The sequence below is a fragment of the Pinus tabuliformis genome, chromosome 9, assembly GCF_031772625.1.
Source record: "Pinus tabuliformis cultivar Carrire ecotype Pingquan chromosome 9, CPIR1, whole genome shotgun sequence".
Classification (NCBI taxonomy): Eukaryota; Viridiplantae; Streptophyta; class Pinopsida; order Pinales; family Pinaceae; genus Pinus; species Pinus tabuliformis.
The window spans coordinates 31,839,222-31,971,465 of record NC_142307.1 but is presented as its reverse complement, the minus strand read 5'-3'; the positions used below and the strand labels follow the sequence as shown (position 1 = coordinate 31,971,465).

The following is a 132,244-nucleotide window of genomic DNA, read 5'->3' as shown; positions in this document are numbered from 1 at the left end:
CTGCCAATATCCTGCAAAAACCTTGGCCCCTAACAATCTTTGCTGGCTTAATTTCTAAGTCATATTCTTGAAGTGCTGTGACCCAATTTTCCCTTTTTTCACCCAGTTCTTTTTGGATTAATAGTTGCCTAACTGCAGGGAAAGGAACTATAACTTTTGTGTGGGTTTTCAAAAGGAAGGGTCTATAATGTTTGACTGCTTTAAATACAACAAAGGCTTGTTTTTCTACTTCGGAGTAATTCAATTCAGCACCCTGAAGATTTGAGCTAAAAAATGAAATGGGTGCTTCGAGATTGTGATCATTTAGTTGCGTGAGTACTGCAGCATAAGACAAGTTGGATGCGATGGTATACAATGTAAAATGATTAGAAAAATTTGGAGTATTTAAGGCTGGTGCATTGATTATTGATTGCTTGATTAGATCAAAAGCTTCTTTTTCTGCCGATCCCCACTTAAAGATTGAATTTTTCTTAATCATTGTTTGAAGTGGAAAAATAATTTGAGAAAAATCTGGAACAAATCTTTTAACAAAATTGATCTGGCCTAAAAATGACTGCATCGATTTTTTATTGTGTGGGAAAGGGATTTCAGAGATTTCTTTGATCCGATCGGGGTCAATATAAATGCCATCTTTGGACACAATAAAACCCAAGAGCCTCCCTTGATCAAGAGCAAAGAAAGACTTTTTAGGGTTAAGAGAAATACCATATCTTTTGCAACGCTGAAAAATTTGATTTAGATCATGCAAATGATTGTACCTCTCCTTAGAGAATACAGTAATATCGTCTAGATAGACGACTACTGTTCTATTAATCAACCCTTTAAAAGCTATACCCATAGCTCTTTGGAATGTCGCTCCTGCATTTATAAGTCCGAAAGGCATTTTCTGATATGCATATGTTCCCCATTTTGTTCTGAATGTGGTTTTAAGCTGGTCATCAGGATGAACCAGGACTTGGTTATATCCTGAGAAACCATCTAGAAAGGACATCAATTCAGAGCCTGCTACTGATTGAAGTATTTGCTCCATAGTAGGTAATGGGAAATTATCTTTCAAGCTCGCTTTATTCAAATTTCTGAAATCAATACAAATTCGAATGTCGCCATTTTTCTTTCTGACTGGCACCATATTTGAGACCCAGTTTGAGTGTCGGAGAGGAAAAATAATCTTGGCTTTCAAGAGTTTGTTAAGTTCTGATTTTATCTGGCTCTCTAAGTTTGGATGTATTTTTCTTAACTTCTGCTGAATCGGTTTCTGATCGGGAAGCATTGGAATGGTATGCTGGATAATGGATGTATCATATGTCTTCAGATCATCGTATTTCCAAGCAAAGACCTGTTTATTTTTCCTTAACAGTCTAATGAATGCCTCCTTCTCTTCCAAGGAAAGTCCTAGCCCTAAGTTAATGTTTTGAGGAGTTTGCTCGGTGCCAAGATTTATCAATTCAAACCTAAGGGTAGAACTTTGGAGCTTTGCATTAGTTACAGGTTTAAACCTGTCTTTTATATCATAAAGATCCTCGAGCTTTACCACTGGCTTAGGGATTGAATTTTCCTGAGGTGTTTCTTTCATTTGTAGATCATGGTCATTTTCCTCAATAATTTGATCGTCATAGGACTTTTCAGAAGCTAGAAATTGTAAAATATCCTCATCGTGGTTGAATACTCTCCAATTAGTGACATTGTCAGGAATTGAGGGTCTAAAAAGCAATTCTATGGAAAATCTATCTGGGTTGTAGTCTTCAGAAGGTAGGAGCTTGGAAGCTACATTGGCTAGGAGATCGACTGCCGAGTTTTGAGACCTAGGGATGGAGACAATGTTGAATGTGGAAAAGTGCGAGGTAAGTTCTTGTACGAGCGATTGATAATGCTTGAGGTGATTTGAAAGACAATGGATTGCATTCCTCACCTGTTTAACAATAATTTCAGAATCGCCGAATACTTTTAGATATTGCACTTTAAGGCCAATTGCTTTATATAGTCCTTGGACTAAGGCTTCATATTCAGCTGTATTGTTAGTGCATTCAAATTCTAGTCTACAGGATAGCATTGTCTTTTCTCCTTGTGGACTAATCAAAATACATCCTGCTCCTGAGCCCTCACTAGATTTGGACCCATCGAAATATAAAGACCAAAATAAAGAAGTATTAACAATTGTATTTACAGACTTCTCAGTATCATTGAAACATCTTGATTGATCTGTTTGTGAAAAAATTTCGATCTGAGATGTAGAATGGTTTACTGAGAACGGAGAGGGTTGGGCAACGAAGTTGCCAAAGAATGACTCTGATGAATAATTCCCCAAAATGTTGTTGTTGAATGCTACCGGCTGGTTTTCTTGTTCGAATTCTGTAACTGTATGGGTCATATGTTTTTCCCGATCGATCCTTATTTGATTTGGCTTACCCTTGTAGGGAAGCCACATATGTGACCAATCAGTGGAAATATACCCATGCAATTTCTCAGACCAATCCCTACTCAAAATTAAACCGTAAAATTCAGGTATATCGGCTATTAGAATATCAATTCTCTGTACTATTCTGGGATCAGCAGATAACCTAATAGTTACGGAATTAATTTCTCCTAAAACCTGTACTTTGGTCCTGTCCAACTGTACAATATGAATAGCAGACTTCTGGGGTTCAATGTTCAGTTTAGAACAAACTGAAGCTGGCATTATGTTAGATGATGCCCCTGAGTCAATTAAACAGTTGTGCAGGTTTTTGTTGTAAATCTCATAGGTCAATAGGAAAGGTGGGGTATGAGAATTTGATCTATCGCCAATCAAAACTGAATCGGTAGCTTCAACCATACCGGGAGGGGGTTGGCCTGAATCATTAGCAGCTTTTGCACTGGGAAGAGGTGTAGAAGGAACAACATTCAGTTCTTTGAGGAGCAATTTCTTTGATGTTTTAATTTACTAAGTTCAAACATAGTAATGCTTGCCTTAGTTTTCTTCATGTCATCAACAATGTTGTATTCCATTGAATCTGATACCACTAATGTTTTGGATATTGAAGGAATATTAGAAGTTGAAAGTTGGTTTTGGGAAACTGCTGCAGGTGATTTCTTTGCAGGTATTTTTTCTTTGGTCGTAGCAGCACCTGCACTCATTTTCTTTGACGTTGCCCGAATAGGTTCGGAAGCACTTTTACTCCTAGCAGTGACCGGGAACGCTTCCTCTTCATTATCGGAATCGGAGTTGGGGAGTATAAAATCCCACATTCCATGACATTTTACTTCTTCTTTTTCATCGCTAGTTGGTGAAATCGTTTCCTCTTCCTCTTCTTCTTGCTCTGAATAAGCATTAGATATGACATTTGGTGGCTTTGATTCATTTTTCTTATAAGTGCTAAAGGGTCTTTTGGTTGAGGTCTCGGCTACTTGTTTCTTTATTTCAACCATTTCATTTGATAAAGTTTTTAGGACTTTTTGCAAACCCTCCATGTCATAGGGGTCTTTTGAGATTTTCTTTCTTGAGTCATCTTTAAAAGAGACTTTTTTGGCTTTTCTGTCTTCCAGGGCAGCTTTCTTTTCTAGATCGTTGATACGTTTCTCCACAGCAAGCGCTTCTTTCATGTTTTCGGCTAAGGTAGGTTTCCCAGCTCTATCTACAAAAATGGCTATATTGGCAGGCAGGGTTGTTATATACCATTCGCTTCGAATTTGTTCACTTGGTTTGGAGGCTGTCGGGATTTTATTTAGGAGTTTATTGAATTGAGCATTAAATTCCTTAATTGGTTCCCTATGCTCTATCCTAAGATTTGAGAGGTCGTTTATTAGGGTAGCCAGAGACCTATCATCTCCATATTTGGTAAGAAACTGTTCTTGGCAAGTGTTCCAACTGGTAATGGAACCAGATGGTAGAGAAAAATACCAGGATCCTGCTGATCCCTGCAAGGTGTAAGGAAAAAGTCTAACAACAACATCTTGTTCTGTTACTCCTTTCAAGTTGACTGCCAACATGAAATTGTTAATGTGTTCCTCAGCCTGGGTCCCATCATCTGGATTAAACTTGGGTAGCTATTTTTCAGGAGCATCTGGTAATGGATGCAATGGTGCAGGCATATTGACTGCACCAGGTCTGGTCCATGGATCTGCCATTATAATAGCAGTAGTAGTTGGTACTACTGTTGGGACTCCAGATGTCTGGGAAGGAAATAATGTTGAGGAGTGAGCAGGTTGGGATGTTGAAGCTCCTAATCCCTGGTGAACAACAATATGTAATGGGGAAGTGGATGGTTGACTTTGCAGAGGGGAAGATGCAATGGAGGATGTGGATGAAAGCTCTTCACTGTCAGATCCTTCAGTATATTTCTTCACCTTTTTCCTTTTGGGTAAAGGGAACTCAGTGGGTTCAATTCCGAGCTTTTCGCTCTGAAGTCTGGTGAGAGGGTGAGGTAAATTGAACTGCGAAGTCGCACTGCTTTGTGATACCTCAGATTTCTGTGGTGAAATCGAGAAGCTCTGAAGTTTGTGGATAAGAGACTGGACTTCAGGTGATTCAAGACTTAATTGTTCTGGAGTATGATGGGTTTGAGCAGTGGTAGTTGATTCCTCTTCTTCTTGTTTGGATACTGGAGAACCAGCATGCGAATGAGAAGCTTGAGGGGATTTGGAGGGAGAATTACTCTTAGAATGTCTTATAGATTTTGGTTTATGTGCCATTCACAGTCAGGCCCTCCTTCTAGCGCCAAAAATGTTGATGCCTCGAAAATCGCTGCAACAACATCGGGGATAACCACCCGGTCCGGACCTTAGTACAGCTCCTTTTCCGTTTGGAATAGTGGCTCCGACTGGGGATAATGGGACCAGTTTCCCAAAAGTAGATAAACGGGATGAGTGAATGATTTATAAACTAAGCTAGCGATGAGCGAATAACTAAAACTATTAACAAGAATACAGGAACTATGACCTATCCCGGGAACTTATTGAAATTTAAAGTGCAGCGCTTGTTGATCTGTGTCTATAAACAGGCATATAGATGACTCCATTTAACAGACATGGACATTATTTCATTCATGATTACTATGCTTAAATAGTTAAGCAAAGTGATTAAAGCGATATTACCACACTTATCATTTATATCATTGACATATACATGATTAAAAGAAAGGCACATCATAAAACATCCAATAGTGGAAGGAATATAGATCTGCTGTTACAGCGCATGCATATAATCAGTAATAGCAAAGATAATCACATAACAATTCATATGAAAGGAATGAATTCAGACATAGATAGAAATACCATATGAGCTGCTTGACACTCCCAATATCAATCGCTACTTGTAATTCTTCCTTCAACGCAGAAACATTTTCAACAAAGACAATAGTGCACAATTGCATAAAAAGCTTCCTTGTCGAATTAAGAACAACTGGTCCAGTTTCATAAAATAATATTGACTGAAGCACAGTAGTGCAAAATTCAGTCTTTAAGTCTGGTACAAAACTTTACGACCCTTTCCAAAACAATGAAAGGGTCTATAAATACTTAACTAATCTATCTATCTATAAAACAGAAATCCTATTTAATTGGTATCAATCGATCTTGATCTGATTTTCTTTAGCAATCTGGCAGTCGGCGGCATGATTCATCAAGTAGGCTGCTTGCCTTTATATCTGAGCTGACTTATCGCAAGCATTGGCTCTACTTCAGGTGGTTTGTTGAGGCGCGAGCTGAGCTGGGCGGCATAGGTGGCATCCTCAATATCGGGAATAATATACTCGATTGCATCTCTTAGGCACTTAAGGGCGGCTCTCTGTGTATGTGACTTGACCAGGAAGAACCAATACGTGTCCCAGGTTAAACTGTTAATCCCAACGATTAATCTCCCCTTCTCTTCTAAATCTGGATAACATGAATGCTCCAATGTTTTCATAGTGGTCAACTTTCCTGGTGTACATTGGGAAATCATATTTGATAAGTAGAGAGTGTTATTAACTAGTTCAACTAAATTGCTAGAAGTTGATTTACATCTTGAAGCCACCCTCTCTACTTTCATTAACTGGGACTGCCATTCTGTGAAGAGTATATCTTTATGTGGTTCCAGGATCCTGGGCAAATTTGTCGCTTGTCCTTGATCAGAATCCTGCCAATCAAGAAATGCAGCTATGGTTTCTTCGGCTTGATCCAATTCAGTTCTGGCTTGCTCTACTTGCTTATTTATGGATGCCGTTAATTCACACAGTGGCTCTGCCTGGGCGATTTGTTGACACAGAAGCTTAATTTGGGATATTAATGCAGTGTTTATTTGCAATTCTTTGCTCTAAATTCAGCCACTTGTGGAACGCCCTTTATTTTTTCGAGCTGTGATGACAATTGAGCAATTTGCTCATCTTTTGTTTTCATCATTTGCTCATTTGCTGCCTTCAATTGCGCCAATGCCTCTGATAATTCCTTCTGTTTCTGGATCGCGCTTTGGTCGATCCTTTGCTTTTCTGCCTGCAATTGTTGAGTTAGTTGACCATTTAATTGTTGTTGCATCAACAATTGCTGCTCTGCTTGCTCTGCCTTCTGCTTTGTCTTAGCTAACTCTGCCTGTAATGAGAAAATCTCTTGATCCTTGGTTTTCAGTAGAAGACTTACCTCCGATGCCTTATCAATTGTCGCTGCCGAATAGGCTCCCGCATACTGCGACAGCTTTGTCAGGTCATCGGAGGGGTCAAATTCCTCCTTCCAAACCACATTGCCCGTAACAGTTTGCTCTGGGAAAAGGGAAGGTTGATCAGTCCTTCTTTTCCTTTGTCGTTTAACCACTGCTTTATGCCTTGGGCTGTAGAAGACATCCAAGGGAGGAATATCTTCTACCTGCAAAATGATTTGGTCGGAGGGGTATTTTGGTATTATCTCAACCTCTTTGGAAATGGGTGGGCCGCTGGTTCCACTCTGAACCTGTGATGAAGTGATGTCCTGTGTATCCGTTGTCTTGGAAGTGTCTATGTCCTTTGAACATTCCAACCCACTGATGATAGAATCAAATTGCTTCCATTCCTGGAGCAATTTAGGGTCAATATGAGTATCTATATTGACATAAATGGTGGTTTGTTTTTTCTTTTCAGCTTGGGACTCCTTCCGCACCTTTTCCAGCTCTCTCTTCTGCTTTTCCTCTTGCTCTTTCTTTTGCCTTTCCTCCTGCTCTTTCTTTTGCTGTTCCTCTTTCTCTCTTCTCTGTTTTTCTTCCTGCGCTCTCTTCTGGCTCTCTTCTTTTTCTTTTCTCTGCTTTTCTTCCTGTTCTCTCTTCTACTTTTCCTCCTGTGTTATAACCGGAGGTTCCTTTGACTGTTGTCGATCAGGCTCACTTGATGATGTCGCTGGGGTTGTGGCTAGTAAATCTAGAGGCAGAGTTTGCAACCTCTACTCTCTAAGTTTATTAAATTCAGTCAGCCCTTCATCGTTATATTTCACTTTGGCGAATGCTTTAACCTGATTTATTGTCTCAGCTGAAGAGAACAGGTCGTCAAACATATCTTCTTTATGATCAAATTTTGTCAATTTGGCCTGTTCTAGTGCAGTATAGGCAACTTTGTTTGGATCAAACTGCCTATTTGGGAGAGTCGCCAAAGTCAATGATTTAATATTCGTGGCTTCCTTTTCTGCATGTTTGAGATCATGCAGAGTATAGACACCACATCTCAAGGGAAAAGAGGGCCAGCCCTGCTTCTTATTTTTCTTGAGAGTCTGTGTAACACTCTCAGCCATAATCTGGTAAGAGATTTCTCTTGCCAACAGTTTATCCGGTATGTATAAAGGGAGGACATGAGGTTCGGCTTGACTACCAAAAATTCTTATATAAGTGAAGTTTTCCTCCCCGAACCATCTTCCTATTGAGGTTAAGTCAATTCTGGCTTGATAAGAAATCTTGGGAGCAGGTTTATCAAAAATAGAATAATGAACAGGTAAAATAAAACCATTGCAGACTTGATACAAATGGTGTTTATAAGAGGACTTCCATAATTTCTGATGGTATATGTGAATAGGCATGGGGTCTTGTGGTTTCCACCTCCAGCCGAGCATAGGAAATTCAGAATTAAAACACAAGGTATCTAAGACAAAGGCACTGTAATAGAATGGGGGAATTATCCTTTCAGAAACGCGGGTCTTACTCCTAAATTCAAGAAGAGCTGAGGCTAGTTTATCTGAGAGAATAGTGGCCCAATCCATAATTACACTGTTGCATGCTGCTTCCATTAGGGGAACCATTTCTATGGTAAAATTAGCATAGTCATGCAATCCCCATAATCTACACATCATTATTCCATCATAGCAATAAGGAGAAGCGAGGGAATCAACTGAGTACTTACCAGAAGACTCATGTTTGTACTTTGCCGGATTTTGTCTCCAATCCTAGATGGGTTCGGATTCAACTTCATTTTCGTTTGCAAATTTCTCCAGGAATGCCTTATTGTATATCTTCTCTGGCTCAAGCAAATGATACATTTGCCTTAGATCATCCGCCCTGAATGACCCGAAAATTCTCCCGTCTCTGGTGCTGAAGGTTCTATCCAGGACTGGGATTTCCTCAATTGCCCACCGCACTACATCAGTATATGGGAGAATTTGTTCTCTCGCTGCTATCCGGTGAAGGAAGGAGTCAGCTAAGTCCTTGAGAGTACCCTCAGATTTCCGATTAGAATCTGCAGTAGCTTCTACTGTTGTCACTATTGGTTCTTCGGCTTCAATCAGGTTGTAGGTACCTTGCCAAGTAGTTCTGACGAGACCCGAACATGTAGTATCAGATATCAATCCCTTCTTTTTGTCAGTGGCAGCTTGTCCTACAGCTGGCGCAGCGGAAGTGCCTGTGGTCTTCTTGGACTTCTTCCCCATTTTTCTTGAGCTTTCTCCTTGAGATGAATTCTGCACAGAGGCGAAAATAAACGTAACACGGAGAATTGCAATGAAATCTTCAAAGTAATGAGCTATGGTGATTGATGCATAATAAGGAATTAGCTTTTAAAATGGGCGCAGATACAATCCATGGGAGGATTTTAGGACTTACGATCACATTAAATGGCCGTTTAAAACCTGCCAATCTTAAATGCCCATTATATCATTATTCGGCCGAATGACCCGCTTAAGCGTGCTATGGATATTTTGGCGGTTGGGCGCAGGTGCATCATTGCTTAACAGATTAAGCTTTAAATATGATTCGATCATAATATCCCTCCATAATATTTTCATTTGGTTATCGGACCTTTTTGAACAATACAATATTGATACCAATTAACTTCTAAAGGGACCCATTTCATATAAAAATGATATGAAATGGGGGGGTTGTTGTAGAGCACAACACTAAGTCATTGGCCCTACCATTGTTTCGTCTAAGGACATGATAATAAGATATCTCTCCTAAATTCTTCATTTGTTGTTGAATTTGGGAAACAATTTTCCTAACTTCGACGTTGTTTGGGGTCGATCTTTTGACCATCTAATGAATGAGGATGGTTGAGTCACTGAACATGATCGGATTCATGAGATTTCAATCACATAGAACCTGTGCACCCAATAGAAAATCGTAGACCTCAACTCTTTTATTGGATTCACTACCCAATCCCCACTCGAAAGAAATGGAGACTGATCCCATATGATAAAAAAATGACACCTCCAGCACCAGAAAGAGAGGGATTTGATTTGGATGCTCCATCAAAGAATATATAGAGTTTCTAATATTTACAAAGTAAAAAACTGTCACCCAATATATAAAAGATTCAACATTATAATAAATCACTATAAAACACAAACATCACAATAAAATATAAATTTAACATTATAATAAATCATTATAAAAACCCAAACATCACAATAAAATATAGATTCAACATTATAATAAATCACTATAAAAAACCAACCATCACAATAAAATATGGATTATAAAAAATCCAAACATCACGATAAAATATGGATTATAGTAACAAAGGGTGTGAAATCCTGACACCAAAAAGATAGTCGTCCATATCAAGTTCAGCATATGTCGTCTCAAACATTCAAGTGAAAACTCCAAAAATAACCCATCAAAGACGAGAGGGCGTGAAATTCAAACGCCAAAGAGACAGCCTTTCATACAAAAGTTCAACATATCTGGTCTCAATTGAAGTCCAGGATTTTCACAGAGATTGGAAGCAGTTTTTGGCTTATGAAAATCTTTTTCATAAAGCCTTAAAGAGAAAAAGAATGTTCTTTTCCTTTGTCTGGGATTAGTTGTAATGCCTCCTTCCCTCTCTCAAGTGGGTTTAGGCATAATGCCTCCCTCTTGTCCCATGTCATTTTGTAAATCCTTTGTCCTATCCCAAGTTGTTTTTAAGGGGGGATATTAGGATATTAGACCTTAGGAGTTGCTTAAGACCAACTTGGTCTAATGTACTATAGTCATGTGTGCTTTGGTTATCCAATGGTCACCATTCTATCTCATGCATAGATGCTCCGATGGTGCTCATGTTCTAGGTATTTATGACAACTGATCTATGTTTTATCACCTAATTGGTCCATGATCTCTATTTAAAGATCATGGATGGTCACTTGTCTTGCATGATGAAGAGTAGAGTATAGTACTGGATATAGCCATTTATTTCTTGAGCAGTAGTACAGCTTTTCTATTGCTACAAGGATGTCTCATTTTGAGGGTTTTACCATGTAAATCTCAGTGTCTTAGTTTATGTTCAACATGAGTTATTCCTAAGTGGTATCCATCCTTGTGAGTAACCCACTGGTGATTTCCCAATATGGTATCAAAGTGCTTGTGAGGTTCACTCCTCGTTCAAAGATCGAGCTAGTTATGTTGGGTATTTGAAGAGCTTCAGATCCCTTCTTTTGGTTTTGATGTCAGACCTGTGGAGCTCATATTATTATGTCTTGAAGAACTAGGGTGGTTGTTCTATTTCAACAAAACCTGTGTATTTTTGGGAGAGCTGACTACTCCATGTATTACAGTCAAATTTCAATGCTTGGTATTTTGCTTATGTTGGGGCCCTCACTTGCATTTTAGGTTCTTGGGAGTCATGCCACTTCATAAGGGCACAACCCTAGATTTGTAGATAGTTGCAAGTGGACCCAAGGTTTGCCTAAGGGTTGGGTCCACCTTAGTTGCACAAAGCTAGTATCTATAAATGTAAGGCTTTTGGCCTAGTTTTGGAATATAATCTAGATAAACAGATGCAAAACAGAGTATATTTCTTTGTGTCCATATTTCATTTCATGAGCAATGACACAACTTTTATGTTGCTTCGTGGGTGTTTCTCTCTTTGAGCGTTTTACCACATAAATTTGGTGTCTCAATTTTTGTCAATATGATTTATTCCTCTGTGGCGTTCATCTTGTGAATAGCCCACCTGTGATTTCCGATTATGGTATCAGAGTGCTCATGTGGTTAACTCCTTTTTTATTCAAAGATTGAGGTAGTTATCTTGAGTATTTGAAGAGTTGCAGATCCTTTGTTCTGGTTTTGAGCTCAAAATTATGGAACTCTCCTTATTAGCTCTTGAAGATCTGGAGCAGAGTTATGGGGGAGCGGCTCCCTTCAGGAGTGACCTTGGGAGTGCGCTCCCGAAATCGCTTCCGTAGGGAGCGAATTTCCGGAGCGACCCAGGGAGCGAAATTTTCGCTCCCTAGCCTTTTTTGCAATTTTTTTTTTTCAATAACATTTCAAATGCAATTTTTTTCAAAGAAACAAATATTTTTTGAGTGGGGCAGCCTAATGATCAAACCTATGGCTCTAGTATTGATATGTGATTCATGTTAATGTTAAATTCTTAAAGTAAAAGTGAATTATTTAAATTTTTAACATTACCATGAAATGACTCAGGATGTTTGAGAGTGGTTCGAACCTCATTGGATTTCATATGGAGAAAGTAGAAGTTCAGATCTCATTCAAAATCCAGCAGACTTATCAGTTTTTCAGGATTGGGGGGATTGCAATGTTTCCATTGGATTTTGTCATGTATTAGGGTATGGAACTTGTATTTAATGAAGAGCACCAATCCCTCTGTGTACCTTGATGTTAGTGACATTGGTTGTCGAACTCCACTATCATGACCCTACTAAAAATGTACCCATCACTCAAACAAAATCTTGACTTGACATGCTACGGTTTTTCTATATTATGTTAATGCTTAGAGGGTGATATTAATGACAAAGATCCCTATACAAATTCAAAGGTAATGACAAAGATATCTCTGCATATTAATGCTTAGAGAGTGATACTAATGACAAAGATCTTGATTTTCCAACAAGATTATAAAATTAGACATTTCTCATGGCAGCAAGAGGCCCAAGCATTAGCAATAGATAATAGATTTACTTGTCTTTTCTAGTTTCTAGTGCTTTTTATAACTGTTGACTCTTTCATATTTATTATGATATTTTTTCTTAACAATATATGACAATTTAAGTTTGAAGTTTGAAGTTGGCAATTATAACTCATTGGTAATGAATTATGAATAGAATGCTTCGTGAAAGTTGAAAGTTGTTTCATTTCATTTCATTTTATAACATTTTATTTCATGTTAGATATTCTTTGTTGTAATGGTTACACTTAGCTTACAAGTACAACTTTGGTCATCAATGATGATAAATGTTATATATTGAATTTTGAAAGCTTGAAACTTCAAGATTGATGAAGCATGAGACTCAATATGTTGTATGTTACTTGTTGAAATTTCTAAGTCTAACACGTTAGAAATTCTTCCTGCATTATCTGGTTTATTTCTCCTACTTGTTTATTACTCAACAAGTTATTTAACCATATAAATACTGAAAATAAACACTAATGCGGTCTCAACCATCTACAAATCAACAACTGAAAATAATAGACAAATACACAAGAGACACTGTTATTTTTAGACAATCGTCCCCGGAAAAACCCAACTTGGGCAAACTGGTGCAGTAGTTCTAAGGGTTTTATTATTACGCAGCTTTTCTTGAGTAGACTGGGTGCCAAACTGGCTCACCTGATAAAGATAAAAAATCTGGCAATAATAACTCTCTTTAGAAGCAGATATCCTGAAAGTCTGCCCCACGAAACCCTCTCCAACACAATCTGAAGCACTGCGTTAGCCCTCCTGGCCTCTGCATCAGCCTAAAACCCTCTACTTCAGCCCTCTGAGGCTCTGTGCAACCTCTTTGTCTCTTTGCGTCACTCCTGAAGCCTCTGCGTGGATGACGCAGGCCCTTCTGGCCTCTACATAGTCACTACTAGCCTTTGTGTGGCTTCCTCTAGCTCTGCGTCTACCTCTCTGCTTTTGCGCTAGTCTTCCGACACTATCTCTTTCTCTCTGCCTCGTACTCACTACCCCTCGCTGCAACTCTAATCACTAGTTCAATTTCTCTTAGCAAACCCTACTGTAGAAAATCAAACTGACTGATCAATCTAGTGTTTTTCCAACTGACCCTCAAGCCTCTTATATTTTTTCTGTTGAGTCTTCAACGGCCAAGATACATCTCTAATCAACGGCTAAGATTAAATTTGGCTTGATCCATGTCATTTAGAACCTTCTATCCCAGTTTTATATTGATACCCATTAATATTTTTATTTTCCTTAGTTTAGACTTAGGAACCCATTAAAAATATTAATTGTTTTAATATCTCCTTCACAGGGAAAAATTTCCCCAAACCATTTCTGGGTCTTGGAGATCTCATGTGCTTTAGCCTCTCCACCAATATTCATGGCTAAAGCACATCTGATGCTACCCCAAATCAACACTCCCTCTTAGCGAGGAATATGCTCTACTAATACTCCACCACTGAGCATCACCCTGATTATCCAGCATCGGTACCTGTGCTGATGCTTGGCCTCCCTACCCAAAATCCTCTGCATTGTTGCATCCTATACTACTACCCATGGCCCTACCACTGCCACTGCTACATCTGTACAATAGCTCCCTTTGCATCTACGCTGCTGCTGGTCCTTTCTCCCAACACTGCATCTGCACTGCAGTTCTCTCTCATCATGCTGCATTGTGTTGCCCATAGTACTACCACTGCTATTGCTGCACTACAACTCAGTTACAGAGAAGTAAGTAACTGATCCACCTAACTACTGACATCCTTGTCAGGCCGGAAACCCTCCTGATGCTGAAACTCTCTCTGCCGCTATATTGTGCTCCCTCTGCTGCCTCTGCACTGCTGCAACAAATTTGTGCCTCTCGCACAGCTGCAAACCTCGATGTGCCATCCTGCACTGCTGCAACCTCCTTTGTGCCTCTCGCACTACTGCAACCCTCTCTGCGCTGCCTGGGACTACTGCACTCTAGCACTCTCTGTTTCTTCATCCGCATCCGCTTCTACCGACATCCACCATCCTGCTACTGTCACTTTGGGGCTCCTATAGTCATATATGATCCAAGAGTTTGGGTACCTCAAGGATCCTGCCCCTCATCACCTGTAGTCCTCCTGACTACAGCGTGATGTCGCCCCACCTCTTCTTTATAGGTACATGAGCACTCATGGCACAATCGTCCATCCTCTACCTCCTTATCTGCCTTCGTTGGTGTTGCCTTGGAGTCAGACACCTCTCCCTTATTCTTCTTCCTCGAACACTAGTTTACATAATGGCCCAACTCCCCACAGTTGAAGCACTTTATCTTGGAGATGTCCTTTTTCTTCCTCTTCCCCTGCTCTGCCGCAGATGCCAGGGTTGCATCCTCTTCCTCCTCTTTCTTGACCCAGGCTCCTTTGCTACTACTTCCCGTCTTGGTCAGCCATCTGATCTCTTCTTGGCGAAAAGCTACCACAATTATTCCCAATCTGGAAGATTCGCTCTGCCCAAAATGCTCTGGAAAAATGTCTCCCACTCCTCAGAGACTGGGTTTAGGGCGGTCCTCACCATTAACTCCTGATCCGGCGTGGCCCATATGGAAGTTAGTTGGTCCCGGATCTCCTGCAACCTGCTGAGGAAGTGATCTACCTGCTCCCCCTTATGCATCTAGTACGACCGCAACTAATTCTCCAGTAGCATCTTCCTTTACACGGAAGTGCCTTGATACAATGTCTTCAAGGTATCCCACATTTCCTTTGCCATCTCCTTCTCAGTAATATGCTGGACCACATGATCCTTGACCCCATCAAGGATTATGCATTTCACCTTGGCCATCACATCCTCATACTTTTCGTTATTAGCTGGGTCGAATGGGATAGCCACAGTTCTCAAGGTGAAGGCCTTGATGCGATGTCTATCTAGAACAGATAGGATCCTGGCCTTCCAGATGACAAATTTGGACGCCCCGTCTAGCCTGTCCTAAACCATCAGTCCATTCATGGCCATCTCTTTGCTCTTCCTTTTGACTCCTCTGAGTCTCTACTTCCCTCCTGGAAGTTCTTTCTTCGACTCCCTTCGAGTCTCTACTTCCCTCCTGGAAGTTCTCTGTTAGACTCCCTCTGAGTCTAGATTTCCCTCCTGGAAATCCTCCTACCAATCGTCGAGTCGCACCTCTCCGATCTCCTATGCTCCTGCAACACTGATATGGATTTCTTGGCTAGAAATCCACCTAGGTAGCCACTCCCTCTAACTTGGTTCTGTCTCGTTAGGTACTATTCTGCCTCAACAACAACAACACCCCACCAGCTTCACTCTGTACAATCTGTCCACAGCTTCCTATGCCCCAGCAATTGAAGAACTGAGCCTCTAGACTCTGCGCAATCCCGGGAAGGCTGATTTGCTCCCTTGGCCAACTGCATCAGCCCTCCTGGTCTCTGCGTGGCTCTTTGTGAGCCTCTTCTGCCTTCTTCTGCCTCTGGAGCTGCATAACCATATGTCCCCATGAACCGTGTCGAAACATGAGTTTCATCTCCCTACGGTCCATCCTTTGCAAGTCCAAAATCAGATAGCTTAGCTATATAATCCGAATCCAATAAAATGTTGGATGTTATGAAATCTCTATAGATAACTTGTTTCTCTGCTCCATGAAGAAAAGCAAGTCCTTTGGCAGCCCCAAGTGCAAACATCATCCTTGTAGACCAAGGCAAAGGAATAGATGCCTTCCAAAATAGATGATTCTCGAGACTACTAAGAAACATGAACTCGTAAACCAACAATATATGGTCGTCCATGCAACAGTAACCTATTAGTTTAACCAAATGGGGATGACTCAGTTGTCCCAGAAAAATAAATTCTGTCAGCCATTCCCTGTGGCCTTGAAACCATTTTTGTTGACAACCTTCACTACAATAGGTAGAGGGTTGAGTCCTGCTCCGACATTCTCATCTACATAACCTTTATATATAGTTCCAAAGCCTCCTTCCACCAAAATATATTCAAAACGGAAAATTTTGGTGATGACCTCCAGTTCAAACAATGTGAAAACCAGCACGTTGGATCCAGAGTCCTGTCTCAGGTCTTCTACAGCCCTGGTAGTTGATGGATTGCTCAGATCTGTTGAAGACAAGGATAGTCTCTTAACCGAGGTGGGATTTATGCCTATTGCAGGAGATGTGTCTTGTTTTTCTTTCTTGCGTTGATGTTCTTGTTGTGCTAATAGTACTGGCTATGTCTGGAACGTGCTTGGTTTGGCTATGGGAACAATATTGGTGACATCAAACTCCTCTCGTGTACCACAGTTTCCCATGATCAATTTCAACCCAAATGCATCCTCCCTTGTTCATACCTCCAAGCTCCACTGTTGCACCAACCACACAATAGCACACTATTGCAGTCACTGCAAAAGTGGGTCTAGCATATAAGGAAATGGGCTCTCAAAATATGTGTTTACACTTGTAGATGAACGGTAATGCGGTTACATGCTCACAACAGAGTTCCATGATTTTCTCTTGGAAAAGCTTACAACACCACCCAATAAGCTCCTTCTCTAAGCAAATTTAGGTAGGCATATAGACACAAGCTGATGAATGACAGTAAGTAAGGATGACAGCAAATACTAAATGAACATCTAAATGAGACTAGCAGCTGTAAACTTTTCACCAACAATATCCCTGTCAACGATGTACAATGTCATCTGCATAGGATATCTCTTTCAATCAAAGCAGAGAAACAAGCTCGCCATATGTTGAGATGAGGATTAGCAACACGACAAAATACCTCAAATGCTATGTTCTCTTCTTTTCTATCACAGTCTAGTCACAAAACCAGACACTAATATTTCCTAGCTTCCTCTGGATATTTCAATACCTGAACTGCTACACGGGAGGGTCTTTGAGCCATCACTCATTTGGTCATATCTTTTGATCTGGGAGCCGGTGTTTGGAGTGTAATATACTGTTGGAAAGCTCTTTCCAAGCTGCTCCTAATGAATAGACTTATGACATGTTTTGTGATGATTATCATGTGCAAAACATCTAACCAAACCAAACATAGTAAGAGTTCATGTTGATCCCTGGTGACAGGCTACCAAGATGGACTCTAACATTGGCTCCATTGGGGATGGGAACTCCTTGGAGGTGTCAAGAACACTATAGACCAAGTGCCTCATCCATTGGGCAATACGTCAACCAGTTGCAAACTCAAAACAACTCATACCAATCCAAACATACACATACTGCAAACTGTACATAAAAATACCGGAGACTGAAATGCTGCCTTTGGAAGCTTATTTATGCACAGTCCTACCCTACTTTGCAACCAAATCAATAGATCAAGTGATATTGTAATGCTAGACTAACTAGTCAAGTAACTATGACAAAGATGCATTTGTTTGATAGTGTTTGAACCAGAACATAGTTGGAAATCCTACCAGCAACATATACCCATAGTACCTCTGGTTTTGTAATAGGCAACATGTTTTTTCTTTCAACTTAAAAATATATTCCATATATGTAGCTATAGGATCATAGAAACCAGATTCTATCTGCTGCCCCAGCTCATTAACATATGCTATTCGTTGGTGATTGTCGCATCCTCGCTATAAATCATAACATCCTTCCATCCAACCATCTAAAGGTAGCCTTATCTTTTCTTCTTTGGGAGGAGGGAAAATTTCCAAGAATTGTTTAGGGTCTTGGAATTCATGTGATTTAATTTGGACATCCAATAGTTCAATTTCATTTTCTAATCTTTCAACCACTAAGCCAAGAAAACAATATTTATTCTCAGGTGTGAGTCAACTAGATTTCAAGCTAAGAAGCAATGATGTTTAAAAAATCTGATCAATTTGAAATTTTGCTATCTCATCCCTTAAAATAAATAAAATTTCACTAGATAATGGATTTTCCACATACCCTGTCATCGGTGATTACCATCAATGTTCTGAAAATTGGATTCTTTTGCAGTGAAGTTGAAGCTAAGGATCTTGAACATTGGAGTCATCAGGTAGATGATTTCAGCCTTCATATGTGTCTGACTGTTGTCCACCATCAGCGATCAAATCTGCAACTTGAATGATCTTTCCTGGAGAAGATCTGTCACCTCTTCCCCAGTATGGTCGCCACTATGTTAGTGCCTGGATCTACTCCTTTAAGTGTGGAACCATATTCCACAAAATCTGCCCTTTTACTGTTGTTTCAATCTTTGACTACTGATATTAAGCCCTGAAATGCTCAACAATCGCTGAATTTGTGCAACTGGATCAATAGAATGTGAAGCAAGTTTGCATCCTTCTGTGTCAGAATGTTTTTACTGCCCATCTTTTCAGAAAACCATTACACTCCTGCTTTTTCAATAGCATCTGAAACTTATCAAGCCTCTGTTTAGAAGAATCTCTATCAAAGAAGTGACCACATGTCTGAAGACAAGTTATCACCATCCAAATGCGAAAACAGTCCTCTGGTGGATCTAGTGTGTCAAGCTCTATAGTATCATGTCCAAAGAAAAGAACCAAATAAAGAGTATAAAAAAATCACAGATGAAGCAACAAGTCGATAATTGTATAGCTCTCCTAGAAGGCGCATGTGTGCTATACATTTTTGCTGCATTCCATAGTCATTTAGCTTGAGACCTAGCCTGATATCTCCAAAACCTCATTAACAACAGCAACAACAATGCTTCTTGGTGACGACTTAAGCTTGCCATAAGAGATGCAATAAGGTGTACTTTCACTATACTTTCCCTTGTGAACCTTCATAAAACACTTCAAGACATATGGTTCGTATTCACTCCAAGGTAGTTTGCGATGTTGAAGGAGAACATGCTCTATAGTCTGAAAAAGAAGTTTTTGCACATACTGATGCAAAGGAGGCCGAACTTTAGAAACCTTGGCAGATTTTTCAGGAGGCTTACAAAGATAATAAGCATTCTCAACGAATGTACTGTGTGGAGCATCAAGATTTTTCACATTTTTCAATCGCATCATTATTTCTAACAATGTTTTCCATGCGTATGGTTGTTTCAGGTGAACGATACAAGAAACACCCACAGGTTTTGAGCAAATTGCATGCAACATCAATATTGTGATGAGTGAAGTCATCCAAGCAGGACTTCATTTCAAAGATAATGACTAGCTGGACCACCATCATTATATGCTTCCCAAAATTTATTATACGGGCCATGGTTTTTTTTGTTTTGTTTTTTTACACCTTTCCTCAAATTTCCAAATGCCAGCTGCCTTGTTTAAGCCCGTCCTTCAATATGCACAGTGAGAAACGATGCAATAAATTCTGCAGTCTCAAATCTAGCCTGTTCAATAGGAATATTTGCATCAATGGCACCTCTTGATTTGTTAGGGACGATGTGGCTAAATTGTGCATGGTTCATTTCGGGAATGATAATAACAGTTTTGACAACATGTGTATTTAAATTCCCCATTTCAGGTTCTATTCTATATATTTCAGCTGCAAGCTTTGCTATGGCAGCCACTTTGAGTTGGCCATCAAACCCGTCAGCAAGGCTCAACACTAGTTTTGGATACTGAGCCAAATTGTTAGAGTTAGTGCCAAAGAAAGAACCCATCTCAATGAAATCCTCTGCTCACTTCTTTTCAATACTTCTAGCACACCATGCACCAATACTGTGACCTACAATAATTTTTTTACTGATAGACAGTTCTCCAAGTATAAATCCCTGTTCTTTCACCCTTGTGATCATCCCTATGTTGTGCTTCAATAATTGATGAACTTAAGCTCCTTTCACCAGGATCAAGAATTGCTGCCCACAAATGGAAGGCAGAAATCTTTTATACAAGTTTGAGATAAAAATCAGACTTGAATTAAAAAGAAGGAGTTACAGCTCACAGGTGAGTACTGCACCTGGATACTGCACTCAAACAAAGAGACTCTCTCCGTTCACTCTACTTGCATCAAATGAGCAATTACATCATTAAGTACTTTACTAGATATCATGAAGTTGCAACCACACTCCTACACTCTAGGAACAAATCCTAAACTAAGGAGATACGTTACAACTTGTGTAACCATTTCTCCATTAATACAAAATAATATTAATTATTTTCAACTCCCCCCCTTAATGGAGAAAGGATTATCCTGAACTCCTAGCATCCCTCTAAACAATTCAAACTTTACACGCCCAAGAGGCTTAGTAAACATATCAGCCATGTTATCACAACTTTTACAATATTCAACACATATCTCTTTTGACAGTAGTTTCTCTCGATGAAGCAGAGCTACCGTGCTTTGCTTTTTGTTGCTCCATGCTATGACCCTGGATCCAATGTTGAACAAAAAATGAGTCAGTTTTCTCATACCACGACCTGGGTGCCTGTTTTAAACCATAAAGTACCTTTTTCAATTTACACACAAGATGTTCCTGCTCCTTTTTCACAAAACCTTCAGGTTGTACTAAATAAATTTCTTCCTTCAAGTCACCATTCAGAAATGCAGACTTAACATCTAGCTGGTGTAGCTACCATTTGTGTTTTGTTGCTAAGGAAATTAGCATTGTAATGGTGTTTAATTTGGCTACAGGAGCAAAGGTGTCATCGAAGTCTCTTCCCTCTTTCTGTGAGTAACCCTTTGCTACCAATCTAGCTTTAAGTTTCTCTATACTCCCATCTGCATTTATTTTTGGTTTATACAGCCATTTGCATCCTATGGGGGTTTTACCTTCAGGCAATTCAACCAAATCCCAAGTATGGTTTCTGTTTATTGATTCTATTTCCTCATACATTGCAACCCTCCATGCATCAGATTTACTTGCTTCCTCATAATTTGCAGGTTCTACAATGTTTAAAAACTTTTAAATTAATGCATAGTCTTTTAGTTTAGAAGATAATCGAGTATTCCTACTTGATCTCCTTGGTAGGGGACTTACCTCAAATCTGTCTATTTCAGACTTTTCTGGGCTTGCATTATTGATTACATTTCCTGTTACTTCTTCTTCTTGTTTCTGCTCCTGCTCTTCATCTTCCTCACTGTTTTCTTCCATTAGCAATGGAATGTGCCAATCACTATTAGAGTCATCCTTTCCTTCTTCAATCTGTTCTAGTTCTAACATTGTAAATTCCCCAGGATTCCCAAGATTGAAAGGACCAACATGTTCGCCCTCCATAAGTCGCATAAGGCCTTCAACCAGATCAGAAACGAACTGGAAGCTCCATGTCTGTTCCCCATTTCCATTGACTGTCAAAGGCTCCTTGCACAAAGCCTGAGCAACAAAATTACTTGCAACCCGACCATCATCACGGCACATTTGCGGACCGTATGTATCGAAAATTCGAGCAATCCGAACCTCAACATTTTCTCCCATAGTCAGAGTTTCGGTTGTTCTCTTACCCTCATCATAGCAACTGTGGACTCTGATGGGATTAACATTGCCAAAATGATGCAAAACATTCTCCTTCCTTCCTGTGAAGCAATTGTCGACAACAATAACACTGTCACCTCTTGTCATGAGCTTGTCACCTCCACAAGTCACGACAACTCGTAGGGACTTTCTCTTCAAACCTAGGAGCACTTTAGCCCTCGAATTCACCATCGAACCCGAATGATACTGAGCACACCGAGAAACAAGCATCTCATAAACAACCCGATGAGGTTTGTTGGGCACAAACCTTCCATTTTCATTAACATTAGAAGCCAAAAAACCACGCTGAAGGATAAAGAAAGTCGATGCGATGGCGATTCCTATCAAAATAAATAGCAGCCACTGCTCCCTGAGAAAATAATCTATTGGCCTGATAATAGACCATGTCTTTTCTGGCTTAAGAGAGTATTCATCACTGTTATTCATATTGGAATGATAAATTTCTGATCCTCTGATGAATCAGTCTTCAATGAGCCACCACCGGGCAAGTTCAATCTGCTGCCACCAAACAGATCAGGAACTCCAATGCGCCACCACCGGGCAAGTCCGATCTGCTGCCACCGAACAGATCAGGAACTCCAATGCACCACCACCGGGCAAGTTCGATCCATTACCATCGAACAGATTAGGAACTCCAATACGCCTCCACCGGGCAAGTCCGATCTGCTGCCACCAAACAGATCAGGAACTCCAATATGCCACCACCGGGCAAATCCGATCTGCTACCACCAAATAGATCAGGAACTCCAATACGCCACCACTAGGCAAGTTTGATCTGCTGCCATCGAGTAGATCAGGAACTTCAATGTGCCACCACTGGGCTACTCCGATCTGCTACCACCAAAAAGATCCAGAAATTCAAAGTGCCACCACTGGGCAAGGTCGATCTGCAAGAATTGCAGATTTTCCAAAGAGAAAGAGGTTGGCGCTCCGCGACAGCGAAATACTCGCGCCAGAAACAAAATCGATGCGTCTTACAAAATTAGTGCGCTTAATCCTTGATTTTCCGCGTCAGTAGGACTTTCTGGTGTGCTGGCACGCTTATCCCCCTCAAAACCGCACCAAGTGGTGCATCTGTTCCTTAAAAAACCGCGCCATCTCTTCCTTTCGCTCAAAAATGGTGCGACTGTTCGCGACGAAACTGCGCCAACACTTTCTTGCACTTATAGATGATCAGTTATCTGAGATATGTGCTCCAGGTGTTACTGCAGTCCACCTAATCCTACGAATGCTTCTGTACACTCCACCGCCACTACAGTTCTGTAATCAATGATGCATCCTAAAAAAAACTAAGGCTATCCCTACTCTGCGCTCTGATACCAAGATAAAAATCAGACTTGAATTAAAAAGAAGGAGTTACAACTCACAGTTGAGTACTGCACCTGGAGACTGCATTCAAACAAAGAGACTCTCTCCATTCACTCTACTTGCATCAAATGAGCAATTACATCATTAAGTACTTTACTAGATATCAGGAAGTTGCAACCACACTCCTACACTCTAGGAACAAATCCTAAACTAAGGAGATACGTTACAACTTGTGTAACCATTTCTCCATTAATACAAAATAATATTAATTATTTTCAATTGTTTGATTAGAGGAAAATATACTTGAGGTGATGTAAATGCTCCAAGAAAAAAAAAAGTAAGAGTACATCTATCCCATTATTCAAAGTATACATTAAGGAAACATTTGCCATATCCTTCCTATTTTGTAGAGGTTCCAATGTTTCAACAACATCACTCATGAGAGGCCTTGCCTTACGATTTTGGTTAAGGTAGTGACAGGCCAAGCTACAAGCTTTTTGGGCACCTTTCATGAAACACTGTTCTTACAACCTAGGATCAATAATCTGTAGTAACCTTCGCTTATCATTAAAAGTGGATGAGCCCAATCTACCAGGTTGTGTTCTCTGTTTGGTCTAGTCTTATCCACAGACCGTCTTCCAGTAAACAGCTCAAGGAGCACTACACCAAAGCTGTAGACATCACTTCTAGCCATCAAATGCCTAGTCATAACATATTTAGGAGCCGCATAACCATATGTCCCCATGACCCGTGTCGAAACATGAGTTTCATCTCCCTGCGATCCATATTTTGCAAGTCCAAAATTAGATATCTTAGCTGTATAGTCCAAATCCAATAAAATGTTGGATTTTCTGAAATCTCTATAGATAACTGGTTTCTATGCTCCATGAAGAAAATCAAGCCCTTTGGCAACCCCAAGTGCAATCATCATCCTTGTAGACCAAGGAAAAGGAACAGATGCCTTCCGAAATAGATGATTCTCGAGACTGCCACGAAACATGAACTCGTAAACCAGCAATCTATGGTCATCCTCGCAACAATAACCTATCAGTTTAACCAAATGGGGATGACTCAGCTGTCCCAGAAAAATAACTTCCGTCAGCCATTCCCTGTGGCCTTGAAAACCATTTTTGTTGAGAACCTTCACTGCAACAGGCAGAGGTTTGAGGCCTTCTCTGACATTCTCATCTACATAACCTTTATATACAGTTCCAAAGCCTCCTTCCCCCAAAATATAATCGGAACGGAAACTTTTGGTGATGACCTCTAGTTCAAACAATGTGAAAACTAGCACGTTGGATCCAGAGTCTTGTATCAGGTCTTCTACAGCCCTAGGAGTTAATGGATTGCCTAGATATGTTGAAGACAAGGATAGTCTCTTAACCTGAGTGGGCTTTCTACCTATTGCAGGAGATGTGTCTTGTTGTTCTTTCTTGCGTTGATGTTCTTGTTGTGCTAATAGTACCAGCTGTGTCTGGAACGTGCCTAGTTTGGCTATGGGAACAATACTGGTGACAACAAAATCCTCTCATGTACTACAGTTTCCCATGATCAATTTCAACCCAAATGCATCCTTCCCTATTCATACCTCCATGCTCCACTATTGCACCAACCACACAACAACACACTATTGCAGTCACTGCAAAAGTGAGTCTAGCATATAAGAAAATGGGCTCTCAAAATCTGTGTTTACACTTGTAGATGAACAGTAATGCGGTGACATGCTCACAACATAGTTCCATGATTTTCTCTTGGAAAAGCTTACAACACTGCCCAATAAGCTCCTTCTCTAAGCGAATTTAGGTAGGCATATAGACACAAGTTGATGAATGACAGTAAGTAAGGATGACAACAAATACTAAATGAGCCCAGAAGCTGTAAACTTTTCACCAACAATATCCATATCAACGATGTACAACGTCGTCTGCACAGGATATCTCTTTCAATCAAAGCAGAGAAACGAGCTCGCCATATGTTGAGATGAGGATTAACAGCATGACAAAAGACCTCAAATGCTACGTTCTCTTATTTTCTATCACAATCTAGTGACAAAACCAAACACTGACATTTCCTAGCTTCCTCTGGATATTTCAATACCTGAACTGCTGCACGGGAGGGTCTTTGAGCCAATCACTCATTCGGTCATATCTTTTGATCTGGGAGCTAGTTTTTGGAGTGTAATATACCATTGGAAAGCTCTTTTCGAGCTGCTCCTGATGAACAGACTTATGACATGTTTTGTGCTGATTATCATGTGCAAAACATCTAACCAAACCAAACATAGTAAGAGCTCATGTTGATCCCTAGTGACAGGCTATGAAGACTGACTCTAACATTGGCTCCATTGGGGATGGCAGCTCCTTGGAGGTGTCAAGAACACTGTAGACCAAGTGCCTCATCCATTGGGAAATACGGTCAACTAGCTGCAAACTCAAAACAACTCATACCAATCCAAACATACACATACTGTAAACTGTAAATAAAAAATACTGGAGACTGAAATGCTGCCTTTGGCATCTTATTTATGCACAGTCCTACCCTACTTTGCAACCAAATCAATAGATCAAGTGATATTGTAATGCCAGACTAACCAGTCAAGTAACTATGACAAAGATGTGGTTGTTTGATAGTGTTTGAACCAGAACATAGTTGGAAATCCTACCAGCAATATATACCCATAGTACCTATGGCTTTGTAACAGGCAACTTGGTTTTTCTTTCAACTTAAAAATATATTCCATACATGCAGCTATAGGATCATAGAAACCAAATTCTATCTGCTGCCCCAACTCATTAACATATGCTCTTGGCTGGAGATTGTCACATCCTCACTGTAAATCACAACATCCTTCCATCCAACCGTCTAAAGGCAGCCTTATCTTTTCTTCTTTGGGAGGAGGGAGAATTTCCAAGAACTGTTTAGGGTATTGGAATTCAAGTGATTTAATTTGGACATCCAATAGTTCAATTTCATTTTCTAATCTTTCAACCACTAAGCCAAGAAAACAATATTTATTCTCAGGTGTGAGTCGACTAGATTTCAAGCTAAGAAGCAATGATGTTAAAAAACTTTGATCAATCTGAAATTTTGCTATCTCATCCCTTAAAATAAATAACATTTCACTAGATAACGGATTTGCCACATACCCTGTCATTAGTGATTACCATCAATGTTCTGAAAACTGGATTCTTTAGCAGTGAAGTCAAAGCTCAGGATCTTGAACAATGGAGTCATCAGGTAGATGATTTCAGCCTTCATATGTGACTGGCTGTTGTCCACCATCAGCGATCATATCTACAAATTGAATGATCTTTCCCAGAGAAGATTTGTCACCTCTTCCCCAGTATGGTCGCCACTATGTTAGTGCCTGGATCTACTTCTTTAAGTGTGGAACCATATTCCACAAAATCTGCCCTTTTACTGCTATTTCAATCTTTGACTGCAGATATTAAACCCTGAAATTCTCAACCACCTCTGAATTTGTGCAACTGGATCAACAGAATGTGAAGCAGGTTTGCATCCTTCTATGTCAGAATGTTTTTACTGCCCATCTTTTTAGAAAACCATTACGCTCCTACTCTTTCAACAACATCTAAAACTTATCAAGCCTCCGTTTAGAAGAACCTCTATCAAAGAAGTGATCGCATGTCTGAAGACAAGTTATCACCATCCGAATGAGAAAACAGTGCTCTGGTGGATCCAGTGTGTCAAGCTCTGCAGTATCATGTCCAAAGAAAAGAACCAAATAAAGAGTATCAAAAAATCACAGATGAAGCAACAAGACGATAATTGTATAGCTCTCCTAGAAGGCGCATGTGTGCTATACATCGTTGCTGCATTCCATAGTCATTTAGCTTGAGACCTAGCCTGATTTCTCCAAAACCTCATTAACAATAGCAACAACAACGCTTCTTGGTGACGACTTAAGCTTGACGTAAGAGATGCAATAAGGTGTACTTTGACCATACTTTCCCTTGTGAACCTTCATAAAACACTTCAAGACATATGGTTCGTATTCACTCTAGGGTAGTTTGCGAAGTTGAAGGAGAACATGCTCTATAGTCTGAAAAAGAAGTTTCCGCACATACTGATGCAAAGGAGGCCAAACTTTAGAAACCCTGGAAGATTTTTCAGGAGGCTTACAAAGATAATAAGCATTCTCAATGAATGTACTGTGTGGAGCATCAAGATTTTTCACATTTTTCAATTGCATCATTATTTCTAACAATGTTTGCCATGTGTATGGTTGTTTTAGGTGAACGATACAAGAAACGCCCACAGGTTTTGAGAAAATTTCATGAAACATCAATATTGTGATGAGTGAAGTCATCCAAGCAGGACTTCATTTCAATGATAATGACTAGTTGGACCACCAGCATTATATGCTTCCCAAAATGTATTATATAGGCCATGGGTTTTTTGTTTTTTGTTTTTTTACACCTTTCCTCAAATTTTCAAATGCCAGCTGCCTTGTTTCAGCCCATCCTTCAATACGCACAATGAGAAAAGATGCAATAAATTCTGCAGTCTCAGATCTAGCCTGTTCAATTGGAATATTTTCATCAAGGGCACCTCTTGATTTTCTGGGGATGCTGTGGCTAAATTTTGCATGGTTCATTTCGAGAATGATAATAACAGTTTTGACAGCATGTGTATTGAAATTCCCCATTTCAGGTTCTATTCTATATATTTCACCTGCAAGCTTTGCCATGGCAGCCACTTTGAGTTGGCCATCAAACCTGTTAGCAAGGCTCAACACTGGTTTTGGATACTGAGCCAAATTGTTAGAGTTATTGTCAAAGAAAGAACCCATCTCAATGAAACCCTCTGCTCGCTTCTTTGCAATACTTCTAGCACACCATGCACCAATACTATGACCTACAATAAAAATTTTACTCATAGATAGTTCTCCAAGTATAAATCCCTGTTCTTTCACCCTTGTGATCATCCCATCTATGATGGGCTTCAATCATTGATGTACTTAAGCTCCTTTCACCAGGATCAAGAATTGTTGCCCACAGACGGAAGGAAAAAATGTTTTATACAAGTTTTATTAGAGGAAAATATGCTTGAGGTGATGTAAATGCTCTAAGAAAAAAAAAGAGGTAAGAGTACATCTATCCCATTATTCAAAGTATACATTAAGGAAACATTTGCCATATCCTTCCTATTTTGTAGAGGTTCCAATGTTTCAACAACATCACTCATGAGAGGCCTTGACTTAGGATTTTTGTTAAGGCAGTGATAGTGTTGGCATTATGATTCAGGTTTGGCGCTATGGCACAGGTGTTGTACTTGATGGCAACTCACTCAAGTGGAAAATCTTTGTTCAGGCTCTCAAAATGATAGAAAATAAGGGGTTCGCGGGTACTTCGTTCAAAAGGTGCGGACCTGCAGGCACACCATTCACAAAGTGCGGTCATGTCCGCAAGTTATCCGAACAGAAGGTGCAGACCCCAGTACACGCACTTTAATGCAGAGAAAAGCACTTGCATGTGGGAAATCCTATGGTAGTCCATGGTATTTAGTTCGACGTATATGTTCATATGGTTTTGGTCCGTGGTATAGCATCTAAATTATTGAACCCTGGTTTTGGGTCCCTTGTATTGGTTTTCTATGGTTTTGATCCATGGTTTGAGTAAGGGCTTGCCTATAAAAAGGAAATGAGATCATTTGGCTAGTCACTTGTGAAATTTGAATATCTTAAGATCTGAAATTTTGGGTGATCGGTTTGAAAAGCTAGAACTAAATCAAGGTGAAATCTATAAATTGTAAGGTGAATCTATTGATAGGTCATGATCTCTCTAGCGCATGATCATATCTGTGGATCTGACTGTCTGTGGCACATTGGAGGACTGTTAATTTGGCTCTATTCGGAGGTCCGTAGGCGATCCACAGCGCAGGTGCGGGGGTCCGCAGCGCAGCAGAAGGCGCAGGTGCGGGGGTCCGCAGTGCAGCAGAAGGCGCAGGTGCGGGGGTTCGCAGCGTAGCAGAAGGCGCAGGTGCGGAGGTACGCAGCGTAGCAGAAGGAGTGGGTGCGGGGGTCCGCAACACAGCAGAATGCGCAGGTGCGGAGGTATGCAGAGCAGCAGAAGGCGCAGGTGCGGAGGTACACTTTCGGGTAGACAGTGCGGGTGCAGAGCTATGCAGTCCAAACACAGAAGAACTGCGGATATTCGCAGGTTTCTATTGGTGAAGTTACGGACTTTTCTTAAAATATTTGTTGGCTGCCTTTTATCTATTGTTGCAGAGTTCTGGGTTTAGATTACTGGTATTGCTTTTCTGGTTACTGCATTCTGAGAAATTATTGGTTGATTCATTCGGTGATTGTAAAAGGAGATTGGTTGATTCACATGTACTTGATGATTATTTGATGTTCATGGATCCAATTGTTGAATTGAGGCTTCTGTGATCCATATCAAGTTTAAGAGAAGATCGTCGGCGAAAATCACAAGATAAATGTTGGGTTGTGTTATATTCTTTCCACATAGTTAATAGGAGGTTTGAAGGGCACCCGTAACCCCACTTTATGGGGTCCGGGGCAGCGCCCCGGAAAATTTTGGTTTTGGACCATATGTTAGGTTGGGCAGACCCACCTATGGTTTTGTGCATGATTTTTGCACATGTTTTTTGGACGCGATGGTTTTCGGTCCATGGTATTGGATGCTTCAGCATGTATAAATATGTATTGTAACATTGAAAGGAACATAATGAAAAATCAAGCTGGTAGTCCCGGTTTTGGGATCCAGGGAAAAATCTCTGTGCATATGTGTTTTATGGGTTATGCTCTCGCATTGTTTATTTTCTTTGTTTAAGAATTCGTATGCAGGTAATTTCTGTACAGGGTTAAAACCTAGATTTGGTATTGGAGTTGTTTTGTCTTCAAGGGGACGCCTTTGTTGCTGAGGGGTTTCGCTCGGGCCTGTGGTAGACCCTGTTCAGTGGGAGATCTGCGAGATCGATTCTGGTGGTGAAAGAAGATGGCGAGCAGTGGAAAGATAGAGATTGAGAAGTTCAATGGTCAGAATTTTGAGTTGTGGAAACTCAAGATGGAGGATTTGTTGGTGGATAAAGATCAATGGATCGCGGTAGATCCAGGTACTAAACCATCGGGAGTGACCGATGAAGAATGGAAGAAGTTGGATCAGAAGGCAAAGAGCACAATACGATTGTGTGTCTCAGATTCAGTATTGTTGAATGTATCAGGGGAAGCTACGGCAAAGGCTTTGTGGGTCAAGTTAGGGACTTTGTACCAATCTCAGTCTCTGGTGAATAAACTATTCCTGCGGAAAACGTTGTATAACCTGAGGACGAAAGATGGAGACTCGGTGACAGAGCATCTGGATGCATTTAATACTATGGTAAGTCAGTTATTATTTGTTGATATTAAAATTTCAGATGAAGATAAGTGCATCAGTCTATTGTGTTCTCTACCAAATTCATGGGATAGTCTGGTTATTGCATAGGTAGCAATGCAACTGCTTTGCAGTTTGATGAAATAGTCTCAGCCTTGCTGATGGAGGAGATGAGACGGAAAAATATGGACAACCAGAATGGTGATGCCTTGTCTGTACGAGGACGGTCCCAGAACATAAACAAAAATAAGTCATCGAGTGGGAGATCTAAATCTAGAGGCAGATCTAAATCTCCAGGAAAACCTACAAAGGTGGTGTGCTGGAAATGCGGAAAGGAAGGGCACTTCAGAAGGGATTGTAAATCTAAAGCTCCTAATAAAGGAAAGGGATCTGATGATGCTCCTTCTGCAGAGGTGAAAACCACCTCAGATGAAGGTGGGGATGTGTACTTGGCTTCTTCAAGTACACATGTAGATCATGAGGCATGGTTGATTGACTCAGGTGCATCCTTTCACTTCACTCCCCATAGAGAGTGGTTCTGTGAGTATGAGAAATACGATGGTGGTGATGTCTTCTTAGGAGATGATAGGAAGGCTAGAATCATTGGTCGGGGAAAAGTAAAGTTGAAGTTGCAAGGTGGAAGGGTTAGAACACTTCCGGGTGTTCTACATATTCTTGCATTGGCCAAAAATCTGATTTATGTAAGCAAGTTGGATGATGTAGGTGTAAAGACGGTGTTCGAGAAAGATACCTGCAATATGGTTCGAGGAGCACTGATATTGATGCGGGGAGTTCGGATTGGAACTCTGTACAAGCTGCAAGGTAGCACTGTTGTTGATGGGTGCAATAGTTCTATGGTTCCTGAAAATGGAGTAGAAAATCTAGTGGTCTCTGGAGAGAAGACCATGTTGTGGCATCAAAGGCTTGGACATATTGGAGAGAAGGGCCTTCGAATACTTCATGGTAAAGGTATGGTAGAAGGTATGAATGATAGCTCTCTGGATTTTGATTTCTGTGAAAATTGTGTGTATGGGAAGAAAAATTGGGTGAGTTTCCCCTCTGGTGGTAAGAGGACGAAACAGATATTAGAGCTTGTGCACAGTGATGTGTTTAGACCTGTGAAGGTTCCATCACTAGGTAAGTCTGTGTACTATGTATCATTTATAGATGACTTCTCAAGGAATACATGGATATATTTCCTTAAGAAGAAATATGAAGTCTTTGACAGGTTTAAAGAATTTAAGGCTCTGGTGGAAAATCAGACAGAGAAGAAGATAAAGGTGTTGAGGACAGATAATGGTGGAGAATTTTGCAGCAAGGAATTTGAAGAATTCTGTAAGAAGCATGGTATAGCACGACAGAAGACTACTCCATATACACCTCAGCAAAATGGAGTCGCAGAAAGAATGAACAAGACGTTGATGGAAAGGGCAAGAAGCATGCTCAGTGGTGCTGGGTTAGGACAGGAATTCTGGGCAGAGGCGGTGGATACTGCATGTTACCTAGTCAACAGGTCACCTTCATCAGCGTTGGAGGATAAGACTCCACAAGAAGGATGGACTAGTAAGAAACCCTCTCTTTCACATCTGAGGGTATTTGGATGTGATGCATATGTACATGTTCCAAAGGAGAAACGAACCAAGTTGGATAGTAAATCTGAAAAGTGCATCTTTATTGGGTATAAGGATGGTTTAAAGGGTTATAAGCTTTGGAACCCAGTCACACGGAAGGTTGTGTACAGCCGAGATGTGGTGTTTAGAGAGGTAAAATATGTTATTCAACATGAAATCCAACCAAAGGAACCTGAGAAGATAGAGTTTGAGCCAAAGGAGGAAGAATCAGACTCTACATTAGAAGAGGAATCAGAAGATGAAGAGCCACAAACTCTGGCTGTGAGAAGATCAGTTCGAGAAAGAAGGCAACCAGAAAGGTATAGTCCATCTGCTTTTGCTTTGTTTGTTACTGATGATGATCCCAGAACTGTGAAGGAAGCAGTGGATTCAGAGGATGGAAAAGTCTGGAAAGAGGCCATGGTTGATGAAATGGCATCTTTGCACAAAAATGAGGCTTGGGATCTGGTGGAGTTACCGGCTGGAAGGAAACCTATTGGCATCAAATGGGTGTTCAAGAAGAAGACAAATGCGAAAGGAAAGGTGGAGAAATACAAAGCTCGGTTGGTAGCAAAAGGTTATTCCCAGGTGCCAGGAATTGATTTTGGTGATATTTTTTCTCCTGTTGCCAAGGTAACTTCTATTAGATTACTTTTATCTGTTGCTGCTGCTTTTGATTTTGAGGTAGAACAGATGGATGTGAAGATAGCATTTCTTCATGGGGATTTGGAAGAGGAAATCTACATGAAGCAACCTAAAGGCTTTGCGGTGAAGGGTAAGAAAGAACTGGTATGCAAGTTAAAGAAGTCTCTGTATGGGTTAAAACAGTCACCGAGGATGTGGTATCAGAAATTTGATACATTTATACGGGGACTTGGCTTCACCAGAAGCAAAGCAGATCATTGTGTGTATTTTAAATTAATTGGTGACCGTGTTATTTATCTGGTCTTGTATGTGGATGATATGTTGCTGGCTGGAAATGACAAAGAAATTATCCAGGATTTGAAGACCCAATTGTCCTCCAAATTCGACATGAAAGATCTTGGTGCTGCAAACTATATTTTGGGCATGGAAATTAAAAGAGATCGATCAAAGAGGAAGCTCTGGTTAAACCAGAGGAAGTATGCCGAGACAATATTGCAGAGGTTTAATATGCAGGATAGTAAACCAGTGAAGGTTCCTATTCCTGTAGGTGTGAGGTTATCTGCTGAACAGTGTCCCAAGACACAAGAAGAGGAAGAGGACATGTCTCGTGTTCCATATGCAAGTGCAGTGGGTAGCCTGATGTATGCAATGGTCTGTACTAGACCAGACATTGCACATGCAGTGGGAGTATTGAGCAAGTTTATGTCAAAACCTGGGAAGGAGCACTGGACAACAGTGAAGCGGGTTTTCAGGTATTTGTGTGGCACTAGTGATTATGGTTTGTGCTACCAAGGAAGACCAGGATTGGACAGAGTGTTGGATATTCATGGCTTTGTTGATGCAGACTGGGTTGGAGATCTGGATCAGATAAGATCTACAAGTGGGTATGTGTTTAACCTATTTGGAGGTGCAGTCAGTTGGATGAGTAAGAAACAATCTGTAGTGGCACTATCAACTACAGGGCAGAATACATGGCAGCCACTCATGCAAGCAAGGAAGCAGTTTGGTTGCAGAGATTGTGTTCAAGTATGGGGTTAGTACAGGGAGCTATAAGAATAGACTGTGACAGCCAAAGTGCAATTTTCTTGGCAAAGAACCGTGCTTATCATTCAAAGACAAAGCACATTGATGTTCAGTATCACTTTGTGAGGGGTATGATAGAAGACAGAAAGGTGTTGCTGGTAAAGGTGGACACTTTGAAGAATACTACAGATGCATTGACAAAATCTGTGAGCTCTGAGAATTTCTCTTGGTGTAGAGAAGCAATGGGAATCTCAGGGCTGAAAAAAAAATGACTAAGCTCTTCTGTGGTCCCCTGTGGAAAGAAAACAACAAGTGGGAGATTGTTGGGTTGTGTTATATTCTTTCCACGTAGTTAATAGGGGGTTTGAAGGGCACCCGTAACCCCACTTTATGGGGTCCGGGGTAGCGCCCCGAAAAATTTTGGTTTTGGACCATATGTTAGGTTGGGCGGACCCACCTATGGTTTTGTGCATGATTTTCCCACATGTTTTTTGGACGCGATGGTTTTCGGTCCATGGTATTGGACGCGATGGATTTCGGTCCATGGTATTGGATGCTTCGGCATGTATAAATATGTATTGTAACATTGAAAGGAACATAATGAAAAATCAAGCTGGTAGTCTCGGTTTTGGGATCCAGGGAAAAATCTCTGTGCATATGTGTTTTATGGGTTATGCTCTCGCATTGTTTATTTTCTTTGTTTAAGAATTCGTATGCAGGTAATTTCTGTACAGGGTTAAAACCTACAATAAATCATTTGTCGACGCGTTTTGAACCAACTAGTGTGGTTCATCGTCAGGACAAGTTGAAGAAACAAATCCAACTTAGCATGTTAAATAGTCTGAGCAGAGACTCCAACGGCTAAATCGACCAACGGATAATTTTGACCTACGGACCGAGGTCAAATTACTATTCATTAATTTAATATTATTATTATTTTAATATTAATACAAAAAATATTTTTAAAAAATTAATTAATTTATTAATATATATATATATATATATATATATATGAAAGTTATAATATTAGGTTATTAATAAAAGTTAGGATTCAAAATAGGTTAGTTTAAGAAGATAATTCACTTATTTATTTAAATTATTCACTAATTAATGTTAATATTATATATATATATATATATATATATATATATATCAATTAAAATCATACAGTCAAGGTTAAAAATATCAATAAAATAATTTAAATGGTTAGTTAGAAAAGGTAATTTAATTAAATTATTTGTTATTTTATATTAATAATATAAGTAATTTTTTGTTTAATTAAGTTATTTATTAAATATAATTAATATTATATTAGTAAAATAGTCTTGATATTAATATATTATTAATATTAGTAGTCAAAATATTATTATTAATTTTTTATTATTATTATTATTATTATTTATGAAAATAAGTTAAATTAGGTAAGATATATAGATAAATAAAATATTTGTCTTGTGATTTTCGCCGAAGATCTTCTCTTAAAGTTCATGGATCCAGTTTGAAAATTTATGAAAAGTGGTCCTTGGAAGAAAAGAAGTAGGTCAACACCTACGTACTAGTAGTTCAGCTAGTACAAGAGCTAAGGGGGTTGTAGCTCCCTTCTAGGAGAGACTAGAAAACGAGAGAGGGTTGTAGCTCTCAGCAGGTTGCAGCCTACGTACTGGTAAAGGACTGCACCAGTACAAAATCATTGTAAAAGAAGTTTCTAATTGAAGAAGATAGAGACATATTGCAACAGGTGGTTTTCACCCACATTGGGTTTCCACCTTATATCTGGTGTTCTTTGGTGTGACTATCTGTTTTTCTTATTCTTGCTCATTATTATATGGTACTGACATACAATTAATGATCAATATCTGAAGAATAAATTAAAGTATAAATCTGGAAGATATATTGAAAAGAATTTGATAATACTGATTCACCCCCCCTCTTAGTATTATTTCCAACAATTGGTATCAGAGCGAGGTTCTTCTGAAGAAGCTTGATCACTTGAAGGAAGATCCATCATCATGAGAAACTACGAGAGAGAAGCATCTATCAGGCCACCAATTTTTGACGGGTCAAACTTTGTATATTGGAAGGTAAGAGTTACTGCCTATCTTCAATCTCTTGGTACAGAAGTCTGGGACATCATAGATACAGGGTACACTTTTCCATCAGCAACTCCTACAGATCCGGCTGAGAAGAAGAAATATGAAACAAATGCAAAGGATGTCAATACTCTATTAGGATGTCTATCTCAATCAGAATTCGTGAAGGTTATGCAGTATGAATCCGCAAAAGAAATATGGGACAAGATTGTTCTGAGCTATGAAGGAGAAGAACAGGTAAAATGAGAAAAACTTCAAACCCTCAGAATTCAGTATGAAAATCTCAGAATGCACAATGATGAAAGTGTGGCTAACTATTTACTTCGTGTAGATGAGATTGTTAATTGTATGAAAAATTTGGGTGAATCAATAAAAGAGGTTGTTGTGGTTGAAAAGGTTCTAATATCTTTGTCCCCTAGGTCTGAATCTAAAGTTTCTGCAATAGAATAGAAAGAGAATCTACGAAACCTTACCATGTCACAGCTGCACGGAATTCTGACTGCTTATGAAATGAGGAAAGGAGGACCATCAGGCAGGAGAGAAGCTGCCTTCAAGGCTTCAGGCAAAGGAGATTACTGTGAGTCAGGATACGTGTCAGAAGAAGAAGAAGAATCAAATTTTGTCAAAAACCTTCAACGGAGTGCTGGACAATTCCGAGGTAAGTTACCTTTCAAATGATTTGCTTGTGGAAGAGTCGGTCACTATGCTGCTAAATGTCCTCATAAGGATAAGATTGACAAGGCAAAGGAACCTGTTAGATGGAACAAGAAACAGAATGCAAATAAGAAAAGCTATTACACTCATGAAGATAGTGATGGACTTTCAAATAGTGACAAAGATGAACGAGGTAATTATAAACTTTTAATGGCTTTTGAAGATGATGATTACATGGATACTATAGATGAAGAAGGTCTTTATGAAGAGATTTCTAAATTCTAAATTTGTTTAGAAGAGAAAAATGTGATTATTGATTCTCTGCAATGTCAACTGGCTGAAAGGGAAAAACATCATGAAAAATTAGAATGTGAAATTGTTGGTCTTAGAAAAGAGATTGAGAAAACAAAAGCTCTTAATCTTAAATTTGTTAAAGGATCTGAAACTATGGATGAGATTATCAATGTGCAACGTTCTCCACTAATCAAGACAGATCTTGGATATAATGGAGAAGCATCTCAAGCATCCACCTCCAAAAGCTATCTTGATGCAGCAAGAAGGAGCAAGTAAAGGTCTAATAAAAATCATGAGGGACAGTTTACCTCAAGAATGAACAAAGACTATCAAGAAAATCGGGGGCAATCTACCTTAAGGACAAACAGAAGCCAAAACCAGCCACACGTAAAAGCTTCCCAATTTGCCTCAAGAATGGATGTCAGTAGAAACTACAATAGATTGGTTGATAGATTTGAAAATCACAGGAGTTTCTTCAATGGCCAATATTTCTCTTGCCATAACTTTGGTCAAAAAGCAGCTCAATGTGTTGCCTATAAGACAATCATGACTAGAGAAGCTCAAAAACAAAGAAGTATGACTGGAATCACGAAAAGGATCTATAACAACTTTTCCGCCCTTGAAAGTGAAATTGAATGTTCTATTTGTAATAACTTCGGTCATGAAGATTTTGAATGCAGGAGCAGGTTTCGGAAGACAACTCAGAAGGAACAAACCTCAAATGCCAGAACATGGAGAATGAAGGAACCGAAACCAGAAAGATGTGGGATAGCTTTATATGCAGAAGGACATGAAAATCAATGGTACATCGATAGTGGATGTTCGAAGCATATGACAGGTGATAAAGAAAAACTTTAACCATATAGTGCTTTAGAAAAGGGAAAGAAAGTTTCTTTTGGAAATGATACCCCTGCAGTCATAAAAGGAAAAGGCATTGTTCAGTTGAAAGAAAAAGTCAAAGCTGGAAATGTTTTGTATGTTGATGGCTTGAAGCATAATCTACTGAGTGTCAGTCAGATGTGCGATCAAGGAACTGAGGTAATATTTCGATCAAATGGATGTAGTGTTCGTGATCTTGATATAGGAAAAACAGTGATCAAAGGCATAAGAACTCCAAATAATTTATACATATTTGAATAAGGACAACAACAATGCTATTTGAGCAAAAATGATGAACACTGGTTATGGCACTGGAGGTTGGGGCATCTAAGCTTTTCATAGATAAGGAAAGCATGCAAGTACCAGGAAGTTCGTGGTCTTCCAGACATCAGAATTCCAGACAACACAATATGCAAATCATGTCAATTTGGTAAGCAAACTAGAACTAACTTCCCTGAGAAGGAAGGATCAGCTAGCAGGCCACTTGAACTTGTCCATATTGATGTATGTGGCCCATCTAGGAAAATGTCACCTCGAGGAGAAGAATATTTCATACTATTCATTGATGACTTTTCCAGGATGTGTTGGATAGGACTTATGAAGCACAAAGATGAAGCCTTTGAAAAGTTCAAATCATTCAAAGCCTTGGTGGAGAACGAATCAGATCACAAAATCAAATGCCTCAGGTCTGATAGAGGTGGGGAGTTTACCTCGAAAGATTTTTTCAACTTCTGTGAAGAACATGGAATAAGAAAGGAATTCTCTACAGCTAGGACTCCTCAGCAAAATGGAGTAGTGGAAAGGATGAACAGGACGGTTCAACAAATGGCTTGTGCTATGCTTGATGAGTCTAGAACTCTCGCAATATTCTGGGGTGAAGCTGCATTTGCTGCGGTTGTTATTCTCAACAAAACAAATGTTCGAGTGAACAACACTCAAACTCCTCATGAGCTCTGGTATGGTGAGACTCCTTCGGTAAAACATTTCAAAATTTTTGGAAGCAAATGCTATATTAAGAATAATGATGAACATCTTGGAAAATTTGAACCTAGAGAAGATGAAGGCATTCTCCTTGGTTATTCTCCCCACAGCAAAGCATACAAGTGTTACAATAAAAGACTTGGAAGAATTGTTGACAGCATTGATGTAGTGGTTGATGAAGAAGGAAACATTCCTAGGGAAGTAAATTATGAAAATATCGAAGAGGATGAAGTCCATCCTTCAAATCAGACTGATGATGGAAAAGAACCTCAAGAGGCACCAGAGGAACAGATAAGGATAGAAGAGAAGAATCCATCCAGGTACGTTCAGAAGAATCATCCAGAATCTCAAATTTTGGGGCAGAAAGAGGCAGGTATACAAACAAGAAGAACAATTGCAGAAGCCTCAAGCTATTTGGCATTGCTCTCCTCCACTGAACCACAAAATGTAAAAGAGGCATTCAAGGATGAATGCTAGGTCAAGGCAATGGATGAAGAACTTGAGCATATCAAAAAGAATAACACTTGGTAGTTGGTTCCTATACCAAAAGATAAGAATGTTATAGGGACAAAATGGATCTTTAAAAACAAGTTGAATGAAAATGGGGAAGTGATTAGAAACACGGCCAGACTTGTTTGTAAAGGGTATGCTCAACAAGAAGGAATAGACTTTGAAGAAACTTTTGCTCCTGTTGCTAGACTTGAGGCCATCCAAATGTTCCTTGCTCTCTCAAGCTTTCAGAAGTTCAAAGTATTTCAAATGGACGTGAAATCAACCTTTCTGAATTGAGACTTAGAAGAAGAAGTGTACATTGAGCAACCAGATGGTTTCATTCTTGGGAATGATCCAAATCTTGTATGTAGACTAAAAAAGGCTCTCTATGGTCTTAAACAGACTCCAAGGGCTTGGTACTACTGTTTGGACAAATATCTTCATCAACAGGGTTTTTCAAAAGGATCAACAGATAGCAATATTTATATAAAAATTGAAAATGATAAATTGCTAATACTTGTTGTGTATGTAGACAATATTATCTTTGGCAACAATGAAGAAGATATGAGTCAAAGATTTGCCTTGGTGATGCAGAAAGAATTCGAAATGTCTTTGCTTGGAGAACTGACATATTTTCTTGGATTGCAAATCCAACAAAATGAAGGCGGTATCTTTTTGTCTCAAACCTAGTACCTCAAGCAGATTTTGAAGCAGTATGGCATGGAAGATTCAAAACCAGTATGTACACCTATGGTTACAGGATGCAACCTCAGTGCAAATGATGAATCTGCAGCAGTGCATCAACCAACCTATAGATCCATGATTGGAAGTTTTCTTTATTTGACAAGTACCTAACCAGATATCATGCACGCAGTGGGAATAGTTGGAAGATTTCAGGCAAATCCAAAGGAAACTCATCTTCAGGCAGTTAAGAGAATCTTCAAGTACCTTCAAGGAACTCAAAACTATGGCTTATGGTATCCTAGAGATACATATCTCACACTTCATGCTTATACAGATGCAGATTGAGCCAGAAGCGTGGATGACAGGAAAAGCACTAGTGGGGTTGCATTCTTTATGGGTTCCATATTAGTATCTTGGTTCAGCAAGAAACAAAGTTCAATTGCTTTATCTACAGCTGAAGCAGAGTATGTGGCTGCTGCATCTTGTTGCACACAACTTCTTTGGATGATGCAAACCTTGCAGGACTTTCAAATCACTTGTACTCCACCTATCTCCATCCTATGTGATAATACAAGTGCTATCAACATTTCAAAGAACCCAGTCATGCATTCAAAGACCAAGCATATACCTATCAAATATCATTTTCTTCGGGAACAAGTGCTTGAACAAAAGGTCAAGTTGGAGTATGTTCCTTCTAAGGAACAAGTTGCTGATATACTCACCAAACCACTGCCCAGGGAGACCTTTGAATACCTTAGGCAAAAGCTGGGGGTAGTTGATGCATCATATTGTTGTTGAATCTTATCTGTTTCAGAGATTGTTGGTTGTACGCGAGTTTCATATGGGGTATACGCGTACATTTGCTGGTTTATGGATTGGTCAAAGACCATCTGGCACAGGTTCAGGGGGAGCATTTATACATTATAGAAGATCTTGGAGGAGAAAGTTCAGAAGGATGTTGATATGAATGTTACTGCTAATGTTTTGTCTTTATGTCTTATATCTCTTTTGTCAAGGCCATTCATGATGTATGGTGGATTATGGTTCTTCTTGAAGAAATTTTCTTTTACAGATCTGGCCTACAGTCAGGGGGAGCATGATTAGCTCAGCAGAGTAGAGTTTTCAGCATGTTCTCAAGGGGAGCATAACCCTTTGCCCTTGATGACAAAGGGGGAGAATGACTTTGAGGATCTTGGGGTTGCCATCAAGTCCAAAGGGGGAGATTGTTGGCATTATGATTCAGGTTTGGCGCTATGGCACAGGTGTTGTACTTGATGGCAACTCACTCAAGTGGAAAATCTCTGTTCAGGCTCTCAAAATGATAGAAAATAAGGGGTTCACAGGTACTCCGTTCAAAAAGTGCAGACCCGCAAGCACGCCATTCACAAAGTGTAGTCATGTCCGCAGGTTATCCGAATAGAAGGTGCGAACCCCAGTACACGCACTTTCATGCAGAGAAAAGCGCTTGCATGTGGGAAATCATATGGTGGTCCATGGTATTTATTCTGACGTATATGATCATATGGTTTTGGTCTGTGGTATAACATCTAAATTATCGAACCCCGGTTTTGGGTCCCTTGTATTGGTTTTATATGGTTTTGATCCATGGTTTGAGTAAGGGCTTGCCTATAAAAAGGAAAGGAGATCATTTGGCTAGTCACTTGTGAAATTTGAATATCTTAAGATCTGAAATTTTGGGTGATCGGTTTGAAAAGCTAGATCTAAATCAAGGTGAAATCTATAAATTGTAAGGTGAATCTATTGATAGGTTGTGATCTCTCTAGCGCATGATCAGATCTGTGGATCTGACTGTCTGTGGCACATTGGAGGACTGTTAATTTGGCTCTATTCGAAGGTCCGCAGGTGATCCACTGCACAGCAGAAGGCGCAGGTGCGGGGGTCCGCAGTGCAGTAGAAGGCACAGGTGCGGAGGTACGCAACGTAGCAGAAGGCGCAGGTGCGGAGGTACGCAGAGCAGCAGAAGGCGCAGGTGCAGGGGTCCGCAGCGTAGCAGAAGGCATAGGTGCGGAGGTACGCAGAGAAGCAGAAGGCGCAGGTGCGGAGGTACGCTGTCGGGTAGACAGTGCGGGTGTAAAGCTATGCAGTCCAGACACAGAAGAACTGCGGATATTCGCAGGTTTCTATTGGTGAAGTTGCAGACTTTTCTTAAAATATTTGTTGGCTACCTTTTATCTATTGTTGTAGAGTTATGGGTTTAGATTACTGGTATTTCTTTTTTGGTTACTGCATTCTGAGAAATTATTGGTTGATTCATTCGGTGATTGTAAAAGGAGATTGGTTGATTCACATGTACTTGATGATTATTCGATGTTCATGGATCCAGTTTGAAAATTTATGAAAAGTGGTCCTTGGAAGAAAAGAAGTAGGTCAACTCCTACGTACTAGTAGTTCAACTAGTACAAGAGATAAGGGGGTTGTAGCTCCCTTCCAGGAGAGACTGGAAAATGAGAGAGGGTTGTAGCTCTCAGCAGGTTGCAGCCTGCGTACTGGTAAAGGACTGCGCCAGTACAAAATCATTGTAAAAGAAGTTTCTAATTGAAAGAAGATAGAGACATATTGCAGCAGGTGGTTTTCAACCACATTGGGTTTCCACCTTATATCTGGTGTTCTTTGGTGTGACTATTTGTTTTTCTTGTTCTTGCTCATTATTATATGGTATTGACATACAAATTAATGATCAATATCTGAAGAATAAATTAAAGTATAGATTTGGAAGATATATTGAAAAGAATTTGATAATACTGATTCACCCCCCCTCTCAGTATTATTTCCAACAGATAGGCCAAGCTACAAGCTTTCTGGGCACCTTTCATGGAATATTGTTCTTACAGTGTAGGATCAATAATCTGCAGCAACCTCCACTTATCATTAAAAGTGGACGAGCCCAATCTACCAGGTTGTGTTCTCTGTTTGGTCTAGTCTTATCCATAGACCGTCTTCCAGTAAATAGCTCAAGGAGCACTACACCAAAGCTGTAGACATCACTTCTAGCCGTCAAATGCCTAGTCATAACATATTCAGGAGTTGCATAACCATATGTCCCCATGACCCGTGTCGAAACATGAGTTTCATCTCCCTGCGGTCCATCTTTTGCAAGTCCAATATCAGATATCTTAGCTGTATAGTTTGAATCCAATAAAATGTTGGATGTTCTGAAATCTCTATAGATAACTGGTTTCTCTGCTCCATGAAGAAAAGCAAGCCCTTTGGCAGCCCCAAGTGCAATCATCATCCTTGTAGACCAAGGCAAAGGAACAGATGCCTTCCAAAATAGATGATTCTCGAGACTGCCACGAAACATGAACTCGTAAACAAGCAATCTATGGTCATCCTCGCAACTGTAACATATCAGTTTAACCAAATGGGGATGAATCAGCTATCCTAGAAAAATAACTTCCGTCAGCCATTCCCTGTGGCCTTGAAAACCATTTTTGTTGAGAACCTTCACTCCAACAGGCAGAGGTTTGAGGCCTGCTCTAACATTCTCATCTACATAACCTTTATATATAGCTCCAAAGCCTCCTTCCCCCAAAATATAATCGGAACAGAAACTTTTGGTGATGACCTTTAGTTCAAACAATGTGAAAACCAACACGTTGGATCCAGAGTCCTGTCTCAGGTCTTCTACAGCCCTGGGAGTTGATGGATTTCTCAGACCTGATGAAGACAAGGATAATCTCTTAACCGTGGTGGGCTTTCTGCCTATTGCAGGAGATGTGTCTTACTGTTCTTTCTTGCGTTGATGTTCTTGTTGTGCTAATAGTACCAACTGTGTCTGGAACATGCTTGGTTTGGCTATGGGAACAATACTGGTGACATCAGACTCCTCTCATGTGCCATAGTTTCCCATGATCAATTTCAACCCAAATGCATCCTCCCTTATTCATACCTCTAAGCTCCACTGTTGCACCAACCACACAACATCACACTATTACAATCACTGCAAAAGTGTGTCTATCATATAAGAAAATGGGCTCTCAAAATCTACATTTACACTTGTAGATGAACGGTAATGCAGTGACATGCTCACAACAGAGTTCCATGATTTTCTCTTGGAAAAGCTTACAACACCGCCCAATAAGCTCCTTCTCTAAGAGAATTTAGGTAGGCATATAGACACAAGCTGATGAATGACAGTAAATAAGGATGACAACAATTACTAAATGAACATCTAAATGAGACCAGCAGCTGTAAACTTTTCACCAACAATATCCCTGTCAACGATGTACAACGTCGTCTGCACAGGATATCTCTTTCAATCAAAGCAGATAAACGAGCTCGCCATATGTTGAGATGAGGATTAGCAGCATGGAAAAAGACCTAAAATTCTTTGTTCTCTTATTTTCTATCACAGTCCAGCCACAAAACCAGACACTGACATTTCCTAGCTTCCTCTGGATATTTCAATACCTGAATTGCTGCCTGGGAGGGTCTTTGAGCCAATCACTCATTCGGTCATATCTTTTGATCCGGGAGCTGGTTTTTGGAGTGTAATATACCATTGGAAATCTCTTTCCAAGCTACTCCTGATGAACAGACTTATGACGTGTTTTGTGCTGATTATCAAGTGAAAAACATATAACCAAACCAAACATAGTAAGAGCTCATGTTAATCCCTGATGACAAGCTATGAAGGCTGAATCTAATAAGAGCTAAGGATTTGTATAATTCCTATGTATTTCCACCATGTATGATAATACAATAGTGTGGGGTTTTTAGCTGAGGATTTCCCCAAAGTATTTTCATGTGTATTGTTCCATTGATTCTTCTTCTTCTGGTTATATTATTCAGCTCGATCTTTAAGCTTCCATAAATTGATAGTAGAAGTAGGCTATAGTATTCTGCTTTGATTTATATTGCATTATCGGGTTAACCTATCACAGATTTTCTACAACCATAACATCATATTTTAGCTTCGAGGAGGAAAGCATCAAAGTGCGTTGGAGGAAGAGGGGTCCCGGGCAACCATATGTGTCTCTTGATTCAGAAATATGGGTTGGTCAACATAGCAAGAGAAGTGGAATATTTAAGAAATTGATTTATTTCTGCACAGTGCGGAGAATCATGTGCAAAGTGATTCTTGTTACAAATCAAACATGGGTATCGAGGCTTCTGTTTCTCATCGGAAGACTTATTTGTCTGTTTATCCTACGGTGAGGGATATTTCTTTTTATTAACTTTTCCTTTGTTCTTTCTTATAGGTTATTGTTGAGACTTGACCTTATCAGATGAAATGACATTTATCTTGGATGCAGAAGTTGTAGGATGATGGGATTGAGTGTTTTGAGCAGGTGCAGTAATATCAATACGATATGGTTTACTCACTGCCTGCGAACTGGAAGAACCAATCATGCCATCAACGACATGAGATTCTTTACCAGGCGGAAGAGGAACAATATTCAAAGGTATCAGAGCATTTGGTATCTTATCATAGAGCATGCCAGATTGGGGGTAAACAAGGTCCAAATATTGTGCACAAGCAATAACTTGCTCTTCGGTCATGACTCCACCTTTAGCCACATCTTCTGTTATAGTGCTAAAAGAGATTTGACAAAAAATTCCGCTAACAATTAATCGGGAACATAAGTCTTGACCAACTAACAACGATGTCTCCACTCATGAATGTGATCTGAGATGTGAGTGGAATCTGATTGTTTGAATTTGGTCAAGAGTTTCGTTCCAGTTTCATATCTGATGGGCAACTGGAAATGTGTGAGGAAGGTGGTGGCTAAAGTACTAAAATCATGAAACGAAGCTCTAGGTAATTCACTATACCATTTAGTTGCAATACCTATAAGCATTTGTTGGAAAAGACGAAGTTGAATAGAATCATCATTAAGGGAGTTCGAAGAAAACCATAGATGATATGTCATAACATGCGTCGACGAGTCTTGTCTTGGATTCCCATTGAATTTTGGGATCTAAAAAGGAAATTTAGTGGGAATAATCGGCCACCATGGCCAATGAGCGATGGGGTCATTAGTGAGCTGAATTAAGTCTGGCAATTAAAGAGTGTCATAAAAGACAACTATTGGTTAAAGTCTGGAGGAGGATGACTTGGATATGAAGGAATAGCTTGAGCAATAGGAACTTGCATCCTTAGATAAGAAGGGTTCTGATAAGAAGGAACCTGGGTACTAGAAAAAGGAGGAGTATGATAACCAATATACAAGTGACCTTGTTGTACAACCCCATGATGATGATAAAGCTTCTGGAATGGTTGGGTTTGGGTTTTATGGCCTTGAAAAGGAACATGAGGAATACCTTGATATGGTCCATACTGTTTCCAAATGGGGGTTTTAATTGCCTCATGGTAAGGTGGGTTTGATTCGGATTGTACCATGCTGTGAATAATCTTACCTATCGAAACTCAAGGAGTACCTTATCTAAGTGGTTGAGAATGTAAGGTACCTTGTACAAGTTGAGTAAGAGGAACTTGGGAAGTGCCAGATACCGAGGGAAACGGTTGTGATGGATCGAAAACTTGTAAAGGTTGGCTCACATGTATTTGATGTTTTTGGGGTGTTGATTAATAGATAGGAATTTGAGATGAAGATGGTGTAGGTTGTGGATTCAACAATCGGTCCCAAAATGAACTAGATTGGATGGGAAAAGTAGGTTTCCAAACACTGGCAACCATTCTAGGATAAGGAGGACTATAATAAGGTTGATTATCAATTTGAGGTATACCAAAAACAAGTTTCCCCCCTGCCAGAGGAGGAGGGGATGATGGAGGAAACTATGATCTAGATGGAGGGTACCCAACAAAAGAAGAGTTAGGTCGTTGAAGGTAGCCTTTCCCAATGACATAAGGGAAAACTTGCTGCTCAATCATGGCTATGGATGGAGGAAGAGGAACAGAATTTGAGGCACTCATAAGAGAAGTACCATATGTCATTCCCAAATTAGAAGACATGGAAGAGGTCCAAGGACTAGAAGATGCACCAAAAAAGGTACCAAATAAATATTGATAACTAGGTGGGACAGATAGGCCACCATATAGATGATTTTCTAGTGATGTTGCAAACATAGATGAGGAAGCAACATTCAATGTCTCAACCATAGTGGCAGACATGGTTGAGAGGTCAAATCAGTTCTAGTCATGGTTAACAATCCCAATGAATATTACTGCAAGAGATCCGCGGGTAAGTCCGAAGAATTAGGTAAAGGAATTGTTGAAGCCCCGAAAATCGGGTTGACAACAAGGGGGATACCCACCCGGTCTGGACCTTGGTTGGCAGCTCCTTATTCGTTTGGTATAGCGGGTCCGACTGGGGATAATGGGACTAGTTTCCCAATCTAAGGGTGTGTGTGTGTGCAGAGTTGGATGTTGCTGATCTAAGAGTTCTAATCTAAGCTACTTTAATCTAATTCTATGATATTGTAATCTAATGAAAAAGCCAAATCTAATCTATGCTAACCCGAGATGTATTTCTTCTATTATGTGATCTAAAGAGATTTCAAATAATAACTGGTAATAAAGATCATTCAGCTATCATAAGAATGAAAATCAATTAAGATGAACTACTTTGCATAAAAAGTTAGGAAAAACAGTTGTGAACAGCATATCGCATAACAAGTTATTCATATATCAAACATAAATAAATGACTCCACCGTACAAAAGTGACAAATGGTAACTCAAACATTCATGCAATAACATATAAACAACTAAAAATTGTATATCACTTTAAGAATATAAGCAGAAATGGCCAAGAGATAAAAGTACCATTTATGACTGGTCCTACTCATAAGCTTCAAGCAACAATGATTTATCTCTAATTTTTCTAATATCTACTAAGAGTACAAAAGTGCAACATCAGTAGCAGATATCAAATGCAAACATTAATAAACCTCGATCCATTCATTCATCAAAACCTCCTCTGAGGGTGCAGAAGTGCATGTTCCGAGGACAAGTTTTTGACAAATTTCTGGACCCTTCTCTAAATGCATGAGAAGGTTTAAATACTACTTCCTAATTCTAATAATAGTTTATGTCGCATGGAATGAGTCGATCTTGCGGACAAAATAGACCTTCCTAGAATCTAAAGAAGACCTAATGACAAGCAAACCAACCAGACACTATCTTTCTCTAAATATGCTTTAATAAACAATAGCAAACAAGTGTTTTTAGGGCCTACCTTTGGTCCAACGCAAGCTTGTGGATGCCCTCGCTCCTTTGATCCAAATGAGCTCCTTTTCGCGAATCTGCAAACACAAACAAGGCAAACAAATTAAATAGCACCTGAAAAACCAATTGCATAAAACATATTTAACATGAAATTCAAGGAGTCCATGAAACAAATAACATAAGATACTTGTTGAGAAAAATGAGTTTGATTGTATTAATTCAAAAGAAGAAGAACTTTACAACCTTTGCCTTAACGCTGTACAAGCTCCTCCCAGGGTCCAACAAGAAGTCTCCTCTACTTTGACAAGTTTCACTCACTCCCCAATGAAGCCAAAAAGGTATGTGATCTCTCCTCTTAAACTCAACTAGGAAGTCTTAATTTCACCAGCATTTACCCTCAAAATGTTCAGCTTCTAACCTCTCTAGTCCTCACCCCAATGCCTGTATTTATAGTGCAATGGAGGGAAGTTACTAGGTCCTCCTTCAAAGGGATAAAGCCCTCCTTCAAAGGGATAGCTCCTTTAGTCAAGGGATTAGCTCCTTCTCTTTTGGGATGCATGAACCACCTCAGAGCGAACAATCCACGTCAAAATTCCTTCTAGAAAACTCTAGAATTAACCCAAAGTGAGTTTTGTAAGATAAAACTTGCGCCTTTTGACTTTCACAGGGGTCCGCACCTACACCGTTAGGGATAGAGCGGGTAGGTACGCAGCTTTTGTACACAAAAGGTGTGGGACTGCAGGTGACCATGAGAGAAAGTGCGGAACCAGAGTTACATTGATTTTTAATGTCTTTCTCCCATTTCCAAAGCTTGATTTGAAGAGCTGAGGTCTTAGACTTGCTTAGGAGGACAGTACAAGTGATGATAGACCCATACTGACTGTAAATAATCATAGTGATGATATTTTTGTGTAACAGATTGCCCCTTAAAGTGCGAAGTCTGTAGTAGATGAGGATTTCATTTATCATATAGGAAGAGTTAAGTACTTTATCATTTCGAGGATCATCTTGTGGAGAGCCCGGTCGGAACTTGTAAAAACATTCAATGCAAGATATATATATGAGATCATATCATCGCTGAGGTAGGCATTCCCATACTCAGATTAAAACTAACTAGAAAACTATCTACTGCTCTGATATAGGAATGATCTTGTAAAACATCACAAGTATAGACTCATGTGAACACAGTATGGACGCAACCATCTGTTTATGAATAGTCCATAATGAATACAAAATTCCTCGCAGCCTGGATGGTGGAAACTAGATCCAGGGTCTTCATTTCTACTTCCCGAAATAGTACGATTCTATCCATGCGAATAAATGTGTTGATGTCGAACATGGTAGAAACCACTTGATTACCAGTCAATGATGTAAACTGTTAACAAGTGTGAGAGAAACCATCAGTGATGTCAATGGCTCTCAAAGTACCCAGTACAATCCATGAGATGTGAATAAATGTGTTGATGTCGAACATATCACGGAATCCTTCGATCGAAATTTAATGATGTAAACTGTCGTCAAAGGCGAGAAACCTACCATTGAGGCATGCAGATCTCAAGGTACTGACGATTCCTAGATCATCTTTCTAGATAGTGAGCTGATGTCGATAGAAAGCGATCCATTGTAGGCAAGCCCACAACACGAAATCATAGATCAAGTTGAAGAAATTTAGTTGCAAGGACTGACTCAGGGATGGTCAAGATGGATGACAGATATTTTACATATGAATGGCTTATTGGCAGTGACCTCTTGAACACATAATGACACGACAGATGGCTTGGTGACAATTGACCCAAAGTTAATACCCAGAAATCGGCTGAAGACTTTCAATGTGGTTTGATCAACTGTTAGGCAAAGGATTTCCCAACCCAGGTGAATAAAAGTGTCGTGTTCAGGAGTGGTTATAAAGTATGACAAACAGAATCATTTTTCTCTCTTCTCCCCCACCATTTCTGGCAAGTACCTCTTTATTTTTGACAAGCTTGAGGAGGATAACATTTGCTTGATTATAAGCTCATCCTTCGGATGAGTCCAACTTAGTTTAAATTCGAACCCTAAGAAGGAGTGGTTCGTTCCTGTTTGTAATTGAATAGGTCCTTTACTGTGAAATTTTAACGAGTCCAGTATAGGAGAAACTCAGCGTTTTTCAATTTTAGAGAGTCTGAAAAACCTTAAGAAGACTCCAGGGTTGACCTTTTTCGTAAATTTGTGTCTCCCAAGCCCGAAAAAGTATAAAATAATACTTGAGAGAACCGCTTGATCTTTTACGACCAAGGAGTACTTTTCGTTATTAGTGCCCTTGACCCGAAAAAGTAAACAAGCGATCAATGGCACGTCATTTTATAACCAATATCAAATTCGAAACGACAAAAATCCGGCAATCTTTTCATGTTTTTATGGTCAGAAAAGAGTTGTAAGTGGATCGTCTTTTAATTCTGTTTTAACGAGTTTAAAAGAAACACTCGGCAATCTTTTCATGTTTTAGGAGTCAGAAAAGAGCTTAAAGATGACTCTACATGTTTTTCTGTCGAAAATGATAGATTTCACCTGAATAATCTTTTATTCTACACAAAAACACAAACATTACTCATACCTATTTGAAATAGATAAAAGCGTCGCAAAATACCTTTTCAAAGTGAAACATAAACAAATTTGCGATTTATTTACTCAAAAAACTTATAAAAAGGGCATTTGTCGATTCACTTTTACCGTTTGAGTTTGGGTGAGAAAATAGTGCTTTTTCTTAGAAAACTTCCCGTGAAGATTGTGGAAAATCCAACCGTCGGAATCGAGCGTCGTCTTCTCCAGGTAATCCACATCATCCTACTCTTCATTTTCAACCGTTTAGTTTTTTGATTTAGTCCTTCATTTCATTTTTTGGGAGGGTTTTTAGGTGCAAAAACCACACACGGGGGTCTGCAGGTTTACCATTGCGGACCCGCGGACCCTGCACCTTCCATGTAGACAAAGTGTGGACCCCCGCATTGTGTCTAACTCGGAGGTGCGTACCCCGCCGCAAGGGTTTTGAACCCAAAGATTCTCAAAAATGGACCAATCAAAATATTTTCTAGCAATTTAATTAATCTTTATACTTGATGCAGAGAGTACATCATGCTAGATTGGCGCGAACGAGAACATGAGGACGTGGATGCTGCCACATGGAATCATCAGCCTTCACTTGATGCTTTGAGGGCGTGCGGATTGTACAAATTCTGGACCATTCCTGGCATGAGGGATCAGGTGGATTTCTTACAATGGCTAGTTGACAGATGGAGCATACAGGACCAGTGTTTTTTCATTGGCGGCCACCAGCTCGAAATCGAGCCGGCAGACATTTATTTCTTGACTGGTTTGCCTAAGAGAGGCGAAGACTTGACTCTGCACAGGACTAGGCCAGGTGGCCAGTCTGTCGATAGCCTCCGGCTAGAGTTCTGCAACAGCCAGGCTAGAGACAAAGGGATAGACATAAAGACCATATCCCGTCTTGAGCTCATGGTGATTGCGTTTACTGTCACCAGACTTTGGGGAGCTGCCGCATTACATATTGCCACCGGATCCCAGATGCGTATGGCAGTTGATTGCTTTCGAGGCAGGGAAAATTTTAAGAACCCCCCCTAAATTTATAAATATAATAAATGGGCGAATCTCCATGGTATATAGGAAAAATGGAAGGCGATTTTATCAATAATATAATATGTATATATAATTTTTTGGCGAATCTGTCACCAGGCATGGCGAATATTTTACTCAATTATAAAATCTTGTAAGATCTTGGCGAGTCTTTCACTAAATAATAAAACTTTGTAAAGTCCTAGTGAATCTTAGCATAGGCTACATGCTGGTTTAATTCCCCCATTTAAATAGGCTACATTCCAGGTGAATACCATGGGTCAATACCATGTGCCATTTTGGTGAATACCATGGGTCAATACCATGTGCCATTTTTATTTTTATTAATTCTAATATTAGGGTTAATAATGGGTTTTTGCATGGTATTAATAACAATCTAGTCCATGGTATTTGTCCCATAGTATTTTGGCCATAGGTTTCACCTAAATATAACCCATTTTTTGAGTGTTCATAAATATAAGGTGACTTATGGAGTAAATATAAAAAAATGTTTTATTTGTTTACCATACCTCTCGTTTATTTATATTTTTATTAATTTACCATACCTCTTTTACAAATATGGTATTTGGCCCATAGGATTCACTTAAATGAAATCTCTTTCTTGAGCCTTCATAAATAGAACGAGGGTTAATATAAAAAGAGGTTTTATTTATTTACGATACGTCTAGTTTATTTATATTTTTATTTATTTACCATACCTTTTGAGTAAGTATAAAAAGACGTTTTATTTATTTACCATACCTCCACTTTACTTATATTTTTATTTGTTTACACCCTTACATGTATATAAGGTGACTTATGGAGTAAATATAAAAAATGTTCTATTTATTTACCATACCTCTCATTTATTTATATTTTTATTAATTTACCATACCTCTTTTATTTTATTTTTTATTTTAACCAAGCTAAAATGTTTAACATACATTAAATTACAACATCCATTTTTACTCTTGATCGGATCAAATATTTTTTCATTCTATGCTAGTTTGCATATCACGATATTTGATACGGGTTAGTAGATCCACAGTAAAGATGGATCTATGTTGGTTTAATTCCCCATTTAAATAGGCTACATTCCAGGTCAATACCATGGGTCAATACCATGTGCCATTTTTATTGTTATTAATACTAGGTTAATAATGTTTTTTTGCATGGTATTAATAACAATCTAGTCCATGGTATTTGTCCCATAGTATTTTTCCCATAGGTTTCACCTAAATATAACTCATTTTTTGAGTGTTCGTAAATATAAGGTGAATTATGGAGTAAATATTAAAAGAATGTTTTATTTGTTTACCATACCTCTCGTTTATTTATATTTTTATTAATTTACCATAACTCTTTTACAAATATGGTATTTTGCCCATAGGATTCACTTAAATAAAACCTCTTTCTTGAGCCTTCATAAATAGAACGAGGGTTCTGGACTAAATATAAAAAGAGGTTTTATTTATTTACCATGCGTCTAGTTTATTTATATTTTTATTTATTTACCATAGCTTTTGAGTAAGTATAAAAAGACATTTTATTTATTTACCATACCTCCACTTTACTTATATTTTTATTTGTTTACACCCTTGCATGTATATAAGGTGACTTATGGAGTAAATATAAAAAATGTTTTATTTATTTACCATACCTCTCATTTATTTATATTTTTATTAATTTACCATACCTCTTTTATAAATATGGTATTTGGGCCTTTGGCCCATAGGATTCACTTAAATAAAACCTATTCTTGAAAATGGGTGAATGGATTCACTTAAATAAAACCTATTCTTGAAAATGGGCGAATGGAAGGTTGTAAGTCCTAATTTCAAGGGCTAAATTTACCTTTTTTACCCTCTCCCTTAAAATAAGGTGGGCTATTTGAGGTGATTTGTAAAAATGTACTATGATACAAAATATTCGCCCACTAAAAATTTAAAACCCCTTAATTCCCCCAAAGGGCAAACATTCGCCCCTAAAATTATCCTTGTTTCAAGGCACCATCTTCAACTGGTGCAATGCTGTGCTGGCCAATGTGAAAGGCCAACTGACCAGGGCCAAGAGCGGACGACTAAAGACCTTTGGTTATGGGGCGTTGGTCGTGAGTTTTGGCCTGGAGAGGGTTCCTATGCTGATCCCACAGCACCTTACTGTTGGAGTTGGGCTTCCTCGAGAGCCCAAACTGATGCGATGGGTCGCAGTCATGGCCCATCACCCGGACGAGAGGACAGAAGTTGCTCGGTTCAAACCTGAGTATTTCCAATGGTTGGAAAACCAGGTCTTTTCCATTCAGGACTTCCCTTACGCTGGGATAGATTTCCGTGGTGACCCAGACATGGCTCTTCCACCAGGAGAGCAATGGGACGAGTCAGGTAAAATCCTTTTCAACTTTTCCTATTTTATTTTATTTTATTTTTTTATATTTTCCCATCGTCTCAAAACTGATAGTAAAAATTTCAAATGCAGATGTAGGTCCACAACGACCAGCCGCTCTCCGGCCTTTCGAGAGGAGGCAACCAGTTGCACCCGCGCCAACCCCACAGGACGAATCAGCAGAGGTTTTGGCCGAGTTGGAGGGTCATCTCGAGCGCTTGACAGGAGATATTCCTGAGACCACTATAGACGACATTCCTCGTCGACTTCAGCGCTACGTGATTGGAGTCCCGTGACATTTTAGGAGGTTCCTTTGCAAGGTGGCCCATGCAGTGGTTTCTTATAGAGATCATCACCAGTGATAGGATGATCACCTATTGTGGGCACATGTGACATTTTTGTTTTTTGTACTTATCATTTTTGCCAATCATAAGGTGTTTTTCAACCTATGATCGAGGACGATGTATTTTTTGACACACTCCTATATATATCACTATTACCAGCTTATCTTGTAAATCATGTTATGGAATGGTTTTAAATTTACATGTATGATTATTGCAAATGTCTATTTAACATTCGAGAAGCAATTTCATCTACTAATGTATTTAAAGACCTTGGAATATGCTTATATTCAATGTAATCAAACTCACGTTCCAAGAGACACACTCTCAAAAATAATCTTAATAAAACTGGATTTCTAATGGCATACACTCTATTAAGCTGTAATACAATGAGTTCAGAATCTAACCTCACTATCAAACTCCGAATCCCAAATGAAATAGATTCAGACAATAACTCAATCACTGCACTGTACTCTGCAATTTTGTTTGTTGTTTGACCGAGGCTTACCCCATGCATAGAAACTAACTCGTCAGAGGGCGAATAGATAACCCAAGCTGCGGAAGAGATGTTCCGTGTATTACGACAAGCACCATCAGCAAATCCAATGTATGTTTGGAGAGGTATCGACATTTGCAATATCAAGAGTAAAACCAAGATAAGCATGAATAATGACGGAAAAACACTCTCTAAGCTAAGCACACTTTTTAAACTAAAACACACCAGCTAGAAGGAAAAACTATCCTAACTAAAAATCTCCATACCCCATTCTTTTAAGCATAATACCTCTTCAAGTAAAGGCCATTTCTGGATTTACCCAAAGAGTCCCCATCAAATTCTACCAATTCATAAGCCCCTTTGGCTAGCTTTCGCTTGACAACATAGGGACCATGCCACATAGGAACGAATTTTCCAGCGTCTAATTTATCATTAGCTTGATCATAAACTAAGACTAGATCCCATTCCGAAAAATTTCGAGGAGTCACATTTCGATCATACTGAGCTTTCATTCGTTTTGCATGAGTCTTGATCGCCAATGCAGCATCACGTTGATTCTCATCTAATTGAGCCAAGTATAACAAACAATTTTCCTCTTCGGAAGTGGCTGGAAGTAACTCGATGGCCATTTGCAGTGACGAGATTTCGCATTCAATGGGTAACACGGCTTCCAAATCATAGACTAGTTGGAAAGGAGGGAACCCTGTTGATGTTTTTACTGAGGTTCGGTACGCCCAAAGCGCTGAAAATAGCATGTTGTGCCAATTCGACCGATGAATCCCAATGATTCGTCGGATCATGATAACTAAAACTTTGTTGATGGATTCAACTAGACCATTCGCTTGTGGATAATAAGGGGTTGAACTATCGTGACGTAAACCAAGCTGGCCTGTAAGTTCAGTCATCATAATGTTTCGAAAATGACGCCCATGATCGGTGATTATCGCTTGTGGGACACCAAACCTAACAATTATATGATTGAACACAAAAATTGCAGCTGTTTTGCCGTCTGCCTCGAATGTAGGCATCGCCTCGGCCCACTTAGTAAAATAATCTACCGCAAGGATGATATACGCATGCCCCCCAGCCGAGTGAGGGTTACATGTAATAAAATCGATACCTCATTTGGCAAAAGGACCAACGACAATTATAGGGTGGAGAGGAGCAGGTGGAGCACACATCTTACGATCAAAAATTTGGCAGTTGTGGCATTTTCGGACCGCGGCAATACAATCTTTAAACAAGGACGGCCAGAAATAGCCAGCGCGCAATATCTTTTGGGCTGTGGCATACCCAGACATATGACCGCCACATGCTCCAGAGTGACAGTCATTTAGAACCCTTTCAGCCTCTTCGTGAGTTAAGCAACGTCGAAAAATAGAGTCCGCCCCACGGCGATAAAGAGTATCTCCAATAATTGTTGGGACTAGAATCGAATTTTCCGACGTTCCGACCTTGAAATTTCTGGCCGAAAGGATTGGGTCTGGAGATAGACGATGATATCCCCATACCACGGATCTAAAGTTCTGATTAGAAACAAAGATTCATCCGCAATGGGCTCCTCTGCCACAGTTTCCGTGTCAGCACGCGGGAAGTCACACATTAACTCTGCAAAAACTAAAGATTTCTTAGACTTAGATTTCTCAAACTCCAAGTCGAACTCCTGCAGGATAACGATCCATTTAGAGTACTTTCCCCCTAGCAATTGTTTGTTCAAAATGTAGATCATAGGGTTGCAATCCGAAATTACCGTAGTTTTACGTAGTAAAATGTAGTGACGAAAACGTTGGACAACTTGAACGGCTGCCAATGCCAATTTCTCCACATGTGAGTATTTTAGCTCAGTTGGATTTAACGTTCGACTAAGGTAATATATCACATGTTCCGTTCCGAATTCATCTTCCTGAACTAAGACCATTCCAATGGTGGAATGGGAGGCAGCGAGATACAAGAAGTAATCCTGGTTGTAGTTGGGAGGATGCAACAACGGTGCATGGGTCAACGCATGTTTGAGTGCGTCAAAAGATTTCTGAGCTATCTCATCCCAAGAAAATTGAGTGTTTTGTTTCAACAACCGGGTAAAACCCTTTGTAACCTTGTCGTAGTTAGGAATGAATCACCGTAAAAAGTTTGCTTTCCCCTGCAAACTTTGGAGTTGGCGAAGACTCGAAGGAGGAGGCAATTTGATGATAGCTTCAACCTTTGAGGGATCAACGCGAATGCCGGCTTTCGAAACTACAAATCCCAGCAATCGACCCGTTTCTATACAGAAGACACATTTTTGTGGGTTCAACCGAATACGATAATGCCTACACCTCATAAAGATTGCTTGTAAATGGACGAGGTGATCAGCTCGATGTAATGAATGAGCAGGCAAATCATCGAGATACGGTTGCACAATGTGTTTGATGTCATGAAACGCATAAGACATCGCCCTTTTAAAAGTTTCTCCGGCATTCTTAAGCCCAAAAGGAAATTTGCAATAAGCAAATGTCCCCCATGGACAAATGAAAGCCGTTTTTGGTTGATCGGCAGGTAGAATGTTGATTTGATTGTATCCGGAAAAACCATCCATAAAGGAAAATATTTCGTTGCCGGCACAATCATCAATGATTTGATCGATATAGGGAGTTGGGTAATTGTCCTTTGGATAGGCTCGTTTAATGTCCCTATAATCGATGCATATTCTTATTGTTCCCTGTTTTTTGTTAACCGGAACAATATTCGATACCCAATCCGTTAACGGGATCAGATAAATGAAACCTGCTTTCAACAGTTTTTCAACTTCTGCTTTAATTGCAGCAGCTTTTCGTGGGTGAATCTGACGCAAACGTTGCCAGACGGGTTTAGCATCCGGGTAAGTCTTGATCTCATGAACAACAATCGCGGGATCAATTCCTGGCATTTCCTCATAGGACCAAGCAAACACGTCGCGGAATTCTTGAAATAGGGCCTTATATAATTGAATTTCGTCATCTGTACATGAGGCACCTATATGAATGTTTTCAACAATTCCGGGCTTAACCGAAATGTCAATAGGAATAGTTCGAGAGATGTTTCCCAAATTTAACTCTGAATCGGGATGTTTCATTGGATTCTGAGGTTCCTTGACATATTCAGTTGTAAAAATTGATGAGAAATCATTTTCAAAACGATCATTCTCGGGTAAAAACAAAGATCTGTGATGGAGATCTTCCCATGGTAAATCATCTACACATAGGGTTTCACGAATTTGCTCATCAGAGTGAACAAGTTCAGAAAACGTAGTTAAATCTGAGGTTGATGTGAAAAGTGATTCCTCATGGACCACATTCATTAAGTCAATTTCGGTTGAACACAGGTCGGCAAAAGACTGCACAGCTTCATAGGCAATTTCATATGGACTCAAAGGCATGGAATTACCAAATGAGTCTATCTCAGATTCAGAAAGGATGATCCAAGGATCATCATAAATAATGGTGTCTGATGTAATCATATGAATAGTTGCAAATGAAGATGATGCGTTGATTGGAGGAAAAGGAAAAGTTCCCAGTAAACCGGCATCTTTAACTAATCCTACTCCAACATCCTTATATGGGATAGTCATTTTACCAACATGCTGAATACTCTCCGAAGAGGCTGGGTCGGATGAAAAGTAAACCAGCTGGTCTATTGTTATGATCTTTCCATTATGTGGAAACTTTATTACTCGAAAGACCGGTGAAACGACCGTTGTCATAGCGTAAGACCAACTTCGACCCAAGAGAAGGTTGTAGTCTAGAGGGGCATCAACCACCTCCACATCTAGACTAACGGTTTTTCCTTCAACCCCTATAGGCAAATCCTGTAGAATGCCAAAAGGATGAAACCCACAGCCATCAAAGGCCTTAAGAATTGTTAGGGATTGATTTAGTGAAGGAGAACCAAGCGATGTCCAACACTGTATCGACATAATGCACGTTGAGGCTCCCTCATCAATTACAGTCCGATGAATAGGCTTGTTTTTTACTATCATTGGGATCTGGAAAGCCATTTGATGAGGGAGATGCGGTGTACTATTTTCTAAATCGAAAATTATTAGGTTCGGGTCCTGAACGTCAACAGCTCCTATAGCCGACAAAAGTAATTTACGCTGTGCTGGACATGATTGCAGCGCTTCCAAAGCCGAAATTGCTGAGGGTGAAACAGCCAAATCCTCAACAATGTTATAGTTCTGAGCTGCTCTCACATGTGGATTGAAATCTGACTTTCGAAGTATACCCTTAGTGAGCGGTTTGATTACCAAGTCTGGATTAGGTTTCTCGATCTGTAGTGGATCGGAACCGGGAGCTGAGCTTGATGGATTAGAATCAGAAGATTCTGCTTCTTTACCATCAACAGGACTTTTACTGCCATAATCTTGCGATCGAGTCGCAATCCTTACATGGGACATCATCAATATGGGTTCTTCATTAGCACTCGAGGAAGAACCTATCATCTTGCTGTCTTGACTTGGAAATGGATCCTTCAAAACAGCAGGAGTTTGGGAACCTTTGACGATCTTCGCAACCTCTGCACGATGAGGGCAGTCTCTTGTAAAATGTTCTTCGTCACAAATGAGACATGGATAACGAGGTTTGCGCTATTCATCATTGGATTCTGCCTTTTCATATTTATCCTTTGAACTTTTTTCCGTTTTATTCTTCTTCTTTCCTTTCTTCTTCCCACCAGATTTTGATTTAGCTGTAGTTGACTCTACAACGTGAATATCGGCGGAAATCTCTGCAGAAGAATCTCCTGTTGGGGAACCAGGCAAGGTTATAATAGGAGAAGAATTCTTGGAGGATTTCTTCTTACCTTTACTGTTAACCGTGCCAATCATACCGTCAGCGGCATGAGATCCCGAAGGAGCTGCAGCGATTTGATTTGACTTGGGAAGATCGGGGATCTTTTCGTGTAACGTACCTGACTGAGTATAAACCATGTCAAGGTACTGTGCTTGAGCAATGACTTGCTCCTCAGTAACCACTCCGGCTTTAGCAACATCTTCAGTGATCTTTGGCAACAAAGATTTTACAAACCACTCGGCCAAGATTTGATCCGGAATAAATACCTTCACTAAACGACGTCGACGTCTCCACTCATGAATATGATCTGAAATGTACGTGGATGTTGACTGTTTTAGCAAATTTAAAAATTCCGTGCCATTGTCATATCGGACTGGCAACTGGAAATGAGTTAAAAACGAGGTAGCTAACTGACTAAAATTATAAAAAGTGCCTCGCGGTAACTCAATGTACCACTTGGCCACGAGACCAATTAGAGTGCGCTGGAAAAGTCTAAGACGGATCGAATCATCTGTGATGGAGTTAGATGCACACTAGAGGTGGTAAGTCATCACATGGTTCGACGGGTCCTCTCCTGATTTACCTTCGAACTTGGGAATGTCACTGGACAACTTATTCGGCATTGGCGGCCAAAACGGAAGATAATTAATCGGATCGTTCGTTAGGCGCGACAAGTCTAGTAAGTCCAAAGTTGCGATAAATGGTAACTGCCGATTAGGATCCCTAAAACTCTGGGTCATGAGACCAGCCCCAGGAGGAGGATATCCGGGATAAATGGGAATAGGAATCGCGTTCGGGATATTGTATCCTCCCAGAAAACCAGGATTAACCGGACCGTACTGGGGTTGTTGAGGTTGTTGATAAGTGTACCCAGGATACGGTTTATACTGATAAACTGGCTGCTGGACATCAGGACCAAATTGGTACTGTCCCTGGTACGGTTGATAGGTGAATTTTGGTTGACTTGTGACAACCGTACTTAAACCAGGTTGTCCTACAAGCATTTGAACCGTAGTTTGAATCGTGGATCCAGACGGTGGTAAAGATGTCTGAGGAGTAGATATAGGAACAGTAGAAACTGGAGCTGTCGATACTCCAGAAGTAGGTGGGGTAGATTGAACAAATGTTGCGGCAGTTGCAGTAGTCGTTTGAGATGGAGTACGAGGCGCAGTAGGCCCAGACTGAGAAACTACCGAAGGTACAGAAGTTTGAATATTAGACTGGACTGATTGCTGGGGTGTACCAGAAACTAAGGGTTGTCCAGTTTGAGATGACAACTGTACACTTGGCTACAACACCTGTTGCGTTTGCGATGGATCCCACACTATGTTCATTCTGGGGTACTGACCCATAACAGGTTGAGAATATTAAGGACCATAACCAGGTTGAGGGTAGGATTGATAATTGAAAGGTACATTTCCCGTTCCTTGAACATAAGGTTGACCTTGGGGTGGTTGGAAACCTTGGTTCGAGTACTGACCTTGGGGTAGATACCCTTGAGGCACGTACTGATACTGGGGTTGACCTTGAGGTATAAATTGATACTGGGGTTGACCTTGGGGTACATATTGAGTCTGGGGTTGACCTTAAGGAATGTACTGTATCGTAGGTACGTACTGTGCTTAAGGTTGCCCCCCAGATGCAAATTGTGTACCTTGAGGTTGCCCCCCAGGCGTTAATTGAGGCTGCCCCCCAGGCGGTAACTGGCCACCTTGAGGTTGAGAATTGGGAATAGAACCTGACATCATAAGAATGTCTTCTACGCTCAACGGCTTTGTACCATTGTTTCCAGTTAATAACCCTTGCTCAATGGGTTGAGGAGACGCTCCTGAAAAAGTACCAGAAAGTGACTGATACCCAGAGGGAATAGAAGGACCGCCCTACAAAAAAGATTCAGGCGATTGAGTAAACATGGACGACTGACCTGACATATTTACGGGAGTATAAAAACCTCTAGGATGATAAGGAGCACGAGGTGGTGAAAAACTTAACCCTGGGTTTTCCAAATAATTAGTCAAAGAAAGATACCAAGTAGTACTCCTAAGCGGACTGTAAAAAATTGATTCACACTCCCTTAGATCAAGTTTAGGTTGATTTTCAGGGATAGGGATGCCTACTTCTTCTTCCGGAGCAAGTTCTTCAATAGCAATAAGTCCAGAAGGAAGATCTTGGGTAATTACTCTTTCTACCCTAGGTGAATCACGACCACTAGAAGTTGGAGAGACGAACCCCGATGTTGGAGTAACAGGTTCAGATTCTCAGGTTCTTCACCTATATCACTAGTAGATGAAAAGCTACCAGCAAGTTCAAAAATTGAAATTGATTGCGGATCGTAACCTGTTACTAGAGTTTGGTAATCAGGATGTACAACCAATGAAGACTCTCCTTCTTCAGGTGACCCAACCTTACTACCACTAGGAGTTACGAGGACTTTCAAGCCTTCAAGCTGGCTCGGGACTTCTTCAGGAGGTTGGCCCCGAAGTCTACGGGACTTCCTCAATAAATCATCCACGGTTACAAACTCAGGAGACTGGCCCTTAAGTCTACGGGACTGTCTTGGTAATTCAGCCACAGTTAAAACTTTTAACTACTTGACACGCAAACAAAGTAAAATCTCAATGAAAAACACCTAAAGTCTCTAAAGAACCAAACAAATTTGAATCCCACGCCTAAAGAATCTAGAGATCAAACACATACAAACAGTAACTTTCCGGACCGAAAACACTAGTTGGTGATGAAATCCAACGTCGCAGAATTCAGTACAGAAATGACGGTTGGAACAGTTACCCCGGCAACCTACTTAATGAATAGACTGGACCAAGTTCCTCCACTTAACCATCTTGAGTGAAGTGAATCCCCTAGAAAATCCAAGTGAGTCTAGCCGACGTCTGCTCCAGGTACAGTGGGATCTTCCCACCACTGTCACCTTAGGAAGAATCCTAAAGAATATGGCCACTAAGGTTACCAACTGAGACAAAGACACTTGGGGGAATAGTCTACGATCCGATACGCACGCAAGGGAAGAGTAACAAGCTCAATCCCCTTGAAGGCTCCTTGACATAATCCAAGGTTTACCAACAAGTGACCCCAGGCTCCTTGACAATGGTTAATCCGAGGTTTACCGTTTTTAATACATGAATATTTGGCGTCGTTCCCAATGAGGAAGGATTGATTCCCACACTGGTTCGGACACGATCTCGTGCTTCTCCTTTAAGAGGAGCTTTCCCAGATCATAAATGCAACAATTGGATTTCTTCCTACCACAAGATACAGCTACTTGTTTGTTTTTACTGTCTTGGAGAGTTAATTACTCTCCTACTCCAAGACACTAGCCTAAGCTAAGTTGGTGTATAATAGCCCTAGAAATAAAATATACTAGGTGAATTTTACTTTAAGCGTTAATTTTAGTGGTTGTTGTTTAAGTCAAGAGGTGGCGGAGATGAAACTCGTGGTGTAAAGACTCAACTCGAAATCACTAAAAAGATGCACCTAAGATGATTTAAACAATCTTTTCTCTTCGATGAACTTCTACACTAAGAAAGAGTTTGAGAATGAAAATACTTTGTAAACACAAATCTTTCTCAATTAAACAAATTTAAAGAAGAGCTTTTTCCTTTCCAAAGCACTCAAAACGAGACAACTAGTTATTTCACAAAAATTTCCTTTTTCTTTTCAAAGCACTCAACCACTACAAAAACAAACTTTTTCCAAAAGAGATTTTTTTTTTTATTTATTTATTTATTTATTTTGTAAATAAAACACTGAAAACTAATGAAAATGACTAACTTTGAGAGCTACAAACTATAAAAAGCTACTTGAAGTCAAAGCCTACTAAAAGTCTTTTTGAGGATGTTTTACTTAGCTAAATGTGAGCTAAGGACTAATTTATGCAGAATCACAATTAGTCAAAAAACAAACAATCTTTCGTTTTCTTTTTTAAAAATGAAAATTCCAACTTTGAAATACAAGTTTTTCGAAATTTTGAAATGAGAAAACACAAAGCGGATTCCTCAACAAGGGGAGATTTCATAAATGGTCAGACTCATAAGAAGACTGGTAGACACCAAGGTAATCTGAGGTCCCTACGGCTTCTAAGCTCAGAGCCACTACACAGCCAACAACGAAAAACAAACCCAACAAGCAAAATTCCTAGGAATTCCACCTAAAACCCTAACACTAATGAAATTAAACCAAGGAAAGTTTTTGACAGGGAACAAGCAGGTCTGGGCAATGGCTAAAACCTATAAACAAATTCTAAACTGATAAAAAAGAGAAAAATTTAAAATTTCTCAAATTTTTGACAGGGTACGCAGGCAACCTGTTTAGACAGGTGCGTTCACGCTCTGTGTACAAAGGAAAACTGCGTATAGGTACGCACTGTGCTTAACTCAGAGGGTGCGTACCTCTCCCAAAACTATGAAAAATAAAAACTGACTCAAAATTAACTAAATTCACCCAATCCCACAATCATCAAGTCAAAAACAGAAACAGAAAATACAGTTTCTCAGGTCAAAGTATAAACAAGGAAAACAATCAAATCCCCAGCGGATTCGCCATTTTGTCGCACGGAATGAGTCGATCTTGCGGACAAGATAGACCTTCCTAGAATCTAAAGAAGACCTAATGACAAGCAAACCAACCAGACACTATCTTTCTCTAAATATGCTTTAATAAAAAATAGCAAACAAGTGTTTTTAGGGCCTACCTTTGGTCTAACGCAAGCTTGTGGATGCCCTCGCCCCTTTGATCCAAATGAGCTCCTTTTCGCGAATCTGCAAACACAAACAAGGCAAACAAATTAAATAGCACCTGAAAAACCAATTGCATAAAACATATTTAACATGAAAGTCAAGGAGTCCATGAAACAAATAACATAAGATACTTGTTGAGAAAAATGAGTTTGATTGTATTAATTCAAAAGAAGAAGAACTTTACAACCTTTTCCTTGACGTTGTACAAGCTCCTCCCAAGGTCCAACAAGAAGTCTCCTCTACTTTGACAAGTTTCACTCACTCCCCAATGAAGCCAAAAAGGTATGTGATCTCTCCTCTTAAGCTCAACTAGGAAGTCTTAATTTCACCAACATTTACCCTCAAAATGTTTAGCTTCTAACCTCTCTAGTCCTCACCCCAATTCCTGTATTTATAGTGCAATGGAGGGAAGTTACTAGGTCCTCCTTCAAAGGGATAGCTCCTTTAGTCAAGGGATTAGCTCCTTCTCTTTTGGGATGCATGAACCACCTCAGAGCGAACAATCCACGTAAAAATTCCTTCTAGAAAACTCTATAATTAACCCAAAGTGAGTTTTGTAAGATAAAACTTGTGCCTTTTGACTTTCATAGGGGTCCGCACCTACACCATTAGGGACAGAGCGGGTAGGCACGCAACTTTTGTACACAAAAGGTGCGGGACCGCAGGTGACCATGAGAGAAAGTGCGGAACCAGAGTTACATTGATTTTTAATGTCTTTCTCCCATTTCCAAAGCTTGATTTGAAGAGCTGAGGTCTTAGACTTGCTTAGGAGGACAGTACAAGTGATGATAGACCCATACTGACTGTAAATAATCATAGTGACGATATTTTTGTGTAGCAGTTTATTTACAAAATTTAGGATGCGGTTTTCAAATGACCGTCCTTTTTCTAATCTAATTTTTAAGAAAAAACAACATTCTAAATAAAGCTGCTTCTAAATCTGATCTTTAAAGCTGCATGTATTCATCATGGGTTTGAGGAGAGTCAGCTGGCTGACTTCTGCTTTGAGCTGGGCTGAGAAAATAGAATCTATGAGAGCTGGCACCACTTTCTTGGACGCATTTATGATACAATTCACAGTCATCTGCTGACTATGCGGCTTCACCAAGTATGCCCAGTAACACTCCCAATTTAACCTGTTTAGTGCTTGGACCTCTTTTTTCTTTTCTTGCGCCTTCTGCTTCCATTCTGCTTGTTTTGCCTCCCTGATTTGATCGTCCCACTCGTTGAAGAGCAACGCTGAGCCCACTTCTTGTGCTACCTGTGTATTGCTCACAGGTGTTTTTGGGGCTTGTCCTTCAAGATTGATCATTTCGTTGAAGGTTTCCCATTCCTTATCTAATTCTGTTGTGACGGGTGGTGCTTCAATGACGAGAGGGGGGACATCTCTTGACGAGGAGGCGATAACTTGCTACTGTGGAAATTCCATTGACTGAGCGGTGTCCTTAGCTAACTCTTCGCCTCTATCTTGGTTGTTTTTGGATCTTTTAGAATGCTTAGGCATCCCTTGTCCAGTCTTAGATTTAGATCCGGAAGCGCTTGAATTCCCACTAAGGCTAATGCTTGGAGTAGGTTCTCTGGCAGGTGGTTGCAGCTTTTCTAGAGGAACACTGGCTAGTCTTCTTTCCCTGTATACCATGAATTTTTGGAGGTCATCTGGAGACAAACGCGATTGAGCTTCCCACAAAATTTCCTGGAGTGAGCTTTTACTCTGAAATAAATCATTAAATAAATCTTTCTTTCCAACGAACACTTTTATCTTGACTGTCGTTGTGAAATCCTGGGCAACCTCATTTGGGTCAAATGGCCTTGCCTGGAATTTAAATAATTGTAGACACGTCATATTCTCTACTTCGGTGAACGCGTGACCTACATCGAACAATGAAAAGGCCCCACAAGCTACAGGAAACTGAGGCCATATGGCCTTCTTTTTGTCTTTTAAGTCTTTAGTCAGGCCACCTTTTGAACAAGTTTGATATGCAATCTCTCTAGCCAGAAGTTTGTCAGGAACATACAAAGGCAGAACATGGGGGGGACGGTGCTTCCAAATACTCTAATATAGGTGAACCATTCTTCTCCAAACCATCTTGCAATGGGGATGATATCTATCTATGCCTCAGGTGAGCACCTCGGGGGTTCTTTATCATACATCATTCTATACATGGGTAAGATAAGCCCGTGACACATTTGGTAGAAATGTGGAATGAACTGAGAATCCCATAATATTTTATGATAAACATGGATGGGTAATGGGTCCTGAGTTGTCCATTTCCAACCCATAGCGGGAAATTTAGACACATAACAAATAGAATCCATAACATATGCGGATAGGTAAAAAGGAGGATAGACCCTTTGAGACATGGATCTTTTAGACCGGTAATTGATAATAGCCGTGAATAGGTTATCACAAAAGATCTTGGCCCAATCTATAATAACGAAATTTGTGGCAGCATCAATCAATGGTAACCATTCAGACGAAAACTTATTGATATCTGGCATCCCGAATAATCTACAAAGCATGGCCGCAACAAAACAATACGGAGAGGTGAGGGAACCAGTGCTGTACATACCGTTTTTATCTTTTTTGAGCGGTTCATCTTTTCTGGACCAATATTTGGTGGTCTCTGATAGGTTTGGGTTCTTTGCCACAAATTTTTTAATGAATTGTGCATTGTAAGTCGCCTGCGGTTCAGGAAGATGATACATGAGCTTTAAGTCTTGTGCAGCGAATGACCCGATGAGCCCATGTCCTTGAATCTTGAACTGTTTGTCGTTCATTTTTGCATTGTCAAGTATCCACTTGATCATATCCGTATATGGGAGAATTTTAGGCCTTGCTGCTATCCGATGAAGGAATGAGCACGCTAGCTCTTCTAAGGATGCTTCGGAAGAGCCCTGTGAATCCGCGACAGCGGTAACCTTCATTATCCTGGGGTTTTCTTCTTCAAGCAGTCTGTACATGCTCTCCCACGTTGATATCCCTGCGTCTCTACTACAAGCTGTGTCTGTATATAAAGGTGCCATTTCCTTCACCTCAGAGCCCTGAGCCTTATTTTTCTTTCCCATTTCTTCCTGCGTATGGTTTGGTATCGCCCTTCGTTCTTCGTTCCTGCAGCTCACAAATGGAAATGACTGATCAAGAAAGGTGATGGGAGAGTCTTAAATGCAGCAGATATATCAAATATGCCACCTTACGTGAAGTAATTCTTTGCAAAAGCACGCGTCTACATTTAATAGATGACAACTAATTCTTTTATTATCATTAAAAGCACATGATCTTGAGTCAGATTATGGTAAGTGACTTTTCTTGAATAGCGTGCCCGAAAGATTCGTGACGGAGTGATTTTGCGATTTGGTTCACAATCGTCGCAGATCGCGACATCGCATTATCGCACCATCGCACTCTCGTACCGACTCACAAATATAACATCACAGAGTTGATTTGGCTTAATATCGCAACCATCTCTTTATCGCGATATAACAGATCGTAGAAGTTTTATGCTTGCCATATTTTGTTAGCCCATTCCCTGCAATATGCGATCTTGTGATCGGGGTTATCGCAAATCAGAAAATTTTGAAGTCTTTCTCATTGGCATTACCTTATTGCGATGTGATACACTGCTTAGTACGAGAATTCTCGCACATATTAGGATTATACCCAAATGGAGGTGTTTTTCTATCATTTTATGATGTGATTTTTTAAAGATTTTTCTTATCATAAACTTAGGTTTTAAAGTATTCAAAAGATCTTCCTAAGCTTACGATGGTAACCTTATTTTGAAGAAAGGAAACTCTTGTTTTTCCTAAATTTTAACTAAGGGTCCCCATTCATTTAGTATTTTGGACAACACTTAAATGAAAAGGGGGGGGGGGGGGGGGGGGGGTTGTTGTCGGCCACAACAATTGGCGATTCACTTGGGAGAACCAGTTATCTCTGATTTTCTATTGAACTTTTCAAATTTCCAAAACAAAATTTTCTAGAAAATTAAACTTTATTATAAAAAGATAAAGTGCATTATACCCCAAACTGTCAATGACATTTTGTTCCAACCTCTTTCTATTTTAATTATTTGCTTCCTCAGTTTGTCCTTGCATTTACATCAGCCATTGCTTGGTCTTCTAAAGATAAAATAAGGTCTTCCCTGTGTACCAGTTTTTAAAATATGCTCATTTGTCGCAGGTAGAGCCTCTGTTGCTAGCAGGCATTCATAGCCTCGACAGGGTTCCCTATTACCCAGTAATGATCCTTTATCCTGCTTAAGGTGATCTACAACTTTCAAAGAAAAACCCATATTGACACTTTTTCCTTTTTTATTCTTAAAGAACAATGTCTTGGTTTGGTAGCCAAATTATGACACAGTCATTCACTTGATTCACACTTTCGCTGAACAAGCTGGCTCGTGATGAGACCCCTTGTCTTTTGATTTCAACAATCTTGAGTCATTGCCCTGTTTTGATGGACAATGTTTGGCAAAGTCAACAAAGTTATAATATCTGTGATCATGATAAGCCGGCTCGTGATGAGACCTCTTATTCTTTAAGATATAGAGTATCCTTGGGTCGTTTCTCTAAATGCTGTGATTTTCTCTAGCAGGGAGGAAGTCATTTTTTCCTTAAGAAAGCCCTGGATGACAATAATAGAGTTTTTTGGACATCGCTGTTCTACAGGGAATCCTCATTTTACTATTGACACCTTTCATTGTACTGATATAAAACAATTTCTTCACTAAGATTGCTTTCGTCAAATTTTTTGAAGTTGAAACTAGTATCATATCTGGTTTAAAGTTTTTAACTGTATCTATTAATAATAAAGATCAAGTTTCTAAAAGATTTGCTATTTATACGAGCAGAAGTTCAAAATCTGATAGAGAAATGGTGTCTTTAGTAAATGTCAAATGCTGTTAACCACAGGCAAATTTTATTAGGGAGGAAAATATTTAAAGAAATGAGAAGTAACTATTCCCTTGGATTATGTACATGATAGGGATAATTTCTTCTCTTATTTTGCCTACCAACATTTAAAAATTAAATTATCCACCTAATAACCTAGCTAAACTACTCCTACTCCTATTGTAACTATACACAGAAACATTAACTAGGTAAAATGATATTTCCAGTGGAACCATCTTTTCATTTTTATTCCTACACGTATGTACCTTTTAAACATCAGTGTTAAGAATAAAACTTTTCTTGGACTGTGAATATTGAATGTAGGATTAGAAAGTGTAACTTCAGTCGGAATTCCGCCTGAAATTTCTTTCTTATGAAATCTTCTGTCCAATTGGATACCTATTGGATCATAAAAATCGGGATGAATTTCTGTTATGGATTGGTGATCATGTAATAGGAAAGATGACAAGCCAGATTGCGAATATGATTTTTTAGTTTTAATGGCCTGTAATCTACTATGCGTTAATTTAGCAATTTCTCGTAAAAGGAAAGTTTCCACATATAAATCACTAAATAAATCAATAAAGAATAGATGGAAATTTTTGGAAAGAGATTTATCAATTAACGCGAATTGCTGGCAAGTTTCCAAAAATACTTTTTTTTGTTGATGATGTTTTGGATGACACAGAAGTTTCTTCTGAAAGGTTGATATTGATTGATCGTGGAATTGAAAAAGTTCTGTATTTCCTTGACACAATTTAGTTTTCCAAAATGGTAATACATCTTTCGAATGTTCTTTGATAAGGTGCTCAATATACCATAGTAATCTATCAAAAGTCTGAAAATTTAAAATACAATCCGATTTTATACAAAATGAGTGCAAGCGAAAAAGAATGCAATGATTATCTGTACAACTAATGTTACAACACAACTGGGATTGTCTTGAAATATCTTCTTTTTCACAAGAACTGGCCAGAATTATGGGATCCGAGTAATTTCGAATTACGTCTTGTGAATCAGAAAACAAGTTATGATTGGGAACAGGCATAGGGGTTTGCTCATGATACGAATCATAGATCGAGATATTGTTTTGGATAGTAAAATCATGCAAATGATCTGTCACTCTGGAATGAGGATCGACTGATATGATTCTTGAATTAGAATATCTCTCATTATCTGAGCTCTGTTGAGTTACTTGAGATAAATCAACATCATCATCATCATAGTAGCTATCATAAATGACTTTACAGGTTTCCCTAGATTTTTCTTTTTCATCCAATATTTTCAAAAAAGGAAGGTCAAGTCGTTCTTGTTTTTAAATGACCAAAGGATGTTCTATAGCTGCCTATTTATCTTGAAAACCTAATGGTGATTCATTTGAATAATCCTCTGTACTTTTTGAGATATCATTAATACTGAGGGGGAAAAACTATCATCACTAAATACATCAGGATAAAGAGAAAAATGTGATTCTGAAACAATGCATTTGAAAATATCATTGTGAAAAAATTCTTGTTCATCACATCCACCGTAGACATCGGGCTTTAGATCATACCTTTGCGTGTTTTTATTTTCCGAAAGAGAATTAATTTGTTGTTCTAACCTTGGCGTCTGCATTTTTTGACTTGCGATGATATTATCTAACCTTGTCTCCAAGTTGCTTTCTGGTTCCAAGGCAGGCTTTCTTGCAACATTCTCGCTTTTGTCTTCTTGCGTTAGAGCAGGCATGTTTCCTAAGATTTGGGAGTTTTCTTCATCATGGGTGATTGGCACATTCAAATTGGAATTTTCATTCCTATTAGAAGAAAATAAAACAAGACTCTAACTAATTTCTAATGGATCAGACATAGGAGGTAGGGAATGCTCAGCATAATCTGAAGATTCTTCATTCATGAGTTCATTTTCAGGATCATATTTTAGACAATCAAGATGAAATCGCATATTAAAATCCCTAACAGATTCATCTTCTTTTCATAGATACTCAATTTCATCATATACCTGATCATAATCATAGCAATCAAATTTACAAATGAAAGCCTTGACAAATTGGTCCCAACTGTGAATTGAGGCAACTGGGAGGGTTCTACACCATTTTCTAGCTTCCGTCATGAATGTGAGAGTAAAAATTCTGCATAAAACGCCTTCATCAATTCTTTGAACGTTCGAACTTGAAACTCTTTGAATAAATTGAAGGGCGTGATTAAAAGCATAAGAATTATTTGTTACACTAAAAAATGTCACCTTGACTACTTACAGTTAGTATGGCTCAAATCAACAGTCATGCTACCCTCTTAGGCAAGTCTCATGCCTCTGTTATCCATCTCAAACTCAAAGAAGAGAGAAAGTCTTGTAAAAACTATGTTTATCTCTGGGGTCGCAGGTTCTCTCTAGCCTTACCTGCGGGGACGCGGACCTTGTTCACAAAATATGCGTCCATGGACGCTCTGTATGTTAAGGGACAGGTGCGTCCCTCTGTAAAAGGCAAAATGCGCGAGTTTTATCTTGAAAAAGTTACTTGTGGTTACTTCTAGAACATTCTAGAGGTCGGTTTGATGAAATGGATGCGCCTCCAGTTGGTTCATGTATCTCTATTAAGGGGGAACTTATCCCATCAATAAGGGAGCTATCCCACCCATAGAGGGGGATGATCCCATTGATAGTGGACCTGAATAACCTCTTTACAGCACTATAAATAAAGGCATTGAGCCAGAAGGAGAGGAGGTTGGAGCTATACATTTTCTTTGGGTAAATGCTGCAGGATTTAGGTCTTCCATTAGAGCCTTTGTGAGGAGAGATTGTCTTCACTTGATTCTACTTGGGAGAGGGTGAGCTTTGTCAAAGTAGAGGAAAACCCTTGATGGACCCTGGGAGGAACTTGCACAACACCAAGGCCAGGTTGTAAGAGTTTCTTTGTTTCGTTATTAATACAAACTGGTTTATTTTTCTCAATAGCTTGTGTTAATGAGTTATTTCATGTGTTCCTTGGTCTGCATGTTGAATATATGTTTTATTATATGAAATGCAAGTGCTTGGTAATTGTTTGATTGTTTGTGGTTGCAGGAATTGACTTGAAGGAGGAGCTCATCCGGATCGTCAAGAACGGACTTCAACAACAGCGTTTTGGAATAAGGTAAGCCTAAACACTTGTAGTTTTCATGTTGTAAAAGGTGTATTTAGAGAAAGATCACTCCATTTTGTCTTGTTTGTCATTAGAATGTCTTAGACTTCTAGGAAGGTCAGTCGTGTCCGCACCCTTGACAGATTCCGTGTGACAAATTGGCGACTCCGCTGGGGAATCCATTAATGAGAGAGTCTTTTCCTTTATATGAACTTTGCTTTGAGAAAATCATTTTTATTTTCTGGTTTTTGACTGTGAGAATTAGTATTTGGGTGGCTTAGCTTTAGATTTAGTTAGATTTGGTTTTTCTTCATTTTTCCAGACGGACGCACCCTCTTAGTACTGCACAGTGCGTCTTTGGACGCGCTGTTGCCGTCTGCACAGAGCGGGGCCGCACCTGTGACAACGGGTTGCCTGCGTCTTCCTGTAAAACTTAAGAAAATTCCATTTTTGCTTTAATTTGCTTTTAGATTTTGTTTTTCCTTAGTGTTTTCTGCCCAGATCCTTTAGTACCCTGTCAAGAATTTTCACCTGAACTAGTTTTGTGAGCTTTGAGTGTTTTAGTGGTTTTCAACGAAGTTTAGACCTAGGGTTTGATTTTTGGAAGGCTTTGTAGTGACTTTGATAGTAGAAAGTTGTCCAGCCTTAGATCTCTCTGGTTAGTCAACCTTCTTAGAAGTCGGGCCTGTCGTAAAGTCTCCTTTTGTGAGCAACTTGCCATTTGAGTTGTTTTGGGTCAAATTTCGAATTACTTGTTTATAAAGTATTGATTCCCATTTTACAAAAAGAACAAAAAGATTAGAGTTTTGTTTTGGCTAGTTTTTGATTCTGCAATAAGCTAGTCCTTGATTTGATTGTGATCAAGTAAAACACCTTAGAAATAATCATTGTTAGTTTTGGCCTCGTTAAGATTGCTTAGAGTAAATTTACCTTTAGTTTGCTTATGAGTGCATTTTCATAGATTTTAAGAGTTGTTAAGATTGATTTTTTGGTTACATTAGATTTACTTGTTTTATTAAAAGAAAAATACAAAAACATCTTCTTAAAAAGTCTTGTTTCAAGTAGCTTTTTGTTTTCGAAAGAAGAAAAGAGTTTTTTCGTGCATGTAAAGAGAGGTTATGTTTTTATGATTTGAAAAGAAAAACGAATTGTTTCTTTGATTGTCTTCAATTAAGAAGTTGCTTTTATAAAGATTGCATTCTCTCAACTTTTTAGTTAAGCAATTCATCGAAAAAGTAAAGTAGTGGATAAATCATTCTAGGTGCATTTTGTAGTGGTTTCGAGTCGAGTCAACACACCACTAGTTTCACTTCCATCACCTTTTGACTTAAGAAACAACCTTAAAAGTAACGCTTAAATTAAAATCAATCTAGTAATCTTTATTTTTCTAGGGCTCTGAAGCACCAACATAGCTTAGGCTAGGGTCTTGGAGTAGGTGAGTACTTAACTCTCCAAGACTACAAAACCAAACAGATAGTCTATCTTGAGTAGAACAAATCCAATTGTTTCAGTTACATTCTGGGAAAGCTCCTCTTAAAGGAGAAACACGAGCTCGTGTCCGAACCAGTGAGGGGATCATTCCTCCCTCGTTGGGAACGACGCCAGGCAGTACGTATTACAAACGGTAAACCTCGGATTAACCATTGTCGAGGAGCCAGGGGTCACTTATCGGTAAACCTTGGATTGTTGTCAAGGAGCCGGTAAGGGGATTGGAGCTTGCTACTCTGCCCTTGCGTGCTGTTGGAGTTTAGACTGTTCCCCCAGGTGTAATTGTTGTGATTGGTAACCTTAGTGGCCATAATATCTAGGATTCTACCCAAGGTGACGGTGGAGGGAAGGTCCCACTGTACCTGGAGCAGACGTCGGTTATACTCACTTGGATTTTCTGGGGGGTTCGCTTCACTTCGAGACGGTTAAAGTGGAGGAACTTGGTCCAGTCTATTCATTAAGCAGGTTGCCGGGGTAACTGTTCCACCCACTATTTCTGTACTGAATCCTGCGAGGTTGGGCCTAATCACCAACTAGCGTTTTTGGTCCGGAAGACTACTGTTTGTGTGTGGTTTGACGCTCTAGATTATTTAGGCGTGTGCTTCAAATTTGATTGGTTCTTTAGAAGACTTTAGGTGGTTTGATTTGAAATTTTTTACTTTGTTTTCGTGTGTTGTAGTTAAAATCTTTAATTGTGGCGGAATTACCGAGAAGGTCCCGTCGAATTGCGGGCCAGTCTCCTGAAGTTGTTTCTGTGGCCGAATTGTTGAGAAGATCCCGTAGACTTAGGGGATCCCCTCCTCGAGACGACCCAGGTAATTTAGAAGGGTTAAAGGTCCTTGTAACTCCTCCTAGTGGCAGTAGAGTAGGATCACCTGAAGAAGGAGAATCTTCCTTGGTAGTCCATCCAGATTACCAAAGTTTAGAAACAGGTTACAATCCCGAAGCTGTTACAGTTTCCGAGCTTGCTGGTAGTTTTTCATCTGCCAGTGAAACAGGCGAAGAACCTGAAATTTCAGAACCTGTTACTCCAACTCCTAGTGTTCCTGATTCACCAAGAATAGAAAGAATTATCACCGAAAATCTTCCTGTTGGATTAATTGCTATAGAAGAACTTGTTCCAGAGGAAGAAATAGGCGTTTCTGATTCTGAAGATCTAATTACCCTTGATCTAAGGGAGCGTGAATCCATCTTTTACAGTCCTCCTAGAAGTGAATCTTGGTACCTTGCATTAACCAATTTTTTAGACAACTCAGTAGGTTTTTCTACACCTCGTACTCCGGTTCCACCTAGAGGAATTCATTCTCCTGTAAATATGTCTGGTCAGTCATCTGTGTTTTCACAAAGTCCTGAATCATTTTTACATGGCGGTCCTTCTGTTCCTACTGGGTATCAATCACTTTCTGGTACCTTTGCGGGAGCATCTCCTCAACCTGTTGATCATGGGTTATTAGTTGGAAACAGTGGTAATGTACCATTAAGTATAGGTGAAGTTTATATGATGTCAGGTTCAACTCCCATTAACCAACCTCAAGGTGGCCAATTACCGCCTGGGGGGCAACCTTCGTTAATGCCTGGGGGGCAACCTCAAGGTACTTCATTCGTGACTGGGGGGCAACCTCAAGGGTATCAACCCCAAGGGTATCAACCCCAGCCTCAATATGTACCCCAAAGTCAACCTCAGTATCAGTATCAACCTCAAGGATGGCAACCTCAAGGATGGCAACCCCAAGGGTATCAACCCCAAGGGTATCAACCTCAAGGATACCAACCTCAAGGTCAAGGTCAACCCCAGTATTCGTATTTACCTCAAGGTTATCAACCTACGGGTCAATACCCTGGTCAAGGTTATCAACCACCTCAAGGGCAATCATATGGGACTGCACCTTACAGTTATCAACCCTATCCTCAATACGGCTATGGATCTCAGTATCCTCAACCTGTTACGAGTCAATACCCTGGAATGTTAACATGGGATCCGTCACAGGGTCAACAGATGTCGCAACCAAATATACAGTCGGTACCTCAAGCAGGACAACCTGCAGTTCCTGGTCCACCCCAGCAACCGCAACCTGTCCAGTCAAGTGTTCAGACCCCTGTAACTTCTGTAGTTACTCAGCCGCCAATTGCACCTAGTACTCCACCTCACACGGCTGCAGCAACTACCGCTTCATCTACCATGCTTACATCTGGAGTATCGGCAGCTCCGGTTTCTACTGTCCCTGTTACCACTCCTCAGACATCTGTACCGTTGTCTGGACCCACGGTTCAAACCACAGTCCAGATGCCTGCAGGCCAACCTGGTACAAGTACGGTTGTTACTACTCAACCTCAATTTGTTCAACCTCCGTACCAGGGACAGTATCAACCTGGGCAAGCTGCCCAACAACCGGTTTACCAGTATCAACCGTATCCTGGGTACACTTATCAACCACCTCAGCAACCCCAGTACGGTCCGGTCAATCCTGGTTTTCCAGGAGGATATAATATCCCCAATGCGACTCCTGTTCCTAGTTATCCTGGATATCCTCCTCCTGGGGCTGGTATTGTGACTCAGAGTTTTAGAGATCCTAACCGGCAGTTACCATTTATTGCAACTTTAGATTTACCCGACTTGACGCGCCTAACGAACGATCCAATTCAATATCTTCCGTTCTGGCCGCCAATGCCAAATAAGTTGCCCAGCGATATACCCAAGTTCGAAGGTAAGTCTGGAGAGGATCCGTCTAATCACGTGATGACTTACCACCTCTGGTGTGCATCAAATTCCATCTCAGATGATTCCATCCGCTTACGTCTTTTCCAGCGTACACTCATTGGTCTCGCAGCCAAGTGGTACATTGAGTTACCACGGGCCTCTTTTTACAACTTTAGCCAGTTAGCTACCTCGTTCTTAACTCATTTTCAGTTACCAGTCAGATACGATAATGGTACAGAGTTATTAACTTCGCTAAAACAATCGACATCCACGTACATTTCTGATCACATCCATGAGTGGAGACGTCGAAGAAGATTAGTGAAAGTTTTTATCCCGGACCAAATCTTAGCTGAATGGTTTGTCAAATCATTATTACCAAGAATTACTGAAGATGTCGCTAAGGCCGGAGTAGTTACTGAGGAGCAAGTCATTGCTCAGGCACAATACCTTGACTTAGTTTACACTCAGTCGGGTACGTTACATGAGAAAATTCCGGATCTTCCAAAGTCAAACCAAATCGCTGCTGCTCCTTCGGGATCTCATGCCGCTGATGGTATGATCGGTATCGTGACTACGAAGAGTAAGAAGAAGTCTTCCAAGGCCTCCAATACTCCAATTATCACTTTGCCTGATTCTCCGACAGGAGAGTCTTCTCCTCCTGAACTTACCGCCGACATTCACGCTGTAGAGTCATCTACGGCCAAATCCAAAAACGGTGGAAAGAAGAAAGGAAAGAAGAAGGCTAAAGCAGACAAGGCTCCAAAGGAGAAAACGGAAAAGTCGGAAACCAATGACGAAAAGCGCAAACCTCGCTATCCTTGTCTTATTTGTGAAGAAGATCATTTTACGAGAGACTGCCCTCATCGGGCCGAGGTAGTGAAAATAGTCAAAGGTTCTCCCACTCCTGCTGTGTTAAAAAATCCATTTCCAGAGCAGGAGAATAAGATGATAGGTTCTTCTTCGAATGCCAGTGAAGAACCCATTTTGATGATGTCTCATGTCAGGATTGCGACTCGATCGCAAGATTATGGTAGTAAGGCTCCTGTTGATGGTAAGGAAGCAGAATCTTCTCACTCTAACCCATCAACCTCAGCTCCTGGTTCCGATCCACTACAGATCGAAAAACCTAACCCAGACTTAGTGATTAAGCCGCCCGCCAAGGGTGTACTTCGAAGGTCTGCTTTCAATCCACATGCGAGAGCAGCCCAGAATTACAACATTGTTGAAGACTTAGCTGTTTCACCTTCAGCAATGTCGGCACTCGAAGTGCTGCAATCATGTCCAGCGCAACGAAAATTGCTTTTGTCGGCTATTGGAGCTGTCGATGTTCAGGACCCGAACCTAATGATCTTTGATCTAGAAAGTAGTACACCACGTCTCCCCCATCAAATGGCTTTCCAAATTCCAGTGATAGTCAAAAACAGGCCTATTCATCGGACTGTGATTGATGAGGGAGCTTCTACGTGTATTATGTCGATTCAATGTTGGAGATCGCTTGGTTCTCCTTCATTGAACCAATCCCCCACCATCCTTAAGGCCTTTGATGGCCGTGGGTTCCGTCCGTTTGGTATTCTACAAGAATTGCCTATAGGGGTCGAAGGTAAAACCGTTAGTCTGGATGTGGAAGTGGTTGATGCCCCTCTAGACTACAACCTTCTTTTGGGTCGAAGTTGGTCATATGCTATGACAGCGGTCGTTTCATCGGTCTTCAGAGTCATTAAGTTTCCACATAACGGTAAGATCGTGACTATTGATCAGCTGACATACTTTTCATCCGACCCAACCTCTTTAGAAACTATCCAGCATGTTGGTAAAACGACAATCCCTTATAGGGACATTGGTGTAGGTTTAGTTAAGGATTCCGGTTTACTGGGAACTTTTCCTCTCCCTCCACTCAATGCAGACCCTTCGTTCGCAACAATTCATATGATCACGTCAGAAAACATTATTTATGATGATCCTTGGTATGTTCCCTCTGACTCTGAGCTAGACTCACTCGGTGATGTTATGCCGTTGAGTCCGTATGAGATTGCTTATGAAGCTCTTATGTCTTTTACCGACTTTCATTCAACCGACCAAATGAATGTGGTCAGTGAAGAGTCACTTTTCACCTCACCCTTAGAACGGATAACGTTTCCCGAAGAAGTGTCATCTGACGAACAACTTCGCGAAATCCTAAGTGTAGATGATCTACCATGGGAAGATCTCCATCACAGATCTTCGTTTTTACCTAAGGATGATGCATTTGAAAATGATTTTTCATCTATCTTTACCGCTGAATATGTCAAAGACGCTCAGGATCCAACGAAACATTCTGATTCAGAGCTGAATTTAGGGAATATTTCTCGTACTATTCCCATTGATATTTCAGTGAAGCCCGGAATCGAGGAGAACATTCATATAGGTGCCGCATGTACTGAAAAAGAAATCCAAACTTACAAGGCCCTATTCCAAGAATTCCGCGACGTGTTTGCCTGGTCTTACGAGGAAATGCCGGGAATTGATCCTGCCATTGTTGTTCATGAAATCAAAACCTACCCGGATGCTAAACCCATTCGGCAACGGTTGCGTCAGATTCACCCTCGAAAAGCGGCTGCGATTAAAGCAGAAGTCGAAAAGCTGTTGAAAGCAGGTTTCATTTATCCGATCCCGTTAACGGATTGGGTATCGAATATTGTTCCCGTCAATAAAAAACAAGGAACAATAAGAATCTGTATCGACTATAGGGATATCAATCGAGCTTGTCCAAAAGACAACTATCCTACGCCTTATATCGATCAAATCATTGATGATTGTGCCGGAAGTGAGATGTTTTCCTTCATGGATGGTTTCTCAGGCTATAATCAAATCAATATTCTACCTGCCGATCAACCAAAAACGGCATTCATTTGTCCATGGGGGACATTTGCTTATTGCAAATTACCTTTTGGACTTAAGAATGCCGGGGCCACTTTTCAACGGGCGATGTCTTATGCATTTCATGACATCAAGCACATTGTGCAACCCTATCTCGATGATTTGCCTGCTCATTCTTTACAACGAGCTGATCACCTTGTCCACCTACGAGCAATCTTTATGAGGTGTAGGCATTATCGAATTCGGTTGAATCCCCACAAGTGTGTTTTCTGTATAGAAACAGGTCGATTGCTGGGATTTGTTGTTTCAAAAGCCGGCATTCGCGTCGATCCCTCGAAAGTCGAGGCTATCATCAAATTGCCTCCTCCTTCGAGTTTGCGCCAACTCCAAAGTTTGCAAGGGAAAGCGAACTTTTTACGCCGATTCATCCCAAACTACGCCGAGGTCACTAAAGGTTTTACACGGTTGTTGAAACAGAACGCACAATTCTTTTGGGACGAGATTGCCCAACAATCTTTTGATGCACTAAAACACGCGTTGACCCATGCACCGTTATTGCATCCTCCCAACTACAACCAGGACTACTTCTTATACCTCGCAGCTTCGCATTCCACCATTGGAATGGTGTTAGTTCAAGAAGATGAATTCAAAGCAGAGCATGTGATATATTATCTTAGTAGAACCTTAAATCCCACTGAGTTAAAATATTCGCATGTGGAGAAATTGGCCCTGGCAGCCGTTCAAGCTGTCCAGCGTTTTCGTCACTACATTCTTCTCCGCAAGACTACAGTTATTTCGGATTGCAACCCTATGATTTATATTTTGACAAAACAACTGCTAGGGGGCAAGTACTCTAAATGGATTGTTATCCTGCAAGAGTTCGACTTGGAGTTCGAGAAGTCCAAGTCTAAGAAATCTTTAGTTTTTGCGGAATTGATGTGTGATTTCCCGAGTGCTGACACAGAGACTGTGGCAGAGGAGTCCATTGTGGACGAATCTTTGTTTCTTATTAGCACTTTAGATCCGTGGTATGGGGATATAATCATCTATCTCCAAACCCAAACCTTTCGGCCTGAAGCTTCCAAGGAAGACCGTCGAAAAATTCGGTTTCGATCCCAGCATACAGAATTATTGGAGATACACTTTATCGCCGGGGGGCAGACTTAGTTTTTCGACGTTGTTTAACTCACGAAGAGGCTGAGAGAGTTTTGAATGATTGTCACTCTGGAGCATGTGGCGGTCATATGTCTGGGTATGCCACAGCTCAGAAGGTGTTGCGCGCTGGCTATTTCTGGCCGTCTATGTTTAAAGATTGTATCCTTGCTGTCAGAACATGCCACAACTGTCAAGTGTTTGATCGAAAGATGCGCGCTCCACCTGCTCCTCTCCACCCTATAATTGCCGCTGGTCCATTCGCCAAATGGGGCATTGACTTTATTACTTGTAACCCTCACTCGGCCGGGGGGCATGCGTATATCATCCTCGCGGTTGATTATTTTACAAAATGGGCCGAGGCGATGCCTACATTCGACGCAAGCGGCAAGACAGCTGCAGTTTTCGTATTCAATCATATCATAACTAGGTTTGGTGTCCCACAAGCAATCATTACTGACCATGGGAGCCATTTTCGAAACGTCATGATGACTGAGCTTACAAGCCAGCTTGGTTTGCGCCACGATAGCTCTACTCCTTATTATCCGCAAGCCAACGGTTTGGTTGAGTCAATCAACAAAGTTCTAGTCATCATGATTCGACGGATCATTGGTATCCATCGAACGAATTGGCATAACATGTTATTTTCGGCGCTATGGGCATATCGAACTTCAGTGAAAAATTCAACAGGTTTCACCCCTTTCCAGCTAGTTTATGGCTTAGAAGCTGTGTTACCTATTGAATGCGAAATCCCATCACTTCAAATGGCTGTCGAATTACTTCCAGCTACTTCCGAAGAGGAGAAACGGTTATTATACTTGGCTAAATTAGATGAGACTCGACGTGACGCTACTTTAGCTATCGAGACTCACGCGAAACGAATGAAAGCTCAGTACGATAAAAATGTAACCCCTCGAAGTTTTTCGGAAGGAGACCTAGTACTATTATATGATCAAGCTAACGATAAGCTAGGTGCCGGAAAGTTCGTTCCCATGTGGCATGGGCCCTACATTGTAAAGCGAAAGCTAGCAAAAGGGGCTTATGAGTTAGTTGATTTTGATGGGGACTCTTTGGGTAAACCCAGAAATGGACTTTACCTAAAGAGGTATTATGCTTAAAATGATGGGTATGGAGAAATTTTTAGATAGGTTAGATTTTCTTTCTAGCTAGCAAGTGTGTTAGTTTAGTCAGTGTGCTTAGCTTAGCAAGTGTGGTTTTTCGTCATTATTCTGGCTTATCTTGGTTTTACTCTTGATATTGTAGATGTCGACGCCTCTCCAAACATACATTGGATTTGCTGATGGTGCTTGTCGTAGTACACGGAATATCTCTTCCGCAGCTTGGGTTATCTATTCGCCCTCTGACGAGTTAGTTTCTATGCATGGGGTAAGCCTCGGTCAAACAACGAATAACATTGCAGAATACAGTGCAGTGGTTGAATTATTATCCGAATCTATTTCATTTGGAATTCGACGTTTGATAGTGAGGTTAGATTCTGAACTTGTTGTATTACAGCTTAATAGAGTTTATGCCATTAGAAATCCTGTGTTATTAAGGTTGTTTTTGAGAGTGCGTCTCTTGGAACGTGAATTTGATTACATTGAATATCAACATATTCCAAGGTCTTTGAATACATTAGCAGATGCAATTGCTTCTCGAATGTTGGACAGACATTTACGATAATCATGCAAGTAAATTTAAAAACATTTCATCACATATGTTAAACAAGATAAGCCGGTAATAGTGATATATATAGATAGAAGTGTGTCAAAAAATATATACATCGTCTTCGATCATAGGTTTAAAACACCTTATGATCGGCAAAATGATAGTACAAAAAGTCAAAAATGTCACATGTGACTACAAAAGTGACTAGTCAATCACTGGTGGTGCTCTCTGTACGACACCACTGCGCGGGCTACCTTACGCAAAAATCTCCTAAACGGTCCAGGGACCGCGACTACGAAGCGCTGAAGCCTGATAGGAATGTCGTCCATAGTAGTCTCAGGTATATCTGCCGTGAGACGCTCTAGATCATGCTCCAACTCAGCTAGTACTTCTGCTGTCGCATCCTGTGGGGCCGGTACCGGTGCAGCTGGATGTAGTCTATCATAAGGCCGGAGGTTGGCTGGACGCTGTGGACCAACATCTGCATTTTGAAAGATTTACTATTAGTTTTGAGACGATATATATAAAAAATACAAAAAATACATAACTAGAAAACTTGTGAAAATAAAAAGTACCTCTGTCGTCCCATTGTTCTCCCTGTGGAAGAACCATGTCCGGATCACCTCTGAAATCCATTCCGGCATACGGAAAATCCTGTATCACAAAAAGCTGGCCCTCTAACCAGTCAAAATAACTATCTGAGAATCGAACTACTGTCGCGCCCTCGTCAGGATGCCGGGCCATCACCGCAACCCATCGTATCAGCTTTGGCTGCTGGGGACCCAAGATATCAACAGTGAGTTGCTGAGGGATCAGCATTGGAATTCTCTCCAAGGCAAAGCTCACGACTATAGGCCCATATCCAAAAGTCTTTAGTCGTCCGTTCTTTGCCTTGGTCAGTTGGCTCTTCATATGAGCCGACACAGCTTCACACCAGTTGAAAATGGTGCCTTGGTAACAGTCAATTGCCATCCGCATTTGGGATCCGGAAGCAATGTGTAAAGCGGCCGCGCCGCAAATTCTGGTAACCGTGAACGCTATGACTTTGAGTTCCGGCAGAGTGATGTGTTTTATCTCTATGCCTTTTGAATGGTGAGCCCCAGGTGTGCACCAATTCTCGCGGAGACTATCAAGGGATTGGCCACCCGGCCTAGTCCCCGCAAGACTGAGTTGCTCACCTCTGTTTGGCAAGCCAGTGAGAAAGTATACATCCGAGGGCTCTATCTCGAGCTGGTGCCCTCCTATGTAAAAGCATTGTTCTTGTACGTTCCATCGCTCAACCAGCCATTCCAAGAATCTTACCTGGCCCCTCATGCCCGGTATGGTCCAATATTTGTATAATCCGCATGCTCTTAGGGCATCCAGGGAAGGTTGATGATTTATTGCAGCTTCATCTTCCTCTACATGCTCTCTTTCTCTCCAGTCTAACATGATTAATGCCCTGCATATCAAAAATAGCATTAGAAATTAATTTGGGAATTTTTGGTGGTTTTTTGAGAGAGTTGGGGTTTTGAAATGCGCGTTTCTCGGAGGACGCACCCCGGCTTTGTAGCACAGGGCGCCCGGACGCAGCTGGCCTGAAGGCGGGCTGCGTCTTCCGACCGTTTTCCCGTATGAGAAAAAGTCGGGGGACGCAGGTCACCCGAAGGGCACCTGCGTCCGCCGAGAGGCGCATTCCAAAACCAAAACCCCCCCAAAAAATGAAACTAAAACCTAAAAATTGATTCTAAACGGATAGAAATGCAGAGTGGGATGTGTAAAATACCTGGATGAGACGGCGTTCGATTCCAACGGTCAGATTTTCCGCAGCGACCACGGGAAGTTTCTTGTCAAAAGCTCCTTTTTCAACCTCAACAGTGAAACGGTAAAAATGACATGGTAAAAGGTCTTTTTATAGGTTTTTTGGATGAATTAGTTCATTTTTTACCATGAAAAGATGTTTTTGAATGTATTTTTGCCTATTTTAAACAGGTATGAGTAATGTGTCGCTTTTGTGCAGGACAAAGGGATTTCGAGGGAAATTGTAATTTTTCACAAACAAAATTTCAGAGTCATCTTTTAAGCCCTTTTCTGACTCCTAAAACATGAAAAGATCGCCGAGTGTTTCTTTTTCACTCGTTAAAACGGAATTAAAAGACGGTCCCCTTTTAGCTCTTTTCTGACCGCAAAATCAGGAAAAGATTGCCGGGTTTTTGTCGTTTCGAACTCGATAAGGAAATAAAACGACGTGTCCTTGATCGCTTTTTACTTTTCAGGTTAACGACACTATTATGAAAGTACTCCTTGGTCGCAAGATCAAGCGGTTCCCCCAGGTATTATTTTATACTTTTTCGGGCTTGAGGGACACAAATATACGAAAAAGTTCAACGTGGAGTCTCCTTTAGTTTTTTCAGACTCTCTAAAAATGAAAAACGCCGAGTTTCTCCTATACTGGGCTCGTTAAATTTTTACAGTAGAGGACCTGTTCAATTACAAACAGGAACGAACCACTCCTTCCTAGGGTTCGAATTTAAACTAGGTTGGACTCGTCCGAAGGATGAGCTTATAATCAAGCATATGTTATCCTCCTCAAGCTTGTTAAAAATAAAGAGGTACTTGCCAGAAATGGTGGGGGAAAAAAGAGAAGAATGAACCTATTTGTCACCTTTTGTCTCAGAAGAAACTTTATTACCGCTCTTGAACACGACACTTTTCATTCACCTGGGTTGGGAAATCTTTTACCTCACAGTTGACCAAGTCACGTTGAAAGTCTTTAACCGGGTTCCAGGGGTTAACTTTGAGTTATACGTCACCAAGCCATCTGTTGTGTCGTTATGTGTTCAAGAGGTCTGCAAGCAAAAACTTTCATCTGCAAAATACTTGTCATCCATTTGACCATCCCTGAGTCAGTCCTTACAGCAACATTTCTTCAACTTGAACAATGATTTCGTGTTGCGGGCTTGCCTGCAACGGGTCGCTTTCTATCGACATCGACACATTATCTAGAAAGATGACTTAGGAATCGACAGTACCTTGAAGTCTGCATGCATCAATGGCAGGTTTCTCGCCTTTGACGTCAGTTTACATCATTGACTTTCGATCAGAGGATTCCGTGAAGTGTTCGACATCAAAACATCTATTCACATTTCACGGGTTGTGCTTGGTACTTTGAGAACCATTGACATTACTGGTGGTTTCTCTCACGCTTGTTAACAGTTTACATCATTGACTGGTAATCAAGTGGTTTCTACCATGTTCGACATCGAATCATTTAATCACATGGTTAGAATCGTACCAATTCGGGAAGTAGAAGTGAAGACCCTGGATCTAGTTTCTACCATCCAGGCTGCGAGGAGTTTTGTATTCATTATCTATGTAGACTAATCATAAACAGATGGCTGCGTCCATACTGTGTCTACAAAAGTCTATAAAAATGATGTACTGCAAGATCATTCCTGTATCAGAATAGTTAGTCCATTAGTTAAAGTTTTGAATCTGAGTATGGGAATGCCTACCTCAGTGATGATATAATCTTATCCATGTATTTTGTGTTGAAAATTGCAGGTTCCAACCAGGCCATCCACAAGGCAATCCTTGAAATGATAAAGCGCTTCACCCTTCCTAGAATTACAAAACCCTATTCTATTCCAGGCTTCGCACTTTAGGGGGCAATCTGTTACACTAAAAAATGTCACCTTGACTACTTACAGTTAGTATGGCTCAAATCAACAGTCATGCTACCCTCTTAGGCAAGTCTCATGCCTCTGTTATCCATCTCAAACTCAAAGAAGAGAGAAAGTCTTGTAAAAACTATGTTTATCTCTGGGGTCGCAGGTTCTCTCTAGCCTTACCTGCGGGGACGCGGACCTTGTTCACAAAATATGCGTCCATGGACGCTCTGTATGTTAAGGGACAGGTGCGTCCCTCTGTAAAAGGCAAAATGCGCGAGTTTTATCTTGAAAAAGTTACTTGTGGTTACTTCTAGAACATTCTAGAGGTCGGTTTGATGAAATGGATGCGCCTCCAGTTGGTTCATGTATCTCTATTAAGGGGGAACTTATCCCATCAATAAGGGAGCTATCCCACCCATAGAGGGGGATGATCCCATTGATAGTGGACCTGAATAACCTCTTTACAGCACTATAAATAAAGGCATTGAGCCAGAAGGAGAGGAGGTTGGAGCTATACATTTTCTTTGGGTAAATGCTGCAGGATTTAGGTCTTCCATTAGAGCCTTTGTGAGGAGAGATTGTCTTCACTTGATTCTACTTGGGAGAGGGTGAGCTTTGTCAAAGTAGAGGAAAACCCTTGATGGACCCTGGGAGGAACTTGCACAACACCAAGGCCAGGTTGTAAGAGTTTCTTTGTTTCGTTATTAATACAAACTGGTTTATTTTTCTCAATAGCTTGTGTTAATGAGTTATTTCATGTGTTCCTTGGTCTGCATGTTGAATATATGTTTTATTATATGAAATGCAAGTGCTTGGTAATTGTTTGATTGTTTGTGGTTGCAGGAATTGACTTGAAGGAGGAGCTCATCCGGATCGTCAAGAACGGACTTCAACAACAGCGTTTTGGAATAAGGTAAGCCTAAACACTTGTAGTTTTCATGTTGTAAAAGGTGTATTTAGAGAAAGATCACTCCATTTTGTCTTGTTTGTCATTAGAATGTCTTAGACTTCTAGGAAGGTCAGTCGTGTCCGCACCCTTGACAGATTCCGTGTGACATTATTCTTACCATTGAATTTTACCTGAGAAAAGAGTCTTACCACTTCAGGTGGAGTGTTGGAAGAGGCACGAACATGGATGCAACTCCAAATGGGAAGTTTGTGAGCAGCCATCCTAATTCAAATGATTACGTTTTCAAACCATTCCAACATACACTATGCTTCAGGCCCTCCTTATAGCGCCAAATATGTTGAAGCCCCGAAAATTGGGTCTACAACAAGGGGGATACCCACCCGGTCCGGACCTTGGTTGGCAGCTCCTTATCTGTTTGGTATAGCGGGTCCGACTGGGGATAATGGGACCAGTTTCCCAATCTAAGGGTGTGTGTGTGTGCAGAGTTGGATGTTGCTGATCTAAGAGTTCTAATCTAAGCTACTTTAATCTAATTATATGATATTGTAATCTAATGAAAACAGCATTGTTACACAAAAATATCGTCACCATGATTATTTGCAGTCAGTATGGGTCTATCATCACTTGTACTGTCCTCCTAAGCAAGTCTAAGACCTCAGCTCTTCAAATCAAGCTTTGGAAATGGGAGAAGGACATTAAAAATCAATGTAACTCTGGTTCCGCACATTCTCTCATGGTCACCTGTGGTCCCGCACCTTCTGTGTACAAAAGCTGCGTACCTACCCGCTCTATCACTAATGGTGTAGGTGCGGACCCCTGTGAAAGTCAAAAGGCGCAAGTTTTATCTTAAAAAACTCACTTTGGGTTAATTCTAGAGTTTTCTAGAAGGAATTTTGACGTGGATTGTTCGCTCTGAGGTGGTTCATGCATCCCAAAAGAGAAGGAGCTAATCCCTTGACTAAAGGAGCTATCCCTTTGAAGGAGGGCTTTATCCCTTTGAAGGAGGACCTAGTAACTTCCCTCCATTGCACTATAAATACAGGAATTGGAGTGAGGACTAGAGAGGTTAGAAGCTGAACATTTTGAGGGTAAATGCTGGTGAAATTAAGACTTCGTAGTTGAGCTTAAGAGGAGAGATCACATACCTTTTTGGCTTCATTGGGGAGTGAGTGAAACTTGTCAAAGTAGAGGAGACTTCTTGCTGGACCCTGGGAGGAGCTTGTACAGCGTCAAGGCAAAGGTTGTAAAGTTCTTCTTCTTTTGAATTAATACAATCAAACTCATTTTTCTCAACAAGTATCTTATGTTATTTGTTTCATGAACTCCTTGACTTTCATGTTAAATATGTTTTATGCAATTGGCTTTTCAGGTGCTATTTAATTTGTTTGCCTTGTTTGTGTTTGCAGATTCGCAAAAAGGAGCTCATTTGGATCAAAGGAGCGAGGGCATCCACAAGCTTGCGTTGGACCAAATTTAGGCCCTAAAAACACTTGTTTGCTATTGTTTATCAAAACATATTTAGAGAAAGATAGTGTCTGGTTGGTTTGCTTGTCATTAGGTCTTATTTAGATTCTAGGAAGGTCTATCTTGTCCGCAAGATCGACCCATTCCGTGTGACAAAATGGCGACCATACTGGGGAACCGATTGTTTTCCTTGTTTATACTTTGACCTGAGAAATTGTATTTTCTGTTTCTGTTTTTGACTTGATGATTGTGGGATTGGGTGAATTTAGTTAATTTTGAGTCAATTTTTATTTTTCATAGTTTTTGGAGAAGTACACACCCTCTAAGTTAGGCACAGTGCATACATGTACACGCTTTTGCTTTGTGCACAGAGCGTGAACGCACCTGTGTAAACAGGCTGCCTGCGTACCCTGTCAAAAATTTGAGAAATTTTAAAATTTTCTCTTTTTTATCAGTTTAGAATTTGTTTATAGGTTTTAGCCATTGCCCAGACCTGCTTGTTCCCTGTCAAAAACTTTCCTTGGTTTAATTTCATTAGTGTTAGGGTTTTAGGTGGAATTCCTAGGAGTTTTGCTTGTTGGGCTTGTTTTTCAATTTGGTTGTGTAGTGGCTCTGAGTTTAGAAGCTGTAGGGACCTCAGATTACCTTGGTGTCTACCAACCTTCTTATGAGTCTGACCATTTATGAAATCTCCCCTTGTTGAGGAATCCGCTTTGAGTTTTCTCATTTCAAAATTTCGAAAAGCTTGTATTTGAAAGTTTTGATTTTCATTTTTTAAAAAGAAAACGAAAGATGGTTGTTTTTTGACTAATTATGATTCTGCATAAATTAGTCCTTAGCTCACATTTAGCTAAGTAAAACATCCTCAAAAAGACACTTTGTAAGCTCTGACTTCAAATAGGTTTTTCTAGTTTGTAGAACTCAAGATTAGTCATTTTCATAGTTTTGAGTGTCTTATGAAAAATATAAAAAAAAAAATCTCTTTTGGAAAAGTTTGTTTTTGTAGTGGTTGAGTGCTTTGAAAAGAAAAGGGAAATTTTTGTGAAATAACTAGTTGTCTCGTTTTGAGTGCTTTGGAAAGGAAAGAGCTCTTGTTTTAATTTGTTTAATTGAGAAATATTTGTGTTTACAAAGTATTTGCATTCTCAAACTCTTTCTTAGTTTATAAGTTCATCGAAGAGAAAAGATTGTTTAAATCATCTTAGGTGCATCTTTTTAGTGATTTCGAGTCGAGTCTTTACACCACGAGTTTCATCTCCGCCACCTCTTGAATTAAACAACAACCACTAAAATTAACACTTAAAGTAAAATTCACCTAGTAACATTTTATTTCTAGGGCTCTGATACACCAACTTAGCTTAGGCTAGTGTCTCGGAGTAGGAGAGTAATTAACTCTCCAAGACAGTAAAAACAAACAAGTAGCTGTATCTTATGGTAGGAAGAAATCCAATTGTTGCATTTATTCTCTAGGAAAGCTCCTCTTAAAGGAGAAGCACAAGATCGTGTCCGAACCAGTGTGGGAATCAATCCTTCCTCATTGGGAACGACGCCAAATATTCACGTATTAAAAACATTAAACCTCGGATTAACCATTGTCGAGGAGCCTGGGGTCACTTGTTGGTAAACCTTGGATTATGTCAAGGAGCCTTCAAGGGGATTGAGCTTGCTACTCTGCCCTTGCGTGTGTATCAGATCGTAGACTGTTCCCCCAGGTGTATTTGTCTCAGTTGGTAACCTTAGTGGCCATATTCTTTAGGATTCTTCCTAAGGTGACAGTGGTGGGAAGATCCCACTGTACCTGGAGCAGACGTCGGCTAGACTCACTTGGATTTTCTGGGGGTTTCACTTCACTCGAGACGGTTAAGTGGAGGAACTTGGTCCAGTCTATTCATTAAGCAGGTTGCCAGGGTAACTGTTCCAACCACCATTTCTGTACTGAATTCTGCGACGTTGGATTTCATCACCAACTAGTGTTTTCGGTCCGGAAAGTTACTGTTTGTGTGTGTTTGATCTCTAGATTCCTTAGGCATGTGATTCAAATTTGTTTGGTTCTTTAGAGGCTTTAGGTGTTTTTCATTGATATTTTACTTTGTTTGCGTGTGAAGTAGTTAAAAGTTTTTAACTATGGCTGAATTACCAAGACAGTCCCGTAGACTTCGGGGCCAGTCTCCTGATTTTGTAACCGTGGCTGATTTACTGAGGAAGTCCCGTAGACTTCGGGGCCAACCTCCTGAAGAAGTCCCGAGCCAGCTTGAAGGCTTTAAAGTCCTCGTAACTCCTAGTGGTAGTAAAGTTGGGTCACCTGAAGAAGGAGAGTCTTCATTAGTTGTACATCCTGATTACCAAACTCTAGTAACAGGTTACGATCCACAATCGATTTCAGTTTCCGAACTTGCTGGTAGGTTTTCATCTACTAGTGATATAGGTGAAGAACCTGAGATATCTGAACCTGTTACTCCAACATCGGGGTTTGTCTCTCCAACTTCTAGTGGTCCTGATTCACCTAGGGTAGAAAGAGTAATTACCCAAGATCTTCCTTCTGGACTTATTTCTATTGAAGAACTTGCTCCGGAAGAAGAAGTAGGCATCCCTATCCCTGAAAATCAACCTGTTCTTGATCTAAGGGAGCGTGAATCAATTTTTTATAGTCCGCCTAGGAGTACTACTTGGTATCTTTCTTTGAATAATTATTTGGAAAACTCAGGGTTAAGTTTTTCACCACCTCATGCTCCTTATCATCCTAGAGGTTTTTATACTCCCGTAAATATGTCAGGTCAGTCGTCCATGTTTACTCAATCGCTTGAATCTTTTTTGTACGGCGGTCCTCCTGTTCCCTCTGGGTATCAGTCACTTTCTGGTACTTTTTCGGGAGCATCTCCTCAACCCATTGAGCAAGGGTTATTAACTGGAAGCAATGGTACAAAGCCGTTGAGCGTAGAAGACATTCTTATGATGTCAGGTTCTATTCCCAATTCTCAACCTCAAGGTGGCCAGTTACCGCCTGGGGGGCAACCTCAAGGTACACAATTTGCATCTGGGGGGCAACCTCAAGGACAGTACGTACCTACGATACAGTACGTTCCTCAAGGTCAACCCCAGACTCAATATGTACCCCAAGGTCAACCCCAGTATCAATTTATCCCTCAAGGTCAACCCCAGTATCAGTACGTGCCTCAAGGGTATCTACCCCAAGGTCAGTACTCGAATCAAGGTTTCCAACCACCCCAAGGTCAATCTTATGTTCAAGGAATGGGAAATGTGCCTTTCAATTATCAATCCTACCCTCAACCCGGTTATGGTCCTCAATATTCTCAACCTGTTATGGGTCAGTACCCCGGAATGAACATAGTGTGGGATCCATCGCAAACCCAATAGGTGTTGCAGCCAAGTGTACAGTTGTCATCTCAAACTGGAAAACCCTTAGTTTCTGGTACACCCCAGCAACCAGTTCAGTCTAACATTCAAACTTCTGTACCTTCGGTAGTTTCTCAGTCTGGGCCTACTGCGCCTCGTACTCCATCTCAAACGACTGCTGCAACTGCCGCAACATCTGTTCAATCTACCCCACCTACTTCTGGAGTATCGACAGCTCTAGTTTCTACTGTTCTTGTATCTACTCCTCAGACATCTTTACCACAGTCTGGATCCATGATTCAAACTACGGTTCAGATGCCTGTAGGACAACCTGGTTTAAGTACGGTTGTCACAAGTCAACCACAATTCACTTATCAACCGTACCAGGGACAGTACCAATTTGGTCCTGTTGTGCAGCAGCCAGTCTATCAGTATCAACCGTACCCTGGGTACACTTATCAACAACCCCAATACGGTCCGGTTAATCCTGGTTTTCCGGGAGGATACAATATCCCAAACGCGATTCCTATTCCAAGTTTTCCCGGATATCCTCCTCCTGGGGCTGGTCTCATGACCCAGAGTTTTAGGGATCCTAATCGGCAGTTACCGTTTATCGCAACTTTGGACTTGTCTGACTTGTCGCGCCTAACGAATGATCCGATTAATTATCTTCCGTTTTGGCTGCCAATGCCGAATAAGTTGCCCAGTGATATTCCCAAGTTCGAAGGTAAATTAGGAGAGGACCCGTCGAACCATGTGATGACTTACCACCTCTGGTGTGCATCTAACTCCATCACAGATGATTCGATCCATCTTAGACTTTTCCAGCGCACTCTAATTGGTCTCGTGGCCAAGTGGTACATTGAGTTACCACAAGGCACTTTTTATAATTTTAGTCAGTTAGCTACCTCGTTTTTAACTCATTTCCAGTTGCCAGTCAGATATGACAATGGCACGGAATTACTAACTTCTTTAAAGCAATCAACGTCCACTTATATTTCCGATCATATTCATGAATGGAGACATCGATGACGTTTAGTGAAGGTATTTATTCCAGATCAGATCTTGGCAGAGTGGTTTGTAAAATCTTTGTTGCCAAAGATCACTGAAGATGTGGCTAAAGCCGGAGTTGTTAGTGAGGAGCAAGTAATTGCTCAAGCACAGTACCTTGACTTGGTTTATACTCAGTCAGGTACGTTACACGAAAAGATCCCCGATCTTCCCAAGTCAAATCAAATCACTGCAGCTCCTTCGGGATCTCATGCCGCTGACGGTATGATTGGTACGGTTAACACTAAAAGTAAGAAGAAGTCTTCCAAGAATTCTTCTCCTATCATAACCTTACCTGATTCCCCAACAGGAGATTCTTCTGCAGAGGTTTCCGCCAATATTCATGTTGTAGAGTCATCTACAGCTAAATCAAAATCCGGTGGGAAGAAGAAAGGAAAGAAGAAGAATAAAACGGACAGAAATTCAAAGGAGAAACCTGAAAAGACGGAATCTAATGATGAAAAGCGCAAACCTCGTTATCCATGTCTCATTTGTGATGATGAACATTTTACAAGAGACTTCCCTCATCGTGCAGAGGTTGCGAAGATCGTCAAAGGTTCCCAAACTCCTGTTGTTTTGAAGGATCCATTTCCAAGTCAAGACAGCAAGATGATAGGTTCTTCCTCGAGTGCCAATGAAGAACCCATATTGATGATGTCCCATGTTAGGATTGCAACTCGATCGCAAGATTATGGTAGTAAAAGTCCTGTTGATGGCAAAGAAGCAGAATCTTCTCATTCTAATCCATCAACCTCCGCTCCCGGTTCCGATCCACTACAGATCGAGAAACCTAATCCAGACTTAGTAATCAAACCGCCCGCTAAGGGTATACTTCGAAAGTCAGTTTTCAATCCACATGCGAGAGCGGCTCAGAACTATAACATTGTTGAGGATTTAGCTGTTTCACCCTCAGCAATGTCGGCTTTGGAAGTGCTGCAATCATGTCCAGCATAGCGTAAATTACTTTTTCCGGCTATAGGAGCTGTTGACGTTCAGGACTCGAACCTAATAATTTTCAATCTAGAAAATAATACACCACGTCTCCCTCATCAAATGGCTTTCCAGATCCCAGTGATAGTCCAAAACAGGCCTATTCATCGAACTGTAATTGATGAGGGAGCCTCAATGTGCATTATGTCGATACAGTGTTGGAGATCGCTTCGTTCTCCTTCACTAAATCAATCCCCAACAACTCTTAAGGCCTTTGATGGCCGTGGGTTTCATCCTTTTGGCATTCTACAGGATTTGCCTATAGGGGTTGAAGGAAAAACCATTAGTCTAGATGTGGAGGTGGTTGATGCCCCTCTAGATTACAACCTTCTCTTGGGTCGAAGTTTGTCTTACGCTATGACAGCGGTCGTTTCATTGGTCTTTCGAGTAATAAAGTTTCCACATAATGGAAAGATCGTAACAATAGACCAGCTGGCTTACTTTTCATCCGACCCAACCTCTTCAGAGAGTATTCAGCATGTTGGTAAAACGACTATCCCATATAAGGATGTTGGAGTAGGATTAGTTAAAGATGTCGGTTTACTGGGAACTTTTCTTTTTCCTCCAATCAACACATCATCTTCATTTGCAACCATTCATATGATTACATCAGACACCATTTTTTATGATGATCCTTGGATCATTCCTTCTGAATCTGAGATAGACTCATTTGGTAATTCCATGCCTTTGAGTCCATATGAAATTGCCTATGAAGCCGTGCAGTCTTTTGCCGACCTGTGTTCAACCGAAAATGACTTAATGAATGTGGTTCGTGAGGAATCACTTTTCACATCAACCTCGGATTTAACTACGTTTTCTAAACTTGTTCACTCTGACGAGCAAATTCGTGAAATCCTATGTGTAGATGATTTACCATGGGAAGATCTCCATCACGGGTCTTCGTTTTTACTCGATAATGATCGTTTTGAAAATGATTTCTCATCAATTTTTATGATTGAATATGTCAAGGAACCTCATAATCCAATGAAACATCCCAATTCAGAGTTAAATTTGGGAAACATCTCTCGAACTATTCCTACTGACATTTTGGTTAAGCCCGGAATTGTTGAGAACATTCATATAGGTGCCTCGTGTACAGATGTCGAAATTCAATTATATAAGGCCCTATTTCAAGAATTCCGCAACGTGTTTTCCTGGTCCTATGAGGAAATGCCAGGGATTGATCCCGCGATTGTTGTTCATGAGATCAAGACTTACTCAGACGCTAAACCCGTCCGGCAACGTTTGCATCAGATTCACCCATGAAAAGCTGCTGCAATTAAAGCAGAAGTTGAAAAACTGTTGAAAGCAGGTTTCATTTATCCGATCCCGTTAACGGATTGGGTATCGAATATTGTTCCGGTTAAAAAAAAACAGGGAACAATAAGAATATGCATCGATTATAGGGACATTAATCGAGCCTATCCAAAGGACAATTACCCAACTCCATATATCTATCAAATCATTGACAATTGTGCCAGCAGTGAAATATTTTCCTTTATGGACGATTTTTCCGGATACAATCAAATCAATATTCTACCTGTCGATCAACCAAAAACGGCTTTCATTTGTCCATGGGGGACATTTGCTTATTGCAAGTTACCTTTTGGGCTTAAGAATTCCGGAGAAACTTTTCAAAGGGTGATGTCTTATGCGTTTCATGACATCAAGCACATTGTGCAACCCTATCTCGATGACTTTCCTGCTCATTCATTACATCGAGCTGATCACCTCGTCCATTTATGAGCAATCTTTATGAGGTGTAGGCATTATCGTATTCAGTTGAACCCACACAAATGTGTCTTATGTATAGAAACGGGTCGATTGCTGGGATTTGTAGTTTCGAAAGCTGGCATTTGCGTTGATCCCTTGAAGGTCGAAGCCATCATCAATTTGCCTCCTCCTTTGAGTCTTCACCAACTCCAAAGTTTGCAGGGGAAAGCAAACTTTTTACGACGATTCATTCCTAACTACGCCGAGGTTACAAAGGGTTTTACCCGGTTGTTGAAACAGAACACTCCATTCTATTGGGATGAGATAGCTCAGAAATCTTTTGATGCACTCAAACACACGTTTGTTGGTCGCTCTACTTGTTTTCACAATTCGAGCTCCACATAAATTGTCAACCCGAGAAGGTCTTTTTATTCCAAAGGTAATAGCGCACTGTATGTGCTCAATTTCAAAAGCAGTTCAATGTTGTAGTAAAAGAAAGTCACACACAATTGTTAAACTCAGTAATCTATCAATTCACAGTCTACTTAATTAAAGCTGAAGTCAATTAACTTATAGCAGACACGATTTCTCTATTACAGCAAAAGGGGAATAAATGTATAAAGAAAGAAATCATTCAACTATAGCAGGAACAGGACCCTATTCCTTGGTGGGAACTTCAGCACCTGCTGCCTGGCACTAATCACACTGCAAAAGAAGTAACCTTAAGAGGTCAAGACCCTATTCCCAGGAATAGGAATCTTCAGCACTTGGCCTCTCTGTTCTAATCACACTGCAAGTAAAAGAAAGCAATCAATGGAGCAAGACCCTATCCCTCTGTACCGGGATCTTCAGCACATGCTCTCATCATCCACTCGTGCAATCAATACATGTAGCGCTAAGAAACAGAGTACCACAAACCATGTAACTAGTGTTTCAGCAACAGAACTAAACACAACGCAAATACATAAGAAATGAACAACTACAGGAATGAAGGGGTGAATCTTGTGAGGAAGGCGGGCCCTTTCCTTCTCACAAGATTCCCCAAGAGAAAGAATTAGACTAAAATGCTCAAAACAGGTCTTTATTCATCTGTCAAGAAACTGGTACATACAAAAAGGAGACTAGCTCCTGTCTCACACAATGCTGTTCTCAAAATTACAGTTTGATCGATGTTCGATTCCCTCTAATGATGATGTCTCCTCTTTTTAAAGAGGAGACGTCATTTACAATTTTACACAAGAGCGAAGATCTCGATTCTGTTCTAAACAAAACTATTCTGTTCTTTCTTAAAAAGAGATACTGTTACAACCGAGACAACAGAGATGCTATCTTTAAGATAATTCAGGTAACCATATCTTCTGGCTGCTGCTATTATCCACAAAAAGTTCTTCCAGAATCGCAAAAACGCATAGCGGGAGTTGCGTGCTTTGACGGTTGTTTCAGCAACTGCGTTGGCTGTTTCAGCAACGGGGCAGCTGTTTCAGCAACGGAGTTGACTGTTTCAGCAATGAAGTTCAGATGTTTCAGCAACGACTGCTCATTCCCAATAAGGCATATATTATCTGCGATCTTTGACTTGTGTTAGCAACAATGCACTTCAATAATTGATAAAATATAAGAGTATTATGGAATTAAATGTAAGACAGATTAACCATATAATAAAGAGAAGGTTTCCATATACCTTAGGATATAGTGAATGAAAAAGACATTGGAGCTTATGGTTTTGAGAGTAAAATGATATGAAAGTATATAACAAAATGATACATATTGGAGTCCTAACATCCCCCCCAGCTAAAAATGTTGCATGTCCTCAGGCAACCCCTTCATCTGAATCAGAGTCTGAGTACTGGGACTGGCAATGCAAATTACTCAAGCAGTAGCTGGAGAAAGTGGCGTCTGTAGGAGCTCGGAATCCGCTGTTGATCTGCAACCGTTGCCATGCCGAGGCTTCCTCTTCGTCAGTCAATAGGTAATGATTTTGATATTTCTCTGACGGCAGCCATAAGATTGGAAAACGAAAATGATACCCAATCCAGTTGACTCCACAATGCTGAATGCAATTGACATACTTAGGGACTCTATACAATGCAGCGTGAAAATTGAGAGGGTTAAGAGGATGATAATCCTGTCTTTCCTTATCTGATTGCTGCCAAAAGAGATCATTGGCCTTCAGTGCAGCAGGACCCTTCAGTCGAATATGCTCTTGACAATTAAAAAGGATGGAAGCCTGTAATTGTTCTATGTGCTCGCTCATACCTGGCTTCTGCAAGAATTCATAGTACTGTGCTATGAACATGGCTGGGCTTACCGGCTCTGGCCTAATCCACAGGAGTTTATTCTCCTCATTATGACTGCTTGTATTGAACGCAGTCTGCCAAGTGAGCTGATTAGACAAAAATGAAGCGAATGCCCTTATTTGTATATCACCTGCAATTGGAGTAAGATTAATTCTTCTTTCTTCAGGCATGGCTTCATTATGCAGGTAGAGTTCACACAGCAGATGTTGGTCGCTTTCAGGGGCCTCCTTGAAGGTCTCAACAAATTTTTCTGAAGTCAGTACTTCATGTGGTCTACCATGTGCTATTGATTTAATTTGAAAGCAAGCTAATCGTTCAGCAAGGAAAAAGAGCATAGTTTACAGAAGGTTTCCGTGTAACCATCAACTTTCGCACCAATGAAAACATCAGGGCTATCCGTTCCTTAGACCGTCTGGCTTCCTTCTTATATTCCCTGTGCTCTTGCAGTAATTGTTCCAAGTTCTCCCAGTTAGTGTATACAAAGTTTTGCCATTGCAACTTATGCTGTTGTAATATTATATCCTGGTTCTCGGCATGTTCCTTCTTCCATCTGTTGAATTGCTCCAATGGGTCCCATGGCCGAGTCTGTGTCTTTCTAACAGCAGTAGTAGGTTTGGGCACTATTCCCTCTGTTTGTGTGGCTGCCTCAGAGGAAATGCATTGAGGCATTATTTCTTCTGTTGGAATACTTGCGCCAGTAGTGTGCTGAGGCAGTGTCTCTTCTGCCGAAACAGCTGTTTCAGTAGTAGTATGCTCTGGTGATGTTTCCTCAGCTGGAATATCTGAATCAGTAATCATGTGTTCTGGCAATGTTTCTTCTGCCGGGATTGCTGCATCTGTCCCCAAGGGATGAGATATCTCTTGTTCGGTTTCTTCTTCTTCTTCTTGCATCACAGGAGGTCCTACTGGTTCTTGTGGAGCAGTGGGGCATTCCTCCTGTGTTCCCTTTGTCATAATTGTCTCAGGGAGTGAAATTTCAACTACTTTATAGCCTGCATTCTGATAAATAATGCCACACTCTTTGCACATATATTCTATACATGTCTCCCTGTTCTGCATTGAGGCTACTTGTGCTAATGTATGGAGATTGAGTTCTTTTTCAAAAGCCTCTCGAGCCATGGCTAACTCAGCTTTGTAGGCTTCTATTTCAGACTTCAGGAATTCATTTTCCTGCAGTAGGGATGCCGTCGTATGTGGGCCTTGTATGCTAGTTGTTTCTGCTGGAATATTTTGCTGGTGCACAGTGGTGGCTGGTTGTTGCACCACAATGGGTGCCTCTGGTGTTTCATCCATCGTGCCAGGAATGGATTCTTGTTTGTCAGAAACTAGTTCTGATACCACAGTAAATAGTCCTCGTGCTCTGTCAGGAATGAATCCTTGTTCCTCAGCTACTAGTTCTGACATTTGAATCTCTGGGCATTTCCCACTATCATCTTGCTTGTTGTGTTCTTGTGACTCAGTGACTGGTTCTTGTGGAACAGTCACTGGGCATTCTTCAGTATTGATCTGCTCTGTGAATTCTTCTGCCTCAGTGACTGGTTCTTGTGGGACAGTCACTTGGCGTTTTTCAATATCCTGCTCTGTAAATTCTGCTGCCTCAGTGACTGGTTCTTGTGGGACAGTCACTGGACATTCTTCACTAACAATCTGCTCCGTAAATTCTTCTGCCTTAGTGACTGGTTCTTGTGGGACAGTCACTGGACATTCTTCACTAACAACCTGCTCTGTAAATTCCTCTGCTTCAGTGACTGGTTCTTGTGGGACAGTCACTGGGCATTTCCCGTCATCAACCTGCTTGGTGTATTCTTCTTCCTTAGTGACTGGTTCTTGTGTTACAGTCGCTGGGCAAGTGACTGGTTCTTGTGGAGCAGTCACTTCTTGATCCATAATCATTGTCGTATTATCCCGAGGTACTGATTTTTGTGGGACTGTGTCTTCGGATGAAGCCGGCTGGGAAATTCGGGATGGGGATAAGGGTTTCAATACAATAGTGGCAGGGTTAGGGAAAATGGAGGTAGATTCTGCCTCAACAGTCTTTGTCCTCTTTCTTTTTGGTAGGAAGGCAGCAAAATCGCTGCCTTTCCTTTTTCTTGAATGGGAGTGCTTTTTCTTCAGGACAAGGTTTTGCGGAGAGGTAGGAATTTGGGATGTGGACCTTGTCCGTGGTTTAGGACTTGTGACTGCTGGGGTTTTCCTTTTTTTCTTGATGGGTGAAGAAGGGGGTGTTGGAGAATCGTCACTAGGGACAGGAATAATAGAGGGTGTTAGCTCTGCTAACTGTGGCGAGCTCGGGGTTGGGTTGACGGGAGAATTCAGGGTTTCCTCCTGTTGTTCTTCATGAGGATTTTCAGACAATTGGGACGTTTTCTCTTGTTGAGGAGTTTCGGGTGGGGTTTGCAAAGGGACTTCAGGTGGGGCCTGCGAAGGAATTTCAGGTAGGGCCTGCAGAGGAGGATTTTGCTGAGCAAAACCCCTCTGTATTAACAGCTGACATAAGCGATGATGGGTAAGGGATGTCATGGGAGTTTTGGCTTGCTTACAATAATACGACATGTTCTTAATACAACCAAGCAGATAATAAGGGATATTAACCAATTTTCCATTTCTCAAATGATTCAGCAGAACAAAGTCGTGATTGTACACTACCTGATAACGCCCTTCACATGTGAGGTAGTGTTTGACGAATTCTGCCACTGATGGCCATGGTTGAGGAAGTGAATGCAGACTGACCCCGCGGCCTCTAGGTTCCACTTGCTCGTCCGGGCGCAAAAAGTCTTGTTGGGCGTTAAGAACGACCGTCTTCCTGCTGAACCAGCGAATGCCCTCAGCTGGCAACCCTGATACCTGAACTATGTCATCCTCTGTCACTGAAATGCGAACCCCTCGGACCACTGAGAAATTGCCTTCAAAGTTCTGTGCGAATTCTAATACTTCTTCTGCGTTAAAATCTCCCAACCTTTCAAAATATGCTGTCCACCCTGCTTGTTGGAAGATCTGATATGCTTCCGGAAAGAACTGTAGAAGACTTATGGAGCCGGGCTCACTTCTAATGGCCGCCTTTCCCATGGCTAAAGCTCTGAGTTTTTCCGCAGAGGCACAATTCAGTATTCTCAGACCCTGATCAGACTTAGTTGTTGCAACAATGGCTGCGAAGTCTAAATGACGGCAAAAATGGATACGATAACAGGCGGCAGGTTGGTGCATGCGAAATAATCATTCCATTTTTGGAATTCCCCCCCCTACGTATGGTATAATTATGATTGGACGTGGGGAGATATGCAATCATTATGAAATGAAATCCTCTCTTTTAATATGATTTAACCGAATTACATAAAAAACCATATACCTTATACTTTACCTTTAATTAATAATTCGAAGTGTCGGTTGCAATAGCCTTGCGTGATCATGGAAGGGTCTGTGGATTGAAGGTGTAACTGAGTCTGGTATATGCCAAATAATTTTCACCAAAAGTATCGTGAAGAACCAGAAAGCTTCTGTAAGAACCAGAAGGGATATTACTTTGATGATAACCAATTGCCGGAACTGTTGTTTAAGCAACTGAAAAATGAACAATGCATTGCTGAGGTAAGTGTTTCAGCAATCGGAGAAATTGATAATGTATTGCTAAAACAGGTGTTTCGGCAACGGGTGGAATCAATGATCTGTTGCTGAAACAGGTGTTTCAGCAACAGGAAAAATCTGGTGTTTCGGCACGGGAAAAATCTGGTGTTACGTTGCTGAAACAGGTGTTTCAGCAACGGGAAAAATCAGAGAATTGGGATAACTGACTTAGGTCTGTGAATGGTAAGGGATTATTTCAGCAGTAAGGGGTGGAAAATACTGACTGAAGGAGGATATTTCAGGAGTGGTGGGAGTGATAGAAATAATGTGGGTATGGGGGGATATTGCTTTTTAGGAGAAAGGGGTAAAATGAATGGGAAGAAGCTTCTTGATTTAAAGCTCCAGATCTTCTCATGATGAATCTGTCCTCCTTATTGCCTTTCCAGAATCTGCAAAATTCAATTGTAATATGCCAATCCTTGACAGGGATTATTAGTGCTAAATCTAATCTACTACTAAAAATATAGTGCAGAAAATTAAGTGCTGTGAGGAGCAGAAGACTCCCCTGGAAAAAGATAATGAATATCAGTCATGCAAGCAGTCTTGAAATCTTCTTTAGAAACAGGGCGTTCGTATAAACGGAGCCTATGGCCATTGACTAGTAGAGGTGTTTTAGCATCATCAATTGTTACAAGTCTTACCGTTCCGTTTGGAAAGACATCTTCTACTTCATATGGTCCAAGCCAACGTGTACGTAGCTTTCCCTGAAAATTTTCAAACCGAGAATCATACAGCAAGGCCCAATTACCTTTTTGGAACTGCTTGTGTTTGATAATTTTGTCATGCCATTTCATCCTTTGTTGCTGAATCATGTTTGTTTGGTGAATGGCATCCAATCTTTTTTCATCCAACTCCAAAAGTTGCTGCAATCTAGCTGTCTGCACATCATTCAAATCAAGATTAACAGCTAAGGCAGTCTTTAAAGTCTTAATTTCAAATTCCACAGGAAAAATAGCATTTTTACCGTAAACCAATTCATAGGGAGAAAAACCGGTAGTGTTTCTCCAAGTAGTCCTGTAAGCCCATAATGCCTCAGGGAGCCTTTGGGACCAATCCTTTCGGTTGTCCTTGACTGTTTTAGTTAGAATGGCCTCTAAAACTTTGTTTGTGCTTTCCACCTGCCCATTGGCCTGGGGGTGGTATGGTGTGGTCATTCTATGTTGAATATGATATTTGTGAAGAGTAGATTTGAAACCATGAGAATTGAATGGAGGTCCTCCATCAGTAACTAGCTCTCTGGGGATTCCAAATCTAGTGAAAATATCTTCAAACAAGAAAGACAAAACAGCCTCTTCATTGGCTCTAATAAGTGCTTTGGCTTCCACCCACTTAGTCATATAGTCTGTGCAGACTAATATATAGGTTCTTTGATTGGATGGAGGGTTAATGGGTCCTATGAAGTCCAAGGCCCATCTTTCAAATGGTTCAGAAACTACCTGGGGGTTTAGTGGCATTTGGTCTCTATGATTGGGTTGACCCATTCTCTGGCAGCTATCACAAGCCCTTACATACTTCTTTGCATCCTTGAATAATGAGGGCCAATAGTAGCCCATCCTCAGAATTTTATGCGCTGTTCTTTTATCAGCAAAATGGCCTCCGCAAGGACCATCATGACAAGCTTTGAGTATGTCATACACTTCATCTTCTCTAATGCATCTTCGAATCTCCTGATCAAGCCCAGTATAGAAGAGACATCCACTGATCCAGCTATACCTGGCACTTTGTTGAACAATTCTTCTTTTTTCCCTATATGACAGGTGTGCTGGTAGTTTTCCTGCAACCAAGTAGTTAGCAATATCTGCATACCATGGAGAATGAGCAGAAACTGCAAACAAATATTCGTCAGGAAAACTATCATCCACTGGAATATTATTATCAGTTTTTAACCGTGAAAGAAAGTCAGCCACCACATTTTCTTTACCAGGCCGATCTATAATTGTAATATCAAATTCCTGCAATAGTAATAGCCATCTGGTAACTCTAGCATTTGTGACAGATTTGTTCATTAAGTATTTAATAGCTGAATGATCAGTGTGCACAAACGTAGGATAACCAGTAATATAGTGTCTGAATTTATTAATGGCATAAATTACTGCAAGGAACTCTTTCTCGGTAACTGTATAGTTAAGCTCAGCAGAGGTCATGTTCTTACTGATAAAGTATATAGCATAAGGAAGATGATTTTCCTCTTGTCCCAGGACTGCTCCAGTAGCACTGTCTGAAGCATCAGAGGATATGTGAAATGGAAGATTCCAGTCAGGCCCCCTCAAAATAGGAGCAGTAGACAGCTGGTGCTTCAGTTCTTCAAAAGCTTTTTGACAAAGACTATTCCACTTAAATTCAGCATTTTTCATAAGCAATACAAACAATGGAGAAGCTATTTTAGAGAAATCTTTAATAAATCTCCTATAATAACCAGCATGTCCTAAAAAACTTCTCACATCTGTTTGAGTTTTAGGAACAGAAAGATTCTGAATGACTAATATTTTAGATGGATCTACCTGAATACCTAGAGCTGAAATAAAATGTCCAAGCACTATTCCCTCACTCATCATCATGTGACATTTTTCGGTACTTAAGGAAAGGTGAGCTTGAATACATCTTTCTAGTACTTTCTCAAGGTTTTGTAATCCCTCTTCAAAAGACACACCATAGGGGGTAAAATCATCCATAAATATTTCCATACAGTCATTCAGCATATCTGAGAAAATTCCTATAACAGCTCTTTGAAAGGTTGCTGGTGCATTGCATAATCCAAATGGGAGAACTCTATAGGCGAAAGTTCCCCAAGGACTGGTGAAAGTGGTCTTGTCTTGATCCTGGGGCGCAATTTTTATCTGATTATAACCACTGAATCCATCTAGAAAAGAGAAGAATTTCTTCCCTACAAGACTGTCCAACACCTGATCAATGAACGGTAAGGGAAAGTGATCCTTTTGGGTAGCTTTGTTTAAAGCTCTATAGTCAACACATACCCTCCATTTCCCGTTTTTCTTAGGAACAATTACTAACGGGGAAACCCATTCACTGTCAGATATGGGGTATATAAACCCTGCATTAAGCAATTTTTGAAGTTCTTCTTTAACAATTTCTCGTAAATTAGGATTCATCCGTCTTTGGGGTTGACAAACAGGTCGGCATCCTTCTTTAATGTAAATTCTATGAGTACATAATTCAGAAGAAATACCTTTCATGTCCGTGTAATCCCAGGCAAATGCCTCCTTATATTTGTGTAATAACTTCATTAGCTGCTCTGTTTCAGTGTCTGTTAAATCAGGATTTATGTTTAATGTCTTACCGGGTTCAATCTCAACTGTTACGCTCTTAGATGGGATCGTGTTTAAAGTTTGAGATGAATCTTCAGGTTCAATCTTTTCTTGCATATCAGTTTCAAAAATTGCAGTCAATTGATTGTGTGTTTCAGCAATAACAGAAGAAGGTTCACAAATAAAATTATTGATTATTTCATCTTCTGTATTGTCCTTAAGAGTTAAAGCTTGTCCTATAGTTAGAATCGGCTGAACAGCATTATCATCATAATCCATCCATATAGAATCTTCATTATTAACTACTGGCGTAGCGTGAGGATAAAGAGTTAACTGTTTTGTTTCATAACCATTAGAAATTGTCATTGAACCAGATCTGCAACTTATAAATGCATCAGCTGTGGCCAACCATGGCCTTCCTAGAATTAAGGGATGTCCCCCCAGCTTTGTTTTAGTTTGCAATACAACAAAATCAGCTGGATATTTCCAGGATTCAACTGAAATGAGCAGGTCTTCGACAACCCCTTCTGGTTTAATTGTGGAACGGTCAGCTAACTCTAAAATGGTGGGTGTATCTCTGATTGTGTTATTCAGCTGTAACAATTGTGAAGTTTCCAGAGTCATTATATTAATTGCTGCACCTAAATCTACCAAAACCCGGGGGATTACTGCTTTACCAATCTGAACTGTAACAGTAGGATGGCCAGGATCACCGTATTTTACAGGAGGGGTTTTTCCAGACATTAATGCAGACAAGTCTCCCATCACATGTACTGTAAGGGGATCCTTGGTTTTCCTACCAGGTTTCTTCACACAAATATCCCTTAATGTTTTGGCATAAATTGGTACATCTTTTAATGCTTGTAAAAGTGGAATCTTAATATACAAATTTTGCAATTCCCCCATAAAATTAAAAGCCGGTGTTTCAGTTGTTTTGGTTAAAACCAAACGCTCGGGGAATGGAGGTTCTGTTGATTCAGCATTTTTGTTAGAAGGTGGTTGAGCTTCTTTTTGCTTTTCGGTTTCATTTTTATCTGAATCAGTTATATCATCAATAATAGGCTCTACTACTCTTCCAGATCTCAAATGAATATCATTACATTGCATAGTAGGGGATATAGACTGATTCTGAATTTCAATAAGTTGCACAGCTTTATTGTTGGGGTTAGGATTTGGTTGCGCGGGTAGTTGGGGTCTCATTTGGTTGTTTGGTGGGGCATTTGATGGCAGAGAGAGTGATTGTTGGAATTGAGGCATCTGATTTGGGTATGGAAATGATTGATTATTCCAACTTAGGTTCCAAGGATTGAAAGGAGGTGGTTGCTGTGGAGGCCAAGGAGTCCACATTGAAGGATCAATAAAGGGAGGGTTTTGCATTTGCATGGGTGGGAAACTCATTTGATTGAAAAGTGGATATTGCATTTGATTGAAGGAGGGGTAGCTTGTTTGGCCAAAAGCTGAATGATTATTCCAACGATTAAATGGCATACCAGAATTCGTACCTTGCCCTTTAGATGGCCATTGTCTTCTTTGAGTTAGCAGGTAGACGGCTTCAGCTTCTTCCTCTGTTGGCTGCATCGCTGCTTTTATCCCTGGTAGAGATGGACATTGCTCTGTCTCATGATCTTTCTCACAGAGGGTGCAAACTGGTACTTTTTCTCTTGGGCACTCCCTTAGTGGATGTTTATCTCTACATTTCGAGCAGTAGACAGCCAGAGTTGCTTCTGCCTCAGCCTGCTTCTTCTTAACCTGCAAGGTGTCAATCTGCGAAGCAAAAGAACTTAGCATTTCGGTTTTAAATTCTTCAAGCAAATTACCTATCTCTGCTCTTGTTGCTCCTCCATTGGCTGATTTCTGTACCCTTGAATAGGTGGAATCTCTTATTCTGTTTCTTGCAGCTCCCCTAGAACATCTTTTAGCAAGTTCACAAATCTCATCATATGATTCTTTAGATATATCTCCCTTAGCAAGCATATTTAACATATTTAAACAATCATCCCTTAACCCTCTAAGTAATATTGTTTTACGAATTTCCTTACTTATATCTGGATGATCTGATCTCTGTATGTTGTATTGCAATCTTTCGATGTAGTCCTCCAAGCTTTCATCCGATTTTTGTGCCATATTGAATAATTCATCCTTCTTCTCTCTTGTCCGGCAGTAGTCCTGATATTTAAGCAGAAATTTTTGTTTCATTTGCTCCCATGTTGTGATTACCTGGCTCCCAAGGCTCATGAACCATCTCAAGGCATTCCCTTTTAAGGTGGCTGGAAACAGTTTCAACTTTTGAGCATTAGTAACATAATCATAGCTTCTGCATAAAATATCAAATTCAAAAAGAAACTCGTCAGGATCCTCAGTAGATAAACCATGAAAGTTAGGTAGGGCAGACAATGGGATATTTTTCATTGTTCCTGCAGGAAGATCACTGATGGGAAATCCCAAGGTAGAAAGAGAATTTTCATCCCTTCTTTCTTCTTCAGGACCTGTACGTCCTCCTCCAAAGAGGAGATTATCATTGTTGTCTTCCATTGTTGGTCCTCCTACTGCACTTTCTCGATCGTCAGAATCCTCTATTGGTTCTTCAATATTTCCTACCGGTCGTCCAGCGCTTTCTACTATCTCCTCGATATGTTCTTCTATTCTGTTACTTTCCTCTGACTCTTCAGCGCTGACTGCTGATTCTTCTGTATTTTCAGGACCCACAACTTCTTCTGTATGTTCAGGACCCACAACTTACTCTGTTCTGTAATCTGACTGAGGGGAACGCTGAAATTTTGACTTTCGAGAACTTAGTCTTTGTGATGATTCAACCTTTGATACGATTTCGTCAATAAACGTTTTTCGTCCTCCCCAGCCCTTGCCACCTGCGCGGTTATTTTTCTTCTGGTTTCCTCGTCCTCTCATACAATCTGCACATTAGAAAAAATAGATAAATGCTTTTTGAAATCTATAATTACCTTCCCCGGCAACGGTGCCAAAATGTTGGTCGCTCTAATTGTTTTCACAATTCGAGCTCCACATAAATTGTCAACCCGAGAAGGTCTTTTTATTCCAAAGGTAATAGCGCACTGTATGTGCTCAATTTCAAAAGCAGTTCAATGTTGTAGTAAAAGAAAGTCACACACAATTGTTAAACTCAGTAATCTATCAATTCACATTCTACTTAATTAAAGCTGAAGTCAATTAACTTATAGCAGACACGATTTCTCTGTTACAGCAAAAGGGGAATAAATGTATAAAGAAAGAAATCATTCAACTATAGCAGGAACAGGACCCTATTCCTTGGTGGGAACTTCAGCACCTGCTGCCTGGCACTAATCACACTGCAAAAGAAGTAACCTTAAGAGGTCAAGACCCTATTCCCAGGAACAGGAATCTTCAGCACTTGGCCTCTCTGTTCTAATCACACTGCAAGTAAAAGAAAGCAATCAATGGAGCAAGACCCTATCCCTCTGTACCGGGATCTTCAGCACATGCTCTCATCATCCACTCGTGCAATCAATACATGTAGCGCTAAGAAACAGAGTATCACAAACCATGTAACTAGTGTTTCAGCAACAGAACTAAACACAACGCAAATACATAAGAAATGAACAACTACAGGAATGAAGGGGTGAATCTTGTGAGGAAGGCGGGCCCTTTCCTTCTCACAAGATTCCCCAAGAGAAAGAATTAGACTAAAATGCTCAAAACAGGTCTTTATTCATCTGTCAAGAAACTGGTACATACAAAAAGGAGACTAGCTCCTGTCTCACACAATGCTGTTCTCAAAATTACAGTTTGATCGATGTTCGATTCCCTCTAATGATGATGTCTCCTCTTTTTAAAGAGGAGACGTCATTTACAATTTTACACAAGAGCGAAGATCTCGATTCTGTTCTAAACAAAACTATTCTGTTCTTTCTTAAAAAGAGATACTGTTACAACCGAGACAACAGAGATGCTATCTTTAAGATAATTCAGGTAACCGTATCTTCTGGCTGCTGCTATTATCCACAAAAAGTTCTTCCAGAATCGCAAAAACGCATAGCGGGAGTTGCGTGCTTTGACGGTTGTTTCAGCAACTGCGTTGGCTGTTTCAGCAACGGGGCAGCTGTTTCAGCAACGGAGTTGACTGTTTCAGCAATGAAGTTCAGCTGTTTCAGCAACGACCGCTCATTCCCAATAAGGCATATATTATCTGCGATCTTTGACTTGTGTTAGCAACAATGCACTTCAATAATTGATAAAATATAAGAGTATTATGGAATTAAATGTAAGACAGATTAACCATATAATAAAGAGAAGGTTTCCATATACCTTAGGATATAGTGAATGAAAAAGACATTGGAGCTTATGGTTTTGAGAGTAAAATGATATGAAAGTATATAACAAAATGATACATATTGGAGTCCTAACAACGTTGAACCATGCACCATTGTTGCATCCTCCTAACTACAACCAGGATTACTTCTTGTATCTCGCCGCCTCCCATTCCACCATTGGAATTGTCTTAGTTCAGGAAGACAAATGCGGAACTGAACATGTGATATATTACCTTAGTCGAACGTTAAATCCAACTGAGCTAAAATACTCACATGTGGAGAAATTGGCATTGGCAGCCGTTCAAGCTGTCCAACATTTTCGTCACTACATTTTACTACGTAAAACTACGGTAATTTCGGATTGCAACCCTATGATCTACATTTTGACCAAGCAATTGCTAGGGGAAAGTACTCTAAATGGATCGTTATCCTACAGGAGTTCGACTTGGAGTTTGAGAAATCTAAGTCTAAGAAATCTTTAGTTTTTGCGGAGTTAATGTGTGACTTCCCGCGTGCTGACATGGAAACTGTGGCGGAGGAGCCCATTGCGGACGAATCCTTGTTTCTAATCAGCACTTTAGATCTGTGGTATGGGGATATCATCGTCTATCTCCAAACCCATTCCTTTCGGCCAGAAATTTCAAGGTCGGAACGTCGGAAAATTCGATTCCAGTCCCAACAATTCAAAATTATTGGAGATACTCTTTATCGCCATGGGGAGGACTCTATTTTTCGACGTTGCTTACCTCACGAAGAAGCTGAAAGGGTTCTAAATGACTGTCACTCTAGAGCATGTGGCGGTCATATGTCTGGGTATGCCACAACCCAAAAGATATTGCGCGCTGGCTACTTCTAGCCGTCTTTGTTTAAAGATTGTATTACGGCGGTCCGAAAATGCCACAACTGCCAGATTTTTTATCATAAGATGCGCGCTCCACTTGCTCCTCTCCACCCTATAATTGCCATTGGTCATTTTGCTAAATGGGGTATCGATTTTATTACATGTAACCCTCACTCGGCTGGGGGGCATGCGTATATCATCCTTGCGGTAGATTATTTTACTAAGTGGGCCGAGGCTATGCCTACATTTGAGGCAGACGAGAAAATAGCTACAATTTTCATGTTCAATCATATAATTGCTAGGTTTGGTGTCCCACAAGTGATAATCACTGATCATGGGCATCATTTTCGAAACGTTATGATGACCGAACTTACAGGCCAGCTTGGTTTACGTCACGATAGTTCAACCCCTTATTATCCACAAGCAAATGGTCTGGTTGAATCCATCAACAAAGTTTTAGTTATCATGATCCGATGAATCATTGGGATTCATTGGTCGAATTGGCACAACATGCTATTTTCAGTGCTTTGGGCGTACCGAACTTCAGTAAAAACATCAACAGGGTTCACTCCTTTCCAACTAGTCTATGGTTTGGAAGCTGTGTTACCCATTGAATGCGAAATCCCGTCACTCCAAATGGCCATCGAGTTACTTCCAGCCACTTCCGAAGAGGAAAAGCGTTTGTTATACTTAGCTAAATTAGATGAGAATCGACGTGATGCTGCATTGGCGATCGAGACTCACGCAAAACGTATGAAAGCTCAGTATGATCGAAATGTGACCCCTCGAAATTTTTCGGAAGGAGACCTAGTGTTATTATATGATCAAGCTAATGATAAATTAGGCGCTGGAAAATTCGTTCCTATGTGGCATGGTCCCTATATTGTCAAGCGAAAGCTAGCAAAAGGGGCCTATGAATTGGTAGACTTTGACGGGGACTCTTTAGGTAAACCCAGAAATGGTCTTTACCTGAAGAGGTATTATGCTTAAAAGAATGGGTATGGAGATGTTTTAGTTAGGTTAGTTTTTCTTTCTAGCTGGTGTGTTTTAGTTTAAAAAGTGTGCTTAGCTTAGAGAGTGTTTTTTCGTCATTATTCCTGCTTATCTTGGTTTTACTCTTGATATTGCAGATATCGATGCCTCTCCAAACATACATTGGATTTGCTGATGGTGCTTGTCATAATACACAAAACATCTCTTTCGCAGCTTGGGTTATCTATTCGCCCTCTGACGAGTTAGTTTCTATGCATGGGGTAAGCCTCGGTCAAACAACAAACAACATTGCAGAGTATAGTGCAGTGATTGAGTTATTATCTGAATCTATTTCATTTGGGATTCGGAGTTTGATAGTGAGGTTAGATTCTGAACTCGTTGTATTACAGCTTAATAGAGTGTATGCCATTAGAAATCCAGTGTTATTGAGATTATTTTTGAGAGTGCGTCTCTTGGAACGTGAATTTGATTACATTGAATATCAGCATATTCCAAGGTCTTTAAATACATTAGCAGATGCAATTGCTTCTCGAATGTTAAATAGACATTTGCAATAATGATACATGTAAATTTAAAACCATTCCATAACATGATTTACAACATAAGCCGGTAATAGTGATATATATATATATAGGAGTGTGTCAAACAATACATCGTCTTCGATCATAGGTTGAAAAACACCTTATGATAGGCAAAAATGATAAGTACAAAAAACAAAAATGTCACATGTGCCCACAATAGGCGATCATCCTATCACTAGTGATGATCTCTATAAGAAACCACTACCCGGGCCACCTTGCAAAGGAACCTCCTAAAAGGTCCCGGGACTCCAATCACATAGCGCTGAAGTCGACGAGGAATGTCATCTATAGTGGTCTCAGGAATATCTCCTGTCAAATGCTCGAGATGACCCTTCAACTTGGCCAAAACCTCTGCTGATTCATCCTACGGGGTAGGCATGGGTGCAACTGGTTGCTTCCTATCGAAAGGCCGGAGAGCGGCTGGTCGCTGTGGACCCACATTTGCATTTGAAACTTTTGCTATCAGTTTTGAGACGATGGAAAATAAAAAAAAATTAAATAGGAAAAATGTTGAAAAGGATTTTACCTGAGTCATCCCACTGCTCTCCTGGTGGAAGAGCCATGTCTGGGTCACCACGAAAATCTATCCCAGCGTAAGGGAAGTCCTGAATGGAAAATACCTGGTTTTCCAGCCATTGGAAATACTCAGGTTTGAATCGAGCAACCTCTGTCCTCTCGTCCGGGTGACGGGCCATGACTGCAACCCATTGCATCAGTTTGGGCTCTCGAGGAAGCCCAGCTCCAACAGTAAGGTGCTGCGGGATTAGCATAGGAACCCTCTCCAGGCCAAAACTCACGACCAAAGCCCCATAACCAAAGGTCTTTAGTCATCCGCTCTTGGCCCTGGTCAGTTGGCCCTTCACATTGGCCAGCACAGCATCGCACCAGTTGAAGATGGTGCCTCGAAAGCAATCAACTGCCATATGCATCTGGGATCCGGTGGCAATATGTAATGCGGCAGCTCTGCAAAGTCTGGTGACAGTAAACACAATCACCATGAGTTCAGGACGGGATATGGTCTTTATGTCTATCCCTTTGTCTCTAGCCTGGCTGTTGCAGTACTCTAGCCGGAGGCTATCGACAGACTGGCCACCTGGCCTAGTCCCGTGCAGAGTCAAGTCTTCACCTCTCTTAGGCAAACCAGTCAAAAAATAAATGTTCGCCGGCTTGATTTCAAGCTGGTGGCCGCTAATGAAGAAGCACTGGTCCTGTATGCTCCATCTGTCAACCAGCCACTGTAAGAAATCCACCTGAGCCCTCATGCCAGGGATGGACCAGAATTTGTACAGTCCACATGCCCTCAAAGCATCAAGTGAAGGCTGATGATTCCATGCGGCAGCATCCACGTCTTCATGCTCTCGTTCACACCAATCTAGCATGATGTACTCTCTGCATCAAGTATAATGATAAATTAAATTGTTAGAAAACATTTTGTATGGTCCATTTTTGAGAATTTTTGGGTTCAAAACCCTTGCGGTGGGGTACGCACCCTCCGGGTTAGACACAGTACGTGGGACCGCACTTTGTCTACATGGAAGGTGCAGACCCCGAGCATTTTCCCAATGGAGGAAAAGTCGGGGTCCATGGGTCCGCAATGGTAAACCTGCGAACCCCCGCGCGCGGGTTTTGCGCCTAAAAACCTCCCAAAAATGAAATGAAGGACTAAAACAAAAAATTAAACGGTTAAAAATGAAGAGTGGGATGATGTGGATTACCTGGAGAAGACGACGTTCGATTCCGACGGTTGGATTTTCCGCAATCTTCATAGGAAGTTTTCTGAGCAAAAGCACTATTTTCTCACCCAAACTCAAACGGTAAAAATGAATTGACAAAGGCCCTTTTTATAAGTTTTTTGAGTAAATAAATTGCAAATTTGTTTATGCTTCACTTTGAAAAGGTATTTATTTTGCAACATTTTTATCCATTTCAAACAGGTATGAGTAATGTTTGTGTTTTTGTGCAGAATAAAGGATTATTCAGGTGAAATCTATCATTTTCGACGGAAAAAAATGTAGAGTCATCTTTAAGCTCTTTTCTGACTCCTAAAACATGAAAAGATTGCCGAGTGTTTCTTTTAAACTCGTTAAAATGGAATTAAAAGACGGTCCACTTACAGCTCTTTTCCGATCGTAAAAACATGAAAAGATTGTCGGATTTTTGTCGTTTCAAATTCGATATTGGTTATAAAATGACGTGTCATTGATCACTTTTTTACTTTTTCGGATCAAGGGCACTAATAAAGAAAAGTACTCCTTGGTCGTAAAAGATCAAGCAGTTATCTCAAGTATTATTTTATACTTTTTCGGGCTTGGGAGACACAAATTTACGAAAAAGGTCAACGCTGGAGTCTTCTTAAGTTTTTTCAGACTCTCTAAAATTGAAAAACACCGAGTTTCTCCTATACTAGACTCGTTAAAATTTCACAGTAAAGGACCTGTTCAATTGCAAACAGGAACGAACCACTCCTTCTTAGGGTTCGAATTTAAACTAAGTTGGACTCATCCGAAGGATGAGCTTATAATCAAGCAAATGTTATCCTCCTCAAGCTTGTCAAAAATAAAGAGGTACTTGCTAGAAATGGTGGGGGAAAAGAGAGAAAAATGAGTTTGTTTGTCATACTTTGTGACAACTCTTGAACACGACACTTTTATTCACCTGGGTTGGGAAATCCTTTGCCTAACAATTGATCAAACCACATTGAAAGTCTTCAGTTGGTTTCTGGGTATTAAATTTGGGTCAATTGTCACCAAGCCATCTGTCGTGTCGTTATGTGTTCAAGAGGTCACTGCCAATAAGCCATTCATCTGCAAAATATCTGTCATCCATCTTGATCATCCCTGAGTCAGTCCTTGCAACTAAATTTCTTCAACTTGATCTATGATTTCATGTTGTGGGCTTGCCTACGACGAATCGCTTTCTATCGACATCAGCTTATTATCTAGAAAGACGATCTAGGAATCGGCAATACCTTGAGATCTGCATGCCTCAATGGCAGGTTTCTCGCCTTTGACGACAGTTTACATCATTGAATTTCGATCGAAGGATTCCGTGATATGTTCGACATCAACACATCTATTCACATCTCATGGATTGTACTGGGTACTTTGAGAGCCATTAACATCACTGGTGGTTTCTCTCACACTTGTTAACAGTTTACATCATTGACTGGTAATCAAATGGTTTCTACCATGTTCGACATCAACACATTTATTCGCATGGATAGAATCGTACTATTTCGGGAAGTAGAAATGAAGACCCTGGGTCTAGTTTCCATCATCCAGGTTGCGAGGAATTCAGTATTCATTATGTTGTGGACTATTCATAAACAGATGGCTACGTCCATACTGTGTTCACATGAGTCTATACTTGTGATGTTTTACAAGATCATTCCTATATCAGAGCAGTAGATAGTTTTCTAGTTAGTTTTGATCTGAGTATGGGAATGCCTACCTCAGCGATGATATGATCTCATATATATATCTTGCATTGAATGTTTTTACAGGTTCCAACCGAGCTCTCCACAAGATGATCCTCGAAATGATAAAGTACTTCACTCTTCCTATATGATAAATGAAATCTTCATCTACTACAGACTTCGCACTTTAGGGGGCAATCTGTTACACAAAAATATCGTCACCATGATTATTTGCAGTCAGTATGGGTCTATCATCACTTGTACTGTCCTCCTAAGCAAGTCTAAGACCTCAGCTCTTCAAATCAAGCTTTGGAAATGGGAGAAGGACATTAAAAATCAATGTAACTCTGGTTCCGCACTTTCTCTCATGGTCACCTGCGGTCCCACACCTTCTGTGTACAAAAGCTGCGTACCTACCCGCTCTGTCCCTAACAGTGTAGGTGTGGACCCCTGTGAAAGTAAAAAGGCGCAAGTTTTATCTTAAAAAACTCACTTTGGGTTAATTCTAGAGTTTTCTAGAAGGAATTTTGACGTGGATTGTTCGCTCTGAGGTGGTTCATGCATCCCAAAAGAGAAGGAGCTAATCCCTTGACTAAAGGAGCTATCCGTTTGAAGGAGGGCTTTATCCCTTTGAAGGAGGACCTAGTAACTTCCCTCCATTGCACTATAAATACAGGCATTGGAGTGAGGACTAGAGAGGTTAGAAGCTGAACATTTTGAGGGTAAATGCTGGTGAAATCAAGACTTCCTAGTTGAGCTTAAGAGGAGAGATCACATACCTTTTTGGCTTCATTGGGGAGTGAGTGAAACTTGTCAAAGTAGAGGAGACTTCTTGCTGGACCCTGGGAGGAGCTTGTACAGCGTCAAGGCAAAGGTTGTAAAGTTCTTCTTCTTTTGAATTAATACAATCAAAGTCATTTTTCTCAACAAGTATCTTATGTTATTTATTTCATGAACTCCTTGACTTTCATGTTAAATATGTTTTATGCAATTGTCTTTTCAGGTGCTATTTAATTTGTTTGCCTTGTTTGTGTTTGCAGATTCGCGAAAAGGAGCTCATTTGGATCAAAGGAGCGAGGGCATCCACAATCTTGCGTTGGACCAAAGGTAGGCCCTAAAAACACTTGTTTGCTATTGTTTATCAAAACATATTTAGAGAAAGATAGTGTCTGGTTGGTTTGCTTGTCATTAGGTCTTCTTTAGATTCTAGGAAGGTCTATCTTGTCCGCAAGATCGACTCATTCCGTGTGACAAGCACATCTAATCTATGCTAACCCAGGATGTATTTCATCTATTATGCGATCTAAAGAGATTTCAAATAATAACTGGTAATAAAGATCATTCAGCTATCATAAGAATGAAAATCAATTAATATGAACTACTTTGCATAAAAATTTAGGCAAAACAGTTGTGAACAGCATATCGCATAACAAGTTAGTCATATATCAAACATAAATAAATGACTCCACCGTACAAAAGTGCCAAATGGTAACTCAAACATTCATGCAATAACATATAAACAACTAAAAACTGTATATCACTTTAAGAATATAAGCAGAAATGGCCAAGAGATAAAAGTACCATTTATGGCTGGTCCTAATCATAAGCTTCAAGCAACAATGATTTATCTCTACTTGTTCTAATATCTACTAAGAGTATAGAAGTGCAACATCAATAGCAGATATCAAATGAAAACATTAATAAACCTCGATCCATTCATTCATCAAAACCTCCTCTAAGGGTGTTGAAGTGTATGTTCTGAGGACAAGTTTTTGACAAATTTCTGGACCCTTCTCTAAATGCATGAGAAGGGTTTAAATACTACTTCCTAATTCTAATAATAGTTTATTTACAAAATTTAGGATGCGGTTTTCAAATGACCGTCCTTTTTCTAATCTAATTTTTAAGAAAAAACAACATTCTAAATAAAGCTACTTCTGAATCTGATCTTTAAAGCTGCATGTATTCATCATGGGTTTGAGGAGAGTCGGCTGGCTGACTTCTGCTTTGAGCTGGGCTAAGAAAACAGAATCTATGAGAGCTGGCACCACTTTCTCGGACGCATTTATGATACATTTCACAGTCATCTGCTGACTATGCGGCTTCACCAAGTATGCCCAGTAACACTCCCAATTTAAACTGTTTAGTGCTTGGACCTCTTTTTTCTTTTCTTGCGCCTTCTGCTTCCATTCTGCTTGTTTTGCCTCCCTGATTTGATCGTCCCACTCGTTGAAGAGCAACGCTGAGCCCACTTCTTGTGCTACCTGTGTATTGCTCACAGGTGTTTTTGGGGCTTGTCCTTCAAGATTGATCAATTCGTTGAAGGTTTCCCATTCCTTATCTAATTCTGTTGTGACGGGTGGTGCTTCAATGACGAGAGGGGGGACATCTCTTGACGAGGAGGCGATAACTTGCTGCTGTGGAAATTCCATTGACTGAGCAGTGTCCTTAGCTGACTCTTCACCTCTATCTTGGTTGTTTTCGGATCTTTTAGAATGCTCAGGCATCCCTTGTATAGTCTTATATTTAGATCCGGAAGCGCTTGAATTCCCACTAAGGCTAATGCTTGGAGTAGGTTCTCTGGCAGGTGGTTGCAGCTTTTCTAGAGGAACACTGGCTAGTCTTCTTTCCCTGTATACCATGAATCTTTGGAGGTCATCTGGAGACAAACGCGATTGAGCTTCGTGCAAAATTTCCTGGAGTGATCTTTTACTCTGAAATAAATCATTTAATAAATCTTTCTTTCCAACGAACACTTTTATCTTGACTGTCGTTGTGAAATCGTGGGCAACCTCATTTGGGTCAAATGGCCTTGCCGGGAATTTAAATAATTGTAGACACGTCATATTCTCTACTTCGGTGAACACGTGACCTACATCGAACAATGAAAAGGCCCCACAAGCAATAGGAAACTGAGGCCATATGGCCTTATTTTTGTCTTTTATGTCTTTAGTCAGGCCGCCTTCTGAACAAGTTTGATATGCAATCTCTCTAGCCAGAAGTTTGTCAGGAATATACAAAGGCAAGACATGGGGGGGACGGTGCTTCCAAATACTCTAATATAGGTGAACCATTCTTCTCCAAACCATCTTGTGATGGGGATGATATCTATCTGTGCCTCAGGTGAGCACCTCGGGGGTTCTTTATCATACATCATTCTATACATGGGTAAGATAAGCCCATGAAAAATTTGGTAGAAATGTGGAATGAACTGAGAATCCCATAATATTTTATGATAAACATGGATGGGTAATGGGTCCTGAGTTGTCCATTTCCAACCCATAGCGGGAAATTTAGACACATAACAAATAGAATCCATAACATATGCGGATAGGTAAAAAGGAGGATAAATCCTTTGAGACATGGATCTTTTAGACGGTAATTGATAATAGCCTTGAATAGGTTATCAGAAAAGATCTTTGCCCAATCTATAATAACGGCATTTGTGGCAGCATCAATCAATGGTAACCATTCAAATGAAAACTTATTGATATCTGGCATCCCGAATAATCTACAAAGCATGGCCATAGCAAAACAATACGGAGAGGTGAGGGAACCAGTGTTGTACATACCATTTTTATCTTTTCTGAGCGGTTCATCTTTTCTGGACCAATCTTTGGTGGTCTCTGATAGGTTTGGCTTCTCTGCCACAAATTTTTTAATTAATTGTGCATTGTAAGTCGCCTGCGGTTTAGGAAGATGATACATGAGCTTAAAGTCTTGTGCAGCGAATGACCCAATGAGCCCATGTCCTTGAATCTTGAACTGTCTGTCGTTTATTTTTGTGTTGTCAAGTATCCACTTGATCATATCCGTATATGGGAGAATTTTAGGCCTTGCTGCTATCCGATGAAGGAATGAGCACGCTATCTCTTCTAAGGATTCTTCGGGAGAGCCCTGTGAATCCGCGACAGCAGTAACCTTCATTATCCTAGGGTTTTCTTCTTCAAGCAGTCTGTACATGCTTTCCCACGTTGATATCCCTGCGTCTCTGCTACAAGCTGTGTCTGTATATAAAGGTGCCATTTCCTTCACCTCAGAGCCCTGAGCCTTATTTTTCTTTCCCATTTCTTCCTGCGTATGGCTTGGTATCGCCCTTCGTTCTTCGTTCCTGCAGCTCACAAATGGAAATGACTGATCAAGAAAGGTGATGGGAGAGTCTTAAATGCAGCAGATATATCAAATATGCCACCTTACGTGAAGTAATTATTTGCAAAAGCACGCGTCTACATTTAATAGATGACAACTAATTCTTTTATTATCGTTAAAAGCGCATGATCTTGAGTCAGATTATGGTAAGTGGCTTTTCTTGAATAGCATGCCCGAAAGATTCATGATGGAGTGATTTTGCGATTTGGTTCGCAATCGTCGCAGATTGCAACATCTCATTATCGCACCATCGCACTCTCGTACCGACTCACAAATATAACATCGTAGAGTTGATTTGGCTTAATATCGCAACCATCGCTTTATCACGATATCGCAACATCGCAGATCGCAGAAGTTTTATGCTTGCCATATTTTGTTAGCCCATTCCCTGCGATATGTGATCTTGCGATCGGGGTTATCTCAAATCGGAAAATCTTGAAGTCTTTCTCATTGGCATTACCTTATTGCGATGCGATATACTGCTTAGTACGAGAATTCTCGCACATATCAGGATTATACCCAAATGGAGGTGTTTATCTATCATTTTATGATGCGATTTTTTAAAGATTTTTCTTATCATAAACTTAGGTTTTAAAGTATTCAAAAGATCTTCCTAAGCTTACGATGGTAACCTTATTTTGAAGAAAGGAAACTCTTGCTTTTCCTAAATTTTAACTAAGGGTTCCCATTCATTTAGTATTTTGGACAACACTTAAATGAAAAAAGGGGGGGGGGGGGGGGGGGGGGGGGTTGTTGTTGGCCACAACAGGAGTTTATACCAGAGTTTGAAGAGAAGGAAAATGATGAATCTAATAAAAATGGAGTCCTTCCTAATGAACATGGGTAGAAGGAAGAGGCTCTTCCTATGGTATCTCTTCAATACTCACAGATCTGTGTGGAAGAGGCTCACTGTTGGGTCCAAGATATATAGGTTTTGTCTGAGACAAAGAAAGAGAGGAGGAAGGTCTTGAAGAAACATGTGAATATTGTTGAGGCTCCTTAGGTTGAAAAACCTCAGGAAGCAAAGTTTATGACTCGGGAAGGTAAGGTTCAACGACCTCAGGAAATGAAGTTTCAGGAACTTCTGTTTCGATTTTGTTAGTGTCACCTTCAAGAGTATATGTAATCTTAAGCTCAGAACTCACAAGGATATATGACTATGGTGGATCAATATCACAAGGAGAGCCAGAAGTAGTTCCCGAAGTTTCTGATTCGGTAGTTTTCATCTTCTTATGCTTTTGATGATGACTAGGAGTAGCATCTAGTGGAAGAGGAGGCTTATTTTTCATTCTATGTGAATGGCGGGGTGAGGGATTTTGTTCTTCCATGTTGGATGATATTTTTTTATTAACACAAAAATAAATAAATAAAAAAGAGGGTAGTCTAGGCATAAATAATTACCAAGCAAACGTGAACTGCAATATACGTCTTAGCGAACTAAGGACTTAACGTACATCAACCAATTTCCTCGAATGTTGTGTTCAATGTATCACAGTATACAAGGCAAAAAACTCAGTTACCTATGGCTGGATAACAACCTATAGGGGACTCTAAAAATATACTCGATGGTACATGGGAGTACAGTTTGTAATAGTTCTGCCTAATGTGTAACTTTTCAATGAGAGCATTCCCATATAATTTACATGCGTGGAGTGTCATCCAATATACCCAAAGCTACGTGGAGAATGATCCTATACACTCACATACATGGAACGAGATTTCATCCTTGGGATGGAACACTGGAAAACATCGACAAATCCTACGTTTAACAACTCCAAAACACGTCTCTAGCATAGAACTCTAAATGTTTGCGTTAATGTTACAAATTCTCCTTAAGTTGATTCAATAATTTTTATTTTTTATCTTTCATTAAGTTTTATTTCGGGCTCACCACGAATGTCACCTGAATATCCTAAAATGCAAATCTAGCATGAGAAAATGGGAATCTTTCTCTTTCAATGAAAATCTAGCTAAGGAAGGGAAGAAATAATCAGTATGAAATACACATCATGCTGCAAACAAGATGAAAGATGTAATTTCCCTTTTCAATGCAATTATTCCTATATTAATGCACATAAAAAACCCTAAATGGCAATGCAAATTTTTTCTTTTCAACACACTTAATTTTTGAAATGAAGAGAACTAAGATGCAAATTATTAATCAATGATTCAAATGCACTTTTTAGAATGAGGACTGAAACAAAAATTCATTAAAAGCAGTCAATGACCAAACAAAAATAAGTTTGCAAGCGACCAAATGATAAGAACGAAGAAACATCAAAATAAATTCTTACCAAAGGCAATCAAAGACAAGTTCAAACAAAATTGGGTCTTAAGAGAGACCGCAAGATACTAAAGACTCAGGGATGGTCAACTGGAAGTAGGATAATCAAGGAGAGACTCAGAAACAAGGAAATTTTTTGTGCAAAAACAAGGGCCAACACTGGTGCAGAAGAGGCACCAATTCTTTGCAACGCAGGTATAGAGTGGGCCTAGGTGAGCTGCAACACTTTGTCCAAGGAATTAGGGTTGAGCTGGTCCAGGAATAGAGGATTGTGACATAAAAATTGTAAAAGAGACTCAATGAAATGTCTTCCTAGGTCTATCGAGGAGGTAATCAAACAAAAAGGACAAAGGAACCACCAAGGGAATACATTGTTCCTGAGTATGGTCGCCAATTTGTATTACAAGATTTACGATTGTGGACAAAAGTATCTCCCCTAGGTTTGGTGGCTAACTTGGAACAACAGAGAGACAAGGAATACAATGCTTTCCTTTTTGTAAATAGATGACAGTATGAAGCCTACCTGGAATCTGTCACAGTCTTCACTCCTTCTTTAGCTTGAATTCTCCAATTCTAGCTTCTATTGCCAAAATTAGAACCTACACAGTCAAATGCCACAAACCAAGAAACTATGAGATCTATGCAATATCATCTATATACTCTATTCAATAGATCAACATGGTATTTAAATATATGAAATAACAACATCACATATAGGAAAACATAGAAATATTTGCATTAATATAAATGGAAGGATATTACAACCATAAATAGGTGTTGATATTGTAGAAGAGCTCCTCCAAGGCTGACTTGTCCTTTCCTTGTCACAATATGCACCTCCAATCACCCTAAATTCATGAAATTAAATATCTCACCAAAGTAGCATAAGGGTAGAATCACTCTCCAAAAGCAAACCTCTTTCATATGGAAGGTTGTAAATATATAGAGGAGTGGGGTAAGTTGGGAGTTCTTATCCAATTACCAATCTAAGGTTTTATATCCACCTTTGATGGGAGTAAGGGATCAAAGGATAAAGAATGGAGACCCTAAAGTAGGGTAGGATAGGATGCAAAAGTTTTATCGGAGGTAAATGGTTGTAACAAATTTTGGAATATTTTGGAATAGGAGGCTTCCATAAAATCTCTCTTTTTCCAAAATTTATAGAACCAATGTAGGTGAAAAGGGGAGCAACCTATAGGTGATCAACGTAGGCCACAATGGACAAACCTAGTTGTCAACGCTGTCTAGTAGGAGGTCAGGGATAATTAGTCCTAAAACAGGCTCTAATGATGTAGTTCAGGGCAAAAACTATGGGAAATGAAAGGTGCATGCTTAGGGATTTGTGCAATGATGATGACAAGGGGGAATAGGATGTTGATTGATCCCATTAGGAGGCTTATTGGTCGGATGTGACAAAATGGCCTATAACAACTAGAAAAAACACCCCCTAGAATATATGCACAAACAACAACTCAAAGGTGCAACAACATATATCTCCAACCAAAAACAACAACAAACTCTCTCACTCGGTAGCAACAAAAATTGAAACACATGTTCTCCCTTCTAAATCAATAGCAGCATAATCCATGACATAATAATATCAACATATCAAATCACCAAACACATAGTAGTAGTAGCATAATATGACCAACTAGTAGTAGAACATATTACCACCATATAACAACAACAACATGATGTACTCTACTGGCAGCAACAAAACTCATCAAATCCGTAACAATAACAAAAAATATCAAACCAAATCTGAATCAACATTAGCAAATACATCCTCTCCACAATGTACTTCCCAACAACATAAAACTCATATATCAACAACAACAATGCATATCTGGAAGCAACATCTCTTTGAAGTAGACATGGTAGCGACAAATACATAATGACAGGTCACAACAATATGACCAATCATAGTCCACTTAATACAATCATCTCCATGGATGAATATAAACTCATGTACATTGCTTCCAATTCCTCCTTTCCATCTGCTAGAGGCTACTCCACATGGACCAAGGACTATGACTCAATGATATGCACCAAATTACGAGGCTTCATGATCCTATTACATGGCTTCAAAACAATTATACAATTACAACGCAAGCCCATATATGGTTGAACCAACTCTCATGACTCACTATGCTCATGACCCACTATGCAACATATTAAAAACATTTCTCAATACTCTATGACTCATATCAAATGATTTTATAATAAGAATCTATGAACTCATGAGAGTAATACAAGACTCCTCAATGATGTATACAACTGAATAAAATGACACTAAAATATAAAAAATCAGAATGCATGGCTGACATATAATATTATTATAAATTCAAATACATAGATCATATATTCCATGACATGTTCTCTACATGGAATCAAGATAATGTCAATATAAGTCACATAAGGGACATGTATCAACCTCTCAAAATCAACAACCATGGATCTAGATACCAGTACTGAATATCAACACATAACAATGTATTGTGGCCCAACAATATCGTGTATTGGAAGCATCATAAACCATCAATCATAGCACATCAATCAACCCAATATATCAGCTCTCTATGGCAAGACATGGAAGCAAAAATAATCATCATATGGAGCATGAACCTCTAGAAGATAAGAAAAAACTGATAGAAACAATGAGGTAATGATAGCAACAACATCACATCAACAACCATACTAAAAAACATAGGCATAATCATAAGTAGCACCAACATCAATATGAAGCACATCCATAATCAATATAAGCAACATGCACCAACATCATACTAATCTCCATGGCACCAATCACATGCATTAAGTCATCATCAACCCAACAGTATGTCAAATCATCTAAGCATCATATAACCCATGCATAATCAAAATATAAACATTTGCAATGAATTAGCACAAAGCATGAGATGCATAAACACCTCCTCCAAGGAGCCATAATGCCATCAAAATGTAGAAGAATATAAAGTTCTCCCCATGAACATGTGCCATCTCTCCTCCTGATCACATATTAACAAAATTACAGCATCAGTAGCATAAATACATCATTAAGAAATCATAATAAAAATGATAAGAATCAAAATCACCACAAACTAACTGCATGCAAAAAACAAGATGTGCCAAATACTCCCCCGAGCCTATGAAGGTTTCACATCCATTTTGCAGTCTAAAATATCTATCATGCAAGAGAAGACTGCAATATGTGCTGATATATTCTACTCTAAATCCGATGAGGAAGAGTACTCTCTTGATCTCTTCTTACTCTTTTGTCTTCCCCTGAACACATACACATTATCCGAGGTCTTGATTCCTCTAGAAATGACACTCTCTTTGATCCTTCATTTCGGATGATGCAACCTTTGGATTTGAAAATCACTTCTTTTCCTCCATCAACCATTTGGCTCACACTTAAGATATTATGCTTTATGCATTCAATGAGCCAAACATACTCTGAATTTGTCCTCTTCTCACCAAGATTCGCTTTTCTGCTTCCCAACGCTCTAGTGGTTTCACTACCTTCAAACACAACATGACCATCCTTGGTTTTATTGAGAAAATAATTTTTTCTCCTATCTCCTAACATATGTTATCAGCATCTGCTATCTATATACCACATGTCATCCTCATCACGAGAACAAAGTGCAATGGCGCATCTTCCTAACTCCTTCTTTGGTTGCAAATTTTCCCTTGACTACTGCTTTTGAACAAATAGCCTCAATGATCTAGGCATCTTATAATCCTTGGCCATGTGTACAAAGTTATGGCACACATAACACTCTATGTGACCAAGATATGTAGCCAAAGGATCTAATATTTTTCTGCTCATATTACACCTCCATCTTTTCACGCTAGACCTACAATCAATAGCTTTGGGCCCAAATATGTTACAAAAAAAACAATGACCATTGAAACAACTTTTATACCTAAATGAAGGTCCTTCTCTTGGATGATCATCCTACTGCATAGATGTGTGCATTATCCTCCTACAATTAGTTGCCACATGACCAAAATATTGACAATTGAAAAACTCAATCTTGTCTATCAAGGGGGCAAAGAAGTTTTCACTTCTCCTCTGAAAACATATACCTCCAACCATAGGAGGAAATAGTCTTCTAGTTGTAAAAGCTCCATTTGGTTTTCTATTTTACTGTTGCTTGTGGATCACATTCTTTGTTGCAGAATTCTTTGGTTCTTCCTTATTATTATTTCTTGCATACATGCTTGCCTCACACTTTTGAATATTGCTGCCAGGTTTTCTTACTCCTATGGTGCTCTTCACTTTCTCTAATTGTTGGTTCTTTTCCTCAAGCTCCTTTCTCAATTTGTCAATCACACCTTCAAGTGCTTCAACATAATCCTTCCTATCTTTTTGCTTGCTAAAATTGAGTTCTTCTAATCTTTTCAATTCTTCTAGCCATGTTCTCAAGGTAGTAATTTCTTCCTTGAGATTTTTCTCCTTCTCATCACAAATCTACAACATTTTCTTATGATCTCGACATGCAACTATTATTTTATCTACTTGAGAAGCTAATTCTTGATCAGAACCATTTTTTATTCATATTCAACTTTTATGACATTAATATCCTTCCCATCATCAACATCAAAAGAATCATTAGAATTATAATTAAAAATTCCTTCAAAATGTTACCTCGTGACACACCTGGTTTGGAATTTGCAGGACAAATTTTATTCCTTCTTAAAACTTCTTGTCTTTTGAGACATTCTTCTCTTTTTTCTTTCCATGATCCATGATCTACTCTCCATGTGGCCAAGCTTCACTGAAGAGCACCAACTTTGATACCAATTGTTGGAAATATATGCTCTATTGAGAGGGGGGGTGAGGGGTGAATCAAAAGTGGTGGCCTTTATATAATTTTTCACCAATTTAAAACGTTCTCCTTAAAGTATATTATCCATGCACATTCACAAGATTAGCTCATCAAACACATTCATAACAACATGATAAATTACCATGAGAAATACAAGCATGCACACACAACAACACAAGTATTTCTTGTGGAAACCCTTTTGGGAGAAGACCGCCCTGCTGATGTTGTGATACTCAAATCCTCTATTAATTTACTGAACAAATTTACATTGATTATCTTACAAACATAGCCTAGAAGACTTGACTTCCTCTACAACATGCTAATAACTATCAATTCGGAACTATGCGTCTCTTGCGGATCTACGGACTATCATCTATTGGAAGCTCCCATGACCAATGATGCTTGCGCAACCATCATTGGAATGTCCAAATCCTATTGGATGGATAAAACTCTTCCTACTATGAATCGGCCAAATCCTTTTCTATATTGAAGCCTCCACACATCTTCACTTCCTCCATGCGAACCATGTTTCATATATTTTCAAATTGGGTTCTCAATTCACTCAACATGAGAAACCCAACAGCTCTAGCATTCTGCTCATCAAATATGAATCATACTCTGACCCGAAGGGGAGAATTTCTTCTCTTATACTCACCAAAATCACTGCTCTCAAACACACCTCAATCTGCCAAATTTATGCCACAACCAACACACAAATTCTGCATCTTCTTCTCAAATCTATCTCTGATTTCTGCTCACAAATATCTGATATATCTTTGCATAAATTATGTGAGCAACTATTGCATACTCTACTCACTCATAATTCTCTCACAATAGCATACTCACTCACTGTCCAAGCAACCAACCAAATATACTCACAACCTTCTTCTATTTATCATTTTTCTGTGTTAAGTATTGTAATAAATGCTACAGGTTATGGAAAACTCAACTCTTTTCACACACTCCAGATTTGGTTGAGGAAGGATTCTTTACCAAATCAATCACTAAATCCACTAGCCTTTTGATATATTCAACCTTTATCGACTTCTAGAGGGCCTACAAACTTTTTACGACCATATGCTGAAAATTCCCGATCAATAACATCGCCAAAACACTGAAGTTGGATGAGCATCCTGAGGAAAGCATAGAAAAACTCATGAAATCCATTGGTCACTCCATTATCACTATCCTCTGAGTGGTTGGAGCTATAACCACTCCCTTGATCCTGTCCTACAAGTGAATGGAGCCTAAAACCACTCCCTTGACCCATCATGCATGTGACCGGGTCTAAGGAGACTCAAAATCATGCTTCCTTAGCTTAGAACTTGCCTCAACTTCTTCCAAAGCTTGAACAACCTCTATATAACCTTTGTAAGTCTCTGACACTTCTGCAACACTCCTACAAATCACTGCAACATCACCAACATCATCACAAGTCAAACTAGGTTGACTAGGTTTCCAACCAACAACCATACTAAGAAACTGGGCCATCAAACTTCTCTGCAAAATACTTGCCATCAATATGCATCTCCAATACTTGTCAGACATCCTCCAACATATGCAAAACCATCTAAAACATCCAAAAATACATGTATATCCTCTCCAAGCCCAAGGTACAACATGTCATCATAAGAAACCTAATCTTGGACACGAAGACCAAGGAGACCTAATCAAGAAGGCTTCTCAACTCTAAACTTTGTAGTAGCCATAAAAAAATGTATTCTGCAATATGATCAAGAATAACATCATCATTGGAAGGCCTCCAAGCTAGTGCAACATACCATCATCCAACCAAAGACTATCTACACCTCTACCATCATCTCCAAGCTAGTCCAATCTAGTAGACATGCCAAGGACCATCTACCATATCTCCATCATCACTTCAATCATCAAAAACCTCAACCATCTACAACCACACATATATATATGCAAGGCCAACTCACCTATAACCCAAGCAACCGGGTTGAGATCAATGACAATCAACTACACATCTGCAACATTACAACGCACATCAATGACAACACAAAGGCCATGGGAGATTTATCCCTAAGAAATGGGGAGATAGAAAAGTTGAAAGAAACACTATAGATGATGGAAGAGAACAAAATCAAGTTGGATAATGCATACATAGCTTAAATATATAAAATTTTCAAGCTAACCAAACAACTTGAAAAATATGTAGATGAATCACTCACAACACAAACATTATCTGAGGCAAAGGAAATTATATGGGTTGACATTAAATCAACAATTTCAGAGCTATAGACATCTATCAAGATTATCTTTAAACAAGAACAACTGGTAAGAAGAGAAAAAGTAGTCATTGAAGAAATCAAAGAAGACTTGGATCATAAACTAGGGGAGGCAACAAAGATTATGAAAGTGATAAATTCAAAGACCAAAGATGAATTGGAAGAATTAGGAATTGAAGATAGGAATGGTACAATCCTAGAAGTCATAATAGTTTTGACTAAAAGAAATTTAACGTTACAATTATAAAACAAATGTCAAAACTTAGAAATTCAGATAAAGTAATTTCATAGAAATTTTTCCATCCTACAACAAAAAGGACTTCCATATTTGAGAGATTCTAGTGGCCAATTGACTCCACTAGAAAATTACCAACATAATTTGCATGACATAGCAATAGATAGTTCAAAGTTTGCCAAGGTAAATGGAGTAATAAGTGGTAAATATTTTATAGAAGGTCTAGAATACGGTTTATTTATCCAACATGAAATTCAACATTTATTTATTACTAGGCCAACCTTTGAAAAATACACAGAAGTGGATGGAGCCTACAAGAGAGTGGTTAAATTCTCAATTCCAGATGATGAAAGGTGGGACAAGTTACTTGATCTTATTGAGTAAAACCGAATGCAACATTTCAATGTAGAAGTATAGAAAGGCAGGAGTTGAATACATATTTTTAGGTGTCAGTACAACGAAAGAAGGAGTACAAAGAGCAGAAACAAGTTTCTAGGTAGCAATTACAAACAACACCCTCGAATAGAGTTTTGAATATGCAAATCAGTTTCAGAAAATATATTTTTGTATTGTATTAGTTTAATATATCCAAATCATTTTGGATAAGACTTTATTTTGTAAAGGATTGTATTAGACTAGATATTTTTAAATTACACTCTATAAATATTTTTTTAATTCGAAGTAAGAAGGGTTGAACCCCTGTGATAGCCAAGATACATTATTGTACTTTTCTAATTTTTTTTTGAAGATAATAAAAGGGTTCTAACTTCAGTCTTAACACCACTTTTTTTCATGTCAGTTTTATGGGTATATTCATCTCTACTTTTCATCATATATTCAAGGTAACATAGGATTTAGGGTAAGGCTAAGTTAAGTATTAACTTCCCTGAAAACCCACCACAAATTTATCATCATTATGGAGACTAGCTAATTGAACAATCTGTTTAAATTAATTCCTCTCTATCATTTAATTATTGCCTTTTGTTATCTCTTGCATGTATATTTGCTGGTTGTAGAATTCTTCTACACACATCTACTATATCCGGTTGATTAAGTATTAAGTATGAATGTTTAATTATCATATATCTTCTCCTTTTTCCCTTTCCAAAATCAATTGAAGGATTTTATGTTGTTAGGAATGAAAATCAACCCTTTGAAATTCTCAGGATTTTTTGAATTATAGTTAATGGTTTGATGCATTGATCATCCAATTAAATTAAAACCCTTACTTAGATGCTTTGGCACAATTCCCAAGCCTAGAACTGTCTACAAAGATACAACACAAAAAATTCCTTATAACTTTCAAGAATGACTTAGTGTATCATGATGAAATTGGGGTTGCAATTTTCAAGAAAGGGCATTTATTTCCACAAGTTTTACCAAAGCGTAGTTCAAAAACTATAATGCATGATCAAGTCCAGAAATTGGCACAGTGTGTTGTTAGAGAGGATACACATACAATGGATAAATTAGTACACCTCAATTGCTCAATGGGTATAAAGAAATGTCATTATTGCAGGTTGATTAGGATTTTTGTCTTGGGAGGAGACACACTTGTGATAAATATAACGAGAGCATGCACTAACTACTTTTGTTTACCTGCGACGAATATGTGTAGAATATACAATTTCTTGTGGTGATGATGGAAGAAATTGCTTGCATTTATCTTTTATAATGCCACTCATAGAAGCTGCCTTCTCCAGATGGAGGGATGAGCATACCCACTGAAAGAGCTTATGGTATCTGGTTCTCGTTATACCCTCAATTCATCACATTGCACATTGTAAAGTGTATATGGGTCACTCGGAGATAGTATGTCTTAACAATTGTAATTCCTACAACTAATTATAGGATTCTTGTTAGGATGTTGTGCCCAAAATATGTGATGATGATGAGGTTGTATTTTCATGCCTCAAATGCAAAAGAAATCCATTTGTAGCTTTAGATTGCAAAAGATGGAATTGTTGGCTTTGCGAGCATGCGATCTCTCCAGGTAAATAATGAAATGCTTGATTTCATTTATTAGGCTGATGGAAAGATTTTTAGAATGGAATTGAGTCAGAATGAGAGGAAAGACATGGAAGAATACATAGAGAGAAATATGGGATGGAGCAAAGACGGTCTTTTTTCACACAGGAAAAAACACTTTTAATTAATATAAAAGTGAAAGTACATATATCACTTAAAAAATTTGTTGAGTCAGTCTGCTAATCCCTGGACGGTATCTTGTTACAACTCAAAAATGATGAAGAAAATTATCAACTATATGAATTCAAACAAGAATCCATACAAAAGTGTGAAGTGGGGCATCTAGTATCAACAAACTCGAGAATTTTTCAACACCGAAATCAAAGAAATCAGAGACAGGGAGACCGACTGACCAAAATAAAAACATGTTCTTTATATTAGAATATGTCCATCCCCCTATAGGATACCATTTTCAAATGAATGGAATGAAATCCAATCAAACGTTGAACAAAAACCTTCCTTTGAGAGTTGATCATATTCATAGTTTTGTATCTGGTAGATATGGGAGATGGAGATGTTGTGGAACGCAGAGATCAGGACCCTAATTTTGAGCTTCTAGGGCTTAAGAGATGGAGAGTTTAGTGAACCATGTGTGTTTTCCCATTTAATAATAGATTTTGAGTCTCCAAAAATAATGATCTCCTTGAGGCCAAACTAGGTAGCACAATGTAAGACCCCACAGAGATAAAGAACCTCAACATGGGTGTTGGAACCAGGTCCACAGTGCTAATGAAATTTGTAGGAGCGCATAGGCCCTAAGTGAATGGCCATGTTGCAACTACAAAATCCAAGGATGAGGAATCATAATAAAAATGACAGGAAAATCAAATGAAATGTCACTAGGGGGAGGGGGAAATTTTAGAGTAGAAGTCGAGGAGGTGGCAAATTCCAAATAGTAAGATAAAAAACTTGCAACAGGTCCTCCAAATACTTGGTTTCACTTGATCAAATATGTGGGCATTCCTTGACCTCCAAATGCCCCAAATGATAAAGAATTCCAAAGTCCAATGGGATTTTTTGTCCACGGTCCACCTACCAAGCAAGAAGCCATGTCATAGTGATCCCAATCTGCAGGGGAGTCAAGTAAGTGAAGCACCCAAGTCGAAACTGAAGTGAAAAAAGGGAAGTGGGTAAAAAGATGGTTTATATCCTCTTTTCTGGAATGATAATGTCTACATTGGCCCAGGCCCTAAAATCCCCTTTTACAAAGGATATCCCAAGTGAGTATCCAGTTGTGTACCACCAACCAGGAAAAACATTTGAGTTTTAGAGGGAATTCCATTTCCATGCATGAGCCAGCTAAGACAAAACCAAAACCCATCTAGAGGGATGGAAGATTAATTAATATGCTTCCTTGAAAATAACCTCTCCCTATTGAGAACCCCCAAACCAGGTAAGTTTGTCTTCATTGGGAGAGAGGATTATCCCAGAGAATTTAAGATTAGAGATATAAGCATTCCATTCATGAATCAGTAAATCAGGCATCTCTAGCTCAGAAGAATATTTCCATTGAGTATATAAAGGAGATGAAAGATGATAGTTTCAATATATTTGATCACAAATAAATCCTGATTATGCAAAAAAGTAATGAGGGTAGGAGATAATAAATCTGGCCCAGTCATACATGAGAGTGAATCAAGCCCAATCTTCGTAAATGAGCCCGAGCCAAATTTCCATTTGAGATTTCCAAAGAACCAGTGTGTTGAAAAGTGTGCAACAAGAAATGCTTGTTGAGATTACAACAAGATGATGGAGCTTAGTGAAAATAGTCGCCTTCACTAGGTGGGCCCGCATGTAAATTATGGCGCAAGTTCTATTTTTTATCACAATGTGGATGATCACAGTGTGGGTGATCACAGTATGAGTGATCACAGTGTGGGTGATCACAGTGTGGGTGACCACAGTGTGGGTGACCACAGTGTGGGTGACCACAGTGTGGGTGACCATAGTGT

At 40.0% G+C, this 132,244-nt stretch overlaps 2 pseudogenes; both read right to left on the bottom strand.

Annotated features, from left to right (window-relative positions):
- Positions 1-23,467: 23,467 nt before the first annotated feature.
- On the bottom strand, positions 23,468-27,843 carry LOC149146955 (putative serine/threonine-protein kinase PBL8 pseudogene; annotated as a pseudogene).
- Positions 27,844-28,031: 188 nt separating this feature from the next.
- LOC149146954 (putative serine/threonine-protein kinase PBL8 pseudogene) lies at positions 28,032-97,652 on the bottom strand (annotated as a pseudogene).
- Between the last annotated feature and the right edge of the window lie 34,592 nt (positions 97,653-132,244).